Consider the following 141745-nt stretch of genomic DNA (forward strand, 5'->3'; position numbering starts at 1 on the left):
CTGTATCCTGTTTATTGAGCAGTCTGTATCCTGTTTATTGAGCAGTCTGCAGTCTGGTTTATTGAGCAGTCTGTATCCTGTTTATTGAGCAGTCTGTATCCTGTTTATTGAGCAGTCTGTATCCTGGTTTATTGAGCAGTCTGTATCCTGTTTATTGAGCAGTCTGTATCCTGTTTATTGAGCAGTCTGCAGTCTGGTTTATTGAGCAGTCTGTAGTCTGGTTTATTGTGGCCTAGGATAGAAATGACATCATCTTTTTTCTTTGCAACAATGACATCAGAGGGGGCTCACATGATTGGCTGTTCGATGCCAGCGACTCGGAGACACTTTTACAGCCACTGCGAGCCATGGGCCAATGACAAGCTGGAAACGGCAGAGAGCCTACAGAACATGAGATGAGCTGGGAGCGATGGTCGCTCCGTCTCTCACATAGAGATAGATAGAGGACTCATCTTTATACCGGTGTCATTATAGCGTCTGTGACAACATGGGAAGCTCCATTGAGGCTACAACCCATAGGAATCCTCAACCAACTGACTACTTTCAACTGTCAGGAGCATGGTGAAAACCTTCAATGTCGCTGCCCATGCCTAAAATCGCCATTTGGACACTAGAGGCCTCTAGCATTCTCTATGGTCTCACATTAATAATTGAGTCAATCTACAACATGATTTTTATCGGCCATTCTTCATCATATCGTGCGATAAACGCGGAACCAGGCTATTTATGGAAGATTGACATGAACTAATGCCTTGGCTTGTGCAGTAGTAGGCCTAGATATAAATTATGACATTAGAAAACGGACAGATGGGTTTGTAAGCCTACTGTACTGGATGTGCTGTAATTGACAGTTGTTGATTGTCTGGAAAAAAAAAAATAAACACTTATAAATAATTGCATCTAGAACTTGGAGGAATCCTGAAAACGGAGAAAAAAAACGTCTCGTACCAATTCCGTCATCTTCGGAGATCACCGGGAGCTCGCACCGAATATCCGCTGCCCCGCCTCCCCTCCCCTCTTCCCGTCAGCTCGAGACCAACGGAAACATCATAGGCCTGCCCGGCTGATCCACACGCGGGAAACGTATCTAGGAGACATACATACATTTGATTTGTTACAACGTGTCTGGTATTTGACTGTTTGCTAGAATGGTAATGTTCACCCAAAATATCCATTTATGAGAAATCGACGTAAATGGTAACTTCTCCTTTAAATGTTCTCTGTTGTTCTGCATAATATCCAGGAAGTGTGAGAGCATTCCTCCCCAGCTGATCCAGAGAGCCAGACGGAAGTCTCCTACTCAGAGGCTTTAACAGTCAGCGGTGACCAGACAAGGGGACCGTGTTATTGGTAAATATCGTCTGGAATAAATCGCGTGGATTGTCCGTGGGTGGTTTTAGTGGAGACACGGCCCGGTATCCCCACCGCCTCTGTCTTTCTCCCGGTCGGTCGGGTGGATCTGCCGTGGTAGGACTGTCATGAGCCCGGGCTGGGAATGGCATCCTCTCCCAGTGTTTGTAAGAAGGTCGGGCCGGTGGAGGAGAACGGAGAACCGGATCATTCTCTACAAGAGATGTTAAAGGCGATAGCCGACGAACGGAACCGTCTTACTGTCAGACAAGAAACTAGTGGACTTGGTGAGTAGAGGTTTACAATGTGCACTGTTGAATTGATTAGATCGGTGGCCTATCGCGCCTTGCAATATCACCAACAAATAGCTTGTTTGGTTACACGCTTCATGCTCATCCGGTTATGTGACTTTGTGACTGTAATTTGTAAGGGACAAACTCTCAAACCCTTGTTATTATCTGTAGAGTTTAAAGCAGGCAAACCTATATTTCCCCGCGGTTGGTTGCTTGTGAACCCGCCTACAAATTCCGACTGTTTTAACGTTTTAGAAACGTCGATCATCGCTTGCGAAACGGTTGCTGGTATATCAGCGCGAGAGAATCTTTCTATTGTAAAGACACTTACTGGAGCAGTTTAGCACAGATCCGGTTGAGGAACTACACTTCTTCCACGGTGATGCTTACCCACAGGTGTTCTGGGGATGCGACATGTAAACGAACTACAAAAATCTCTGAAACTGGAAACACTTATCTCCCTCACTAGCTTTAAGCACCAACTGTCAGAGCAGCTCACAGATTACTGCACCTGTACATAGCCCACCTATAATTTAGCCCAAACAACTACCTCTTTCCCAACTGTATTTAATTTATTTATTTATTTTGCTCCTTTGCATCCCATTATTTTTATTTCTACTTTGCACATTCTTCCATTGCAAATCTACCATTCCAGTGTTTTACTTGCTATATTGTATTTACTTTGCCACCATGGCCTTTTTGCCTTTACCTCCCTTATCTCACCTCATTTGCTCACATCGTATATAGACTTGTTTATACTGTATTATTGACTGTATATTTGTTTTACTCCATGTGTAACTCTGTGTCATTGTTTGTGTCAAACTGCTTTGCTTTATCTTGGCCAGGTCGCAATTGTAAATGAGAACTTGTTCTCAACTGGCCTACCTGGTTAAATAAAGGTGTTCTCAACTAGCCTACCTGGTTAAATAAAGGTGTTCTCAACTAGCCTACCTGGTTAAATAAAGGTGTTCTCAACTGGCCTACCTGGTTAAATAAAGGTGTTCTCAACTGGCCTACCTGGTTAAATAAAGGTGTTCTCAACTAGCCTACCTGGTTAAATAAAGGTGTTCTCAACTAGCCTACCTGGTTAAATAAAGGTGTTCTCAACTGGCCTACCTGGTTAAATAAAGGTGTTCTCAACTGGCCTACCTGGTTAAATAAAGGTGAAATAAAACATAAAATAAAAGTGTTGGTCCCTTGTTTTAATGAGCTGAAATAAAAGATCCCAGAAATGTTCCAGACAGCACAAAAAGTTTCTCAAATGTTGTGCACCACTTTGTTTACATCCCTGTTAGTGAGCATTTCTCCGTTACCAAGATATTCCATCCACCTGACAGGCGTGGCCTATCAAGAAGCTGATTAAACAGCATGATCATTACACAGGTGCACCTTGTGCTGGGGGACAATAAAAAGCCACTCAAATGTGCAGTTTTGTCAAACAACACAATGCCACAGATATCTAAATGTTTGAGGGAGAGTGGTATTGGCATGCTGACTGCAGGAATGTCCACCAGAGCTGTTGCCAAATAATTAAAAGTTAATTTCTCTACCATAAGCCGCTTCCAAAGTAATTTTAGAGAATTTAGCAGTACGTCCAACCGGTCTCACAACCACAGACCACGTGTAACCACGTCAGCCCAGGACCTCCACATCCGGCTTCTTCATCTGCGGGATTGTCTGAGGTGGAGGAGGGTGGGGGGTGCTGAGGAATATTTCTGTCTGTCTTTTGTTGGGGGAAGAACTCATTCTGATTGGCTGGGCCTGGCTCCCCAATGGGTGGGCCTAGCTCCTAAGTGGATGAGCCTATCCCCTCCCCTGCCCGGTCATGTGAAATCCACAGACTAGGGCCTCATTTATTTATTTCAATGGACTGATTTTCCTTATGAACTGTAACTCAGTAAAATCGTTCACTGTAGCTACGGCTGCCCAGTTTCTGAAACTAGCTACATCATAACACTGTAGCTACCTCTATCCAGTCTCTGAAACTAGCTACGTCATAACACTGTAGCTACGTCTATCCAGTCTCTGAAACTAGCTACATCATAACACTGTAGCTACCTCTATCCAGTCTCTGAAACTAGCTACATCATAACACTAGCTACCTCTATCCAGTCTCTGAAACTAGCTACATCATAACACTGTAGCTACGTCTATCCAGTCTCTGAAACTAGCTACAGCATAACACTGTAGCTATGTCTATCCCGTCTCTGAAACTAGCTACAGCATAACACTGTAGCTACCTCTATCCAGTCTCTGAAACTAGCTACAGCATAACACTGTAGCTACCTCTATCCTGTCTCTGAAACTAGCTACAGCATAACACTGTAGCTACCTCTATCCAGTCTCTGAAACTAGCTACATCATAACACTGTAGCTACGTCTATCCAGTCTCTGAAACTAGCTACATCATAACACTGTAGCTACCTCTATCCAGTCTCTGAAACTAGCTACGTCATAACACTGTAGCTACGTCTATCCAGTCTCTGAAACTAGCTACAGCATAACACTGTAGCTACGTCTATCCAGTCTCTGAAACTAGCTACATCATAACACTGTAGCTACCTCTATCCAGTCTCTGAAACTAGCTACATCATAACACTGTAGCTACCTCTATCCAGTCTCTGAAACTAGCTACATCATAACACTGTAGCTACGTCTATCCAGTCTCTGAAACTAGCTACAGCATAACACTGTAGCTATGTCTATCCCGTCTCTGAAACTAGCTACAGCATAACACTGTAGCTACCTCTATCCTGTCTCTGAAACTAGCTACAGCATAACACTGTAGCTACGTCTATCCAGTCTCTGAAACTAGCTACAGCATAACACTGTAGCTACGTCTATCCAGTCTCTGAAACTAGCTACATCATAACACTGTAGCTACGTCTATCCAGTCTCTGAAACAAATGCCGATGCTTCATGGCTTTAGACAAGGCTGTCTGTGTATCATAGTGCACTGACCAGTGGACTGATGAGGAATCAGGTGGCCTCATTGATCCTAAACAGTCGGCTATAGTGTTGTACAACTTGTGATATCCATGTGAATATTATTGCATCCCCAGGCCACCAGACTTGTCCCCGGCCAGGAGAAGGGGGGATTCTATATTTTGATATATTATTGGATCCCCAGGCCACCAGACTTGTCCCCGGCCAGGAGAAGGGGGGATTCTATATTTTGATATATTATTGCATCCCCAGGCCGCCAGACTTGTCCCCGGCCAGGAGAAGGGGGGGGGGGGGGGATTCTATATTCTGATATATTATTGCATCCCCAGGCCGCCAGACTTGTCCCCGGCCAGGAGAAGGGGGGGGGGGGGGATTCTATATTTTGATATATTATTGCATCCCCAGGCCGCCAGACTTGTCCCCGGCCAGGAGAAGGGGGGATTCTATATTTTGATATATTATTGCATCCCCAGGCCACCAGACTTGTCCCCGGCCAGGAGAAGGGGGGATTCTATATTTTGATATATTATTGCATCCCCAGGCCACCAGACTTGTCCCCGGCCAGGAGAAGGGGGGATTCTATATTTTGATATATTATTGGATCCCCAGGCCACCAGACTTGATATCTGGGTGTTCAACTTTGGCATCAGGAAGTTATTTTTGGACCTTTTTTGAAAACCACATGATAGAAACATTTTAAAAATTGATGTTTCAGGCGATACCACAGCAACCGCAGGGAGCTTGGCTCATGGATAGAAACAACATCAGTAACTGTGTTTTCTTTCTTCTCAATGTTTCTGTACCACGGCTGCCTCCTGAACGAGTCCATTCTCATTGTAATGTCACCCACAGCTGCACACCTGCCTGAAGGCTCATTATCATATGAAAAACCCTTAGAGATGAGCTCCGGCGAGGTTATTCATGAATAAAAATGAACCCAAATCGTACATTTTTTAAAAGCAGCCAGAAAGCAGCTGGTGTGGAAACAAAACGGGTGTGTTCATTAGTGCGCATTGAAGAAAAACAGAAACGTTGCACAATTCCAGGTCGGTCCCTCGACGTTTCAGCACCTCTGTTTCCGTTTGCCTCCTAGTGGTTACACGCCACGCTCGTCAACGGGCCTTTAGTTGGCGATGAGGCACGAGGGCGGTGTGGTATATGGCCGATATACCACGGCTAAGGGCTGTTCTTAGGCACATCCATGTAGTGCTGTTCAAGATAACACATTCCTGTAAAAATGAGCCTTTTGTAATGAGCAGCAGGTGTGTTCTACTGTCAGTTCTGTGAATACTGAGGGTACAGTATTTTTTTAATTTAACATTTTATTTAACTAGGCAAGTCAGTTAAGAACAAATTCTTATTTACAATGACGGCCTACCGGGGGAACAGTGCCTGTTCAGGGGGCAGAACGACAGATTTTTACCTTGTCAACTCGGGGATTCGATCGATTCAGCAAACTTTCGGGTTACTGGCCCAACTCTCTAACCACTAGGTTACCTGCCTCCCTCCTGTATGACCATCTAAATATAGTCTCTGGTATCCCAATGTGGACTGAAGACCGGATTATCTCTCTCTGAGTGTCAAGGTGAATGTGAACGCAACATCTAGGCTCGTCTACAAAAAGTCCTTGGTTCAACAGCGTAATCTGAGGGAGAACCTCAGAACACTAATCTGCATTCTACACTAGAAACGTGGTGATTTTGCCAAGCGTTTGTTTGTCTCTCAGTAGTGGTATTGTTCTGTCAGGGACGTGTCATCTGTATTCCGTTCTCAGCATGACGTCGCCGCAGAGCGCTGGGCCTCGTGTCAATATGATGTCACCACAGAGCGCTGGGTCTCCTTGTGTCAATGTCTTTCTCTCGTTCTCGATCTGTCTTTCTCTGAGGCATTTTACACATCTAATCAATAGCTCTGTTACTGTTATCACTGAAGGATTAGGATGGATGGACATTTTAAAATATAATGACTAGTTGAACGGCAGCATGAATAGCCAGTGTCCGGGACAAGGTACCACGTCTGGTGAACTGGTCAAGGCTCGGTAGCCGCAGGCAGAACAGCAGAGACTGGATCAGCAGCACGACCAGGTGGACTGGAGACTGGGTACAGCCAGGAGTCATCAGACCAGGTAGTCATGAGAGAGGGTCTTAGGGCTCAGGTCCGTCTGAAGGGGAGAGGGAGAGAGATGGGAGAATTAGAGGTCATTAATTAATGAATTAAGATCACACAGGACACCAGATAGGACAGACTGACCCTCGCCCCCCAGCACATAGACTGTTGCAGCATACAGTGGGGCAAAAAAGTATTTAGTCAGCCACCAATTGTGCAAGTTCTCCCACTTAAAAAGATGAGGCCTGTAATTTTCATCATAGGTACACTTCAACTATGACAGACAAAATTAGGAAAAAAATCCAGGAAATCACATTGTAGGATTTTTTTATCAAATTTATTTGCAAATTATGGTGGAAAATAAGTATTTGATCACCTACAAACAAGCAAGATTTCTGGCTCTCACAGACCTGTAACTTCTTCTTTACGAGGCTCCTCTGTCCTCCACTCGTTACCTGTATTAATGGCACCTGTTTGAACTTGTTATTAATATAAAAGACACCGGTCCACAACCTCAAACAGTCACACTCCAAACTCCACTATGGCCAAGACCAAAGAGCTGTCCAAAGGACACCATCTTTTTAAGTGGGAGAACTTTGGCACAATTGGTGGCTGACTAAATACTTTTTTTGCCCCACTGTACATACTGGAGACTGAGATGGGGGAGCGGACACTGTGGCCCTGCCTGGTGATGGGCACTAGGAGTAGTGCAGAACCGGTTTCTATGTGGGATTTAAAAACAGGAACAGCATCATCCGCTGTGAAAGCTTTCCCTCTGACCACGGCTTTCCAAAGGTTATTAAAGGATAGAGACGACCAAGGTGTTGACACCATTTTTGTTGTTGATTGGCTTCCACATGTTGTTCTGTGGGGACCTGCTCGGGGCCCTGCTCGGCTGTGATGTGGAGTCTGTAACAGTCAGACGCAGGATGGTTTGAGGACTCTACTGTCTTTGTCTCTATAGGACCCTGGTCCCCTGTATCATAATGCTGTATGTCTCTATAGGACCCTGGTCCCCTGTATCATAATGCTGTATGTCTCTATAGGACCCTGGTCCCCTGTATCATAATGCTGTATGTCTCTATAGGACCCTGGTCCCCTGTATCAGAATGCTGTATGTCTCTATAGGACCCTGGTCCCCCTGTATCAGAATGCTGTATGTCTCTATAGGACCCTGGTCCCCTGTATCAGAATGCTGTATGTCTCTGTCTCTATAGGACCCTGGTCCCCTGTATCAGAATGCTGTATGTCTCTATAGGACCCTGGTCCCCTGTATCAGAATGCTGTATGTCTCTATAGGACCCTGGTCCCCTGTATCAGAATGCTGTATGTCTCTATAGGACCCTGGTCCCCTGTATCAGAATGTTGTATGGCTCCTATGGGCGCAGCCAAACAGATGGATTTTTGTTGGTGGTCTGTGCGCCTGTGGAGTGGGTCTAATTTGGCAAACATGTCTCCCGTCAAGACTTCAACTCATCTGATCTTTATTTGTTGTTTGTGAAAATGGATGGACACGTCATCTCTGCTGTCCCTCACCGTAGAACTCCCATTGAGGAAGCTTTTGGATATCACGGATCCAGATCAACGGGCCAGTTGGCCACGGCCCTCTGACTCCCTGCCCCACTACCCAGTCCTCTACTCTAGTTACTGATGGCCACGGCCCTCTGACTCCCTGTCCCACTACCCCAGCCCTCTACTCTAGTTACTGATGGCCACGGCCCTCTGACTCCCTGTCCCACTACCCCAGCCCTCTACTCTAGTTACTGATGGCCACGGCCCTCTGACTCCCTGTCCCACTACCCAGTGCTCTACTCTAGTTACTGATGGCCACGGCCCTCTGACTCCCTGCCCCACTACCCAGCCCTCTACTCTAGTTACTGATGGCCCTCTGACTATGACTCCCTGCCCCACTACCCAGTCCTCTACTCTAGTTACTGATGGCCACGGCCCTCTGACTATGACTCCCTGCCCCACTACCCAGCCCTCTACTCTAGTTACTGATGGCCACGGCCCTATGACTCCCTGCCCCACTACCCAGTCCTCAACTCTAGTTACTGATGGCCCTATGACTCCCTGCCCCACTACCCAGCCCTCTACTCTAGTTACTGATGGCCCTATGACTCCCTGCCCCACTACCCAGCCCTCTACTCTAGTTACTGATGGCCACGGCCCTCTGACTCCCTGTCCCACTACCCAGTCCTCTACTCTAGTTACTGATGGCCACGGCCCTCTGACTCCCTGCCCCACTACCCAGCCCTCTACTCTAGTTACTGATGGCCCTCTGACTATGACTCCCTGCCCCACTACCCAGCCCTCTACTCTAGTTACTGATGGCCACGGCCCTCTGACTCCCTGTCCCACTCCCCCAGTCCTCTACTCTAGTTACTGACGGCCACGGCCCTCTGACTATGACTCCCCGCCCCACTACCCAGCCCTCTACTCTAGTTACTGATGGCCACGGCCCTATGACTCCCTGCCCCACTACCCAGTCCTCAACTCTAGTTACTGATGGCCCTATGACTCCCTGCCCCACTACCCAGCCCTCTACTCTAGTTACTGATGGCCCTATGACTCCCTGCCCCACTACCCAGCCCTCTACTCTAGTTACTGATGGCCCTCTGACTATGACTCCCTGTCCCACTACCCAGTCCTCTACTCTAGTTACTGACGGCCACGGCCCTCTGACTATGACTCCCTGCCCCACTACCCAGTCCTCTACTCTAGTTACTGATGGCCACGGCCCTCTGACTCCCTGCCCCACTACCCAGCCCTCTACTCTAGTTACTGATGGCCACGGCCCTCTGACTCCCTGTCCCACTACCCAGTCCTCTACTCTAGTTACTGATGGCCACGGCCCTCTGACTCCCTGCCCCACTACCCAGCCCTCTACTCTAGTTACTGATGGCCCTCTGACTATGACTCCCTGCCCCACTACCCAGTCCTCTACTCTAGTTACTGATGGCCACGGCCCTCTGACTATGACTCCCTGCCCCACTACCCAGCCCTCTACTCTAGTTACTGATGGCCACGGCCCTATGACTCCCTGCCCCACTACCCAGTCCTCAACTCTAGTTACTGATGGCCCTATGACTCCCTGCCCCACTACCCAGCCCTCTACTCTAGTTACTGATGGCCCTATGACTCCCTGCCCCACTACCCAGCCCTCTACTCTAGTTACTGATGGCCCGCTGACTCCCTGCCCCACTACCCAGCCCTCTACTCTAGTTACTGATGGCCCTATGACTCCCTGCCCCACTACCCAGCCCTCTACTCTAGTTACTGATGGCCCTCTGACTCCGTGTCCCACCACCCAGTCCTCTACTCTAGTTACTGACGGCCACGGCCCTCTGACTCCCTGCCCCACTACCCAGTCCTCTACTCTAGTTACTGATGGCCACGGCCCTCTGACTCCCTGCACCACTACCCAGTCCTCTACTCTAGTTACTGATGGCCACGGCCCTCTGACTCTCTGCCCCACTACCCAGCCCTCTACTCTAGTTACTGATGGCCCTATGACTCCCTGCCCCACTACCCAGCCCTCTACTCTAGTTACTGATGGCCCTCTGACTCCGTGTCCCACTACCCAGCCCTCTACTCTAGTTACTAATGGCCCTATGACTCCCTGCCCCACTACCCAGCCCTCTACTCTAGTTACTGATGGCCCTCTGACTCCCTGCCCCACTACCCAGTCCTCTACTCTAGTTACTGATGGCCCTATGACTCCCTGCCCCGCTACCCAGTCCTCTACTCTAGTTACTGATGGCCCTATGACTCTCTGTCCCACTACCCAGTCCTCTACTGTAGTTACTGATGGCCCTATGAATCCCTGTCCCACTACCCAGTCCTCTACTCTAGTTACTGATGGCCCTATGACTCTGACTCCCTGTCCCACTACCCAGTCCTCTACTCTAGTTACTGATGCTGTATGAGCATCTTGAGGAGGACTCCGGTTTATAGGATAATGAGGTCCTGTGTCATGAATTATCTCCCTCTGTCTCTCTCCTCTTGTGTCTCTCTCTCCTCTCTCCTCTCTCTCTGTCTCCTCTCTCTCTGTCTCTCTCTGCCATTCAGAGGGACCTACTGTTTGTCTCATATCTGTTAACAGGAGACAATGGGAGGCTGTTAACCAACAGACAAGGGACACACTCAATATGTTTAGTTTAGAAAACGTTCATGTCCTCAATGAGGAGATACATTTGTCAGTAATTCCAGTACATACAGACCACATCCCATAAACAAGCAGAACACATAGCAGAGGAAAGAGGATGAGTGATGTTTTAAACATGTCCTGTCTTTGTTCTACTACACTTTATGATTTAGACTGTCAGAGCTCGTTGGACGATCCAGCGTTAACCAGTTAACAAATGGGTGGGCTATTTAACCAGTTAACCAGTTAACAAATGGGTGGGCTATTTAACCAGTTAACAAATGGGTGGGCTATTTAACCAGTTAACACCTTGTTATTCTCCACTGGGACGTCAGTCAGTCTTAGAAGACCAAGTTAGTCTGTCTAATCTCTTTGATGAGGTACCACGTCTGGCTGTGTGTGTGTGTGTGTTCCTCTGTGACAACAGTATGTGTTTTATGTTGTAGTTCCCTGTTTGACAGACCACATCAGAGCGCTGGTCTTGTAGTATAAAGTCAACTGAAATAGTTAAAAAAGAAATAGTCACATTATAGCCTAACATTTTGACTGAGGAAACACAAGAATAGATCTTGGTGATTCTCCTGTTGTCATGAGGTGTTCTAGAACAGAGCAGTGTTCTAGAACAGAGCAGTGTTCTAGAACAGAGCAGTGTTCTAGAACAGAGCAGTAGGAGGTAGTAGGAGGCTTCTTGTATCTGTGTCTGTGTTGCACCACGTTGGAGAAAACAGGCCCTGCTCCTTTCGCTTCTCTCTCCCCCTCTCCTCCCTCTCTCTTCCTCCCCCTCTCCTCCCTCTCTCTCCCTTCCCCTCTCCTCCCTTCTCACCTTCCCCACCTCTCTCCCCACTCCTCTCCCTCCCCCTCTCCTCCCTCCCTCCTCACACTCTCTCCCTCCCCCTTCTCTCCGCCCCCTCTCCTCCCTCCCTCCTCACACTCTCTCTCTCCCCCTTCTCCCTCCTCACCTCTCACCTTCCCCCTCTCTCTCCCCCTCTCCTCCCTCCCCCTCACCTCTCCCCTTCCCTGTGTAGTGAGGGGAGTGGAGAAGGCTGTGAAGGGAGAAACGGTGAGCTCATGGTTGAGTCCAGAGGACAAATCAGTGGTCAAATCCTGCTGCTGTCAGCATCCTGGATGAACTCCCTCCCCCTCTCTCTCCCACTCCTCTCCCTCCTTGTTTTTCCATGAGATATCGAGGAGGGGAGAACAGAGGACAACACTGCAGGACAAGGACAAACTCATCAGTCGTCTCCAGGATTGTCTCACTATCTGCCAGACAGCAGTGTGTCTGTCACTTCTAGCCAGTCTTGTGTTCCTCTGGTGTGGAAGAGGTATTGATTTGGAATCAGTCCTCCTCTGTCCTCCTCCAGGCTCAGGATGAGACACAGGCCTACCTCGTCTCACTTCTCTCCTTGCTCTAGATCAGAACAGTGTGCCATTTGGCACGGAGCCTGAGCCACACAGTGATGAACAACCTCTGTGGTGATTCTCTCCTCCAATCAGCATCGGGGGGAGAGAGTTGTTGAGGTTCTGTTGTGACATCAAGGGATGGCAGGGTAGAGGTTCTGTTGTGACAAGGGATGGCAGGGTAGAGGCTCTGTTGTGACAACAAGGGATGGCAGGGTAGAGGTTCTGTTGTGACAACAAGGGATGGCAGGGTAGAGGTTCTGTTGTGACAACAAGGGATGGCAGGGTAGAGGTTCTGTTGTGACAACAAGGGATGGCAGGGTAGAGGTTCTGTTGTGACAACAAGGGATGGCAGGGTAGAGGTTCTGTTGTGACAACAAGGGATGGCAGGGTAGAGGTTCTGTTGTGACAACAAGGGATGGCAGGGTAGAGGTTCTGTTGTGACAACAAGGGATGGCAGGGTAGAGGTTCTGTTGTGACAACAAGGGATGGCAGGGTAGAGGTTCTGTTGTGACAACAAGGGATGGCAGGGTAGAGGTTCTGTTGTGACGTGACACAACAAGGGATGGCAGGGTCTCTACACACACTTTCTCTATGCGTCACTTATCTCACTCTCTACACCCTCTCTCTCTCCACCCTCACTCTCTCCACCCTCACTCTCTCCACCCTCACTCTCTCCACCCTCACTCTCTCCACCCTCACTCTCTCCACCCTCACTCTCTCCACGCACTATTACCCAGCAAAGTTAAAGCTCAGTGTTTCACTTCCTGACTCTCCCTCTCCTGGGCCCTTGGCTGGTTAGCTAGGTGTTGTGGTTGGGGGGGGCCCTTGGCTCGTTAGCTAGGTGTTGTGGTTGGGGGGGGCCCCTCGGCTGATTAGCTAGGTGTTGTGGTTGGGGGGGCCCTCGGCTGGTTAGCTAGGTGTTGTGGTTGGGGGGGCCCTCGGCTGGTTAGCTAGGTGTTGTGGTTGGGGGGGCCATCGGCTGGTTAGCTAGGTGTTGTGGTTGGGGGGGCCCTCGGCTGGTTAGCTAGGTGTTGTGGTTGGGGGGGCCCTCGGCTGGTGAGCTAGGTGTTGTGGTTGGGGGGGCCCTCGGCTGGTGAGCTAGGTGTTGTGGATGGGGGGGGGGGGCCTCGGCTGGTTAGCTAGGTGTTGTGGATGGGGGGGGGGGGCCCTCGGCTGGTTAGCTAGGTGTTGTGGATGGGGGGGGCCCTCGGCTGGTTAGCTAGGTGTTGTGGTTGGGGGGGAGGCCCCTCGGCTGGTTAGCTAGGTGTTGTGGATGGGGGGGGGGGCCCTCGGCTGGTTAGCTAGGTGTTGTGGTTGGGGGGGGGGGCCCTCGGCTGGTTAGCTAGGTGTTGTGGTTGGGGGGGGGCCTCGGCTGATTAGCTAGGTGTTGTGGTTGCGGGGGGAAGCCCTCGGCTGGTTAGCTAGGTGTTGTGGTTGGGGGGAGGCCCTCGCCTGGTTAGCTAGGTGTTGTGGATGGGGGGGGGGGGGGGGCCCTCGGCTGGTTAGCTAGGTGTTGTGGATGGGGGAGACCCTATTCCAAACCTTAACCCTAACCGTAAACAGTCAAAATGAATGCCTGAACTTAACCATCGAGTTTTGAAGTTTATGGACAAGTGTTCTGAAGTGAGACCGTGAGAAATATACACATTTAAAAACCTTTTACCCTTTTGTCCACAATCTGGTGATATCTGGTAGTTAGTCTTGTCCCATCGCTGCAACTCCCCTACGGACTCTGGAGATGCGAAGGTCGAGAGCCGTGCGTCCTCCGATACACGATCCCGCCAAGCCACACTGCTTCTTGACACACTGCTCGCTTAACCCGGAAACCAGCCGCACCAATGTGTCGGAGGAAACACCATCCAATGACGAAGTCAGCTTGCAGGTGCCCGGCCCGCCACAAGGAGTCGCTAGAGCGCGATGCGACAAGGATATCCTGGCCGGTCAAACCCTCCCCTAACCCGGACGACGCTGGGCCAAACCCTCCCCTAACCCGGACGACGCTGGGCCAAACCCTCCCCTAACCCGGACGACGCTGGGCCAAACCCTCCCCTAACCCGGACGACGCTGGGCCAAACCCTCCCCTAACCCGGACGACGCTGGGCCAAACCCTCCCCTAACCTGGACGACGCTGGGCCAAACCCTTCCCTAACCTGGACGACGCTGGGCCAAACCCTCCCCTAACCCGGACGACGCTGGGACAAACACTCCCCTAACCCGGACGACGCTGGGCCAATTGTGCGTCGCCTCATAGGTCTCCCGGTCACGGCCGGCTGTGACACAGCTTGGGATCGAACCCGGGGCTGTAGTGACACCGCAAGCACTGCGCCACTTGGGAGACAAGACCCGTGAGCTCTTGTTGCTCATGGAAGCAGTCAGGTGGTGGGTGAGTCGTGGTCACTGATGACTGGCCTGTGTGTGTGTATGTGACTATCCTGATGACTATCCTGTGTGTGTGTGTGTGTGACTATCCTCAGTAGCCTGTGTACTGGTGTGTGTGACTATCCTGATGACTAGCCTCAGTAGCCTGAGTCTCTGTCAGGGGGAGAAGTTGTTGATGAGGAGAATTCCTGGAAGCAGTGTCCGATTGGCTGGAGGTTTCATATAACTGCTGAAGTGTCTGTTAGCTCAGCCTCCCGGGTAGATATGATATGCTGGCTGCATTCTGTACTCTGGTGGGGAATGTTCAGCAGCGCTGTCAGATTGTGTGTGTTGGGGCTCCCGGGTGGCGCAGCATCTCAGTACTAGAGGCGTCACTACAGACGCCCTGGTTCCCATCCAGGCTGAATCACAAGCGACCGTGATTGGGAGTCCCATAGGGCGGCGCACCATTGGCTCAGTGTCGTCCGGGGTAGGCCGTCCATTGGCTCAGTGTCGTCCGGGTTTGGCCGGGGGAGGCCGTCCATTGGCTCAGTGTCGTCCGCGGTTGGCCGGGGTAGGCCGTCCATTGGGAGTCCCATAGGGCGGCCCACCATTGGCTCAGTGTCGGCCGGGGGAGGCCCACCATTGGCTCAGTGTCGTCCGGTGTTGGCCGGGGGAGGCCCACCATTGGCTCAGTGTCGTCCGGTGTTGGCCGGGGGAGGCCCACCATTGGCTCAGTGTCGTCCGGTGTTGGCCGGGGGAGGCCCACCATTGGCTCAGTGTCGTCCGGGGTTGGCCGGGGGCGGCCCACCATTGGCTCAGTGTCGTCCGGGGTTGGCCGGGGGAGGCCGTCCATTGTAAATGTAATCGTTTGTTCTTAACTGACTTGCCTTGTTATATAAAGGTAGAATAAAATAAAACAATCAGGCTCAGGAAATGTAGTGGTATTTCAGTTCCCTTTTGTTCTGTCTGTAGAAACTAGACTCGTCTGAGAGGAACAAAGGCTTCAGTTTCAGCATTTATGGTGTCAGCATTAAGAGGAGATTTTCTTTGAATAATGTACAAGTTATTTGAACCAAATGCGATCTTTTTGACACCACGTTATTCGTCAACAATAATGAATTTCCAAAATTGAAGCGATCAAAGCCAGACAGCGCTTCAGTAGATTGAGTTACACTGAATTGAATCTCACTGTAATGAAATGGCATGGAGGAATGTGTTTCTCTGAATGAGCAGTTTAAACTGAATGGCCATTTTGTGTCAGAAGCTGCTGTCTTCCATTAGAGAAGAACCCTGTCTGTCTCCGAAATGGTAGCCCTATTGCCTATATAGTGCCCCAGTGAAACTATATGGAATGGAAACTACTGAGTCTATGGGCTCTGGTCAAAAGTAGTGCACAATGTACAGAGCCTTCAGGAAGTATTCACACTCCTGGACTTTTTCCACATTTTGTTGTGGAAGTGGGATTAAACTGGATTCTGTTGTCATTTTGTTGTGGAAGTGGGATTAAACTGGATTCTGTTGTCATTTTGTTGAAGTGGGATTAAACTGGATTCTGTTGTCATTTTGTTGAAGTGGGATTAAACTGGATTCTGTTGTCATTTTGTTGAAGTGGGATTAAACTGGATTCTGTTGTCATTTTGTTGAAGTGGGATTAAACTGGATTAAGTTGTCATTTTGTTGAAGTGGGATTAAACTGGATTCTGTTGTCATTTTGTTGAAGTGGGATTAAACTGGATTAAATTGTCATTTTGTTGAAGTGGGATTAAACTGGATTCTGTTGTCATTTTGTTGTGGGATTAAACTGGATTATGTTGTCATTTTGTTGTGGGATTAAACTGGATTCTGTTGTCATTTTGTTGTGGGATTAAACTGGATTCTGTTGTCATTTTGTTGTGGGATTAAAATGGATTCTGTTGTCATTTTGTTGTGGGATTAAACTGGATTATGTTGTCATTTTGTTGTGGGATTAAACTGGATTCTGTTGTCATTTTGTTGTGGGATTAAACTGGATTCTGTTGTCATTTTGTTGTGGGATTAAACTGGATTATGTTGTCATTTTGTTGTGGGATTAAACTGGATTCTGTCGTCATTTTGTTGTCAACGATCTACACAAAATGCGCTGTCAAAGTGCTTAACAAATTCTAACATATTTGTAAAGCACTTGTATATCTTGATTATATAATTATTCATCCACTTTAGCAGTGATTACAGCTGTGAGTCTTTCTGGGTAAGTCTCTTAATAGTGATTACAGCTGTTAGTCTTTCTGGGGACGTCTCTAAGAGCTGTGAGTCTTTCTGGGTAAGTCACTAAGAGCTTTGCAAACCTGGATTGTACAATTTTTTGCAATTTTTTTTAAGTTCTTCAAGCTCTGTCAAGATGGTTGTTGATCATTGCTGGACAGACATGTTCAGATGTTGCCATAGATTTCCAAGCAGATGTAAGTGAAAACTGTAACTCAGGAACATTCACTGTCTTCTTGGTAAACAACTCCAGTGTAGATGTGCCCTTGTGTTTTAGGTTGTTGTCCTGCTGAAAAGGGGAATTCATCTCCCAGTGTCTGGTGGAAAGCAGACTGAACCAGGGTTTCTCTAGGATTTTGCCTGTGTTCAGCCATAACATGATCCAGCCACCACTATACTAGACAATATGAAGAGTGGTACTCAGTGTTGTATTGGATTTGCCCCAAACATAACACTTTGTATTCAGGACATGAAGTTAATTTGCCAATTTCTTTTGCAGTTTTACTTTAGTGTCTTGTTGCAAACAGGAGGCATGTTTAGGGATATTTGTTATTCTGTACAGGCGTCCTTCTTTCCACTCTGTCATTTAGGTTAGTATTGTGGAGTAACTACAATGTTGTTGATCCATCCACAGAGTTTCTCCTGTCACAGCCATTAAACTCTGTAACAGTTTTAAAGTCTGTGTCATTTAGGTTAGTATTGTGGAGTAACTACAATGTTGTTGATCCATCCTCAGTTTCTCCTGTCACAGCCATTAAACTCTAACTGTTTAAAGTCACTATTGGCCTCATGGTGAAATCCCTGAGTGGTTTCTTTCCTCTCTGGCAACTGAGTTAAGGATGCCTGTATCGTTGTAGTGACTGGGTGTATTGATACACCATCCAAAGTGTAGTCACTCCACCGTGCTCTAACGGATATTCAATGTCAGCTTTTTAACATTTTTACCCATCTACCAATAGGTGCCCTTCTTTGCAACGTAAAACCTCCCTGGTCTTTGCGGTTGAATCTGTGTTTTGAAATTCACTCCTCGACTGAGGGACCTCACAGATAATTGTATGTGTGGGGGTACAGAGACGTGGTAGTCATTTAAAAAATCATGCTAAACATTATTATTGCACACAGAGTGAGTCCATGCAACTTTATTATGTGACTTGTTAAGCAACATTTTGACTCCTGAACGTATTTAGGCTCCTTGACATAACAAATGGGGTTGAATACTTATTGACTGAAGATATTTCAGCGTTTCATTATGAATTAATTTGTAAAAAATGAATAAATCTAAAAACAAAATTCCACTTTGGCATTGTGGAGTATTGTGTGTAGATCAGTGACCAGATAAAATGTCAATGTGATCCATTTACAATGTCTGTAACACGACGACATGTGGAGAAAGTCGAAGGGTGTGAGTACTTCCTGTAACACGACGACATGTGGAGCAAGTCGAAGGGTGTGAGTACTTCCTGTATGGATGCCGTTTAGGATGGACAGTAGAGGTCGAAAAATCCTAATCGGTCGACCTCTAATGGAAAGCCTGAGATTTAACATCACCTCCAGTCCATCTCCCTGAGGACCAAAGCCAATAGTCACCTAGACTTATTACAGTAGACCGTTTCTCTTTGAGTTTACTGTAAACCAGGAGTGGTCCCGTCCTCCTCTTGCTCTGATAACTGTGGTAGGACCGTTCCAGGGTGTTTTAAGGTCTGACCTCTGTGTTTTCTGATCCAGGGTGTTTTAAGGTCTGACCTCTCTGTGTTTTCTGATCCAGGGTGTTTTAAGGTCTGACCTCTGATCTCTGTGTTTTTTGATCCAGGGTGTTTTAAGGTCTGACCTCTGATCTCTGTGTTTTTTGGTCCAGGGTGTTGTAAGGCCTGACCCCTGACCTTTCTGTGTTTTTTGATCCAGGGTGTTTTAAGGTCTGACCTCTGATCTCTGTGTTTTTTGATCCAGGGTGTTTTAAGGACGACCGCATCGTGTTCTGGACATGGATGTTCTCCACGTACTTCATGGAGAAGCTGTCGCCGCGGGAACAGGACGACATGTTGTTTTACGTCCGCAGGAAGCTGTCATACGTCAGCCCCGACCAATCAGAGGGCAAGAAGGTGAGTGAGTGAGTGAGACTGTCTCTGGCAGAAGTTGTTTTCCCTTCACCTCAGTGTGTGTGTGTGGTTTGTTACTGTTGCTCTGGGACACAGTATAGTACAGGGTGTGTTACTGTTGCTCTGGGACACAGTATAGTACAGTGTGTGTGTGTGTTACTGTTACTCTGGGACACAGTATAGTACTGTGTGTGTGTGTGTGTGTGTGTTACTGTTGCTCTGTGACACAGTATAGTACAGTGTGTGTGGTGTGTTACTGTTGCTCTGGGACACAGAATAGTACAGTGTGTGTGGTGTGTTACTGTTGCTCTGGGACACAGTATAGTACAGTGTGTGTGGTTTGTTACTGTTGCTCTGGGACACAGTACAGTACAGTGTGTGTGTGTGTGTGTGTGTGTGGTGTGTTACTGTTGCTCTGGGACACAGTATAGTACAGTGTGTGTGTGTGGTTTGTTACTGTTGCTCTGGGACACAGTATAGTACAGTGTGTGTGTGTGTGTGTGTTACTGTTGCTCTGGGACACAGTATAGTACTGTGTGTGTGTGTGTGTGTTACTGTTACTCTGGGACACAGTATAGTACAGTGTGTGTGTGGTGTGTTACTGTTTCTCTGGGACACAGTATAGTACAGTGTGTGTGTGGTGTGTTACTGTTGCTCTGGGACACAGTATAGTACAGTGTGTGTGGTGTGTTACTGTTGCTCTGGGACACAGTATAGTACAGTGTGTGTGGTGTGTTACTGTTGCTCTGGGACACAGTATAGTACAGTGTGTGTGGTTTGTTACTGTTGCTCTGGGACACAGTACAGTACAGTGTGTGTGTGTGTGTGTGGTGTGTTACTGTTGCTCTGGGACACAGTATAGTACAGTGTGTGTGGTTTGTTACTGTTGCTCTGGGACACAGTATAGTACAGTGTGTGTGGTGTGTTACTGTTGCTCTGGGACACAGTATAGTACAGTGTGTGTGTGTGGTTTGTTACTGTTGCTCTGGGACACAGTATAGTACAGTGTGTGTGTGTGTGTGTTACTGTTGCTCTGGGACACAGTATAGTACAGTGTGTGTGTGGTGTGTTACTGTTGCTCTGGGACACAGTATAGTACAGTGTGTGTGTGGTGTGTTACTGTTGCTCTGGGACACAGTATAGTACAGTGTGTGTGGTGTGTTACTGTTACTCTGGGACACAGTATAGTACAGTGTGTGTGTGTGTGGTTTGTTACTGTTACTCTGGGACACAGTATAGTACAGTGTGTGTGGTGTGTTACTGTTGCTCTGGGACACAGTATAGTACAGTGTGTGTGGTTTGTTACTGTTGCTATGGGACACAGTATAGTACAGTGTGTGTGGTGTGTTATTGTTGCTCTGGGACACAGTATAGTACAGTGTGTGTGGTGTGTTACTGTTGTTCTGGGACACAGTATAGTACAGTGTGTGTGGTGTGTTACTGTTACTCTGGGACACAGTATAGTACAGTGTGTGTGGTGTGTTACTGTTGCTCTGGGACACAGTATAGTACAGTGTGTGTGGTGTGTTACTGTTGCTCTGGGACACAGTACAGTACAGTGTGTGTGTGTGTGTGTGTTACTGTTGCTCTGGGACACAGTATAGTACAGTGTGTGTGGTGTGTTACTGTTGCTCTGGGACACAGTATAGTACAGTGTGTGTGTGTGGTTTGTTACTGTTGCTCTGGGACACAGTATAGTACAGTGTGTGTGGTGTGTTACTGTTGCTCTGGGACACAGTATAGTACTGTGTGTGTGGTGTGTTACTGTTACTCTGGGACACAGTATAGTACAGTGTGTGTGGTGTGTTACTGTTGCTATGGGACACAGTATAGTACAGTGTGTGTGGTTTGTTACTGTTGCTATGGGACACAGTATAGTACAGTGTGTGTGGTTTGTTACTGTTGCTATGGGACACAGTATAGTACAGTGTGTGTGGTGTGTTACTGTTGCTCTGGGACACAGTATAGTACAGTGTGTGTGGTGTGTTACTGTTGCTCTGGGACACAGTATAGTACAGTGTGTGTGGTGTGTTATTGTTACTCTGGGACACAGTATAGTACAGTGTGTGTGGTGTGTTATTGTTGCTCTGGGACACAGTATAGTACAGTGTGTGTGTGGTTTGTTACTGTTGCTCTGGGACACAGTATAGTACTGTGTGTGTGTGGTGTGTTACTGTTGCTCTGGGACACAGTACAGTACAGTGTGTGTGTATGTTACTGTTGCTCTGGGACACAGTATAGTACAGTGTGTGTGGTGTGTTACTGTTGCTCTGGGACACAGTATAGTACAGTGTGTGTGGTGTGTTACTGTTGCTCTGGGACACAGTACAGTACAGTGTGTGTGGTGTGTTACTGTTGCTCTGGGACACAGTATAGTACAGTGTGTGTGGTGTGTTACTGTTACTCTTGGACACAGTATAGTACAGTGTGTGTGGTGTGTTACTGTTACTCTTGGACACAGTATAGTACAGTGTGTGTGTGTGGTTTGTTACTGTTGCTCTGGGACACAGTATAGAACAGTGTGTGTGTGTGGTGTGTTACTGTTGCTCTGGGACACAGTATAGAACAGTGTGTGCGGTTTGTTACTGTTATTAGTGGTGACCAGTAACCAGTCTGGATATTCTGAGACCTGTATTAGTGGTGACCAATAACCAGTCTGGATGTTCTGAGACCTGTATTGGTGGTCACCACTCTAACCAGTCTGGATGTTCTGAGACCTGTATTAGTGGTGACCGCTAACCAGTCTGGATATTCTGAGACCTGTATTAGTGGTCACCACTCTAACCAGTCTGGATGTTCTGAGACCTGTATTAGTGGTCACCACTCTAACCAGTCTGGATGTTCTGAGACCTGTATTAGTGGTCACCACTCTAACCAGTCTGGATATTCTGAGACCTGTATTAGTGGTGACCACTAACCAGTCTGGATGTTCTGAGACCTGTATTAGTGGTCACCACTCTAACCAGTCTGGATGTTCTGAGACCTGTATTAGTGGTCACCACTCTAACCAGTCTGGATATTCTGAGACCTGTATTAGTGGTGACCACTAACCAGTCTGGATGTTCTGAGACCTGTATTAGTGGTCACCACTCTAACCAGTCTGGATATTCTGAGACCTGTATTAGTGGTCACCACTCTAACCAGTCTGGATGTTCTGAGACCTGTATTAGTGGTCACCACTCTAACCAGTCTGGATATTCTGAGACCTGTATTAGTGGTCACCACTCTAACCAGTCTGGATGTTCTGAGACCTGTATTAGTGGTCACCACTCTAACCAGTCTGGATGTTCTGAGACCTGTATTAGTGGTCACCACTCTAACCAGTCTGGATGTTCTGAGACCTGTATTAGTGGTCACCACTCTAACCAGTCTGGATGTTCTGAGACCTGTATTAGTGGTGACCACTCTAACCAGTCTGGATATTCTGAGACCTGTATTAGTGGTGACCACTCTAACCAGTCTGGATGTTCTGAGACCTGTATTAGTGGTGACCACTAACCAGTCTGGATGTTCTGAGACCTGTATTAGTGGTGACCACTCTAACCAGTCTGGATGTTCTGAGACCTGTATTGGTGGTGACCACTAACCAGTCTGTGGAATGTTAATTCACATGTTGTTTGTCACATGACCAATTTCCAGTGTAAACTCTTCACTTCCTTGTCTGGCCTTTTTCATATTGATTATGGATATGAGAATGTGAACACAACCGTATATACTTAGATGACCTTGTTTTGCCAAGTAACAGATAAGCATAGCATATATCCATTGACATTTATACCATTAAAGGTTAGGAAGCAGGAGTTTTTCCTCACCAATGTAACACAGTATGGTCAAAGACTTAAGTAACTTAGTTGTAGTCATGATCTGGTTACCTGTAAGTACAAACCTAGGTATGTTTTTGGGGTTATTATATATTTATTAACCTATTTCCGGATAAGCTACCCACAATGCACCAATGTTCGACTTCATATGGAAGATCTACACTGCTACTGAGTTTGTATTTTAGCTCAAGCTGTCTTAGCCGCTAGCTATGCTAGCATGTCATTACATTCCAGACCAAGTGTTGGCGGACGAAGTTTGACGTGAACAAGAAGCAGATGGGGGCATGCAGCAAGGACCAGGCCGTTAGTGACCTGATTGGTGTGTAGTCAGTTGGGTTCTACCAAGGACCAGGCCGTTAGGACCTGATTGGTGTGTAGTCAGTTGGGTTCTACCAAGGACCAGGCCGTTAGGACCTGATTGGTGTGTAATCAGTTTGGTTCTACCAAGGACCAGGCCGTTAGTGACCTGATTGGTGCATAGTCAGTTGGGTGTAACCACCATGTCCAGAGTTAATTAAAGGAGATGGAAGTTGACTCAGCAGGAATGTGACTGTGGTCTTGACTCATGACTGCCGATGTGGCGGTAATATGGCCACCACAACAGCCCCAGACACAAATACCAGTATAGGAACGAGTCAACAACATGATTTGGGTTTAACAGAATATGAGCTATGAAAAGCAGCATTTTTCACGCGACAGTTTTTAGTTTTATAGGACAACTGACTGAGATCAATCTGTGCATAGAATGGAAGACATTTGCATGTTTTAATTATATTAGATTAGATAGATTATAATTACATTCTTGGGGTTCTGAGATAGTAAAAGCATGCGAGGTATAGTCGCATCAAAGGATGTGTTAAATGGGGTGGTCAATTTATTCCGAACCACAGGTGAGTGAGAGGCACAGGAGGTTGATGGCACCGTAATTGCGGAGGACGGGCTCGTGGTACTGACTGTAGCGTAATAGCTGGAATAGTATCAAATGCATCAAAAATGGTTTACATTTTAATGCCATGTGTTTGATGCCATTCCATTCGCTCTGTTCCAGCCATTATTCTGCAGTTCATATAACCGTGTTTTAACTAAAGGACTTTGTGAAGGACCTTCACAGGTTCACAGGCCTAATCTTCATGGATATGGCTTTCACAGAGTAGAAGGTCTTCCATCCCCTCCAGTTGACTCCAATCTGTGAGTTCAATCCCCATGTATAAAGACCGTTTGGGTTTGAGAAGTAACACTCGTTGTACCAGTAACCTCCGACCGCGTTGACTGCACAGTTGATGTCCTGGTCTCGGTCGAAGGTGGAGAACTTCATACCGCTGTGATAGGTGAGAGAGTCCCCTTGGTTCAAGCAGGAAACACAGGTCAGATGTTATGTAACCTATCAGAGCCCTGGTCAAAATCAGTCTACTATGTCACAGTATGATCTAGGACCAGCCCCCGCCGTCCTTTCTATGTAATACTATTCATTATGATCTCTAATAAACTGATCCCAGATCAGCTCTAAGATGGTGTATCTGTACGCCCCCCCCCTGTCCTTTCTATGTAATACTATTCATTATGATCTCCAATAAACTGATCCCAGATCAGCTTGTATCAGATCAGGTTGTATTCACTAGGAATCAAACAGAACCGAATGAGGGAACTTAGCTGAACTCTGGACTAATGAATACAGCCCAGATGTTTCTCTAAGGAAGTTTAAACTGTTCTCACCTGCTCCTCCATCTTTAAAGCCAGTAACCTGGAGTTTGTAGCCATCCAGTTCAGGATCTGTGACTTTGGGAGAGATGGCGAAGGAGGAGTAGAAAGCGTAGGCTTTCTGTCCGTCAAAGTCCTCCATGTCCACCCTCAACTCGTAATTCTTTTTCAGGGTCAGGAGGTAGATGGTGTCCAGACCTGCATCGAACAGACGAGAGGGGAACCTTTTTTAGAACAGAGATATTCAACTGTTACCCCTTACCAGGTTCACAGGCTGCTGGTTTTCTCTTCTACCTGGTGTCCCAGGTCTAAACCAGTCCCTGAGGAAGAGAAACAATGTGAAAAAATTTAGTGGCGCTGGCGTCGAGGTCAAGAGTTGAGTTTTTAAAAGGATCTCTATTTCTATCATGCAGATGTCTTCGGTCAGCAAGGAGAGTCATGTCTTCGGTCAGCAAGGGAGAGTCATGTCTTCGGTCAGCAAGGGAGAGTCATGTCTTCGGTCAGCAAGGGAGAGTCATGTCTTCGGTCAGCAAGGAGAGTCATGTCTTCGGTCAGCAAGGGAGAGTCATGTCTTCGGTCAGCAAGGGAGAGTCATGTCTTCGGTCAGCAAGGGAGAGTCATGTCTTCGGTCAGCAAGGGAAAGTCATGTCTTCGGTCAGCAAGGGAGAGTCATGTCTTCGGTCAGCAAGGGAGAGTCATGTCTTCGGTCAGCAAGGGAGAGTCATGTCTTCGGTCAGCAAGGGAGAGTCATGTCTTCGGTCAGCAAGGGAGAGTCATGTCTTCGGTCAGCACGGGAGAGTCATGTCTTCGGTCAGCACGGGAGAGTCATGTCTTCGGTCAGCACGGGAGAGTCATGTCTTCGGTCAGCAAGGGAGAGTCATGTCTTCGGTCAGCAAGGGAGAGTCATGTCTTCGGTCAGCAAGGGAGAGTCATGTCTTCGGTCAGCAAGGGAAAGTCATGTCTTCGGTCAGCAAGGGAAAGTCATGTCTTCGGTCAGCAAGGGAAAGTCATGTCTTCGGTCAGAACGGAGAGTCATGTCTTCGGTCAGCACAGAGAGTCATGTCTTCGGTCAGCACGGGAAAGTCATGTCTTCGGTCAGCACGGGAAAGTCATGTCTTCGGTCAGCACGGGAAAGTCATGTCTTCGGTCAGCACGGGAAAGTCATGTCTTCGGTCAGAACAGAGAGTCATGTCTTCGGTCAGAACAGAGAGTCATGTCTTCGGTCAGAACAGAGAGTCATGTCTTCGGTCAGCACAGAGAGTCATGTCTTCGGTCAGCACAGAGAGTCATGTCTTCGGTCAGCACAGAGAGTCATGTCTTCGGTCAGCACAGAGAGTCATGTCTTCGGTCAGCACAGAGAGTCATGTCTTCGGTCAGCACAGAGAGTCATGTCTTCGGTCAGCACAGGAGAGTCATGTCTTCGGTCAGCACAGGAAAGTCATGTCTTCGGTCAGCACAGGAAAGTCATGTCTTCGGTCAGCACAGGAAAGTCATGTCTTCGGTCAGCACAGGAAAGTCATGTCTTCGGTCAGCACAGGAAAGTCATGTCTTCGGTCAGCACAGGAAAGTCATGTCTTCGGTCAGCACAGGAAAGTCATGTCTTCGGTCAGCACAGGAAAGTCATGTCTTCGGTCAGCACAGGAAAGTCATGTCTTCGGTCAGCACAGGAAAGTCATGTCTTCGGTCAGCACAGGAAAGTCATGTCTTCGGTCAGCACAGGAAAGTCATGTCTTCGGGCCGGACCGGAGAGTCATGTCTTCGGTCAGCACAGCTTGCTTCATTTTTTTTGTATATACTGTACCAGTCAAAAGTTTGGTACTGTTGGAAAATAAATTCCAGTTGAAGCTGGTTGAGAGAATGCCGAGAGTGAACAAAGCTGTCATCAAGGCAAAAGGGTGGCTACCTTGAAGAATCTCAAATATAAAATATATTTTGATGTAACACTTTTTTTTGGTTACTACCAGATTCCATGTGTTATTTCATAGTTTTGATGTCTTCACTGTTATTCTACAATGTAGAACATAGTAAAAAATAAAGAAAAGCCCTTGAATGAGAAGGGTGTGTCCAAACTCTTGACTGGAAGTGAATATATTAAGTGAATATATTAATTAGGTGACTATTAATTTAGTGAATATATTTTTGTACATGTTATTTTTTAACTGCTTTGGAGTAGTGTGGGAGGTTGCTTTTCTAGACGCACTGGTTTTACACACCGACTAAAGGGGATTGGTCCTGTTGTGATTTGGTCCTGTTGTGATTTGGTCCTGTTGTGATTTGGCCTTGTTGTGATTTGGCCTTGTTGCGATTGGTCCTGCCTAACTACTGACCGTCACAACAACATCACTATAACAGAGAAGTCAATTTAACAACCCAATGATTAATTTATATTATCCAGGGTTTTTCCATGGATGATCTGTCCTTGATGAGGCTTTTTGAAAGAAGTCCTTTACCCAGCCAGTACTCTCCTGCTGCGTGTCCAAAGCCGTTCTTGTACTGGTCCCATCCTCTGTAGAAGTTCACTGTTCCATCCATCCTCCTCTGAAACACCTGGAAGGAGGGGAAGAGAAGAGGAGAGGAGAGGAGAAATTGTAAGCATCTAGGCCATGTCGTCAAGTACTGACTCAGGAGAATTCAGTACCAACGGTTGATCAGACCTCTAATCTGGCTGACTAGTATGGTCTGGAGGGGTTGATGCTGACTAGTATGGTCTGGAGGGGTTGATGCTGACTAGTATGGTCTGGAGGGGTTGAGGCTGACTAGTATGGTCTGGAGGGGTTGAGGCTGACTCTAGTCTGGTCTGGAGGGGTTGATGCTGACTCTAGTCTGGTCTGGAGGGGTTGATGCTGACTCTAGTCTGGTCTGGAGGGGTTGAGGCTGACTCTAGTCTGGTCTGGAGGGGTTGATGCTGACTCTAGTCTGGTCTGGAGGGGTTGATGCTGACTCTAGTCTGGTCTGGAGGGGTTGAGGCTGACTCTAGTCTGGTCTGGAGGGGTTGAGGCTGACTCTAGTCTGGTCTGGAGGGGTTGAGGCTGACTCTAGTCTGGTCTGGAGGGGTTGAGGCTGACTCTAGTCTGGTCTGGAGGGGTTGAGGCTGACTCTAGTCTGGTCTGGAGGGGTTGATGCTGACTAGTCTGGTCTGGAGGGGTTGAGGCTGACTCTAGTCTGGTCTGGAGGGGTTGAAGCTGACTAGTATGGTCTGGAGAAGTTGAGGCTGACTAGTCTGGTCTGGAGGGGTTGAGGCTGACTAGTATGGTCTGGAGGGGTTGAGGCTGACTAGTATGGTCTGGAGGGGTTGAGGCCGACTCTAGTCTGGTCTGAACACTGGTTATGTACTCCGTTTAACTTCTTGCTCCTACTTGAGACGCAGACGTCTCAAGTAGGCACCTGGAAATGCAAATGCGCTACGCTAAATGCTAAATGTACTCGTTAAAACTCAAACGTTCATTAAAACACACATGCAGGGTATTGAATTAAAGCTACACTCGTTGTGAATCTAGCCAACAAGTCAGATTTTTAAAATGCTTTTCGGCGAAAGCATGAGAAGCTATTATCTGATAGCATGCAACACCCCAAAATGCCTGAAGGCGACGTAAACAAAATAATTAGCGTAGCCGGCGCTACACAAAAACGCAGAAATAAAATATAAAACATTCATTACCTTTGATGATATTCTTTGTTGGCACTCCTATATGTCCCATAAACATCACAAATTGGTCTTTTTCCCGAATAAATCCGTCCATGAATGCCCAAAATATCCATTTGTATAGCCTGTCTGCATCACGAAAAAAGCTCTCTTCCAACACGCAACGTCATGTTTAAAAATGATATAAGTTGCCTATATTCTTTGACAAAACACTTCAACCTACTTTTATAACCCAACTTTAGGTATTTGTAAACGTTAATAAGCGATCAAATTGATCACTGGGCGATCTGTATTCAATAGCAGCTACAAAAGAAAACAGTGTCCATTTTTCAATCTTCCAAAATCGATTGAGGTAGGCTGGATGGAATCACGGATCTATTTGTAATGTCTCAAAGGATTTTTGTCAATGAAAATGACGTTTTTGGCGACATCGTGTGGAAGCGGTAGGAATTGCATCGTCTCCATATTAAATTTGGTTTCCTTTAAATAATCCATGAAAGGGGCGCATGGATACTTTTTTCAGATTTCATTGACCAGTTTTAGTCACAGCCGTGATTTAACCAGTTTTAGAAACTTCAGAGTGTTTTCTATCCACACATACTAATCATATGCAAATACTATATTCCTGGCATGAGTAGCAGGACGCTGAAATGTTGCGCGATTTTTAACAGAATGTTCGAAAAAGGAGGGGGTAGGATAAAGAGGTTAAATAGTTTCCTACTAGGTGACCTACTCACAGTCCATTTCCCTCCGTCGGTGTCCATATCACAGTAGACGTATCGAGGAGAGTTGGGTCCAGCAGGGTACATCCTGTAGACACCACTGGTCTTAGAGCCGTCGTTGTAGATATCAGCACAGTCCAGAGGCTGGAACATCAGCCCCTTAGAATGAACTGCTACTGACAGCAGCAACACATGGAGAATCCTCAGGGCCTGGAACACAGAGAGCCTACTAAATGTGGATGTATTTTATGTCATTCCATGTGTGAAACAACATAATTTTCTGCTCAATATATGGAAATGCGTGTCTGTTTACATATAAACAGTCTGTAAAATGTTTCAGTTGTAAAATGAACCCTTCAACTTACATGCATTGTTGGGACGGTTAGCTGTCTTTTTCCAGTTGGTTTTCAGCCCGACAAGAAAAATAATGTGCTTGCGACTCTTATCCATCCTTTTTGTGTACTTTTTAGAAGGGGTGGGTTGATCATGATTGGCTGATTTATTATCAGGGAAGCAAACACGATTTCACAATATGGACATTTCCACTTCTGTAGTTTCCTGGACTCCTGGTCTTTTTAAACACAGTTTATCTTCTGTCCATATAGCCTAAGCTTTCTCAATGTTACACCATAACATGTGTGTACTCTACTTTTCTGCTCATATTTTGTTAGACAATTGTTGAATGTTGTTTACACAGTCAGGTTCCCTATCGCGGTCAGGTTCCATATCGCGGTCCCTTTCCCTCCCGTCAGGTTCCCTATCGCGGTCAGGTTCCATATCGCGGTCCCTTTCCCTCCCGTCAGGTTCCCTATCGCGGTCCCTTTCCCTCCCGTCAGGTTCCCTATCGCAGTCCCTTTTCCTCCCGTCAGGTTCCCTATCGCGGTCCCTTTCCCTCCCGTCAGGTTCCCTATCGCGGTCCCTTTCCCTCCCGTCAGGTTCCCTGTCCGTTAGTCTATAAAAGGCTGTTAACAGATGCAGTAGAAGAATGAAAGTAGTTGTTACGATTTCAAAGTTCTGCTCACGGGGTTCTTCGCTTTCTAAACATCCTGAAACTGTTTCCAACATTTAGAATTTTTTGATTAAAAATGTAGTAAGTACTCTGCAAAACTCTTTAAAAAATGTTTTTAACTAGGCAAGTCGGTTAAGAACAAATTCTTATTTAGGCTGTTCAGGGGCAGAACGACAGATTTTTATCTTGTCAGCTCGGGGATTCCATCTTGCTACCTCCTGGTTCCAAGTCCAACGCTCTAACCACTAAGCTACCTGCTGGTTACTAGTCCAACGCTCTAACCACTAGGCTACCTCCTGGTTCCAAGTCCAACGCTCTAACCACTAGGCTACCTGCTGGTTCCAAGTCCAATGCTCTAACCACTAGGCTACCTTCTGGTTACTGGTCCAACACTCTAACCACTAGGCTACCTGCTCTAACCACTAGGCTACCTGCTGGTTCCAAGTCCAATGCTCTAACCACTAGGCTACCTTCTGGTTACTGGTCCAACACTCTAACCACTAGGCTACCTGCTCTAACCACTAGGCTACCTGCTGGTTACTAGTCCAACACTCTAACCACTAGGCTACCTGCTCTAACCACTAGGCTACCTGCTGGTTACTAGTCCAACGCTCTAACCACTAGGCTACCTGCTGGTTCCAAGTCCAATGCTCTAACCACTAGGCTACCTTCTGGTTCCAAGTCCAATGCTCTAACCACTAGGCTACCTGCTCTAACCACTAGGCTACCTGCTGGTTCCAAGTCCAATGCTCTAACCACTAGTCTACCTGCTGGTTACTAGTCCAACGCTCTAACCAATAGGCTACCTGCTCTAACCACTAGGCTACCTGCTGGTTACTAGTCCAATGCTCTAACCACTAAGCTACCTGCTGGTTACTAGTCCAATGCTCTAACCACTAGGCTACCTGCTGGTTCCAAGTCCAATGCTCTAACCACTAAGCTACCTGCTGGTTCCAAGTCCAATGCTCTAACCACTAAGCTACCTGCTGGTTACTAGTCCAACTCTCTAACCACTAGGCTACCTGCTGGTTCCAAGTCCAATGCTCTAACCACTAAGCTACCTGCTGGTTACTAGTCCAATGCTCTAACCACTAAGCTACCTGCTGGTTACTGACCCAACACTCTAACCACTAGGCTACCTGCTGGTTACTAGTCCAACGCTCTAACCACTAGGCTACCTGCTGGTTACTAGTCCAACACTAACCACTAGGCTACCTGCTGGTTCCAAGTCCAATGCTCTAACCACTAGGCTACCTGCTGGTTACTAGTCCAATGCTCTAACCACTAAGCTACCTGCTGGTTACTGACCCAACGCTCTAACCACTAAGCTACCTGCTGGTTACTGACCCAACACTCTAACCACTAAGCTACCTGCTGGTTACTGGTCCAACGCTCTACCTGCTGGTTACTGGTCCAACGCTCTAACCACTAGGCTACCTGCTGGTTACTTGTCCAATGCCCTAACCACTAGGCTACCTGCTGGTTACTTGTCCAATGCTCTAACCACTAGGCTACCTGCTGGTTACTGGCCCAACGCTCTAACCACTAGGCTACCTGCTGGTTACTTGTCCAACGCTCTAACCACTAGGCTACCTGCTGGTTACTGACCCAACGCTCTAACCACTAAGCTACCTGCTGGTTACTGACCCAACACTCTAACCACTAAGCTACCTGCTGGTTACTGGTCCAACGCTCTACCTGCTGGTTACTGGTCCAACGCTCTAACCACTAGGCTACCTGCTGGTTACTTGTCCAACGCTCTAACCACTAGGCTACCTGCTGGTTACTGGCCCAACGCTCTAACCACTAGGCTACCTGCTGGTTACTAGTCCAACGTTCTAACCACTAGGCTACCTGCTGGTTACTGGTCCAACGCTCTAACCACTAGGCTACCTGCTGGTTACTAGTCCAACGCTCTAACCACTAGGCTACCTGCTGGTTACTAGTCCAACGTTCTAACCACTAGGCTACCTGCTGGTTACTAGTCCAACGCTCTAACCACTAGGCTACCTGCTGGTTACTAGTCCAATCTTCTACCCACTAGGCTACCTGCTGGTTACTTGTCCAATGTTCTACCCACTAGGCTACCTGCTGGTTACTAGTCCAATGCTCTAACCACTAAGCTACCTGCTGGTTACTGACCCAACGCTCTAACCACTAAGCTACCTGCTGGTTACTGACCCAACACTCTAACCACTAAGCTACCTGCTGGTTACTGGTCCAACGCTCTACCTGCTGGTTACTGGTCCAACGCTCTAACCACTAGGCTACCTGCTGGTTACTTGTCCAACGCTCTAACCACTAGGCTACCTGCTGGTTACTGGCCCAACGCTCTAACCACTAGGCTACCTGCTGGTTACTAGTCCAACGTTCTAACCACTAGGCTACCTGCTGGTTACTGGTCCAACGCTCTAACCACTAGGCTACCTGCTGGTTACTAGTCCAATCTTCTACCCACTAGGCTACCTGCTGGTTACTAGTCCAATGTTCTACTGGCTGGGCTGGAGGTCGTTGAAGGGTGAGATGTGGCTGGGGGTCGTTGAAGGGTGAGATGTGGCTGGAGGTCGTTGAAGGGTGAGATGTGGTTGGGCTGGGGGTCGTTGAAGGGTAAGATGTGGCTGGGCTGGAGGTCGTTGAAGGGTGAGATGTGGCTGGGCTGGAGGTCGTTGAAGGGTGAGATGTGGCTGGGCTGGAGGTCGTTGAAGGGTGAGATGTGGCTGGAGGTCGTTGAAGGGTGAGATGTGGCTTGGCTGGAGGTCGTTGAAGGGTGAGATGTGGCTGGGCTGGAGGTCGTTGAATGGTGAGATGTGGCTGGGCTGGAGTTCGTTGAAGGGTGAGATGTGGCTGGGCTGGAGGTCGTTGAAGGGTGAGATGTGGCTGGAGGTCGTTGAAGGGTGAGATGTGGCTGGGCTGGGGGTTGTTGAAGGGTAAGATGTGGCTGGGCTGGAGGTCGTTGAAGGGTGAGATGTGGCTGGGCTGGAGGTCGTTGAAGGGTGAGATGTGGCTGGGCTGGAGGTCGTTGAAGGGTGAGATGTGGCTGGGCTGGAGTTCGTTGAAGGGTGAGATGTGGCTGGAGGTCGTTGAAGGGTGAGATGTGGCTGGAGGTCGTTGAAGGGTGAGATGTGGCTGGAGGTCGTTGAAGGGTGAGATGTGGCTGGAGGTCGTTGAAGGGTGAGATGTGGCTGGGGCGGAGGTCGTTGAAGGGTGAGATGTGGCTGGGGCGGAGGTCGTTGAAGGGTGAGATGTGGCTGGGCCGGAGGTCGTTGAAGGGTGAGATGTGGCTGGGCCGGAGTTCGTTGAAGGGTGAGATGTGGCTGGGCCGGAGTTCGTTGAAGGGTGAGATGTGGCTGGGCTGGAGGTCGTTGAATGGTGAGATGTGGCTGGGCTGGAGGTCGTTGAAGGGTGAGATGTGGCTGGGCTGGAGGTCGTTGAAGGGTGAGATGTGGCTGGGGGTCGTTGAAGGGTGAGATGTGGCTGGGCCGGAAGTCGTTGAAGGGTGAGATGTGGCTGGGCCGGAGGTCGTTGAAGGGTGAGATGTGGCTGGGCCGGAGGTCGTTGAAGGGTGAGATGTGGCTGGGCCGGAGGTCGTTGAAGGGTGAGATGTGGCTGGGCCGGAGGTCGTTGAAGGGTGAGATGTGCCTGGAGGTCGTTGTAGGGTGAGATGTGGCTGGGCTGGAGGTTGTTGAAGGGTGAGATGTGGCTGGGGGTCGTTGAAGGGTGAGATGTGGCTTGGCTGGGGTCTTTGAAGGGTGAGATGTGGCTGGGCTGGAGGTCGTTGAAGGGTGAGATGTGGCTGGGCTGGAGGTCGTTGAAGGGTGAGATGTGGCTGGGCCGGAGGTCGTTGAAGGGTGAGATGTGGCTCGGCCGGAGGTCGTTGAAGGGTGAAATGTGGCTGGGCCGGAGGTCGTTGAAGGGTGAGATGTGGCTGGGCCGGAGGTCGTTGAAGGGTGAGATGTGGCTGGGCCGGAGGTCGTTGAAGGGTGAGATGTGGCTGGGCCGGAGGTCGTTGAAGGGTGAGATGTGGCTGGGCCGGAGGTCGTTGAAGGGTGAGATGTGGCTGGGCCGGAGGTCGTTGAAGGGTGAGATGTGGCTGGGCCGGAGGTCGTTGAAGGGTGAGATGTGGCTGGGCCGGAGGTCGTTGAAGGGTGAGATGTGGCTGGGCCGGAGGTCGTTGAAGGGTGAGATGTGGCTGGACTGGAGGTCGTTGAAGGGTGAAATGTGGCTGGGGGTCGTTGAAGGGTGAGATGTGGCTTGGCTGGGGGTCTTTGAAGGGTGAGATGTGGCTGGACTGGAGGTCGTTGAAGGGTGAGATGTGCCTGGAGGTCGTTGTAGGGTGAGATGTGGCTGGGCTGGAGGTCGTTGAAGGGTGAGATGTGGCTGGGGGTCGTTGAAGGGTGAGATGTGGCTTGGCTGGGGTCTTTGAAGGGTGAGATGTGGCTGGGCCGGAGGTCGTTGAAGGGTGAGATGTGGCTGGGCCGGAGGTCGTTGAAGGGTGAGATGTGGCTCGGCCGGAGGTCGTTGAAGGGTGAGATGTGGCTGGGCCGGAGGTCGTTGAAGGGTGAGATGTGGCTGGGCCGGAGGTCGTTGAAGGGTGAGATGTGGCTGGGCCGGAGGTCGTTGAAGGGTGAGATGTGGCTGGGCCGGAGGTCGTTGAAGGGTGAGATGTGGCTGGGCCGGAGGTCGTTGAAGGGTGAGATGTGGCTGGGCCGGAGGTCGTTGAAGGGTGAGATGTGGCTGGAGGTCGTTGAAGTGTGAGATGTGGCTGGGCCGGAGTTCGTTGAAGGGTGAGATGTGGCTGGGCCGGAGGTCGTTGAAGGGTGAGATGTGGCTGGGCTGGAGGTCGTTGAAGGGTGAGATGTGGCTGGGCTGGAGGTCGTTGAAGGGTGAGATGTGGCTGGGCTGGAGGTCGTTGAAGGGTGAGATGTGGCTGGGGGTCGTTGAAGGGTGAGATGTGGCTGGACTGGAGGTCGTTGAAGGGTGAGATGTGGCTGGGGGTCGTTGAAGGGTGAGATGTGGCTTGGCTGGGGGTCTTTGAAGGGTGAGATGTGGCTGGGCTGGAGGTCGTTGAAGGGTGAGATGTGGCTGGGCTGGAGGTCGTTGAAGGGTGAGATGTGGCTGGGGTTCGTTGAAGGGTGAGATGTGGCTGGGGTTCGTTGAAGGGTGAGATGTGGCTGGGGTTTGTTGAAGGGTGAGATGTGGCTGGGGGTCGTTGAAGGGTGAGATGTGGCTGGGGGTCGTTGAAGGGTGAGATGTGGCTGGGGGTCGTTGAAGGGTGAGATGTGGCTGGGGGTCGTTGAAGGGTGAGATGTGGCTGGGGGTCGTTGAAGGGTGAGATGTGGCTGGGGGTCGTTGAAGGGTGAGATGTGGCTGGGGGTCGTTGAAGGGTGTGATGTGGTTGGGGTGGGGGTCGTTGAAGGGTGAGATGTGGCTGGGCTGGGGGTCGTTGAAGGGTGAGATGTGGCTGGGCTGGAGGTCGTTGAAGGGTGAGATGTGGCTGGGCTATAGGTCGTTGAAGTGTGAGATGTGGTTGTGCCGGGGGTCGTTGAAGGGTGAGATGTGGCTGGGCCGGAGGTCGTTGAAGGGTGAGATGTGGCTGGGGGTCGTTGAAGGGTGAGATGTGGCTGGGGGTCGTTGAAGGGTGAGATGTGGCTGGGTGTCGTTGAAGGGTGAGATGTGGCTGGGTGTCGTTGAAGGGTGAGATGTGGCTGGGGGTTGTTGAAGGGTGAGATGTGGCTGTGGGTCGTTGAAGGGTGAGATGTGGTTGGGCTGGGGGTTGTTGAATGGTGAGATGTGGCTGGGCTGGAGGTCGTTGAAGGGTGAGATGTGGCTGGGGGTCGTTGAAGGGTGAGATGTGGCTGCTGGTCGTTGAAGGGTGAGATGTGGCTGGGGGTCGTTGAAGGGTGAGATGTGGCTGGGCCGGAGTTCGTTGAAGGGTGAGATGTGGCTGGGCCGGAGGTCATTGAAGGGTGAGATGTGGCTGGGCCGGAGGTCGTTGAAGGGTGAGATGTGGCTGGGCCGGGGGTCGTTGAAGGGTAAGATGTGGCTGGGCCGGAGGTCGTTGAAGGGTGAGATGTGGCTGGGCCGGAGGTCGTTGAAGGGTGAGATGTGGCTGGAGGTCGTTGAAGGGTGAGATGTGGTTATGCCGGGGGTCGTTGAAGGGTGAGATGTGGCTGGGCCGGAGGTCGTTGAAGGGTGAGATGTGGCTGGGGGTCGTTGAAGGTTGAGATGTGGCTGGGTGTCGTTGAAGGTTGAGATGTGGCTGGGGGTTGTTGAAGGGTGAGATGTGGCTGGGGGTCGTTGAAGGGGAGATGTGGCTGGGGGTCGTTGAAGGGTGAGATGTGGCTGGGGGTCGTTGAAGGGTGAGATGTGGCTGGGGGTCGTTGAAGGGTGAGATGTGGCTGGGGGTCGTTGAAGGGTGAGATGTGGCTGGGGGTCGTTGAAGGGTGAGATGTGGCTGGGGGTCGTTGAAGGGTGAGATGTGGCTGGGGGTCGTTGAAGGGTGAGATGTGGCTGGGGGTCGTTGAAGGGTGAGATGTGGCTGGGGGTCGTTGAAGGGTGTGATGTGGTTGGGCTGGGGGTCGTTGAAGGGTGTGATGTGGTTGGGCTGGGGGTCTTTGAAGGGTGAGATGTGGCTGTGCTGGAGGTCGTTGAAGGGTGAGATGTGGCTGGAGGTCGTTGAAGTGTGAGATGTGGCTGGGCCGGAGGTCGTTGAAGGGTGAGATGTGGCTGGGCCGGAGTTCGTTGAAGGGTGAGATGTGGCTGGGCCGGAGGTCGTTGAAGGGTGAGATGTGGCTGGGCCGGAGGTCGTTGAATGGTGAGATGTGGCTGGGCCGGAGGTCGTTGAAGGGTGAGATGTGGCTGGGCCGGAGGTCGTTGAAGGGTGAGATGTGGCTGGGCTGGAGGTCGTTGAAGGGTGAGATGTGGCTGGGGGTCGTTGAAGGGTGAGATGTGGCTGGGCCGGGGGTCGTTGAAGGGTGAGATGTGGCTGGGCCGGAGGTCGTTGAAGGGTGAGATGTGGCTGGGCCGGAGGTCGTTGAAGGGTGAGATGTGGCTGGGCCGGAGGTCGTTGAAGGGTGAGATGTGGCTGGGCCGGAGGTCGTTGAAGGTTGAAGGGTGAGATGTGGCTGGGCCGGAGGTCGTTGAAGGGTGAGATGTGGCTGGGCCGGAGGTCGTTGAAGGGTGAGATGTGGCTGGGCCGGAGGTCGTTGAAGGGTGAGATGTGCCTGGAGGTCGTTGTAGGGTGAGATGTGGCTGGGCTGGAGGTCGTTGAAGGGTGAGATGTGGCTGGGGGTCGTTGAAGGGTGAGATGTGGCTTGGCCGGGGGTCTTTGAAGGGTGAGATGTGGCTGGGCCGGAGGTCGTTGAAGGGTGAGATGTGGCTGGGCCGGAGGTCGTTGAAGGGTGAGATGTGGCTGGGCCGGAGGTCGTTGAAGGGTGAGATGTGGCTCGGCCGGAGGTCGTTGAAGGGTGAGATGTGGCTGGGCCGGAGGTCGTTGAAGGGTGAGATGTGGCTGGGCCGGAGGTCGTTGAAGGGTGAGATGTGGCTGGGCCGGAGGTCGTTGAAGGGTGAGATGTGGCTGGGCCGGAGGTCGTTGAAGGGTGAGATGTGGCTGGGGGTCGTTGAAGGGTGAGATGTGGGTGGGCTGGGGGTTGTTGAATGGTGAGATGTGGCTGGGCTGGAGGTCGTTGAAGGGTGAGATGTGGCTGGGGGTCGTTGAAGGGTGAGATGTGGCTGCTGGTCGTTGAAGGGTGAGATGTGGCTGGGGGTTGTTGAAGGGTGAGATGTGGTTATGCCGGGGGTCGTTGAAGGGTGAGATGTGGCTGGGCCGGAGGTCGTTGAAGGGTGAGATGTGGCTGGGGGTCGTTGAAGGTTGAGATGTGGCTGGGTGTCGTTGAAGGTTGAGATGTGGCTGGGGGTTGTTGAAGGGTGAGATGTGGCTGGGGGTCGTTGAAGGGGAGATGTGGCTGGGGTCGTTGAAGGGTGAGATGTGGCTGGGGGTCGTTGAAGGGTGAGATGTGGCTGGGGGTCGTTGAAGGGTGAGATGTGGCTGGGGGTCGTTGAAGGGTGAGATGTGGCTGGGGGTCGTTGAAGGGTGAGATGTGGCTGGGGGTCGTTGAAGGGTGAGATGTGGCTGGGGGTCGTTGAAGGGTGAGATGTGGCTGGAGGTCGTTGAAGGGTGAGATGTGGCTGGAGGTCGTTGAAGGGTGAGATGTGGCTGGAGGTCGTTGAAGGGTGAGATGTGGCTGGAGGTCGTTGAAGGGTGAGATGTGGCTGGGGCGGAGGTCGTTGAAGGGTGAGATGTGGCTGGGGCGGAGGTCGTTGAAGGGTGAGATGTGGCTGGGCCGGAGGTCGTTGAAGGGTGAGATGTGGCTGGGCCGGAGTTCGTTGAAGGGTGAGATGTGGCTGGGCCGGAGGTCGTTGAAGGGTGAGATGTGGCTGGGCGGGAGGTCGTTGAAGGGTGAGATGTGGCTGGGCTGGAGTTCGTTGAAGGGTGAGATGTGGCTGGGCTGGAGGTCGTTGAAGGGTGAGATGTGGCTGGGGGTCGTTGAAGGGTGAGATGTGGCTGGGCCGGAAGTCGTTGAAGGGTGAGATGTGGCTGGGCCGGAGGTCGTTGAAGGGTGAGATGTGGCTGGGCCGGAGGTCGTTGAAGGGTGAGATGTGGCTGGGCCGGAGGTCGTTGAAGGGTGAGATGTGGCTGGGCCGGAGGTCGTTGAAGGGTGAGATGTGGCTGGGCCGGAGGTCGTTGAAGGGTGAGATGTGCCTGGAGGTCGTTGTAGGGTGAGATGTGGCTGGGCTGGAGGTCGTTGAAGGGTGAGATGTGGCTGGGGGTCGTTGAAGGGTGAGATGTGGCTTGGCTGGGGTCTTTGAAGGGTGAGATGTGGCTGGGCTGGAGGTCGTTGAAGGGTGAGATGTGGCTGGGCTGGAGGTCGTTGAAGGGTGAGATGTGGCTGGGCCGGAGGTCGTTGAAGGGTGAGATGTGGCTCGGCCGGAGGTCGTTGAAGGGTGAGATGTGGCTGGGCCGGAGGTCGTTGAAGGGTGAGATGTGGCTCGGCCGGAGGTCGTTGAAGGGTGAGATGTGGCTGGGCCGGAGGTCGTTGAAGGGTGAGATGTGGCTGGGCCGGAGGTCGTTGAAGGGTGAGATGTGGCTGGGCCGTAGGTCGTTGAAGGGTGAGATGTGGCTGGGCCGGAGGTCGTTGAAGGGTGAGATGTGGCTGGACTGGAGGTCGTTGAAGGGTGAGATGTGGCTGGGGGTCGTTGAAGGGTGAGATGTGGCTTGGCTGGGGGTCTTTGAAGGGTGAGATGTGGCTGGACTGGAGGTCGTTGAAGGGTGAGATGTGCCTGGAGGTCGTTGTAGGGTGAGATGTGGCGGGGCTGGAGGTCGTTGAAGGGTGAGATGTGGCTGGGGGTCGTTGAAGGGTGAGATGTGGCTTGGCTGGGGTCTTTGAAGGGTGAGATGTGGCTGGGCCGGAGGTCGTTGAAGGGTGAGATGTGGCTGGGCCGGAGGTCGTTGAAGGGTGAGATGTGGCTCGGCCGGAGGTCGTTGAAGGGTGAGATGTGGCTGGGCCGGAGGTCGTTGAAGGGTGAGATGTGGCTGGGCCGGAGGTCGTTGAAGGGTGAGATGTGGCTGGGCCGGAGGTCGTTGAAGGGTGAGATGTGGCTGGGCCGGAGGTCGTTGAAGGGTGAGATGTGGCTGGGCCGGAGGTCGTTGAAGGGTGAGATGTGGCTGGGCCGGAGGTCGTTGAAGGGTGAGATGTGGCTGGAGGTCGTTGAAGTGTGAGATGTGGCTGGGCCGGAGTTCGTTGAAGGGTTAGATGTGGCTGGGCCGGAGGTCGTTGAAGGGTGAGATGTGGCTGGGCTGGAGGTCGTTGAATGGTGAGATGTGGCTGGGCTGGAGGTCGTTGAAGGGTGAGATGTGGCTGGGCTGGAGGTCGTTGAAGGGTGAGATGTGGCTGGGCTGGAGGTCGTTGAAGGGTGAGATGTGGCTGGGGGTCGTTGAAGGGTGAGATGTGGCTGGACTGGAGGTCGTTGAAGGGTGAGATGTGGCTGGGGGTCGTTGAAGGGTGAGATGTGGCTTGGCTGGGGGTCTTTGAAGGGTGAGATGTGGCTGGGCTGGAGGTCGTTGAAGGGTGAGATGTGGCTGGGCTGGAGGTCGTTGAAGGGTGAGATGTGGCTGGGGTTCGTTGAAGGGTGAGATGTGGCTGGGGTTCGTTGAAGGGTGAGATGTGGCTGGGGGTCGTTGAAGGGTGAGATGTGGCTGGGGGTCGTTGAAGGGTGAGATGTGGCTGGGGGTCGTTGAAGGGTGAGATGTGGCTGGGGGTCGTTGAAGGGTGAGATGTGGCTGGGGGTCGTTGAAGGGTGAGATGTGGCTGGGGGTCGTTGAAGGGTGTGATGTGGTTGGGCTGGGGGTCGTTGAAGGGTGAGATGTGGCTGGGCTGGGGGGCGTTGAAGGGTGAGATGTGGCTGGGCTGGAGGTCGTTGAAGGGTGAGATGTGGCTGGGCTATAGGTCGTTGAAGTGTGAGATGTGCCTGGAGGTCGTTGTAGGGTGAGATGTGGCTGGGCTGGAGGTCGTTGAAGGGTGAGATGTGGCTGGGGGTCGTTGAAGGGTGAGATGTGGCTTGGCTGGGGTCTTTGAAGGGTGAGATGTGGCTGGGCCGGAGGTCGTTGAAGGGTGAGATGTGGCTGGGCCGGAGGTCGTTGAAGGGTGAGATGTGGCTCGGCCGGAGGTCGTTGAAGGGTGAGATGTGGCTGGGCCGGAGGTCGTTGAAGGGTGAGATGTGGCTGGGCCGGAGGTCGTTGAAGGGTGAGATGTGGCTGGGCCGGAGGTCGTTGAAGGGTGAGATGTGGCTGGGCCGGAGGTCGTTGAAGGGTGAGATGTGGCTGGGCCGGAGGTCGTTGAAGGGTGAGATGTGGCTGGGCCGGAGGTCGTTGAAGGGTGAGATGTGGCTGGAGGTCGTTGAAGTGTGAGATGTGGCTGGGCCGGAGTTCGTTGAAGGGTTAGATGTGGCTGGGCCGGAGGTCGTTGAAGGGTGAGATGTGGCTGGGCCGGAGGTCGTTGAAGGGTGAGATGTGCCTGGAGGTCGTTGTAGGGTGAGATGTGGCTGGGCTGGAGGTCGTTGAAGGGTGAGATGTGGCTGGGGGTCGTTGAAGGGTGAGATGTGGGTTGGCTGGGGTCTTTGAAGGGTGAGATGTGGCTGGGCTGGAGGTCGTTGAAGGGTGAGATGTGGCTGGGCTGGAGGTCGTTGAAGGGTGAGATGTGGCTGGGCCGGAGGTCGTTGAAGGGTGAGATGTGGCTGGGCCGGAGGTCGTTGAAGGGTGAGATGTGGCTGGGCCGGAGGTCGTTGAAGGGTGAGATGTGGCTGGGCCGGAGGTCGTTGAAGGGTGAGATGTGGCTGGGCCGGAGGTCGTTGAAGGGTGAGATGTGGCTGGGCCGGAGGTCGTTGAAGGGTGAGATGTGGCTGGGCCGGAGGTCGTTGAAGGGTGAGATGTGGCTGGACTGGAGGTCGTTGAAGGGTGAGATGTGGCTGGGGGTCGTTGAAGGGTGAGATGTGGCTTGGCTGGGGGTCTTTGAAGGGTGAGATGTGGCTGGACTGGAGGTCGTTGAAGGGTGAGATGTGCCTGGAGGTCGTTGTAGGGTGAGATGTGGCTGGGCTGGAGGTCGTTGAAGGGTGAGATGTGGCTGGGGGTCGTTGAAGGGTGAGATGTGGCTTGGCTGGGGTCTTTGAAGGGTGAGATGTGGCTGGGCCGGAGGTCGTTGAAGGGTGAGATGTGGCTGGGCCGGAGGTCGTTGAAGGGTGAGATGTGGCTCGGCCGGAGGTCGTTGAAGGGTGAGATGTGGCTGGGCCGGAGGTCGTTGAAGGGTGAGATGTGGCTGGGCCGGAGGTCGTTGAAGGGTGAGATGTGGCTGGGCCGGAGGTCGTTGAAGGGTGAGATGTGGCTGGGCCGGAGGTCGTTGAAGGGTGAGATGTGGCTGGGCCGGAGGTCGTTGAAGGGTGAGATGTGGCTGGGCCGGAGGTCGTTGAAGGGTGAGATGTGGCTGGAGGTCGTTGAAGTGTGAGATGTGGCTGGGCCGGAGTTCGTTGAAGGGTTAGATGTGGCTGGGCCGGAGGTCGTTGAAGGGTGAGATGTGGCTGGGCTGGAGGTCGTTGAATGGTGAGATGTGGCTGGGCTGGAGGTCGTTGAAGGGTGAGATGTGGCTGGGCTGGAGGTCGTTGAAGGGTGAGATGTGGCTGGGCTGGAGGTCGTTGAAGGGTGAGATGTGGCTGGGGGTCGTTGAAGGGTGAGATGTGGCTGGACTGGAGGTCGTTGAAGGGTGAGATGTGGCTGGGGGTCGTTGAAGGGTGAGATGTGGCTTGGCTGGGGGTCTTTGAAGGGTGAGATGTGGCTGGGCTGGAGGTCGTTGAAGGGTGAGATGTGGCTGGGCTGGAGGTCGTTGAAGGGTGAGATGTGGCTGGGGTTCGTTGAAGGGTGAGATGTGGCTGGGGTTCGTTGAAGGGTGAGATGTGGCTGGGGGTCGTTGAAGGGTGAGATGTGGCTGGGGGTCGTTGAAGGGTGAGATGTGGCTGGGGGTCGTTGAAGGGTGAGATGTGGCTGGGGGTCGTTGAAGGGTGAGATGTGGCTGGGGGTCGTTGAAGGGTGTGATGTGGTTGGGCTGGGGGTCGTTGAAGGGTGAGATGTGGCTGGGCTGGGGGTCGTTGAAGGGTGAGATGTGGCTGGGCTGGAGGTCGTTGAAGGGTGAGATGTGGCTGGGCTATAGGTCGTTGAAGTGTGAGATGTGCCTGGAGGTCGTTGTAGGGTGAGATGTGGCTGGGCTGGAGGTCGTTGAAGGGTGAGATGTGGCTGGGGGTCGTTGAAGGGTGAGATGTGGCTTGGCTGGGGTCTTTGAAGGGTGAGATGTGGCTGGGCCGGAGGTCGTTGAAGGGTGAGATGTGGCTGGGCCGGAGGTCGTTGAAGGGTGAGATGTGGCTCGGCCGGAGGTCGTTGAAGGGTGAGATGTGGCTGGGCCGGAGGTCGTTGAAGGGTGAGATGTGGCTGGGCCGGAGGTCGTTGAAGGGTGAGATGTGGCTGGGCCGGAGGTCGTTGAAGGGTGAGATGTGGCTGGGCCGGAGGTCGTTGAAGGGTGAGATGTGGCTGGGCCGGAGGTCGTTGAAGGGTGAGATGTGGCTGGGCCGGAGGTCGTTGAAGGGTGAGATGTGGCTGGAGGTCGTTGAAGTGTGAGATGTGGCTGGGCCGGAGTTCGTTGAAGGGTTAGATGTGGCTGGGCCGGAGGTCGTTGAAGGGTGAGATGTGGCTGGGCTGGAGGTCGTTGAATGGTGAGATGTGGCTGGGCTGGAGGTCGTTGAAGGGTGAGATGTGGCTGGGCTGGAGGTCGTTGAAGGGTGAGATGTGGCTGGGCTGGAGGTCGTTGAAGGGTGAGATGTGGCTGGGGGTCGTTGAAGGGTGAGATGTGGCTGGACTGGAGGTCGTTGAAGGGTGAGATGTGGCTGGGGGTCGTTGAAGGGTGAGATGTGGCTTGGCTGGGGGTCTTTGAAGGGTGAGATGTGGCTGGGCTGGAGGTCGTTGAAGGGTGAGATGTGGCTGGGCTGGAGGTCGTTGAAGGGTGAGATGTGGCTGGGGTTCGTTGAAGGGTGAGATGTGGCTGGGGTTCGTTGAAGGGTGAGATGTGGCTGGGGGTCGTTGAAGGGTGAGATGTGGCTGGGGGTCGTTGAAGGGTGAGATGTGGCTGGGGGTCGTTGAAGGGTGAGATGTGGCTGGGGGTCGTTGAAGGGTGAGATGTGGCTGGGGGTCGTTGAAGGGTGAGATGTGGCTGGGGGTCGTTGAAGGGTGTGATGTGGTTGGGCTGGGGGTCGTTGAAGGGTGAGATGTGGCTGGGCTGGGGGTCGTTGAAGGGTGAGATGTGGCTGGGCTGGAGGTCGTTGAAGGGTGAGATGTGGCTGGGCTATAGGTCGTTGAAGTGTGAGATGTGGTTGTGCCGGGGGTCGTTGAAGGGTGAGATGTGGCTGGGCCGGAGGTCGTTGAAGGGTGAGATGTGGCTGGGGGTCGTTGAAGGGTGAGATGTGGCTGGGGGTCGTTGAAGGGTGAGATGTGGCTGGGTGTCGTTGAAGGGTGAGATGTGGCTGGGTGTCGTTGAAGGGTGAGATGTGGCTGGGGGTTGTTGAAGGGTGAGATGTGGCTGTGGGTCGTTGAAGGGTGAGATGTGGTTGGGCTGGGGGTTGTTGAATGGTGAGATGTGGCTGGGCTGGAGGTCGTTGAAGGGTGAGATGTGGCTGGGGGTCGTTGAAGGGTGAGATGTGGCTGCTGGTCGTTGAAGGGTGAGATGTGGCTGGGGGTCGTTGAAGGGTGAGATGTGGCTGGGCCGGAGTTCGTTGAAGGGTGAGATGTGGCTGGGCCGGAGGTCATTGAAGGGTGAGATGTGGCTGGGCCGGAGGTCGTTGAAGGGTGAGATGTGGCTGGGCCGGGGGTCGTTGAAGGGTAAGATGTGGCTGGGCCGGAGGTCGTTGAAGGGTGAGATGTGGCTGGGCCGGAGGTCGTTGAAGGGTGAGATGTGGCTGGAGGTCGTTGAAGGGTGAGATGTGGTTATGCCGGGGGTCGTTGAAGGGTGAGATGTGGCTGGGCCGGAGGTCGTTGAAGGGTGAGATGTGGCTGGGGGTCGTTGAAGGTTGAGATGTGGCTGGGTGTCGTTGAAGGTTGAGATGTGGCTGGGGGTTGTTGAAGGGTGAGATGTGGCTGGGGGTCGTTGAAGGGTGAGATGTGGCTGGGGGTCGTTGAAGGGTGAGATGTGGCTGGGGGTCGTTGAAGGGTGAGATGTGGCTGGGGGTCGTTGAAGGGTGAGATGTGGCTGGGGGTCGTTGAAGGGTGAGATGTGGCTGGGGGTCGTTGAAGGGTGAGATGTGGCTGGGGGTCGTTGAAGGGTGAGATGTGGCTGGGGGTCGTTGAAGGGTGAGATGTGGCTGGGGGTCGTTGAAGGGTGAGATGTGGCTGGGGGTCGTTGAAGGGTGAGATGTGGCTGGGGGTCGTTGAAGGGTGTGATGTGGTTGGGCTGGGGGTCGTTGAAGGGTGTGATGTGGTTGGGCTGGGGGTCGTTGAAGGGTGAGATGTGGCTGTGCTGGAGGTCGTTGAAGGGTGAGATGTGGCTGGAGGTCGTTGAAGTGTGAGATGTGGCTGGGCCGGAGGTCGTTGAAGGGTGAGATGTGGCTGGGCCGGAGTTCGTTGAAGGGTGAGATGTGGCTGGGCCGGAGGTCGTTGAAGGGTGAGATGTGGCTGGGCCGGAGGTCGTTGAATGGTGAGATGTGGCTGGGCCGGAGGTCGTTGAAGGGTGAGATGTGGCTGGGCTGGAGGTCGTTGAAGGGTGAGATGTGGCTGGGCTGGAGGTCGTTGAAGGGTGAGATGTGGCTGGGGGTCGTTGAAGGGTGAGATGTGGCTGGGCCGGGGGTCGTTGAAGGGTGAGATGTGGCTGGGCCGGAGGTCGTTGAAGGGTGAGATGTGGCTGGGCCGGAGGTCGTTGAAGGGTGAGATGTGGCTGGGCCGGAGGTCGTTGAAGGGTGAGATGTGGCTGGGCCGGAGGTCGTTGAAGGGTGAGATGTGGCTGGGCCGGAGGTCGTTGAAGGGTGAGATGTGGCTGGGCCGGAGGTCGTTGAAGGGTAAGATGTGGCTGGGCCGGAGGTCGTTGAAGGGTGAGATGTGCCTGGAGGTCGTTGTAGGGTGAGATGTGGCTGGGCTGGAGGTCGTTGAAGGGTGAGATGTGGCTGGGGGTCGTTGAAGGGTGAGATGTGGCTTGGCCGGGGGTCTTTGAAGGGTGAGATGTGGCTGGGCCGGAGGTCGTTGAAGGGTGAGATGAGGCTGGGCCGGAGGTCGTTGAAGGGTGAGATGTGGCTGGGCCGGAGGTCGTTGAAGGGTGAGATGTGGCTCGGCCGGAGGTCGTTGAAGGGTGAGATGTGGCTGGGCCGGAGGTCGTTGAAGGGTGAGATGTGGCTGGGCCGGAGGTCGTTGAAGGGTGAGATGTGGCTGGGCCGGAGGTCGTTGAAGGGTGAGTGGTGGCTGGGGGTCGTTGAAGGGTGAGATGTGGGTGGGCTGGGGGTTGTTGAATGGTGAGATGTGGCTGGGCTGGAGGTCGTTGAAGGGTGAGATGTGGCTGGGGGTCGTTGAAGGGTGAGATGTGGCTGGGGGTCGTTGAAGGGTGAGATGTGGCTGGGCCGGAGTTCGTTGAAGGGTGAGATGTGGCTGGGCCGGAGGTCCTTGAAGGGTGAGATGTGGCTGGGCCGGAGGTCGTTGAAGGGTAAGATGTGGCTGGGCTGGAGGTCGTTGAAGGGTGAGATGTGGCTGGGCTGGAGGTCGTTGAAGGGTGAGATGTGGCTGGAGGTCGTTGAAGGGTGAGATGTGGTTTTGCCGGGGGTCGTTGAAGGGTGAGATGTGGCTGGGCCGGAGGTCGTTGAAGGGTGAGATGTGGCTGGGGGTCGTTGAAGGTTGAGATGTGGCTGGGTGTCGTTGAAGGTTGAGATGTGGCTGGGGGTTGTTGAAGGGTGAGATGTGGCTGGGGGTCGTTGAAGGGGAGATGTGGCTGGGGGTCGTTGAAGGGTGAGATGTGGCTGGGGGTCGTTGAAGGGTGAGATGTGGCTGGGGGTCGTTGAAGGGTGAGATGTGGCTGGGGGTCGTTGAAGGGTGAGATGTGGCTGGGGGTCGTTGAAGGGTGAGATGTGGCTGGGGGTCGTTGAAGGGTGAGATGTGGCTGGGGGTCGTTGAAGGGTGAGATGTGGCTGGGGGTCGTTGAAGGGTGAGATGTGGCTGGGGGTCGTTGAAGGGTGAGATGTGGCTGGGGGTCGTTGAAGGGTGAGATGTGGCTGGGGGTCGTTGAAGGGTGTGATGTGGTTGGGCTGGGGGTCGTTGAAGGGTGAGATGTGGCTGTGCTGGAGGTCGTTGAAGGGTGAGATGTGGCTGGAGGTCGTTGAAGTGTGAGATGTGGCTGGGCCGGAGGTCGTTGAAGGGTGAGATGTGGCTGGGCTGGAGGTCGTTGAAGGGTGAGATGTGGCTGGGCCGGAGGTCGTTGAAGGGTGAGATGTGGCTGGGCTGGAGGTCGTTGAATGGTGAGATGTGGCTGGGCTGGAGGTCGTTGAAGGGTGAGATGTGGCTGGGCTGGAGGTCGTTGAAGGGTGAGATGTGGCTGGGCTGGAGGTCGTTGAAGGGTGAGATGTGGCTGGGGGTCGTTGAAGGGTGAGATGTGGCTGGGCCGGGGGTCGTTGAAGGGTGAGATGTGGCTGGGCCGGAGGTCGTTGAAGGGTGAGATGTGGCTGGGCCGGAGGTCGTTGAAGGGTGAGATGTGGCTGGGCCGGAGGTCGTTGAAGGGTGAGATGTGGCTGGGCCGGAGGTCGTTGAAGGGTGAGATGTGGCTGGGCCGGAGGTCGTTGAAGGGTGAGATGTGGCTGGGCCGGAGGTCGTTGAAGGGTGAGATGTGGCTGGGCCGGAGGTCGTTGAAGGGTGAGATGTGCCTGGAGGTCGTTGTAGGGTGAGATGTGGCTGGGCTGGAGGTCGTTGAAGGGTGAGATGTGGCTGGGGGTCGTTGAAGGGTGAGATGTGGCTTGGCCGGGGGTCTTTGAAGGGTGAGATGTGGCTGGGCCGGAGGTCGTTGAAGGGTGAGATGTGGCTGGGCCGGAGGTCGTTGAAGGGTGAGATGTGGCTGGGCCGGAGGTCGTTGAAGGGTGAGATGTGGCTCGGCCGGAGGTCGTTGAAGGGTGAGATGTGGCTGGGCCGGAGGTCGTTGAAGGGTGAGATGTGGCTGGGGTTCGTTGAAGGGTGAGATGTGGCTGGGGGTCGTTGAAGGGTGAGATGTGGCTGGGGGTCGTTGAAGGGTGAGATGTGGCTGGGGGTCGTTGAAGGGTGAGATGTGGCTGGGGGTCGTTGAAGGGTGAGATGTGGCTGGGGGTCGTTGAAGGGTGAGATGTGGCTGGGGGTCGTTGAAGGGTGAGATGTGGCTGGGGGTCGTTGAAGGGTGAGATGTGGCTGGGGGTCGTTGAAGGGTGAGATGTGGCTTGGCTGGGGGTCTTTGAAGGGTGAGATGTGGCTGGGCTGGAGGTCGTTGAAGGGTGAGATGTGGCTGGGCTGGAGGTCGTTGAAGGGTGAGATGTGGCTGGGGTTCGTTGAAGGGTGAGATGTGGCTGGGGTTCGTTGAAGGGTGAGATGTGGCGGGGGGTCGTTGAAGGGTGAGATGTGGCTGGGGGTCGTTGAAGGGTGAGATGTGGCTGGGGGTCGTTGAAGGGTGAGATGTGGCTGGGGGTCGTTGAAGGGTGAGATGTGGCTGGGGGTCGTTATAGGGTGAGATGTGGCTGGGGGTCGTTGAAGGGTGAGATGTGGCTGGGGGTCGTTGAAGGGTGTGATGTGGTTGGGCTGGGGGTCGTTGAAGGGTGAGATGTGGCTGGGCTGGGGGTCGTTGAAGGGTGAGATGTGGCTGGGGGTCGTTGAAGGGTGAGATGTGGCTGGGGGTCGTTGAAGGGTGTGATGTGGTTGGGCTGGGGGTCGTTGAAGGGTGAGATGTGGCTGGGGGTCGTTGAAGTGTGAGATGTGGCTGGGGGTCGTTGAAGGGTGAGATGTGGCTGGGGGTCGTTGAAGGGTGAGATGTGGCTGGGGGTCGTTGAAGGGTGAGATGTGGCTGGGGGTCGTTGAAGGGTGAGATGTGGCTGGGGGTCGTTGAAGGGTGTGATGTGGTTGGGCTGGGGGTCGTTGAAGGGTGAGATGTGGCTGTGCTGGAGGTCGTTGAAGGGTGAGATGTGGCTGGAGGTCGTTGAAGTGTGAGATGTGGCTGGGCCGGAGGTCGTTGAAGGGTGAGATGTGGCTGGGCCGGAGTTCGTTGAAGGGTGAGATGTGGCTGGGCCGGAGGTCGTTGAAGGGTGAGATGTGGCTGGGCTGGAGGTCGTTGAATGGTGAGATGTGGCTGGGCTGGAGGTCGTTGAAGGGTGAGATGTGGCTGGGCTGGAGGTCGTTGAAGGGTGAGATGTGGCTGGGCTGGAGGTCGTTGAAGGGTGAGATGTGGCTGGGGGTCGTTGAAGGGTGAGATGTGGCTGGGCCGGGGGTCGTTGAAGGGTGAGATGTGGCTGGGCCGGAGGTCGTTGAAGGGTGAGATGTGGCTGGGCCGGAGGTCGTTGAAGGGTGAGATGTGGCTGGGCCGGAGGTCGTTGAAGGGTGAGATGTGGCTGGGCCGGAGGTCGTTGAAGGGTGAGATGTGGCTGGGCCGGAGGTCGTTGAAGGGTGAGATGTGGCTGGGCCGGAGGTCGTTGAAGGGTGAGATGTGGCTGGGCCGGAGGTCGTTGAAGGGTGAGATGTGCCTGGAGGTCGTTGTAGGGTGAGATGTGGCTGGGCTGGAGGTCGTTGAAGGGTGAGATGTGGCTGGGGGTCGTTGAAGGGTGAGATGTGGCTTGGCCGGGGGTCTTTGAAGGGTGAGATGTGGCTGGGCCGGAGGTCGTTGAAGGGTGAGATGTGGCTGGGCCGGAGGTCGTTGAAGGGTGAGATGTGGCTGGGCCGGAGGTCGTTGAAGGGTGAGATGTGGCTCGGCCGGAGGTCGTTGAAGGGTGAGATGTGGCTGGGCCGGAGGTCGTTGAAGGGTGAGATGTGGCTGGGGTTCGTTGAAGGGTGAGATGTGGCTGGGGGTCGTTGAAGGGTGAGATGTGGCTGGGGGTCGTTGAAGGGTGAGATGTGGCTGGGGGTCGTTGAAGGGTGAGATGTGGCTGGGGGTCGTTGAAGGGTGAGATGTGGCTGGGGATCGTTGAAGGGTGAGATGTGGCTGGGGGTCGTTGAAGGGTGAGATGTGGCTGGGGGTCGTTGAAGGGTGAGATGTGGCTTGGCTGGGGGTCTTTGAAGGGTGAGATGTGGCTGGGCTGGAGGTCGTTGAAGGGTGAGATGTGGCTGGGCTGGAGGTCGTTGAAGGGTGAGATGTGGCTGGGGTTCGTTGAAGGGTGAGATGTGGCTGGGGTTCGTTGAAGGGTGAGATGTGGCTGGGGGTCGTTGAAGGGTGAGATGTGGCTGGGGGTCGTTGAAGGGTGAGATGTGGCTGGGGGTCGTTGAAGGGTGAGATGTGGCTGGGGGTCGTTGAAGGGTGAGATGTGGCTGGGGGTCGTTATAGGGTGAGATGTGGCTGGGGGTCGTTGAAGGGTGAGATGTGGCTGGGGGTCGTTGAAGGGTGTGATGTGGTTGGGCTGGGGGTCGTTGAAGGGTGAGATGTGGCTGGGCTGGGGGTCGTTGAAGGGTGAGATGTGGCTGGGCTGGAGGTCGTTGAAGGGTGAGATGTGGCTGGGCTGGAGGTCGTTGAAGGGTGAGATGTGGCTGTGCTGGAGGTCGTTGAAGGGTGAGATGTGGCTGGAGGTCGTTGAAGGGTGAGATGTGGCTGGGGGTCGTTGAAGGGTGAGATGTGGCTGGGTGTCGTTGAAGGGTGAGATGTGGCTGGGTGTCGTTGAAGGGTGAGATGTGGCTGGGGGTCGTTGAAGGGTGAGATGTGGTTGGGCTGGGGGTTGTTGAATGGTGAGATGTGGCTGGGCTGGAGGTCGTTGAAGGGTGAGATGTGGCTGGGGGTCGTTGAAGGGTGAGATGTGGCTGCTGGTCGTTGAAGGGTGAGATGTGCCTGGGGGTCGTTGAAGGGTGAGATGTGGCTGGGCCGGAGTTCGTTGAAGGGTGAGATGTGGCTGGGCCGGAGGTCATTGAAGGGTGAGATGTGGCTGGGCCGGAGGTCGTTGAAGGGTGAGATGTGGCTGGGCCGGGGGTCGTTGAAGGGTAAGATGTGGCTGGGCCGGAGGTCGTTGAAGGGTGAGATGTGGCTGGGCCGGAGGTCGTTGAAGGGTGAGATGTGGCTGGAGGTCGTTGAAGGGTGAGATGTGGTTATGCCGGGGGTCGTTGAAGGGTGAGATGTGGCTGGGCCGGAGGTCGTTGAAGGGTGAGATGTGGCTGGGGGTCGTTGAAGGTTGAGATGTGGCTGGGTGTCGTTGAAGGTTGAGATGTGGCTGGGGGTTGTTGAAGGGTGAGATGTGGCTGGGGGTCGTTGAAGGGGAGATGTGGCTGGGGGTCGTTGAAGGGTGAGATGTGGCTGGGGGTCGTTGAAGGGTGAGATGTGGCTGGGGGTCGTTGAAGGGTGAGATGTGGCTGGGGGTCGTTGAAGGGTGAGATGTGGCTGGGGGTCGTTGAAGGGTGAGATGTGGCTGGGGGTCGTTGAAGGGTGAGATGTGGCTGGGGGTCGTTGAAGGGTGAGATGTGGCTGGGGGTCGTTGAAGGGTGAGATGTGGCTGGGGGTCGTTGAAGGGTGTGATGTGGTTGGGCTGGGGGTCGTTGAAGGGTGTGATGTGGTTGGGCTGGGGGTCGTTGAAGGGTGAGATGTGGCTGTGCTGGAGGTCGTTGAAGGGTGAGATGTGGCTGGAGGTCGTTGAAGTGTGAGATGTGGCTGGGCCGGAGGTCGTTGAAGGGTGAGATGTGGCTGGGCCGGAGTTCGTTGAAGGGTGAGATGTGGCTGGGCCGGAGGTCGTTGAAGGGTGAGATGTGGCTGGGCCGGAGGTCGTTGAATGGTGAGATGTGGCTGGGCCGGAGGTCGTTGAAGGGTGAGATGTGGCTGGGCTGGAGGTCGTTGAAGGGTGAGATGTGGCTGGGCTGGAGGTCGTTGAAGGGTGAGATGTGGCTGGGGGTCGTTGAAGGGTGAGATGTGGCTGGGCCGGGGGTCGTTGAAGGGTGAGATGTGGCTGGGCCGGAGGTCGTTGAAGGGTGAGATGTGGCTGGGCCGGAGGTCGTTGAAGGGTGAGATGTGGCTGGGCCGGAGGTCGTTGAAGGGTGAGATGTGGCTGGGCCGGAGGTCGTTGAAGGGTGAGATGTGGCTGGGCCGGAGGTCGTTGAAGGGTGAGATGTGGCTGGGCCGGAGGTCGTTGAAGGGTAAGATGTGGCTGGGCCGGAGGTCGTTGAAGGGTGAGATGTGCCTGGAGGTCGTTGTAGGGTGAGATGTGGCTGGGCTGGAGGTCGTTGAAGGGTGAGATGTGGCTGGGGGTCGTTGAAGGGTGAGATGTGGCTTGGCCGGGGGTCTTTGAAGGGTGAGATGTGGCTGGGCCGGAGGTCGTTGAAGGGTGAGATGTGGCTGGGCCGGAGGTCGTTGAAGGGTGAGATGTGGCTGGGCCGGAGGTCGTTGAAGGATGAGATGTGGCTCGGCCGGAGGTCGTTGAAGGGTGAGATGTGGCTGGGCCGGAGGTCGTTGAAGGGTGAGATGTGGCTGGGCCGGAGGTCGTTGAAGGGTGAGATGTGGCTGGGCCGGAGGTCGTTGAAGGGTGAGATGTGGCTGGGGGTCGTTGAAGGGTGAGATGTGGTTGGGCTGGGGGTTGTTGAATGGTGAGATGTGGCTGGGCTGGAGGTCGTTGAAGGGTGAGATGTGGCTGGGGGTCGTTGAAGGGTGAGATGTGGCTGGGGGTCGTTGAAGGGTGAGATGTGGCTGGGCCGGAGTTCGTTGAAGGGTGAGATGTGGCTGGGCCGGAGGTCATTGAAGGGTGAGATGTGGCTGGGCCGGAGGTCGTTGAAGGGTAAGATGTGGCTGGGCTGGAGGTCGTTGAAGGGTGAGATGTGGCTGGGCTGGAGGTCGTTGAAGGGTGAGATGTGGCTGGAGGTCGTTGAAGGGTGAGATGTGGTTATGCCGGGGGTCGTTGAAGGGTGAGATGTGGCTGGGCCGGAGGTCGTTGAAGGGTGAGATGTGGCTGGGGGTCGTTGAAGGTTGAGATGTGGCTGGGTGTCGTTGAAGGTTGAGATGTGGCTGGGGGTTGTTGAAGGGTGAGATGTGGCTGGGGGTCGTTGAAGGGGAGATGTGGCTGGGGGTCGTTGAAGGGTGAGATGTGGCTGGGGGTCGTTGAAGGGTGAGATGTGGCTGGGGGTCGTTGAAGGGTGAGATGTGGCTGGGGGTCGTTGAAGGGTGAGATGTGGCTGGGGGTCGTTGAAGGGTGAGATGTGGCTGGGGGTCGTTGAAGGGTGAGATGTGGCTGGGGGTCGTTGAAGGGTGAGATGTGGCTGGGGGTCGTTGAAGGGTGAGATGTGGCTGGGGGTCGTTGAAGGGTGAGATGTGGCTGGGGGTCGTTGAAGGGTGTGATGTGGTTGGGCTGGGGGTCGTTGAAGGGTGAGATGTGGCTGTGCTGGAGGTCGTTGAAGGGTGAGATGTGGCTGGAGGTCGTTGAAGTGTGAGATGTGGCTGGGCCGGAGGTCGTTGAAGGGTGAGATGTGGCTGGGCCGGAGTTCGTTGAAGGGTGAGATGTGGCTGGGCCGGAGGTCGTTGAAGGGTGAGATGTGGCTGGGCTGGAGGTCGTTGAATGGTGAGATGTGGCTGGGCTGGAGGTCGTTGAAGGGTGAGATGTGGCTGGGCTGGAGGTCGTTGAAGGGTGAGATGTGGCTGGGCTGGAGGTCGTTGAAGGGTGAGATGTGGCTGGGGGTCGTTGAAGGGTGAGATGTGGCTGGGCCGGGGGTCGTTGAAGGGTGAGATGTGGCTGGGCCGGAGGTCGTTGAAGGGTGAGATGTGGCTGAGCCGGAGGTCGTTGAAGGGTGAGATGTGGCTGGGCCGGAGGTCGTTGAAGGGTGAGATGTGGCTGGGCCGGAGGTCGTTGAAGGGTGAGATGTGGCTGGGCCGGAGGTCGTTGAAGGGTGAGATGTGGCTGGGCCGGAGGTCGTTGAAGGGTGAGATGTGGCTGGGCCGGAGGTCGTTGAAGGGTGAGATGTGCCTGGAGGTCGTTGTAGGGTGAGATGTGGCTGGGCTGGAGGTCGTTGAAGGGTGAGATGTGGCTGGGGGTCGTTGAAGGGTGAGATGTGGCTTGGCCGGGGGTCTTTGAAGGGTGAGATGTGGCTGGGCCGGAGGTCGTTGAAGGGTGAGATGTGGCTGGGCCGGAGGTCGTTGAAGGGTGAGATGTGGCTGGGCCGGAGGTCGTTGAAGGGTGAGATGTGGCTCGGCCGGAGGTCGTTGAAGGGTGAGATGTGGCTGGGCCGGAGGTCGTTGAAGGGTGAGATGTGGCTGGGGTTCGTTGAAGGGTGAGATGTGGCTGGGGGTCGTTGAAGGGTGAGATGTGGCTGGGGGTCGTTGAAGGGTGAGATGTGGCTGGGGGTCGTTGAAGGGTGAGATGTGGCTGGGGGTCGTTGAAGGGTGAGATGTGGCTGGGGGTCGTTGAAGGGTGAGATGTGGCTGGGGGTCGTTGAAGGGTGAGATGTGGCTGGGGGTCGTTGAAGGGTGAGATGTGGCTTGGCTGGGGGTCTTTGAAGGGTGAGATGTGGCTGGGCTGGAGGTCGTTGAAGGGTGAGATGTGGCTGGGCTGGAGGTCGTTGAAGGGTGAGATGTGGCTGGGGTTCGTTGAAGGGTGAGATGTGGCTGGGGTTCGTTGAAGGGTGAGATGTGGCTGGGGGTCGTTGAAGGGTGAGATGTGGCTGGGGGTCGTTGAAGGGTGAGATGTGGCTGGGGGTCGTTGAAGGGTGAGATGTGGCTGGGGGTCGTTGAAGGGTGAGATGTGGCTGGGGGTCGTTATAGGGTGAGATGTGGCTGGGGGTCGTTGAAGGGTGAGATGTGGCTGGGGGTCGTTGAAGGGTGTGATGTGGTTGGGCTGGGGGTCGTTGAAGGGTGAGATGTGGCTGGGCTGGGGGTCGTTGAAGGGTGAGATGTGGCTGGGCTGGAGGTCGTTGAAGGGTGAGATGTGGCTGGGCTGGAGGTCGTTGAAGGGTGAGATGTGGCTGTGCTGGAGGTCGTTGAAGGGTGAGATGTGGCTGGAGGTCGTTGAAGTGTGAGATGTGGTTGTGCCGGGGGTCGTTGAAGGGTGAGATGTGGCTGGGCCGGAGGTCGTTGAAGGGTGAGATGTGGCTGGGGGTCGTTGAAGGGTGAGATGTGGCTGGGGGTCGTTGAAGGGTGAGATGTGGCTGGGTGTCGTTGAAGGGTGAGATGTGGCTGGGTGTCGTTGAAGGGTGAGATGTGGCTGGGGGTTGTTGAAGGGTGAGATGTGGCTGGGGGTCGTTGAAGGGTGAGATGTGGTTGGGCTGGGGGTTGTTGAATGGTGAGATGTGGCTGGGCTGGAGGTCGTTGAAGGGTGAGATGTGGCTGGGGGTCGTTGAAGGGTGAGATGTGGCTGCTGGTCGTTGAAGGGTGAGATGTGGCTGGGGGTCGTTGAAGGGTGAGATGTGGCTGGGCCGGAGTTCGTTGAAGGGTGAGATGTGGCTGGGCCGGAGGTCATTGAAGGGTGAGATGTGGCTGGGCCGGAGGTCGTTGAAGGGTGAGATGTGGCTGGGCCGGGGGTCGTTGAAGGGTAAGATGTGGCTGGGCTGGAGGTCGTTGAAGGGTGAGATGTGGCTGGGCTGGAGGTCGTTGAAGGGTGAGATGTGGCTGGAGGTCGTTGAAGGGTGAGATGTGGTTATGCCGGGGGTCGTTGAAGGGTGAGATGTGGCTGGGCCGGAGGTCGTTGAAGGGTGAGATGTGGCTGGGGGTCGTTGAAGGTTGAGATGTGGCTGGGTGTCGTTGAAGGTTGAGATGTGGCTGGGGGTTGTTGAAGGGTGAGATGTGGCTGGGGGTCGTTGAAGGGGAGATGTGGCTGGGGGTCGTTGAAGGGTGAGATGTGGCTGGGGGTTGTTGAAGGGTGAGATGTGGCTGGGGGTCGTTGAAGGGTGAGATGTGGCTGGGGGTCGTTGAATGGTGAGATGTGGCTGGGGGTCGTTGAAGGGTGAGATGTGGCTGGGGGTCGTTGAAGGGTGAGATGTGGCTGGGGGTCGTTGAAGGGTGAGATGTGGCTGGGGGTCGTTGAAGGGTGAGATGTGGCTGGGGGTCGTTGAAGGGTGAGATGTGGCTGGGGGTCGTTGAAGGGTGTGATGTGGTTGGGCTGGGGGTCTTTGAAGGGTGAGATGTGGCTGTGCTGGAGGTCGTTGAAGGGTGAGATGTGGCTGGAGGTCGTTGAAGTGTGAGATGTGGCTGGGCCGGAGGTCGTTGAAGGGTGAGATGTGGCTGGGCCGGAGTTCGTTGAAGGGTGAGATGTGGCTGGGCCGGAGGTCGTTGAAGGGTGAGATGTGGCTGGGCTGGAGGTCGTTGAATGGTGAGATGTGGCTGGGCTGGAGGTCGTTGAAGGGTGAGATGTGGCTGGGCTGGAGGTCGTTGAAGGGTGAGATGTGGCTGGGCTGGAGGTCGTTGAAGGGTGAGATGTGGCTGGGGGTCGTTGAAGGGTGAGATGTGGCTGGGCCGGGGGTCGTTGAAGGGTGAGATGTGGCTGGGGGTCGTTGAAGGGTGAGATGTGGCTGGGCCGGAGGTCGTTGAAGGGTGAGATGTGGCTGGGCCGGAGGTCGTTGAAGGGTGAGATGTGGCTGGGCCGGAGGTCGTTGAAGGGGAGATGTGGCTGGGGGTCGTTGAAGGGTGAGATGTGGCTGGGGGTCGTTGAAGGGTGAGATGTGGCTGGGGGTCGTTGAAGGGTGAGATGTGGCTGGGGGTCGTTGAAGGGTGAGATGTGGCTGGGGGTCGTTGAAGGGTGAGATGTGGCTGGGGGTCGTTGAAGGGTGAGATGTGGCTGGGGGTCGTTGAAGGGTGAGATGTGGCTGGGGGTCGTTGAAGGGTGAGATGTGGCTGGGGGTCGTTGAAGGGTGTGATGTGGTTGGGCTGGGGGTCGTTGAAGGGTGTGATGTGGTTGGGCTGGGGGTCGTTGAAGGGTGAGATGTGGCTGTGCTGGAGGTCGTTGAAGGGTGAGATGTGGCTGGAGGTCGTTGAAGTGTGAGATGTGGCTGGGCCGGAGGTCGTTGAAGGGTGAGATGTGGCTGGGCCGGAGTTCGTTGAAGGGTGAGATGTGGCTGGGCCGGAGGTCGTTGAATGGTGAGATGTGGCTGGGCCGGAGGTCGTTGAAGGGTGAGATGTGGCTGGGCTGGAGGTCGTTGAAGGGTGAGATGTGGCTGGGCTGGAGGTCGTTGAAGGGTGAGATGTGGCTGGGGGTCGTTGAAGGGTGAGATGTGGCTGGGCCGGGGGTCGTTGAAGGGTGAGATGTGGCTGGGCCGGAGGTCGTTGAAGGGTGAGATGTGGCTGGGCCGGAGGTCGTTGAAGGGTGAGATGTGGCTGGGCCGGAGGTCGTTGAAGGGTGAGATGTGGCTGGGCCGGAGGTCGTTGAAGGGTGAGATGTGGCTGGGCCGGAGGTCGTTGAAGGGTGAGATGTGGCTGGGCCGGAGGTCGTTGAAGGGTGAGATGTGGCTGGGCCGGAGGTCGTTGAAGGGTGAGATGTGCCTGGAGGTCGTTGTAGGGTGAGATGTGGCTGGGCTGGAGGTCGTTGAAGGGTGAGATGTGGATGGGGGTCGTTGAAGGGTGAGATGTGGCTTGGCCGGGGGTCTTTGAAGGGTGAGATGTGGCTGGGCCGGAGGTCGTTGAAGGGTGAGATGTGGCTGGGCCGGAGGTCGTTGAAGGGTGAGATGTGGCTGGGCCGGAGGTCGTTGAAGGGTGAGATGTGGCTCGGCCGGAGGTCGTTGAAGGGTGAGATGTGGCTGGGCCGGAGGTCGTTGAAGGGTGAGATGTGGCTGGGCCGGAGGTCGTTGAAGGGTGAGATGTGGCTGGGCCGGAGGTCGTTGAAGGGTGAGATGTGGCTGGGGGTCGTTGAAGGGTGAGATGTGGTTGGGCTGGGGGTTGTTGAATGGTGAGATGTGGCTGGGCTGGAGGTCGTTGAAGGGTGAGATGTGGCTGGGGGTCGTTGAAGGGTGAGATGTGGCTGCTGGTCGTTGAAGGGTGAGATGTGGCTGGGGGTCGTTGAAGGGTGAGATGTGGCTGGGCCGGAGTTCGTTGAAGGGTGAGATGTGGCTGGGCCGGAGGTCATTGAAGGGTGAGATGTGGCTGGGCCGGAGGTCGTTGAAGGGTAAGATGTGGCTGGGCTGGAGGTCGTTGAAGGGTGAGATGTGGCTGGGCTGGAGGTCGTTGAAGGGTGAGATGTGGCTGGAGGTCGTTGAAGGGTGAGATGTGGTTATGCCGGGGGTCGTTGAAGGGTGAGATGTGGCTGGGCCGGAGGTCGTTGAAGGGTGAGATGTGGCTGGGGGTCGTTGAAGGTTGAGATGTGGCTGGGGGTTCGTTGAAGGGTGAGATGTGGCTGGGGGTCGTTGAAGGGTGAGATGTGGCTGGGGGTCGTGTAATGGTGAGATGTGGCTGGGGGTCGTTGAAGGGTGAGATGTGGCTGGGGGTCGTTGAAGGGTGAGATGTGGCTGGGGGTCGTTATAGGGTGAGATGTGGCTGGGGGTCGTTGAAGGGTGAGATGTGGCTGGGGGTCGTTGAAGGGTGTGATGTGGTTGGGCTGGGGGTCGTTGAAGGGTGAGATGTGGCTGGGCTGGGGGTCGTTGAAGGGTGAGATGTGGCTGGGCTGGAGGTCGTTGAAGGGTGAGATGTGGCTGGGCTGGAGGTCGTTGAAGGGTGAGATGTGGCTGTGCTGGAGGTCGTTGAAGGGTGAGATGTGGCTGGAGGTCGTTGAAGTGTGAGATGTGGTTGTGCCGGGGGTCGTTGAAGGGTGAGATGTGGCTGGGCCGGAGGTCGTTGAAGGGTGAGATGTGGCTGGGGGTCGTTGAAGGGTGAGATGTGGCTGGGGGTCGTTGAAGGGTGAGATGTGGCTGGGTGTCGTTGAAGGGTGAGATGTGGCTGGGTGTCGTTGAAGGGTGAGATGTGGCTGGGGGTTGTTGAAGGGTGAGATGTGGCTGGGGGTCGTTGAAGGGTGAGATGTGGTTGGGCTGGGGGTTGTTGAATGGTGAGATGTGGCTGGGCTGGAGGTCGTTGAAGGGTGAGATGTGGCTGGGGGTCGTTGAAGGGTGAGATGTGGCTGCTGGTCGTTGAAGGGTGAGATGTGGCTGGGGGTCGTTGAAGGGTGAGATGTGGCTGGGCCGGAGTTCGTTGAAGGGTGAGATGTGGCTGGGCCGGAGGTCATTGAAGGGTGAGATGTGGCTGGGCCGGAGGTCGTTGAAGGGTGAGATGTGGCTGGGCCGGGGGTCGTTGAAGGGTAAGATGTGGCTGGGCTGGAGGTCGTTGAAGGGTGAGATGTGGCTGGGCTGGAGGTCGTTGAAGGGTGAGATGTGGCTGGAGGTCGTTGAAGGGTGAGATGTGGTTATGCCGGGGGTCGTTGAAGGGTGAGATGTGGCTGGGCCGGAGGTCGTTGAAGGGTGAGATGTGGCTGGGGGTCGTTGAAGGTTGAGATGTGGCTGGGTGTCGTTGAAGGTTGAGATGTGGCTGGGGGTTGTTGAAGGGTGAGATGTGGCTGGGGGTCGTTGAAGGGGAGATGTGGCTGGGGGTCGTTGAAGGGTGAGATGTGGCTGGGGGTTGTTGAAGGGTGAGATGTGGCTGGGGGTCGTTGAAGGGTGAGATGTGGCTGGGGGTCGTTGAAGGGTGAGATGTGGCTGGGGGTCGTTGAAGGGTGAGATGTGGCTGGGGGTCGTTGAAGGGTGAGATGTGGCTGGGGGTCATTGAAGGGTGAGATGTGGCTGGGGGTCGTTGAAGGGTGAGATGTGGCTGGGGGTCGTTGAAGGGTGAGATGTGGCTGGGGGTCGTTGAAGGGTGTGATGTGGTTGGGCTGGGGGTCGTTGAAGGGTGAGATGTGGCTGTGCTGGAGGTCGTTGAAGGGTGAGATGTGGCTGGAGGTCGTTGAAGTGTGAGATGTGGCTGGGCCGGAGGTCGTTGAAGGGTGAGATGTGGCTGGGCCGGAGTTCGTTGAAGGGTGAGATGTGGCTGGGCCGGAGGTCGTTGAAGGGTGAGATGTGGCTGGGCTGGAGGTCGTTGAATGGTGAGATGTGGCTGGGCTGGAGGTCGTTGAAGGGTGAGATGTGGCTGGGCTGGAGGTCGTTGAAGGGTGAGATGTGGCTGGGCTGGAGGTCGTTGAAGGGTGAGATGTGGCTGGGGGTCGTTGAAGGGTGAGATGTGGCTGGGCCGGGGGTCGTTGAAGGGTGAGATGTGGCTGGGCCGGAGGTCGTTGAAGGGTGAGATGTGGCTGGGCCGGAGGTCGTTGAAGGGTGAGATGTGGCTGGGCCGGAGGTCGTTGAAGGGTGAGATGTGGCTGGGCCGGAGGTCGTTGAAGGGTGAGATGTGGCTGGGCCGGAGGTCGTTGAAGGGTGAGATGTGGCTGGGCCGGAGGTCGTTGAAGGGTGAGATGTGGCTGGGCCGGAGGTCGTTGAAGGGTGAGATGTGCCTGGAGGTCGTTGTAGGGTGAGATGTGGCTGGGCTGGAGGTCGTTGAAGGGTGAGATGTGGCTGGGGGTCGTTGAAGGGTGAGATGTGGCTTGGCGGGGGGTCATTGAAGGGTGAGATGTGGCTGGGCCGGAGGTCGTTGAATGGTGAGATGTGGATGGGCCGGAGGTCGTTGAAGGGTGAGATGTGGCTCGGCCGGAGGTCGTTGAAGGGTGAGATGTGGCTGGGCCGGAGGTCGTTGAAGGGTGAGATGTGGCTGGGCCGGAGGTCGTTGAAGGGTGAGATGTGGCTGGGCCGGAGGTCGTTGAAGGGTGAGATGTGGCTGGGCCGGAGGTCGTTGAAGGGTGAGATGTGGCTGGGCCGGAGGTCGTTGAAGGGTGAGATGTGGCTGGGCCGGAGGTCGTTGAAGGGTGAGATGTGGCTGGGGGTTGTTGAAGGGTGAGATGTGGCTGGGGGTCGTTGAAGGGTGAGATGTGGCTGGGGGTCGTTGAAGTGTGAGATGTGGCTGGGGGTCGTTGAAGGGTGAGATGTGGCTGGGGGTCGTTGAAGGGTGAGATGTGGCTGGGGGTCATTGAAGGGTGAGATGTGGCTGGGGGTCGTTGAAGGGTGAGATGTGGCTGGGGGTCGTTGAAGGGTGAGATGTGGCTGGGGGTCGTTGAAGGGTGTGATGTGGTTGGGCTGGGGGTCGTTGAAGGGTGAGATGTGGCTGTGCTGGAGGTCGTTGAAGGGTGAGATGTGGCTGGAGGTCGTTGAAGTGTGAGATGTGGCTGGGCCGGAGGTCGTTGAAGGGTGAGATGTGGCTGGGCCGGAGTTCGTTGAAGGGTGAGATGTGGCTGGGCCGGAGGTCGTTGAAGGGTGAGATGTGGCTGGGCTGGAGGTCGTTGAATGGTGAGATGTGGCTGGGCTGGAGGTCGTTGAAGGGTGAGATGTGGCTGGGCTGGAGGTCGTTGAAGGGTGAGATGTGGCTGGGCTGGAGGTCGTTGAAGGGTGAGATGTGGCTGGGGGTCGTTGAAGGGTGAGATGTGGCTGGGCCGGGGGTCGTTGAAGGGTGAGATGTGGCTGGGCCGGAGGTCGTTGAAGGGTGAGATGTGGCTGGGCCGGAGGTCGTTGAAGGGTGAGATGTGGCTGGGCCGGAGGTCGTTGAAGGGTGAGATGTGGCTGGGCCGGAGGTCGTTGAAGGGTGAGATGTGGCTGGGCCGGAGGTCGTTGAAGGGTGAGATGTGGCTGGGCCGGAGGTCGTTGAAGGGTGAGATGTGGCTGGGCCGGAGGTCGTTGAAGGGTGAGATGTGCCTGGAGGTCGTTGTAGGGTGAGATGTGGCTGGGCTGGAGGTCGTTGAAGGGTGAGATGTGGCTGGGGGTCGTTGAAGGGTGAGATGTGGCTTGGCCGGGGGTCTTTGAAGGGTGAGATGTGGCTGGGCCGGAGGTCGTTGAAGGGTGAGATGTGGCTGGGCCGGAGGTCGTTGAAGGGTGAGATGTGGCTCGGCCGGAGGTCGTTGAAGGGTGAGATGTGGCTGGGCCGGAGGTCGTTGAAGGGTGAGATGTGGCTGGGCCGGAGGTCGTTGAAGGGTGAGATGTGGCTGGGCCGGAGGTCGTTGAAGGGTGAGATGTGGCTGGGCCGGAGGTCGTTGCAGGGTGAGATGTGGCTGGGCCGGAGGTCGTTGAAGGGTGAGATGTGGCTGGGCCGGAGGTCGTTGAAGGGTGAGATGTGGCTGGGCCGGAGGTCATTGAAGGGTGAGATGTGGCTGGACTGGAGGTCGTTGAAGGGTGAGATGTGGCTGGGCCGGAGGTCGTTGAAGGGTGAGATGTGGCTTGGCTGGGGGTCTTTGAAGGGTGAGATGTGGCTGGGCTGGAGGTCGTTGAAGGGTGAGATGTGGCTGGGCTGGAGGTCGTTGAAGGGTGAGATGTGGCTGGGGTTCGTTGAAGGGTGAGATGTGGCTGGGGGTCGTTGAAGGGTGAGATGTGGCTGGGGGTCGTTGAAGGGTGAGATGTGGCTGGGGGTCGTTGAAGGGTGAGATGTGGCTGGGGGTCGTTGAAGGGTGAGATGTGGCTGGGGGTCGTTGAAGGGTGAGATGTGGCTGGGGGTCGTTGAAGGGTGAGATGTGGCTGGGGGTCGTTGAAGGGTGAGATGTGGCTGGGGTCGTTGAAGGGTGAGATGTGGCTGGGGGTCGTTGAAGGGTGAGATGTGGCTGGGGGTCGTTGAAGGGTGAGATGTGGCTGGGGGTCGTTGAAGGGTGTGATGTGGTTGGGCTGAGGGTCGTTGAAGGGTGAGATGTGGCTGGGCTGGGGGTCGTTGAAGGGTGAGATGTGGCTGGGCTGGAGGTCGTTGAAGGGTGAGATGTGGCTGGGCTGGAGGTCGTTGAAGGGTGAGATGTGGCTGTGCTGGAGGTCGTTGAAGGGTGAGATGTGGCTGGAGGTCGTTGAAGTGTGAGATGTGGTTGTGCCGGGGGTCGTTGAAGGGTGAGATGTGGCTGGGCCGGAGGTCGTTGAAGGGTGAGATGTGGCTGGGGGTCGTTGAAGGGTGAGATGTGGCTGGGGGTCGTTGAAGGGTGAGATGTGGCTGGGGGTCGTTGAAGGGTGAGATGTGGCTGGGTGTCGTTGAAGGGTGAGATGTGGCTGGGTGTCGTTGAAGGGTGAGATGTGGCTGGGTGTCGTTGAAGGGTGAGATGTGGCTGGGGGTCGTTGAAGGGTGAGATGTGGCTGGGTGGGGGTTGTTGAATGGTGAGATGTGGCTGGGCTGGAGGTCGTTGAAGGGTGAGATGTGGCTGGGGGTCGTTGAAGGGTGAGATGTGGCTGCTGGTCGTTGAAGGGTGAGATGTGGCTGGGGGTCGTTGAAGGGTGAGATGTGGCTGGGCCGGAGTTCGTTGAAGGGTGAGATGTGGCTGGGCCGGAGGTCATTGAAGGGTGAGATGTGGCTGGGCCGGAGGTCGTTGAAGGGTGAGATGTGGCTGGGCTGGAGGTCGTTGAAGGGTGAGATGTGGCTGGGCTGGAGGTCGTTGAAGGGTGAGATGTGGTTATGCCGGGGGTCGTTGAAGGGTGAGATGTGGCTGGGCCGGAGGTCGTTGAAGGGTGAGATTTGGCTGGGGGTCGTTGAAGGTTGAGATGTGGCTGGGGGTTGTTGAAGGGTGAGATGTGGCTGGGCCGGAGGTCGTTGAAGGTTGAGATGTGGCTGGGTGTCGTTGAAGGTTGAGATGTGGCTGGGGGTTGTTGAAGGGTGAGATGTGGCTGGGGGTCGTTGAAGGGGAGATGTGGTTGGGCTGGGGGTTGTTGAAGGGTGAGATGTGGCTGGGGGTCGTTGAAGGGTGAGATGTGGCTGGGGGTCGTTGAAGGGTGTGATGTGGTTGGGCTGGGGGTCGTTGAAGGGTGAGATGTGGCTGGGCCGGAGTTCGTTGAAGGGTTAGATGTGGCTGGGCCGGAGTTCGTTGAAGGGTTAGATGTGGCTGGGCCGGAGTTCGTTGAAGGGTTAGATGTGGCTGGGCCGGAGTTCGTTGAAGGGTGAGATGTGGCTGGGCCGGAGGTCGTTGAAGGGTGAGATGTGGCTGGGCCGGAGGTCGTTGAAGGGTGAGATGTGGCTGGGCCGGAGGTCGTTGAAGGGTGAGATGTGGCTGGGCCGGAGGTCGTTGAAGGGTGAGATGTGACTGGGGGTCGTTGAAGGGTGAGATGTGGCTGGAGGTCGTTGAAGGGTGAGATGTGGCTGGGGGTCGTTGAAGGGTGAGATGTGGCTGGGGGTCGTTGAAGGTTGAGATGTGGCTGGGGGTCGTTGAAGGGTGAGATGTGGCTGGGCCGGAGGTCGTTGAAGGGTGAGATGTGGCTGGGCCGTAGGTCGTCGAAGGGAGAGATGTGGCTGGGCCGGAGTTCGTCGAAGGGTGAGATGTGGCTCGGCCGGAGTTCGTCGAAGGGTGAGATGTGGCTGGGCCGGAGGTCGTTGAAGGGTGAGATGTGGCTGGGCCGGAGGTCGTTGAAGGGTGAGATGTGGCTGGGCCGGAGGTCGTTGAAGGGTGAGATGTGGCTGGGCCGGAGGTCGTTGAAGGGTGAGATGTGGCTGGGCCGGAGGTCGTTGAAGGGTGAGATGTGGCTGGGCCGGAGGTCGTTGAAGGGTGAGATGTGGCTGGGGGTCGTTGAAGGGTGAGATGTGGCTGGGGGTCGTTGAAGGGTGAGATGTGGCTGGGGGTCGTTGAAGGGTGAGATGTGGCTGGGGGTCGTTGAAGGGTGAGATGTGGCTGGGGGTCGTTGAAGGGTGAGATGTGGCTGGGGGTCGTTGAAGGGTGAGATGTGGCTGGGGGTGGTTGAAGGGGGAGATGTGGCTGGGGTCGTTGAAGGGTGAGATGTGGCTGGGGGTCGTTGAAGGGTGAGATGTGGCTGGGGGTCGTTGAAGGGTGAGATGTGGCTGGGGGTCGTTGAAGGGTGAGATGTGGCTGGGGGTCGTTGAAGGGTTTGATGTGGTTGGGCTGGGGGTCGTTGAAGGGTGTGATGTGGCTGGGCTGGGGGTCGTTGAAGGGTGAGATGTGGCTGGGCCGGAGGTCGTTGAAGGGTGAGATGTGGCTGGGGGTCGTTGAAGGGTGAGCTGTGGCTGGGGGTCGTTGAAGGGTGAGATGTAGCTGAGCTAAGGAGCTGTCCTGGAGTATAGCCAGGGTTGATTTAACCTGCACTCTGTGTGCTGCATCAGGACATTTCTATACAACCAGACTATATGATCATCACACTGGAAGTCAGCAGCAAAGAGACTACAGTGTTCAAATAGTGAAGGGCGGTGTTGTGTATTGTAGGTGGGATAATTCAGTGTAATTGTCACGTCTGTATATTCCAGGTAGATGTGGATATGATTCTATAATATATCTCTGTATTCCAGGTAGATGTGGAAATGATTCTATAATATATCTCTGTATATTCCAGGTAGATGTGGATATGATTCTATAATATATCTCTGTATATTCCAGGTAGATGTGGATATGATTCTATAATATATCTCTGTATATTCCTGGTAGATGTGGATATGATTCTATAATATATCTCTGTATATTCCAGGTAGATGTGGAGGTGTACAGGAGAGACTCTAAGAAGCTTCCAGGTTTAGGAGAACCTGACATCGACTGGGAGGAGAGTGTTTACCTGAATCTGATCTTAATGAAGGTTGGTATGACAACATGCTCATTCCCAGGCTGTCTCCTGTCCCAGTACTAACCAGGCCCGACCCTGAACAGGTTGCCTCCCGTCCCAGTACTAACCAGGCCCGACCCTGAACAGGTTGCCTCCCGTCCCAGTACTAACCAGGCCCGACCCTGAACAGGTCGTCCCAGTACTAACCAGGCCCGACCCTGAACAGGTTGTCTCCCGTCCCAGTACTAACCAGGCCCGACCCTGAACAGGCCGTCCCAGTACTAACCAGGCCCGACCCTGAACAGGCCGTCCCAGTACTAACCAGGCCCGACCCTGAACAGGTTGTCTCCCGTCCCAGTACTAACCAGGCCCGACCCTGAACAGGCTGTCTCCTGTCCCAGTACTAACCAGGCCTGACCCTGAACAGGTTGTCTCCCGTCCCAGTACTAACCAGGCCCGACCCTGAACAGGCCGTCCCAGTACTAACCAGGCCCGACCCTGAACAGGCCGTCCCAGTACTAACCAGGCCCGACCCTGAACAGGCTGTCTCCTGTCCCAGTACTAACCAGGCCTGACCCTGAACAGGTTGTCTCCCGTCCCAGTACTAACCAGGCCCGACCCTGAACAGGCCGTCCCAGTACTAACCAGGCCCGACCCTGAACAGGCCGTCCCAGTACTAACCAGGCCCGACCCTGAACAGGCTGTCTCACGTCCCAGTGCTAACCAGGCCGACCCTGAACAGGTTGTCTCCCGTCCCAGTACTAACCAGGCCGACCCTGAACAGGCTGTCTCCCGTCCCAGTACTAACCAGGCCCGACCCTGAACAGGTTGTCTCCCGTCCCAGTACTAACCAGGCCGACCCTGAACAGGCTGTCTCCCGTCCCAGTACTAACCAGGCCCGACCCTGAACAGGCTGTCTCCCGTCCCAGTACTAACCCGGCCGACCCTGAACAGGCTGTCTCCTGTCCCAGTACTAACCAGGCCCGACCCTGAACAGGCTGTCTCCCGTCCCAGTACTAACCAGGCCCGACCCTGAACAGGTTGTCTCCCGTCCCAGTACTAACCAGGCCGACCCTGAACAGGTTGTCTCCCGTCCCAGTACTAACCAGGCCCGACCCTGAACAGGTTGTCTCCCGTCCCAGTACTAACCAGGCCGACCCTTAACAGGCTGTCTCCCGTCCCAGTACTAACCAGGCCCGACCCTGAACAGGCCGTCCCAGTACTAACCAGGCCGACCCTGAACAGGCTGTCTCCCGTCCCAGTACTAACCAGGCCGACCCTGAACAGGTTGTCTCCCGTCCCAGTACTAACCAGGCCGACCCTGAACAGGTTGCCTCCCGTCCCAGTACTATCCAGGCCCGACCCTGAACAGGCTGTCCCAGTACTATCCAGGCCCGACCCTGAACAGGTTGTCTCCTGTCCCAGTACTAACCAGGCCCGACCCTGAACAGGTTGCCTCCCGTCCCAGTACTATCCAGGCCCGACCCTGAACAGGCTGTCCCAGTACTAACCAGGCCTGACCCTGAACAGGTTGCCTCCCGTCCCAGTGCTAACCAGGCCCGACCCTGAGCAGGTTGTCTCCCGTCCCAGTACTAACCAGGCCCGACCCTGAACAGGTTGCCTCCCGTCCCAGTGCTAACCAGGCCCGACCCTGAGCAGGTTGTCTCCCGTCCCAGTACTAACCAGGCCCGACCCTGAACAGGTTGCCTCCCGTCCCAGTACTAACCAGGCCGACCCTGAACAGGCTGTCTCCCGTCCCAGTACTAACCAGGCCCGACCCTGAACAGGTTGCCTCCCGTCCCAGTACTATCCAGGCCCGACCCTGAACAGGCTGTCCCAGTACTAACCAGGCCGACCCTGAACAGGTTGCCTCCCGTCCCAGTACTATCCAGGCCCGACCCTGAACAGGCTGTCCCAGTACTAACCAGGCCCGACCCTGAACAGGTTGCCTCCCGTCCCAGTACTAACCAGGCCGACCCTGAACAGGTTGCCTCCTGTCCCAGTACTAACCAGGCCCGACCCTGAACAGGCTGTCTCCCGTCCCAGTACTAACCAGGCCCGACCCTGAACAGGCCGTCCCAGTACTAACCAGGCCGACCCTGAACAGGCTGTCTCCCGTCCCAGTACTAACCAGGCCCGACCCTGAACAGGTTGTCTCCCGTCCCAGTACTAACCAGGCCGACCCTGAACAGGCTGTCTCCTGTCCCAGTACTAACCAGGCCTGACCCTGAACAGGCTGTCTCCCGTCCCAGTACTAACCAGGCCCGACCCTGAACAGGTTGCCTCCCGTCCCAGTACTATCCAGGCCCGACCCTGAACAGGCTGTCCCAGTACTAACCAGGCCGACCCTGAACAGGTTGCCTCCCGTCCCAGTACTATCCAGGCCCGACCCTGAACAGGCTGTCCCAGTACTAACCAGGCCCGACCCTGAACAGGTTGCCTCCCGTCCCAGTGCTAACCAGGCCGACCCTGAACAGGTTGTCTCCCGTCCCAGTACTAACCAGGCCGACCCTGAACAGGCTGTCTCCCGTCCCAGTACTAACCAGGCCCGACCCTGAACAGGTTGCCTCCCGTCCCAGTACTATCCAGGCCCGACCCTGAACAGGCTGTCCCAGTACTAACCAGGCCGACCCTGAACAGGTTGTCTCCCGTCCCAGTACTAACCAGGCCCGACCCTGAACAGGTTGTCCCAGTACTATCCAGGCCCGACCCTGAACAGGCTGTCTCCCGTCCCAGTACTATCCAGGCCCGACCCTGAACAGGTTGTCCCAGTACTATCCAGGCCCGACCCTGAACAGGTTGTCCCAGTACTAACCAGGCCCGACCCTGAACAGGTTGTCCCAGTACTAACCAGGCCCGACCCTGAGCAGGTTGTCTCCCGTCCCAGTACTAACCAGGCCCGACCCTGAACAGGCTGTCTCCCGTCCCAGTACTAACCAGGCCGACCCACTCACATGGCTCTCTCAGATATCCACATTTTTATTAGCCATTGCCCGTCACGTGATCGGGTCCTTCTAGCAGCCATCTTGGGTCCTTCTAGCAGCCATCTTGGGTCCTTCTAGCAGCCATCTTGGGTCCTTCTAGCAGCCATCTTGGGTCCTTCTAGCAGCCATCTTGGGTCCTTCTAGCAGCCATCTTGGGTCCACCTCACAGGCTATGAGCACGATGTTCCTAAATGGCAGCAATGCCCCCGGCAGGAGGCTATGAGCACGATGTTCCTAAATGGCAGCAATGCCCCTGGCAGGAGGCTTTGAGCACGATGTTCCTAAATGGCAGCAATGCCCCTGGCAGGAGGCTATGAGCACGATGTTCCTAAATGGCAGCAATGCCCCCGGCAGGAGGCTATGAGCACAATGTTCCTAAATGGCAGCAATGCCCCCGGCAGGAGGCTATGAGCACGATGTTCCTAAATGGCAGCAATGCCCCCGGCAGGAGGCTATGAGCACGATGTTCCTAAATGGCAGCAATGCCCCCGGCAGGAGGCTATGAGCACGATGTTCCTAAATGGCAGCAATGCCCCCGGCAGGAGGCTATGAGCACGATGTTCCTAAATGGCAGCAATGCCCCTGGCAGGAGGCTATGAGCACGATGTTCCTAAATGGCAGCCATGCCCCCGGCAGGAGGCTATGAGCACAATGTTACTAAATGGCAGCAATGCCCCCGGCAGGAGGCTATGAGCACGATGTTCCTAAATGGCAGCAATGCCCCCGGCAGGAGGCTATGAGCACGATGTTCCTAAATGGCAGCAATGCCCCCGGCAGGAGGCTATGAGCACGATGTTCCTAAATGGCAGCAATGCCCCCGGCAGGAGGCTATGAGCACGATGTTCCTAAATGGCAGCAATGCCCCCGGCAGGAGGCTATGAGCACGATGTTCCTAAATGGCAGCCATGCCCCCGGCAGGAGGCTATGAGCACGATGTTCCTAAATGGCAGCCATGCACCCGGCAGGAGGCTATGAGCACGATGTTCCTAAATGGCAGCAATGCCCCCGGCAGGAGGCTATGAGCACGATGTTCCTAAATGGCAGCAATGCCCCCGGCAGGAGGCTATGAGCACGATGTTCCTAAATGGCAGCAATGCCCCCGGCAGGAGGCTATGAGCACGATGTTCCTAAATGGCAGCAATGCCCCTGGCAGGAGGCTATGAGCACGATGTTCCTAAATGGCAGCAATGCCCCCGGCAGGAGGCTATGAGCACGATGTTCCTAAATGGCAGCAATGCCCCCGGCAGGAGGCTATGAGCACGATGTTCCTAAATGGCAGCAATGCCCCCGGCAGGAGGCTATGAGCACGATGTTCCTAAATGGCAGCCATGCCCCCGGCAGGAGGCTATGAGAACGATGTTCCTAAATGGCAGCCATGCCCCCGGCAGGAGGCTATGAGCACGATGTTCCTAAATGGCAGCAATGCCCCCGGCAGGAGGCTATGAGCACGATGTTCCTAAATGGCAGCAATGCCCCCGGCAGGAGGCTATGAGCACGATGTTCCTAAATGGCAGAAATGCCCCCGGCAGGAGGCTATGAGCACGATGTTCCTAAATGGCAGCAATGCCCCCGGCAGGAGGCTATGAGCACGATGTTCCTAAATGGCAGCAATGCCCCCGGCAGGAGGCTATGAGCACGATGTTCCTAAATGGCAGCAATGCCCCCGGCAGGAGGCTATGAGCACGATGTTCCTAAATGGCAGCAATGCCCCCGGCAGGAGGCTATGAGCACGATGTTCCTAAATGGCAGCCATGCCCCCGGCAGGAGGCTATGAGCACGATGTTCCTAAATGGCAGCAATGCCCCCGGCAGGAGGCTATGAGCACGATGTTCCTAAATGGCAGCAATGCCCCCGGCAGGAGGCTATGAGCACGATGTTCCTAAATGGCAGCCATGCCCCCGGCAGGAGGCTATGAGCACGATGTTCCTAAATGGCAGCAATGCCCCCGGCAGGAGGCTATGAGCACGATGTTCCTAAATGGCAGCAATGCCCCTGGCAGGAGGCTATGAGCACGATGTTCCTAAATGGCAGCAATGCCCCCGGCAGGAGGCTATGAGCACGATGTTCCTAAATGGCAGCAATGCCCCTGGCAGGAGGCTATGAGCACGATGTTCCTAAATTGGCAGCAATGCCCCCGGCAGGAGGCTATGAGCACGATGTTCCTAAATGGCAGCAATGCCCCTGGCAGGAGGCTATGAGCACGATGTTCCTAAATGGCAGCAATGCCCCCGGCAGGAGGCTATGAGCACGATGTTCCTAAATGGCAGCAATGCCCCCGGCAGGAGGCTATGAGCACGATGTTCCTAAATGGCAGCAATGCCCCTGGCAGGAGACTATGAGCACGATGTTCCTAAATGGCAGCAATGCCCCTGGCAGGAGGCTATGAGCACGATGTTCCTAAATGGCAGCAATGCCCCCGGCAGGAGGCTATGAGCACGATGTTCCTAAATGGCAGCAATGCCCCCGGCAGGAGGCTATGAGCACGATGTTCCTAAATGGCAGCAATGCCCCCGGCAGGAGGCTATGAGCACGATGTTCCTAAATGGCAGCAATGCCCCTGGCAGGAGGCTATGAGCACGATGTTCCTAAATGGCAGCAATGCCCCTGGCAGGAGGCTATGAGCACGATGTTCCTAAATGGCAGCAATGCCCCTGGCAGGAGGCTATGAGCACGATGTTCCTAAATGGCAGCAATGCCCCTGGCAGGAGGCTATCAGCACGATGTTCCTAAATGGCAGCAATGCCCCCGGCAGGAGGCTATGAGCACGATGTTCCTAAATGGCAGCAATGCCCCCGGCAGGAGGCTATGAGCACGATGTTCCTAAATGAAAGCAATGCCCCCGGCAGGAGGCTATGAGCACGATGTTCCTAAATGGCAGCAATGCCCCCGGCAGGAGGCTATGAGCACGATGTTCCTAAATGGCAGCAATGCCCCCGGCAGGAGGCTATGAGCACGATGTTCCTAAATGGCAGCAATGCCCCCGGCAGGAGGCTATGAGCACGATGTTCCTAAATGGCAGCAATGCCCCCGGCAGGAGGCTATGAGCACGATGTTCCTAAATGGCAGCAATGCCCCCGGCAGGAGGCTATGAGCACGATGTTCCTAAATGGCAGCAATGCCCCCGGCAGGAGGCTATGAGCACGATGTTCCTAAATGGCAGCCATGCCCCCGGCAGGAGGCTATGAGCACGATGTTCCTAAATGGCAGCAATGCCCCCGGCAGGAGGCTATGAGCACGATGTTCCTAAATGGCAGCCATGCCCCCGGCAGGAGGCTATGAGCACGATGTTCCTAAATGGCAGCAATGCCCCCGGCAGGAGGCTATGAGCACGATGTTCCTAAATGGCAGCCATGCCCCCGGCAGGAGGCTATGAGCACGATGTTCCTAAATGGCAGCAATGCCCCCGGCAGGAGGCTATGAGCACGATGTTCCTAAATGGCAGCAATGCCCCCGGCAGGAGGCTATGAGCACGATGTTCCTAAATGGCAGCAATGCCCCCGGCAGGAGGCTATGAGCACGAAATGTTCCTAAATGGCAGCAATGCCCCCGGCAGGAGGCTATGAGCACGAAATGTTCCAAAATGCAATTAATGATATATTCCAGTTTGGCTGTCTATGTAGGCCAGTTTGGCTGTCTATGTAGGCCAGTTTGGCTGTCTATGTAGGCCAGTTTGGCTGTCTATGTAGGCCAGTTTGGCTGTCTATGTAGGCCAGTTTGGCTGTCTATGTAGGCCAGTTTGGCTGTCTATGTAGGCCAGTTTGGCTGTCTATGTAGGCCAGTTTGGCTGTCTATGTAGGCCAGTTTGGCTGTCTATGTAGGCCAGTTTGGCTGTCTATGTAGGCCAGTTTGGCTGTCTATGTAGGCCAGTTTGGCTGTCTATGTAGGCCAGTTTGGCTGTCTATGTAGGCCAGTTTGGCTGTCTATGTAGGCCAGTTTGGCTGTCTATGTAGGCCAGTTTGGCTGTCTATGTAGGCCAGTTTGGCTGTCTATGTAGGCCAGTTTGGCTGTCTATGTAGGCCAGTTTGGCTGTCTATGTAGGCCAGTTTGGCTGTCTATGTAGGCCAGTTTGGCTGTCTATGTAGGCCAGTTTGGCTGTCTGTGTTCCAGTTTGGCTGTCTATGTGTGCCAGTTTGGCTGTCTATGTGTGCCAGTTTGGCTGTCTATGTAGGCCAGTTTGGCTGTCTATGTATGCCAGTTTGGCTGTCTGTGTTCCAGTTTGGCTGTCTATGTGTGCCAGTTTGGCTGTCTATGTGTGCCAGTTTGGCTGTCTATGTAGGCCAGTTTGGCTGTCTATGTAGGCCAGTTTGGCTGTCTATGTAGGCCAGTTTGGCTGTCTATGTAGGCCAGTTTGGCTGTCTATGTAGGCCAGTTTGGCTGTCTATGTAGGCCAGTTTGGCTGTCTATGTGTGCCAGTTTGGCTGTCTGTGTATGCCAGTTTGGCTGTCTGTGTATGCCAGTTTGGCTGTCTGTATGCCAGTTTGGCTGTCTGTATGCCAGTTTGGCTGTCTGTAGGCCAGTTTGGCTGTCTATGTAGGCCAGTTTGGCTGTCTGTGTAGGCCAGTTTGGCTGTCTGTGTATTCCAGTTTGGCTGTCTATGTATTCCAGTTTGGCTGTCTATGTATTCCAGTTTGGCTGTCTATGTATTCCAGTTTGGCTGTCTGTTTGGCTGTCTATGTAGGCCTGTTTGGCTGTCTGTGTATTCCAGTTTGGCTGTCTGTGTATTCCAGTTTGGCTGTCTGTGTATTCCAGTTTGGCTGTCTATGTATTCCAGTTTGGCTGCCTATGTATTCCAGTTTCGCTTTACACTGGTTCTAAAGGGGATTAATGTGCTTAATTGTTATTTGGCATCTTTAGCTGTGATTCAAACCAAAACATATAGGCCTATGGGCTAACACGTCATTCACTAGGATAACACGTCATTGATAGTGATAGCCTAATATTGTCACCCATCACACTTTGGGTGTAAAAATGTTATCTATGAAATATTTTCCCCTTATTCTCCCCAATTTCGATCTTGTCTCATCGTTGCAACTCCCCAAACGGGCTCGGGAGGCGAAGGTGGAGTCGTGCGTTCTCTGAAACATGACACGCCAAACCGCGCTCCTTAACACCCGCCAGCCCAACCCGGAAGTCAGCCGCACCAATGTGTCGGAGGAAACACTGTTCAACTGGCGACTGAAGTCAGCCTGCAGACACCCGGCCCGCCACAAGGAGTCGCTAGAGAGCGATGAGCTTTACTTGGCTCGTGGCTCTCTAGCGACTCCTTGTGGCAGGCCGGGTGTCTGCAGGCTGACTTTAGTTGCCAGTTGAATGAACCCAGGTCTGTACGCGCTCAGCCTCTAGCACTGCGATGCAGTACCTTAGACCACTGGGCCACTTGTAATTTTCCAGGAAACTCTAGTTCAGAATATGGTTGAATAAAACCAAGTTCATGACCTCTTTTTTTTTTTTCTATCAGCTGGACTATGTGGTGACGTGTGCCGTCTGCACGCGCTCAGACGCAGGAGACATCCACATTCACAGGAAGAAGTCTCAGGTAAGAGACAGGACTCTTCAGACTACATCCCATTGGATTTACTGATGTAGCTATGGATAGATGGGCCTCTACAGAACCTGACCCAGTAACTCTCTCTTTCTTGCTTTCTCTCTCTCTCTCTCGGTTTCTCTCTCTTCCTCGCTCTCTCGCTCTCTCTCTCTCTCTCTCTCCACCTTTCTCGCTCTCTCTCTCTCCCACCTTTCTCGCTCTCTCTCTCTCCCACCTTTCTCGCTCTCTCTCTCTCTCTCTCTCTCTCCCCCTTTCTCGCTCTCTCTCTCTCTCCCCCTTTCTCGCTCTCTCTCTCTCCCCCTTTCTCGCTCTCTCTCTCTCTCCCCCCCTATCTCGCTCTCTCTCTCTCTCTCACCCTTTCTCTCTCTCTCTCTCTCTCTCTCTCACCCTTTCTCGCTCTCTCTCTCTCTCTCTCACCCTTTCTCGCTCTCTCTCTCTCTCTCTCACCCTTTCTCGCTCTCTCACCCTTTCTCGCTCTCTCACCCTTTCTCGCTCTCTCCTCGTCCCTCTTTCCCTTCCTCTCTCTCTCCCCCCCTTCCTCTCTCTCTCCCCCCTTCCTCTCTCTCTCCCCCCTTCCTCTCTCTCTCTCTCTCCCCCCTTCCTCTCCCTTTCTCTGTATCTCTCCTGGTCCCTCTCTTTCCCTTATTTTCTCTCTTCCTCTCTCTCTCATCACAGCAAGTGTATGCGTCACCAAGTAAACACGCCATGGACAGTAAAGGAGAGGAGTCTAAGATGAGCTACCCCAACATCTTCTTCATGATTGACAACTTTGAGGAGGTAACCGTGACAACCGCCCACAATCCCCTCCCCAGCCCAATCAGGCACCTGACAGGTTGTGATTGACTGCCGGGGCCTCTAGAAGGGCCCCCTGGGAGATGGGCTGTGTGTTGAAGTGTGACCTGGGCTGTATTCATTATTCGGTCTCCGTTGCAAAGCGGAAACCATTTACTCCAAATGGAAAACGTTTTACAATGAAAACGAGAGTTTCTATTGGTACAAATTCAGGTAGGAACCTCCCCCGTTTCATTCCATTTCCCCTGCTTCCGTTGGTTCGTTAGAGTAAACGGTTTCCGTTGCAAAACGTTTTAGCAACAGACAAGACATTTTTCACAACGGAATCTAACTAATGAATACACCCCTGAAGCTGTCGGTCCATTTAAAAGCCACAGACCCCTGATTCTAGTGTATTAACCTCATGGCAGACCCCTGATTCTAGTGTATTAACCTCATGGCAGACCCCTGATTCTAGTGTATTAACCTCATGGCAGTCCCCTGATTCTAGTGTATTAACCTCATGGCAGACCCCTGATTCTAGTGTATTAACCTCATGGCAGACCCCTGATTCTAGTGTATTAACCTCATGGCAGACCCCTGATTGTAGTGTATTAACCTCATGGCAGTCCCCTGATTCCAGTGTATTAACCTCATGGCAGACGCCTGATTCTAGTGTATTAACCTCATGGCAGACCCCTGATTCTAGTGTATTAACCTCATGGCAGACCCCTGATTCTAGTGTATTAACCTCATGGCAGACCCCTGATTCTAGTGTATTAACCTCATGGCAGACCCCTGATTCTAGTGTATTAACCTCATGGCAGACCACTGATTCTAGTGTATTAACCTCATGGCAGACCCCTGATTCTAGTGTATTAACCTCATGGCAGACCCCTGATTCTAGTGTATTAACCTCATGGCAGACCCCTGATTCTAGTGTATTAACCTCATGGCAGACCCCTGATTCTAGTGTATTAACCTCATGGCAGACCCCTGATTCTAGTGTATTAACCTCATGGCAGACCCCTGATTCTAGTGTATTAACCTCATGGCAGACCCCTGATTCTAGTGTATTAACCTCATGGCAGACCCCTGATTCTAGTGTATTAACCTCATGGCAGACCCCTGATTCTAGTGTATTAACCTCATGGCAGACCCCTGATTCTAGTGTATTAACCTCATGGCAGACCCCTGATTCTAGTGTATTAACCTCATGGCAGTCCCCTGATTCTAGTGTATTAACCTCATGGCAGACCCCTGGTTCTAGTGTATTAACCTCATGGCAGACCCCTGATTCTAGTGTATTAATGGCAGACCCCTGATTCTAGTGTATTAACCTCATGGCAGACCCCTGATTCCAGTGTATTAACCTCATGGCAGACCCCTGATTCTAGTGTATTAACCTCATGGCAGACCCCTGATTCTAGTGTATTAACCTCATGGCAGACCCCTGATTCCAGTGTATTAACCTCATGGCAGACCCCTGATTCTAGTGTATTAACCTCATGGCAGACCCCTGATTCTAGTGTATTAACCTCATGGCAGACCCCTGATTCTAGTGTATTAACCTCATGGCAGACCCCTGATTCTAGTGTATTAACCTCATGGCAGACCCCTGATTCTAGTGTATTAACCTCATGGCAGACCCCTGATTCTAGTGTATTAACCTCATGGCAGACCCCTGATTCTAGTGTATTAACCTCATGGCAGACCCCTGATTCTAGTGTATTAACCTCATGGCAGACCCCTGATTCTAGTGTATTAATGGATTATTTTCCTGGGAAGGAAATCGATGACTTTCTTTACGTTTTTACAGTGAAAATATAAAACAGCAGTGATTGAACCGGTCTTTTCAGTTCCTGGTATCAGCTTTCTCAGCTAAACGACTTGACTGTGCAAACCATTCTTGTAAACAGACACTCCGTATTCTAACGCAGCGGTTCTCAACCGGTTTTGCTTCGGGAAACATAATCGAACTTTGTCTGTCGCGACCTAATATTCACATCGCGGAAAATAATATAGAAAAATATTTTTTTTTAATGCTATATTGATATTTAATTAACCAATTGTATGACAATACAATGTTGCCCATATTCTTGAAGAATGTAAAGTTCACTGGTTTCAGACAACGACGACCAAATCCACTTAATAGCGCTGCTGATCATTTAAATCACAGTATTTTTAAAAGTTATTTTAAAAATACATACAGTACATATAGTATAATATACAGTACCAGTTAAACGTTTGGACACACCTACTCATTCCAGGGTTTTTCTTTATTTTTACTATTTTCTACATTGTAGAATAATTTGTGAAGACATCAAAACTATGAAATAACACATATGGAATCATGTAGTAACCAAAAAAAGTGTTAAACAAATCAAAATATATTGTAGATTCTTCAAAGTAGCCACCCTTTGCCTTGATGACAGCTTTGCACTCTGGGCATTCTCTCAACCAGCTTTTTAAATGTGTTTTTATTTAACCTTTATTTAACGAGGCAAGTCAGTCAAGAATCAATTCTTATTTACAATGACAGCCTACCCCGGCCAAACCCAGACAACGCTGGGCCAATTGTGCGCTGCCCTATGGGACTCCCAATCACGTCCGGATGTGATACAGCCTGGATTCGAACCAGGGACTGTAGTGACGCCTTAGACCCCTGCCACTCGGGAGCCCTAAGTTTCATGAGGTAGTCACCTGGAAGGCTTTACAATTAACAGGTGTGTTTTATTAAAAGTTAATTTGTTGAATTTCTTTACTTAATGGGTTCGAGCCTGTCAGTTGTGTTGTGACAAGGTAGGGGTGGTATACAAAAGAGCCCTATTTGGTAAAAGACCATATTATGTCAAGAACAGCTCAAATAAGCAAAGAGAAACAACAGTCCATCGTTACTTTAAGACATGAAGGTCAGTTAATCCAGGAAATGTCAATAACTTGGAAAGTTTCTTCAAAATCAAAACAAATTGTATTTATGTTCAAGTGCAGTCGTAAAAACCATCAAGCACTATGATGAAACTGTCTCTCATGAGGACCGCCACAGGAAAGGAAGACCCAGAGTTACCTCTGCTGCAGAGGATCAGTTCATTAGAGTTAACTGTCTCTCATGAGGACCGCCACAGGAAAGGAAGACCCAGAGTTACCTCTGCTGCAGAGGATCAGTTCATTAGAGTTAACTGTCTCTCATGAGGACTGCCACAGGACAGGAAGACCCAGAGTTACCTCTGCTGCAGAGGATCAGTTCATTAGAGTTAACTGTCTCTCATGAGGACTGCCACAGGACAGGAAGACCCAGAGTTACCTCTGCTGCAGAGGATCAGTTCATTAGAGTTAACTGTCTCTCATGAGGACTGCCACAGGAAAGGAAGACCCAGAGTTACCTCTGCTGCAGAGGATCAGTTCATTAGAGTTAACTGTCTCTCATGAGGACTGCCACAGGACAGGAAGACCCAGAGTTACCTCTGCTGCAGAGGATCAGTTCATTAGAGTTAACTGTCTCTCATGAGGACTGCCACAGGAAAGGAAGACCCAGAGTTACCTCTGCTGCAGAGGATCAGTTCATTAGAGTTAACTGTCTCTCATGAGGACTGCCACAGGACAGGAAGACCCAGAGTTACCTCTGCTGCAGAGGATCAGTTCATTAGAGTTAACTGTCTCTCATGAGGACCGCCACAGGAAAGGAAGGCCCAGAGTTACCTCTGCTGCAGAGGATCAGTTCATTAGAGTTAACTGTCTCTCATGAGGACCGCCACATGAGATGAAGACCCAGAGTTACCTCTGCTGCAGAGGATACGTTCATTAGAGTTACCCGCGACCCATTCAGAACCTCCCGAGACCCAATTTGGGTCGCAACCCACTAGTTGAGAATCACTGTTCTAACGTGTGCGTCTCTCTCTCCCTGTCTCTCTCTGTCTCCCTCTCTGTCTCCCTCTCTGTCTCCCTCTCTGTCTGTCTCTCTGTCTGTCTCTCTGTCTCTCTCTCTCTGTGTGTATCCCTCTCTGTCTCTCTCTCTCTCTCTCTCTCTCTCTGTCTCTCTCTCTGTCTCTCTCTGTCTCTCTCTCTCTGTGTGTAGGTGTTCTGTGACATGACGGTAGGTGAGGGGGAGATGGTGTGTGTGGAGTTGGTAGCCAGTGATAAGAGCAACACGTTCCAAGGAGTCGTCTTCCAAGGTTCCATCCGCTACGAAGCTCTGAAGAAGGTTTACGACAACAGGGTAAGTCTCTCTACTCTATAGATATCTATCTGGGATTCCTCTCTGAAGGTTTACGACAACAGAGTAAGTCTCTCTACTCTATAGATGTATATCTGGGATGTCTCTCTACTCTATAGATATATATCTGGGATTCCTCTCTCTGGAGAATTCCCCTACAGTGTATTTGGAAAGTTTGCGAACCCGTAGACTTTTTCCCCAAAATGTGTTACATCATTATTCTATTTATTTCATTATTATTATCATTATTTTTTTTAAATCATCAATCTACACACAATACGACAAGCATTTTTGCAATTGTGTTAATAATTTTTTTTAAATATCAAATTTACATAAGTATTCAGACCCTTTACTCAGTACTTTGTCAGTGATTACAGCCTCGAGTCTTCTTGGGTCTGACGCTACAAGCTTGGCACACCTGTATTTGGGGAGTTTATCCCATTCTTCTCTGCAGATCCTCTCTGTCAGGTTGGATGGGGAGTGTTGCTGCACAGCTATTTTCAGGTCTCTCCAGAGATGTTGGATCGTGTTCAAGTCCGGGCTCTGGCCGGGCCACTCAAGGACATTGAGACTTGTCCTGAAGCCACTCCTGCGTTGTCTTGTCTGTGTGCTTAGGGTTATTGTCCTGTCGGAAGGTGAACCTTCACCCCAGTCTGAGGTCCTGAGCGCTCTGGAGCAGCTTTTCATCAAGGATCTCTCTGTACTTTGCTCCATTCTTCTTTCCCTCGATCCTGACTAGTCTCCCAGTCCCTGCCGCTGAAAAACATCCCCACAGCATGATGCCGCCACCACCATGCTTCACCATAGGGATGCTGCCAGGTTTCCTCGAGACATGACGTTTGGCCTTCAGGCCAAAGAGTTCAATCAGACCAGAGAATCTTGTTTCTCATGGTCTGAGATTCCTTTTGGCAAACTCCAAGAGGGCTGTCATGTGCCTTTTACTGAGGATTGGCTTCCGTCTGGCCACTCTACCATAAAGGCCTGATTGGTGGAGTGCTGCAGAGATGGTTGTCCTTCTGGAAGGTTCTCCCATCTCCACAGAGGAACTCTGGAGCTCTGCCAGAGTGACCATTGGGTTCTTGGTCACCTCCCTGACCAAGGCCCTTCTCTCTGATTTCTCAGCTTGGCCAGGCAGCCGGCTCTAGGAAGAGTCTTGGTGGTTTCAAACGTCTTCCATTTGAGAATGATGGAGGCCACTGTGTTCTTGGAGACCTTCAAGGCTGCAGAAATGCTTTGGTACCCTTCCCCAGATCTGTGCCTCGACACAATCCTGTTTCGGAGCTCTGTGGACAATTCCTTCGGCCTCATATAGACAGGTGTGTGCTTTTCCAAAGTAAGTCCAATCAATTTAATTTATGACAGGTGGACTCCAATCAAGTTGTAGAAACATCTTTCTGAATATTCTGTGAAAATGTGAAATCAGCCTCAAGCTGTGAGAAACTTTACTGCTTGAATTACATAAAGACCTTGGAAAGAAGGAAACTGGATATGTTTGTCTTAATGAAATGGAGTTTACAGACATTACTAACAGAGAAAAACACAGGACTTTGTGGACCAGACATTACTAACAGAAAAACACAGGATTTTGTAGTTTGTGGACCAGACATTACTAACAGAAAAACACAGGACTTTGTGGACAAGACATTACTAACAGAAAAACACAGGACTTTGTAGTTTGTGGACCAGACATTACTAACAGAAAAACACAGGACTTTGTAGTTTGTGGACCAGACATTACTAACAGAAAAACACAGGACTTTGTAGTTTGTGGACCAGACATTACTAACAGAAAAACACAGGACTTTGTAGTTTGTGGACCAGACATTACTAACAGAAAAACACAGGACTTTGTAGTTTGTGGACAAGACATTACTAAGAGAAAAACACAGGACTTTGTAGTTGATGGTAAAATACAAGACAAGATTCAAAACGATCCATATCAAGTCTTCCTGTTGTGTGTTTGTCTTGTAGGTGAGTGTGGCAGCGAAGATGGCCCAGCGCATGTCGTTCGGCTTCTATAAGTACAACAACATGGAGTTTGTCAGGATGAAGGGGCCGCAGGGCAAAGGTCACGCTGAGATGGCGGTCAGCCGGGTCCCGACCGGAGACACGTCCCCCTGCGGCACAGAGGAGGACCTGGACTCACCCCTACACGAGAGGGTAGGTAGAGTAGACAAATAGGCACGCACGCACACACACACATATACGAGAGGGTTAGGACACACAAAAAACGTGCATGGACACATTAGGAACACCTTCTCTTTCCATGACCGACTGACCAGGTGAATGCTGTGATCCCTGATTGATGTCACCTGTTAAATCCACTTCAATCAGCGTAGATGAAGGGGAGGAGACAGGTGGTTGAAGAAGGATTTTTAAACCTTGAGACAATTGAGACATGGATTGTATGTGTGTGCCATTCAGCGGGTGAATGGGCAAGACTAAAGATTTAAGTTCCTTTGAACGGGGTACGGTAGTAGGTGCCAGGCGCACCGGTTTGAGTCAAGAACTTCAACGCTGCTGGGTTTTACACACTCAACAGTTTCCTGTGTGTATCAAGAACGGTCCACCACCCAAAGGACATCCAGCCAACTTGATACAGCTGTGGGAAGCGTTGGTGTCAACATGGACCAGCTTCCCTGTGGAAGACTTTGGACACCTTGTAGAGTCAACATGGACCAGCATCCCTGTGGAACGCTTTGGACACCTTGTAGAGTCCATATCCCAAAGAATTGAGGCTGTTCTGAGGGCAAAAGGGGGTGTAACTCAATATCAGGAACGTGTTCTTAATGTTTTGTACACTCAGTGTACACACACAAACACGCTGACCGTCCGCTAGACTAGAGGGTCAGGACGCTGACCGTCCGCTAGACTAGAGGGTCAGGACGCTGACCGTCCGCTAGACTAGAGGGTCAGGACGCTGACCGTCCGCTAGACTAGAGGGTCGGGGCGCTGACCGTCCGCTAGACTAGAGGGTCGGGGCGCTGACCGTCCGCTAGACTAGAGGGTCGGGGCGCTGACCGTCCGCTAGACTAGAGGGTCGGGGCGCTGACCGTCCGCTAGACTAGAGGGTCGGGGCTCTGACCGTCCGCTAGACTAGAGGGTCGGGGCGCTGACCGTCCGCTAGACTAGAGGGTCGGGAAAGCATTATGGTAGAACCACAAACATTCCATGTTCTCAGGTACATAGATATACATGGAGGGGAAATGGTTTCATAATGTCCTGAGGTTTTGTATGTCCTGAGATACTATCCCCCTTTAACTGAGGTTCTGTATGTCCTGAGATACTATCCCCCTTTAACTGAGGTTCTGTATGTCCTGAGGTACTGTCTCCCTTTAACTGAGGTTCTGTATGTCCTGAGGTACTGTCCCCCTTTAACTGAGGTTCTGTATGTCCTGAGGTTCTGTATGTCCTGAGGTACTGTCCCCCCTTTAACTGAGGTTCTGTCCCCCCTTTAACTGAGGTTCTGTATGTCCTGAGATACTGTCCCCCTTTAACTGAGGTTCTGTATGTCCTGAGGTTCTGTATGTCCTGAGGTACTGTCCCCCTTTAACTGAGGTTCTGTATGTCCTGAGGTACTGTCCCCCTTTAACTGAGGTTCTGTATGTCCTGAGATACTGTCCCCCTTTAACTGAGGTTCTGTATGTCCTGAGGTTCTGTATGTCCTGAGGTTCTGTATGTCCTGAGGTTCTGTATGTCCTGAGATACTGTCCCCCTTTAACTGAGGTTCTGTATGTCCTGAGGTTCTGTATGTCCTGAGATACTGTCCCCCTTTAACTGAGGTTCAGTGTGATGTCCACTAGAGTTGTGGATATCAGAGACTGGATTTGACTCAGTTGGGGGGTTGTTCTGGAGGATAGACTGGATTTGACTCAGTTGCGGGGTTGTTCTGGAGGATAGACTGGATTTGACTCAGTTGGGGGGGTTGTTCTGGAGGATAGACTGGATTTGACTCAGTTGCGGGGTTGTTCTGGAGGATAGACTGGATTTGACTCAGTTGGGGGGTTGTTCTGGAGGATAGACTGGATTTGACTCAGTTGGGGGGTTGTTCTGGAGGATAGACTGGATTTGACTCAGTTGCGGGGTTGTTCTGGAGGATAGACTGGATTTGACTCAGTTGGGGGGGTTGTTCTGGAGGATAGACTGGATTTGACTCAGTTGGGGGGTTGTTCTGGAGGATAGACTGGATTTGACTCAGTTGGGGGGTTGTTCTGGAGGATAGACTGGATTTGACTCAGTTGGGGGGTTGTTCTGGAGGATAGACTGGATTGACATTAAATTACTACTGAGGTACTGCCATGTTTAATACACTATATTACTACTGAGGTACTGCCATGTTTAATACACTGTAGTATATTATATTACTACTGAGTTACTGCCATGTTTAATACATTATATTACTACTGAGGTACTGCCATGTTTAATACACTGTAGTATATTACTACTGAGTTACTGCCATGTTTAATACACTATTATATTACTACTGAGTTACTGCCATGTTTAATACACTGTTATATTACTACTGAGTTACTGCCATGTTTAATACACTGTTATATTACTACTGAGTTACTGCCATGTTTAATACACTGTAGTATATTATATTACTACTGAGTTACTGCCATGTTTAATACACTGTAGTATATTATATTACTACTGAGGTACTGCCATGTTTAATACACTATTATATTACTACTGAGTTACTGCAGTATGTTTAATACACTGTAGTATATTATGTTACTACTGAGTTACTGCCATGTTTAATACACTGTAGTATATTATATTACTACTGAGTTACTGCCATGTTTAATACACTGTAGTATATTATATTACTACTGAGTTACTGCCATGTTTAATACACTGTAGTATATTATATTACTACTGAGTTACTGCCATGTTTAATACACTGTAGTATATTATATTACTACTGAGTTACTGCCATGTTTAATACACTGTTATATTAGTGAGTTACTGCCATGTGTAATACACTGTAGTATATTATATTACTACTGAGTTACTGCAGTATGTTTAATACACTATTATATTACTACTGAGTTACTGCAGTATGTTTAATACACTGTAGTATATTATATTACTACTGAGTTACTGCAGTATGTTTAATACACTGTAGTATATTATATTACTACTGAGGTACTGCCATGTTTAATACACTATTATATTACTACTGAGGTACTGCCATGTTTAATACACTGTAGTATATTACTACTGAGGTACTGCCGTGTTTCATACACTATTATATTACTACTGAGTTACTGCCATGTTTAATACACTGTAGTATATTATATTACTACTGAGTTACTGCCATGTTTAATACACTGTAGTATATTACTACTGAGTTACTGCCGTGTTTAATACACTATAATATTACTGCCGTGTTTCATACACTATATTACTACTGAGGTACTGCCATGTTTAATACACTGCAGTATATTATATTACTACTGAGTTACTGCAGTATGTTATATTACTACTGAGTTACTGCAGTATGTTATATTACTACTGAGTTACTGCCATGTTTAATTTACTACAGTTTAACTACACAGGTATAAGAGCAACTGATGGTAGTATTAGATATGTTCTGATTGGCTGTCTGGGTGTTTTCTCTGTAATTGGTTGGTTCTGATTGGCTGTCTGGGTGTTGGTTCTGATTGGCTGTCTGTGTTCTGTTTGGTCAGGTGACGTCGTTCAGCACCCCTCCCACCCCGGAGAGGAACCGCCCCTCGTTCTTCTCCCCTTCTCTCCGTCGGAAGGTCCCCAGGAACCGTATCACTGAGATGAAGAAGAGTCACTCAGCCAACGATAGTGAAGAGTTCTTCAGGGAAGAGGACGACGAGGGTAATGATATTTTATACCCAAACACCACGTGTTGTGTAGGATGTGTTGGAGAGTGTAGAACCCGGATGTGTTGGAGAGTGTAGAACCCGGATGTGTTGGAGAGTGTAGAACCCGGATGTGTTGGAGAGTGTAGAACCCGGATGTGTTGGAGAGTGTAGAACCCGGATGTGTTGGAGAGTGTAGAACCCGGATGTGTTGGAGAGTGTAGAACCCGGATGTGTTGGAGAGTGTAGAACCCGGATGTGTTGGAGAGAGAGAGAGGGAGAGTGTAGAACCCGGATGTGTTGAAGACACAGAGTGTAGAACCAGGATGTGTTGAATAGACAGAGTAGAACCAGGATGTGTTGAATAGAGAGAGTGTTTAACCTATAACCTGGATCATGTGACCCCATGCAGACCTGTGTAACCAGTCCAACCTGCGGTCTCGCTCCCTGTCGGGTACAGGTCGGTCCCTGGTGGGATCTTGGCTCAAACTGAACCGTACGGAGGAGTACTTCCTGCTTTACTCCCACCTGACCTACGTCACCCTGCCGCTGCACCGCATCACCTCAGGTCAAGACCCACACACCATCAGTCCCTAATTGTTCCCTATCACCTCAGGTCCAGACCCACACACTATCAGTCCCTAATGGGTCACTATTCCATATCACCTCAGGTCAAGACCCACACACCATCAGTCCCTAATGGGTCACTATTCCTTATCACCTCAGGTCAAGACCCACACACTATCAGTCCCTAATGGTTCCCTATCACCTCAGGTCAAGACCCACACACTATCAGTCCCAAATGGTTCCCTATCACCTCAGGTCAAGGCCCACACACCATCAGTCCTTAATGGGTCACTATCACCTCAGGTCAAGACCCACACACCATCAGTCCTTAATGGGTCACTATCACCTCAGGTCAAGACCCACACACCATCAGTCCCTAATGGTTCCCTATCACCTCAGGTCAAGACCCACACACCATCAGTCCCTAATGGGTCACTATTCCCTATCACCTCAGGTCAAGACCCACACACTATCAGTCCCTAATGGGTCACTATTCCCTATCACCTCAGGTCAAGGCCCACACACCATCAGTCCTTAATGGGTCACTATCACCTCAGGTCAAGACCCACACACCATCAGTCCCTAATGGTTCCCTATCACCTCAGGTCAAGACCCACACACCATCAGTCCCTAATGGGTCACTATTCCCTATCACCTCAGGTCAAGACCCACACACTATCAGTCCCTAATGGGTCACTATTCCTTATCACCTCAGGTCAAGACCCACACACTATCAGTCCCTAATGGTTCCCTATCACCTCAGGTCAAGACCCACACACTATCAGTCCCTAATGGTTCCCTATCACCTCAGGTCAAGACCCACACACTATCAGTCCCTAATGGTTCCCTATCACCTCAGGTCAAGGCCCACACACCATCAGTCCCTAATGGGTCACTATCACCTCAGGTCAAGACCCACACACCATCAGTCCCTAATGGTTCCCTATCACCTCAGGTCAAGACCCACACACCATCAGTCCCTAATGGGTCACTATTCCCTATCACCTCAGGTCAAGACCCACACACTATCAGTCCCTAATGGTTCCCTATCACCTCAGGTCAAGACCCACACACCATCAGTCCCTAATGGTTCCCTATCACCTCAGGTCCAGACCCACACACCATCAGTCCCTAATGGTTCCCTATCACCTCAGGTCCAGACCCACACACCATCAGTCCCTAATGGTTCCCTATCACCTCAAGTCAAGACCCACTCACCATCAGTCCCTAATGGTTCCCTATCACCTCAGGTCAAGACCCACACACCATCAGTCCCTAATGGTTCCCTATCACCTCAGGTCAAGACCCTGGGGGGGGACAGGGTAAATGTCCATTGGGGGGGACATCTTGGGCAGGGGGACGATGGTGGGGATAACAACCTGAGCTAGAGAGAGTGAAAATGTTCTGATAACACAACAGCCAGCTGGTCTGGCCATGCTCTGAGGGTGCGGCTAGCGTCTTCCTATCTAGATTCTTTACACTTTCTAGAGGACAGGGAGCCATTATGGACTGTCCCTGTCGTGTAAATTACAGTATTGACTGCTCATTGACTCTGTCTGTCATCAGATATCCTGGAGGTGAGACAGAAGCCCATCCTGATGACATAGCAGATCAGAGCTCCAGTCCTCCTAACTGCCCCAGAGCCTCCCTACGAAGTGCCTTCCTGCATCAGGCCCTGACTGACACCACTACAACCCAGTGGTGAAATGGAAAACTACAGCAACACTACCACCATCTGTTGGTGAGATGGAGGAATTACAGCAACACTACCACCATCTGGTGGTGACATGGAGGAATTACAGCAACACTACCACCATCTGGTGGTGACATGGAGGAATTACAGCAACACTACCACCATCTGGTGGTGAGATGGAGGAATTACAGCAACACTACCACCATCTGGTGGTGAGATGGAGGAATTACAGCAACACTACCACCATCTGGTGGTGAGATGGAGGAATTACAACAACACTACCACCATCTGGTGGCGAGACAGAGAACTACAACCAAACCTGGAGTCAATGGCAAGAGGTGACTAAAAAACAACAACTTTGGAACAATGAAAACCAGCCAATCAAAAAAAGTGCCTCCTCCCTCTGTCATGTTCCTGCTCGATGAGGATTCGCCGGTGGGTGTGAGGCGGTCGCAGCAACCCACCTGTCCTGTCAGGATCACAATGGTCGTGAAGTGCAGTACCATTGGCTGAACTCTGACCTGGAACTAAAATGATTTAGAATGTCTCTGGACGAATCTAAAAATGGAACTCTATTCCCAGTTTAGTGCACTAACGTTGGCCTTAGCCCTATGTGGACTCTGATCTAAAGTAGTGCTCTGTAAAAGGGAATAGGGTGCCATTTTGGACAACGTCTCCTGTTTTCTTGTAAATATCCTGCTGCTTAACTATTCACTGATAAGCCTTTAGGAAAGGTTACGCTTCTCCTGATGGGAACATAAAGCTTCTGTCTGTTTTGTCGTTGCGTGTTTGTGTTTCTGTCTGCGAGGCGGGGAAGATTAAAGGGAGTGTGTGTCTGTGTCTAACATCGTTGTCTAAGTCCCAGGGCTTTGTGGATGTGCTGCCTTCAGTCTATCAGCACACCACTGGCACATAAAGGATGTTACTCTGAGACCAGAAGGGCACCGTATTGACCAGGGAGTAGGTTTCCATCAGGCTCACAGTCTGGAGACCCTTCAACTCTTCAGTTTAACGTGACGAACTTTCAACAGGGAACTGAAATTATCATCTTTTTAGAAAAATTAAAAAAACAATGACTTGGAAATTCACACACACACACACGTGTGAGAAAGATTTTCCTCAGCACTGGAACAAGATGGCTGAATATAGAAACGCAGGGCCTGCTGATACTCAGCTTTAGTAGCGGTAAGATACTAAACCCTGTTTCTGTCTGGTCTCGTCCCCAGGCTGCTGTTACGTAGAGCCTGGTGACTGTCTGAAACTAAGGGGGTGTGGATTTACTGAGTGATATGCTAATCAATTCCAATTCTGGAGCGACTCACACGACAAGGGGGAGGGAGCGAGCCTGGGATAGTTGTATTTATGGAAGCCCATTCCTGCCACCCAAAATATAATTAAATGTCGACACTGCCTCAACATTTTGAGCTTCTAACTAAAACCATTTAGACAGAACATACATACACTACATGGACACCTGGTCGTCAAACATCTCATTTCAAAATCATGAGCATTAGTATGGAGTTGGGTCTCCCCCAACTGATTCTGTGCAGGCCAGTCAAGTTCTTCCACACCGATCTCGACACACCACTTTTGTATGGACCTGACTTTGTGCACAGGGGGCATTGTCATGCTGAAACAGGAAAGGGCCTTCCCCAAACTGCTTCCATAGTTAGTTAGTTTGGAACTCGGTAGTGAGTGTTGCCACGGGCTTCAGCACTCGGCGGTCCCGTTCTGTGGTCTACCACAGCCGTTGTTGCTCCTAGACGTTTCCGCTTCACAATAGCAGCACTTACAGTTGACCGGGGGGCAGCACTAGCAGGGCAGAAATTTGACCAACTGACTTGTTGGAAAGGTGGCATCCTATGACGGTGCCACATTGAAGGTCACTGAGCTCTTCAGTATGGCCATTCTACTGCCAATGTTTGTCTATGGAGATTGCATGGCTGTGTGCTTGATTTTATGTCAGCAACGGGTGTGGCTGAAATAGCCAAATCCACTCATTTGAAGGGGTGTCCACATACTTCTGTGTATATACATACTGTGTTTCTTCATTTGTAGCATTATGTGGTGAATTATATGAGTCTATTGCTGAACTGGCATTTGCCCCAACACTTTATATTGTTTAATAAAATAATTGACACAAAAGCACCGAAAAGAGGGACAAATTACTGGTGTTAAGACTGATTCGCCTCATGATTTGATTGGTCAACTCCTGCTTCAGTCTGATAAACCACAGCTGTCCTAGAGTCGCCTACTGATAAACCACAGCTGGTCTAGAGTAGCCTACTGGTAAACCACAGCTGTCCTAGAGTAGTCTACTGATAAACCACAGCTGGTCTAGAGTAGCCTACCGATAAACCACAGCTGGTCTAGAGTAGCCTACTGGTAAACCACAGCTGTCCTAGAGTAGTCTACTGATAAACCACAGCTGGTCTAGAGTAGCCTACCGATAAACCACAGCTGGTCTAGAGTAGCCTACCGATAAACCACAGCTGGTCTAGAGTAGTCTACTGATAAACCACAGCTACAGGTAGTCTACTGATAAACCACAGCTGGTCTAGAGTAGCCTACTGATAAACCACAGCTGTCCTAGAGTAGCCTACTGATAAACCACAGCTGTCCTAGAGTAGCCTACTGATAAACCACAGCTGTCCTAGAGTAGCCTACTGATAAACCACAGCTGTCCTAGAGTAGCCTACTGATAAACCACAGCTGTCCTAGAGTAGCCTACTGATAAACCACAGCTGTCCTAGAGTAGCCTACTGATAAACCACAGCTGTCCTAGAATAGCCTACTGATAAACCACAGCTGGCCTAGAGTAGCCTACCGATAAACCACAGCTGGTCTATTCAAACTGTGGGTGGCTGAGCTACCTAGGCCGTATCAACACAATAGTGAAGACATTGTGACTTTTAATTCCAGATGATACAACCCTGCATACCTGTGACCAGTCCTGGTCATTCTACTGTCACAGTCCTAGTCACAGTCCTGGTCATTCTACTGTCACAGTCCTGGTCACAGTCCTGGTCATTCTACTGTCACAGTCCTGGTCATTCTACTGTCACAGTCCTGGTCATTCTACTGTCACAGTCCTGGTCACAGTCCTGGTCATTCTACTGTCACAGTCCTGGTCACAGTCCTGGTCATTCTACTGTCACAGTCCTGGTCATTCTACTGTCACAGTCCTGGTCATTCTACTGTCACAGTCCTGGTCATTCTACTGTCACAGTCCTGGTCATTCTACTGTCACAGTCCTGGTTATTCTACTGTCACAGTCCTGGTCACAGTCCTGGTCATTCTACTGTCACAGTCCTGGTTATTCTACTGTCACAGTCCTGGTTATTGTACTGTCACAGTCCTGGTCATTCTACTGTCACAGTCCTGGTCATTCTACTGTCACAGTCCTGGTCACAGTCCTGGCCATTCTACTGTCACAGTCCTGGTCACAGTCCTGGTCATTCTACTGTCACAGTCCTGGTCATTCTACTGTCACAGTCCTGGTCATTCTACTGTCACAGTCCTGGTCACAGTCCTGGCCATTCTACTGTCACAGTCCTGGTCACAGTCCTGGTCATTCTACTGTCACAGTCCTGGTCATTCTACTGTCACAGTCCTGGTCATTCTACTGTCACAGTCCTGGTCACAGTCCTGGTCGCAGTCCTGGTCATTCTACTGTCACAGTCCTGGTCACAGTCCTGGTCATTCTACTGTAACAGTCCTGGTCATTCTACTGTCACAGTCCTGGTCATTCTACTGTCACAGTCCTGGTCATTCTACTGTCACAGTCCTGGTCATTCTACTGTCACAGTCCTGGTCATTCTACTGTCACAGTCCTGGTCATTCTACTGTCACAGTCCTGGTCACAGTCCTGGTCATTCTACTGTCACAGTCCTGGTCACAGTCCTGGTCATTCTACTGTCACAGTCCTGGTCATTCTACTGTCACAGTCCTGGTCATTCTACTGTCACAGTCCTGGTCATTCTACTGTCACAGTCCTGGTCATTCTACTGTCACAGTCCTGGTTATTCTACTGTCACAGTCCTGGTCACAGTCCTGGTCATTCTACTGTCACAGTCCTGGTTATTCTACTGTCACAGTCCTGGTTATTGTACTGTCACAGTCCTGGTCATTCTACTGTCACAGTCCTGGTCATTCTACTGTCACAGTCCTGGTCACAGTCCTGGCCATTCTACTGTCACAGTCCTGGTCACAGTCCTGGTCATTCTACTGTCACAGTCCTGGTCATTCTACTGTCACAGTCCTGGTCATTCTACTGTCACAGTCCTGGTCACAGTCCTGGCCATTCTACTGTCACAGTCCTGGTCACAGTCCTGGTCATTCTACTGTCACAGTCCTGGTCATTCTACTGTCACAGTCCTGGTCATTCTACTGTCACAGTCCTGGTCACAGTCCTGGTCGCAGTCCTGGTCATTCTACTGTCACAGTCCTGGTCACAGTCCTGGTCATTCTACTGTAACAGTCCTGGTCATTCTACTGTCACAGTCCTGGTCATTCTACTGTCACAGTCCTGGTCATTCTACTGTCACAGTCCTGGTTATTCTACTGTCACAGTCATTCTACTGTCACAGTCCTGGTCACAGTCCTGGTCATTCTACTGTCACAGTCCTGGTCATTCTACTGTAACAGTCCTGGTCATTCTACTGTCACAGTCCTGGTGATTCTACTGTCACAGTCCTGGTCATTCTACTGTCACAGTCCTGGCCACAGTCCTGGTCATTCTACTGTCACAGTCCTGGTCATTCTACTGTCACAGTCCTGGTCATTCTACTGTCACAGTCCTGGCCACAGTCCTGGTCATTCTACTGTCACAGTCCTGGTCATTCTACTGTCACAGTCCTGGTCATTCTACTGTCACAGTCCTGGTCATTCTACTGTCACAGTCCTGGTCACAGTCCTGGTCATTCTACTGTCACAGTCCTGGTTATTCTACTGTCACAGTCCTGGTTATTGTACTGTCACAGTCCTGGTCATTCTACTGTCACAGTCCTGGTCATTCTACTGTCACAGTCCTGGTCACAGTCCTGGCCATTCTACTGTCACAGTCCTGGTCACAGTCCTGGTCATTCTACTGTAACAGTCCTGGTCATTCTACTGTCACAGTCCTGGTCATTCTACTGTCACAGTCCTGGTCATTCTACTGTCACAGTCCTGGTCATTCTACTGTCACAGTCCTGGTCACAGTCCTGGTCATTCTACTGTCACAGTCCTGGTTATTCTACTGTCACAGTCCTGGTTATTGTACTGTCACAGTCCTGGTCATTCTACTGTCACAGTCCTGGTCATTCTACTGTCACAGTCCTGGTCGCAGTCCTGGTCATTCTACTGTCACAGTCCTGGTCACAGTCCTGGTCATTCTACTGTAACAGTCCTGGTCATTCTACTGTCACAGTCCTGGTTATTCTACTGTCACAGTCCTGGTTATTCTACTGTCACAGTCCTGGTCACAGTCCTGGTCACAGTCCTGGTTATTCTACTGTCACAGTCCTGGGCACAGTCCTGGTCATTCTACTGTCACAGTCCTGGTCATTCTACTGTCACAGTCCTGGTTATTCTACTGTCACAGTCCTGGTTATTCTACTGTCACAGTCCTGGTCACAGTCCTGGTTATTCTACTGTCACAGTCCTGGTCACAGTCCTGGTCATTCTACTGTCACAGTCCTGGTTATTCTACTGTCACAGTCCTGGTCATTCTACTGTCACAGTCCTGGTCATTCTACTGTCACAGTCCTGGTTATTCTACTGTCACAGTCCTGGTCACAGTCCTGGTCATTCTACTGTCACAGTCCTGGTCACAGTCCTGGTCATTCTACTGTAACAGTCCTGATCATTCTACTGTCACAGTCCTGGTCACAGTCCTGGTCATTCTACTGTCACAGTCCTGGTTATTCTACTGTCACAGTCCTGGTCATTCTACTGTCACAGTCCTGGTTATTCTACTGTCACAGTCCTGGTTATTCTACTGTCACAGTCCTGGTCACAGTCCTGGTTATTCTACTGTCACAGTCCTGGTCACAGTCCTGGTCATTCTACTGTCACAGTCCTGGTGATTCTACTGTCACAGTCCTGGTGATTCTACTGTCACAGTCCTGGTCATTCTACTGTCACAGTCCTGGTCATTCTACTGTCACAGTCCTGGCCACAGTCCTGGTCATTCTACTGTCACAGTCCTGGTCATTCTACTGTCACAGTCCTGGTCATTCTACTGTCACAGTCCTGGTCATTCTACTGTCACAGTCCTGGTCATTCTACTGTCACAGTCCTGGTCACAGTCCTGGCCATTCTACTGTCACAGTCCTGGTCACAGTCCTGGTCATTCTACTGTAACAGTCCTGGTCATTCTACTGTCACAGTCCTGGTCATTCTACTGTCACAGTCCTGGTCATTCTACTGTCACAGTCCTGGTCATTCTACTGTCACAGTCCTGGTCACAGTCCTGGTCATTCTACTGTCACAGTCCTGGTTATTCTACTGTCACAGTCCTGGTTATTGTACTGTCACAGTCCTGGTCATTCTACTGTCACAGTCCTGGTCATTCTACTGTCACAGTCCTGGTCGCAGTCCTGGTCATTCTACTGTCACAGTCCTGGTCACAGTCCTGGTCATTCTACTGTAACAGTCCTGGTCATTCTACTGTCACAGTCCTGGTCATTCTACTGTCACAGTCCTGGTCATTCTACTGTCACAGTCCTGGTTATTCTACTGTCACAGTCCTGGTCACAGTCCTAGTCATTCTACTGTCACAGTCCTGGTCACAGTCCTGGTCATTCTACTGTAACAGTCCTGGTCATTCTACTGTCACAGTCCTGGTGATTCTACTGTCACAGTCCTGGTCATTCTACTGTCACAGTCCTGGTCATTCTACTGTCACAGTCCTGGCCACCGTCCTGGTCATTCTACTGTCACAGTCCTGGTTATTCTACTGTCACAGTCCTGGTTATTCTACTGTCACAGTCCTGGTCACAGTCCTGGTCACAGTCCTGGTTATTCTACTGTCACAGTCCTGGGCACAGTCCTGGTCATTCTACTGTCACAGTCCTGGTCATTCTACTGTCACAGTCCTGGTTATTCTACTGTCACAGTCCTGGTTATTCTACTGTCACAGTCCTGGTCACAGTCCTGGTCACAGTCCTGGTTATTCTACTGTCACAGTCCTGGTCACAGTCCTGGTCATTCTACTGTCACAGTCCTGGTTATTCTACTGTCACAGTCCTGGTTATTCTACTGTCACAGTCCTGGTCATTCTACTGTCACAGTCCTGGTCATTCTACTGTCACAGTCCTGGTTATTCTACTGTCACAGTCCTGGTCACAGTCCTGGTCATTCTACTGTCACAGTCCTGGTCACAGTCCTGGTCATTCTACTGTAACAGTCCTGATCATTCTACTGTCACAGTCCTGGTCACAGTCCTGGTCATTCTACTGTCACAGTCCTGGTTATTCTACTGTCACAGTCCTGGTCATTCTACTGTCACAGTCCTGGTTATTCTACTGTCACAGTCCTGGTTATTCTACTGTCACAGTCCTGGTCACAGTCCTGGTTATTCTACTGTCACAGTCCTGGTCACAGTCCTGGTCATTCTACTGTCACAGTCCTGGTCACAGTCCTGGTCATTCTACTGTCACAGTCCTGGTCATTCTACTGTCACAGTCCTGGTCATTCTACTGTCACAGTCCTGGTCATTCTACTGTCACAGTCCTGGTCACAGTCCTGGTCACAGTCCTGGTCATTCTACGGTCACAGTCCTGGTCATTCTACGGTCACAGTCCTGGTCACAGTCCTGGTCATTGTACTGTCACAGTCCTGGTCATTCTACTGTCACAGTCCTGGTCATTCTACTGTCACAGTCCTGGTCATTCTACTGTCACAGTCCTGGTCATTCTACTGTCACAGTCCTGGTCATTCTACTGTCACAGTCCTGGTCACAGTCCTGGTCATTCTAACCCTATGACCTGACTAGAAAATATCTGGCCCCATCATAGTCCACATAAAGTCATTTTTTATTACTGTCATATCATACTAGGGTCTGGAGTTTTACCTGGTTTATTACTATGTCATATCATACTACTAGGGTCTGGAGTTTAACCTGGTTTATTACTATGTCATATCATACTACATACTGTCACAGTCCTGGTTATTCTACTGTCACAGTCCTGGTCACAGTCCTGGTCACAGTCCTGGTTATTCTACTGTCACAGTCCTGGGCACAGTCCTGGTCATTCTACTGTCACAGTCCTGGTCATTCTACTGTCACAGTCCTGGTTATTCTACTGTCACAGTCCTGGTTATTCTACTGTCACAGTCCTGGTCACAGTCCTGGTCACAGTCCTGGTTATTCTACTGTCACAGTCCTGGTCATTCTACTGTCACAGTCCTGGTTATTCTACTGTCACAGTCCTGGTTATTCTACTGTCACAGTCCTGGTCATTCTACTGTCACAGTCCTGGTCATTCTACTGTCACAGTCCTGGTTATTCTACTGTCACAGTCCTGGTCACAGTCCTGGTCATTCTACTGTCACAGTCCTGGTCACAGTCCTGGTCATTCTACTGTAACAGTCCTGATCATTCTACTGTCACAGTCCTGGTCACAGTCCTGGTCATTCTACTGTCACAGTCCTGGTTATTCTACTGTCACAGTCCTGGTCATTCTACTGTCACAGTCCTGGTTATTCTACTGTCACAGTCCTGGTTATTCTACTGTCACAGTCCTGGTCACAGTCCTGGTCACAGTCCTGGTCATTCTACTGTCACAGTCCTGGTCACAGTCCTGGTCATTCTACTGTCACAGTCCTGGTCACAGTCCTGGTCATTCTACTGTCACAGTCCTGGTCATTCTACTGTCACAGTCCTGGTCATTCTACTGTCACAGTCCTGGTCATTCTACTGTCACAGTCCTGGTCATTCTACTGTCACAGTCCTGGTCATTCTACGGTCACAGTCCTGGTCACATTCCTGGTCATTCTACAGTCACAGTCCTGGTCACAGTCCTGGTCATTGTACTGTCACAGTCCTGGTCATTCTACTGTCACAGTCCTGGTCATTCTACTGTCACAGTCCTGGTTATTCTACTGTCACAGTCCTGGTCACAGTCCTAGTCATTCTACTGTCACAGTCCTGGTCACAGTCCTGGTCATTCTACTGTAACAGTCCTGGTCATTCTACTGTCACAGTCCTGGTGATTCTACTGTCACAGTCCTGGTCATTCTACTGTCACAGTCCTGGTCATTCTACTGTCACAGTCCTGGCCACCGTCCTGGTCATTCTACTGTCACAGTCCTGGTTATTCTACTGTCACAGTCCTGGTTATTCTACTGTCACAGTCCTGGTCACAGTCCTGGTCACAGTCCTGGTTATTCTACTGTCACAGTCCTGGGCACAGTCCTGGTCATTCTACTGTCACAGTCCTGGTCATTCTACTGTCACAGTCCTGGTTATTCTACTGTCACAGTCCTGGTTATTCTACTGTCACAGTCCGGGTCACAGTCCTGGTCACAGTCCTGGTTATTCTACTGTCACAGTCCTGGTCACAGTCCTGGTCATTCTACTGTCACAGTCCTGGTTATTCTACTGTCACAGTCCTGGTCATTCTACTGTCACAGTCCTGGTTATTCTACTGTCACAGTCCTGGTTATTCTACTGTCACAGTCCTGGTCACAGTCCTGGTCACAGTCCTGGTCATTCTACTGTCACAGTCCTGGTCACAGTCCTGGTCATTCTACTGTCACAGTCCTGGTCACAGTCCTGGTCATTCTACTGTCACAGTCCTGGTCATTCTACTGTCACAGTCCTGGTCATTCTACTGTCACAGTCCTGGTCATTCTACTGTCACAGTCCTGGTCACAGTCCTGGTCATTCTACTGTCACAGTCCTGGTCATTCTACGGTCACAGTCCTGGTCACAGTCCTGGTCATTCTACAGTCACAGTCCTGGTCACAGTCCTGGTCATTGTACTGTCACAGTCCTGGTCATTCTACTGTCACAGTCCTGGTCATTCTACTGTCACAGTCCTGGTCACAGTCCTGGTCACAGTCCTGGTCATTCTACGGTCACAGTCCTGGTCATTCTACGGTCACAGTCCTGGTCATTGTACTGTCACAGTCCTGGTCATTCTACTGTCACAGTCCTGGTCATTCTACTGTCACAGTCCTGGTCATTCTACAGTCACAGTCCTGGTCATTCTACTGTCACAGTCCTGGTCATTCTACTGTCACAGTCCTGGTCACAGTCCTGGTCATTCTAACCCTATGACCTGACTAGAAAATATCTGGCCCCATCATAGTCCACATAAAGTCATTTTTTATTACTGTCATATCATACTAGGGTCTGGAGTTTTACCTGGTTTATTACTATGTCATATCATACTACTAGGGTCTGGAGTTTAACCTGGTTTATTACTATGTCATATCATACTACATACTGTCACAGTCCTGGTTATTCTACTGTCACAGTCCTGGTCACAGTCCTGGTCACAGTCCTGGTTATTCTACTGTCACAGTCCTGGGCACAGTCCTGGTCATTCTACTGTCACAGTCCTGGTCATTCTACTGTCACAGTCCTGGTTATTCTACTGTCACAGTCCTGGTTATTCTACTGTCACAGTCCTGGTCACAGTCCTGGTCACAGTCCTGGTTATTCTACTGTCACAGTCCTGGTCATTCTACTGTCACAGTCCTGGTTATTCTACTGTCACAGTCCTGGTTATTCTACTGTCACAGTCCTGGTCATTCTACTGTCACAGTCCTGGTCATTCTACTGTCACAGTCCTGGTTATTCTACTGTCACAGTCCTGGTCACAGTCCTGGTCATTCTACTGTCACAGTCCTGGTCACAGTCCTGGTCATTCTACTGTAACAGTCCTGATCATTCTACTGTCACAGTCCTGGTCACAGTCCTGGTCATTCTACTGTCACAGTCCTGGTTATTCTACTGTCACAGTCCTGGTCATTCTACTGTCACAGTCCTGGTTATTCTACTGTCACAGTCCTGGTTATTCTACTGTCACAGTCCTGGTCACAGTCCTGGTCACAGTCCTGGTCATTCTACTGTCACAGTCCTGGTCACAGTCCTGGTCATTCTACTGTCACAGTCCTGGTCACAGTCCTGGTCATTCTACTGTCACAGTCCTGGTCATTCTACTGTCACAGTCCTGGTCATTCTACGGTCACAGTCCTGGTCATTCTACTGTCACAGTCCTGGTCACAGTCCTGGTCATTCTACTGTCACAGTCCTGGTCATTCTACGGTCACAGTCCTGGTCACAGTCCTGGTCATTCTACAGTCACAGTCCTGGTCACAGTCCTGGTCATTGTACTGTCACAGTCCTGGTCATTCTACTGTCACAGTCCTGGTCATTCTACTGTCACAGTCCTGGTCATTCTACAGTCACAGTCCTGGTCATTCTACTGTCACAGTCCTGGTCATTCTACTGTCACAGTCCTGGTCACAGTCCTGGTCATTCTAACCCTATGACCTGACTAGAAAATATCTGGCCCCATCATAGTCCACATAAAGTCATTTTTTATTACTGTCATATCATACTAGGGTCTGGAGTTTTACCTGGTTTATTACTATGTCATATCATACTACTAGGGTCTGGAGTTTAACCTGGTTTATTACTATGTCATATCATACTACTAGGGTCTGGAGTTTTACCTGGTTTATTACTATGTCATATCATACTAGGGTCTGGAGTTTTACCTGGTTTAATACTATGTCATATCATACTAGGGTCTGGAGTTTTACCTGGTTTAATACTATGTCATATCATACTAGGGTCTGGAGTTTTACCTGGTTTATTACTGTGTCATATCATACTACTAGGGTCTGGAGTTTTACCTGGTTTATTACTGTCATATCATACTACTAGGGTCTGGAGTTTTACCTGGTTTATTACTATGTCATATCATACTACTAGGGTCTGGAGTTTTACCTGGTTTATTACTATGTCATATCATACTACTAGGGTCTGGAGTTTTACCTGGTTTATTACGGTCATATCATACTACTAGGGTCTGGAGTTGTACCTGGTTTATTACTATGTCATATCATACTACTAGGGTCTGGAGTTTTACCTGGTTTATTACTATGTCATATCATACTAGGGTCTGGAGTTTAACCTGGTTTATTACTATGTCATATCATACTACTAGGGTCTGGAGTTTTACCTGGTTTATTACTATGCCACTTGTCTGTAGTTAAGATGACAGAGAGAGTTGAGCCTCTCCCAGACACACAGAAACAGACGAGGCAGTACTGTCAGGTGGTGTCTGAGTGGAGTCCAGCGGGCTCTCTGGCCCAAAGCTGTAGAGAGAACCCCCCCAGTCTCAGTATTATAACTGCTGGTCCAAAGCTGTAGAGAGGAACCTCTCCCCCCCCCCCTGTCTCAGTATTATAACTGCTGGTCCAAAGCTGTAGAGAGACCCCCCCCACCTCAGTATTATAACTGCTGGTCCAAAGCTGTAGAGAGAACCCCCCTCCCCCATCTCAGTATTATAACTGCTGGTCCAAAGCTGTAGAGAGAACCCCCCTCCCCTGTCTCAGTATTATAACTGCTGGTCCAAAGCTGTAGAGAGAACCCCCCCACCCCCTGTATTATAACTGCTGGTCCAAAGCTGTAGAGAGACCCCCCCCATCTCAGTATTATAACTGCTGGCCCAAAGCTGTAGAGAGAACCCCCCTCCCCCATCTCAGTATTATAACTGCTGGTCCAAAGCTGTAGAGAGAACCCCCCTCCCCTGTCTCAGTATTATAACTGCTGGTCCAAAGCTGTAGAGAGAACCCCCCTCCCCTGTATTATAACTGCTGGTCCAAAGCTGTAGAGAGAACCCCCCTCCCCTGTCTCAGTATTATAACTGCTGGTCCAAAGCTGTAGAGAGAACCCCCCTCCCCTGTATTATAACTGCTGGTCCAAAGCTGTAGAGAGAACCCCCCTCCCCTGTATTATAACTGCTGGTCCAAAGCTGTAGAGAGAACCCCCCCACCCCCTGTATTATAACTGCTGGTCCAAAGCTGTAGAGAGAACCCCCCTCCCCTGTCTCAGTATTATAACTGCTGGTCCAGAGCTGTAGAGAGAACCCCCCTCCCCTGTATTATAACTGCTGGTCCAAAGCTGTAGAGAGAACCCCCCTCCCCCATCTCAGTATTATAACTGCTGGTCCAAAGCTGTAGAGAGAACCCCCCTCCCCCATCTCAGTATTATAACTGCTGGTCCAAAGCTGTAGAGAGAACCCCCCCACCCCCTGTATTATAACTGCTATTCCAAAGCTGTAGAGAGAACCCCCCCCCCCATCTCAGTATTATAACTGCTGGTCCAAAGCTGTAGAGAGAACCCCCCCCCACCCCATCTCAGTATTATAACTGCTGGTCCAAAGCTGTAGAGAGAACCCCCCCCCACCCCATCTCAGTATTATAACTGCTGGTCCAAAGCTGTAGAGAACCCCCCCACCCCCTGTATTATAACTGCTGGTCCAAAGCTGTAGCGAGAACCCCCCCACCCCCTGTATTATAACTGCTGGTCCAAAGCTGTAGAGAGAACCCCCCCCACCCCCTGTATTATAACTGCTGGTCCAGAGCTGTAGAGAGAACCCCCCTCCCCTGTCTCAGTATTATAACTGCTGGTCCAGAGCTGTAGAGAGAACCCCCCCCACCCCCTGTATTATAACTGCTGGTCCAAAGCTGTAGAGAGAACCCCCCCCACCCCCTGTATTATAACTGCTGGTCCAGAGCTGTAGAGAGAACCCCCCTCCCCTGTCTCAGTATTATAACTGCTGGTCCAGAGCTGTAGAGAGAACCCCCCCCACCCCCTGTATTATAACTGCTGGTCCAGAGCTGTAGAGAGACCCCCCCTCCCCTGTCTCAGTATTATAACTGCTGGCCCAAAGCTGTAGAGAGAACCCCCCTCCCCCATCTCAGTATTATAACTGCTGGTCCAAAGCTGTAGAGAGAACCCCCCTCCCCTGTCTCAGTATTATAACTGCTGTGTAGTTGAGACGAGGGCTGAATGTATCCACTATGTTCAAATAGTCTCATCACAAATGGCTCCCTATATAGTGCATTTGTCAAAAGGTAGTGCACTATGTAGGGAATAGGGTGCCATTTGAGATCCAACCATAATGGCTCCCTATATAGTGCATTTATTTAAAAGTAGTGCACTATGTAGGGAATAGGGTGCCATTTGGGATAGAGGCATCAGATTTGATAACTTCATTTAGTCTGATGCTTCTCTTGGCACTAGAGAACCCATCTGTCTGGCTGCTGTGGCACCGACAACCGATCCCAACGCTTCTCAGTGTAACAGTATAACTTTAGACCGTCCCCTCGCCCCGACCCGGGCGCGAACCAGGGACCCTCTGCACACATCAACAACAGTCACCCCTCGAAGCATCGTTACCCATCTCTGTCTGGCTGCTGTGGCACCGACAACCGATCCCAATGCTTCTCAGTGTAACAGTATAACTTCAGACCGTCCCCTCGCCCCGACCCGGGCGCGAACCAGGGACCCTCTGCACACATCAACAACAGTCACCCTCGAAGCATCGTTACCCATCTCTGTCTGGCTGCTGTGGCACCGACAACCGATCCCAACGCTTCTCAGTGTAACAGTATAACTTTAGACCGTCCCCTCGCCCCGACCCGGGCGCGAACCAGGGACCCTCTGCACACATCAACAACAGTCACCCTCGAAGCATCGTTACCCATCTCTGTCTGGCTGCTGTGGCACCGACAACCGATCCCAATGCTTCTCAGTGTAACAGTATAACTTTAGACCGTCCCCTCGCCCCGACCCGGGCGCGAACTAGGGACCCTCTGCACACATCAACAACAGTCACCCTCGAAGCATCGTTACCCATCTCTGTCTGGCTGCTGTGGCACCGACAACCGATCCCAATGCTTCTCAGTGTAACAGTATAACTTTAGACCGTCCCCTCGCCCCGACCCGGGCGCGAACCAGGGACCCTCTGCACACATCAACAACAGTCACCCTCGAAGCATCGTTACCCATCTCTGTCTGGCTGCTGTGGCACCGACAACCGATCCCAATGCTTCTCAGTGTAACAGTATAACTTTAGACCGTCCCCTCACCCCGACCCGGGCGCGAACCAGGGACCCTCTGCACACATCAACAACAGTCACCCCTCGAAGCATCGTTACCCATCTCTGTCTGGCTGCTGTGGCACCGACAACCGATCCCAACGCTTCTCAGTGTAACAGTATAACTTTAGACCGTCCCCTCGCCCCGACCCGGGTGCGAACCAGGGACCCTCTGCACACATCAACAACAGTCACCCCTCGAAGCATCGTTACCCATCGCTCCACAAATGCCGTGGCCCTTGCAGAGCAAAGGGGAACCACTACTTCAAGATCTCAGAGCAAGTGACGTCACCGATTGAAACGCTAACTAAGCTAGCCGTTTCACATCCGTTACACTAGCACCACCGCTAACTAAGCTAGCCGTTTCACATCAGTTACACTAGCACCACCGCTAACTAAGCTAGCCGTTTCACATCCGTTACATGAGGACCATTCTTCTGTCTCACTTCTCTTCTGTTTGGACATGTTCCTGTACTGATGAATGCAGAGAATACCAGGGGAGTCTTATCTTCACCTCAGGCCCATTTATAGTCATCCATCACCACAGGCACACCATGTTCTTATTCCGGACAAATGGCACCCTATTCCCTTCCTAGTGCACTACTTCAGACCAGGTCAGACCCTTCCTCTAAGTATGACGTGTTTAAAGCAGGTCTGGTACATATTTCAGTGTTCGACCGACCATCAGACGGTACCGGCCGACCCCAGAAGGTATCGGCTGACCACCAGGCGGTACCGGCCGACCACCAGGCGGTACCGGCCGACCACCAGGAGGTACCGGCCGACCACCAGGAGGTACCGGCCGACCACCAGGCGGTACCGGCCGACCACCAGGCGGTACCGGCCGACCACCAGGAGGTACCGGCCGACCACCAGGAGGTACCGGCCGACAACCAGACGGTACCGGCCGACCACCAGGAGGTACCGGCCGACCACCAGGCGGTACCGGCCGACCACCAGTGACAAGAAAAACATGTGCTACCCGTTGAATTGTTGATGAATTTATTCCCCATGTTAAATCAATGACTACAAAATGTTTCAGACAGGCGACGGCTGCATTGCCTCACCTCAGCGACAGACAAAAAGGACACTTGGAAACAACCAAACCTAGAGACGAAGGAAAGAGCATCCTTTCACACCAACTGATGATGCCTTGTGGAAAACAGACTGTGTGACCTTACAGGCCCTCTCCCTGCATCCAAAATGGTGTGCTTCTTTTGAGCAGCTCTAGAAATATATATCTATAATGCCTCTGAGAGGCTGTGAAGGGAGACATTCTCAAAGAAAGACAATTACTGAAGCAGACATTCCCTTTCGAGACAGTTGTGGGTGAACCGGCGGCCATTTTGAGTGAGTGTAATTCCACGATGGAGAGAAGGGAGTTGGAGTCCATTTACTCAGACAGGTACACAGTTATGGGTGAACCCGGCGGCCATTTTGAGTGAGTGTAATTCCACGATGGAGAGAAGGGAGTTGGAGTCCATTTACTCAGACAGGTACACAGTTATGGGTGAACCCGGCGGCCATTTTGAGTGAGTGTAATTCCACGATGGAGAGAAGGGAGTTGGAGTCCATTTACTCAGACAGGTACACAGTTATGGGTGAACCCGGCGGCCATTTTGAGTGAGTGTAATTCCACGAGGGAGAGAAGGGAGTTGGAGTCCATTTACTCAGACAGGTACACAGTTATGGGTGAACCCGGCGGCCATTTTGAGTGAGTGTAATTCCACGAGGGAGAGAAGGGAGTTGGAGTCCATTTACTCAGACAGGTACACAGTTATGGGTGAACCCGGCGGCCATTTTGAGTGAGTGTAATTCCACGAGGGAGAGAAGGGAGTTGGAGTCCATTTACTCAGACAGGTACACAGTTATGGGTGAACCCGGCGGCCATTTTGAGTGAGTGTAATTCCACGAGGGAGATGGAGTCCATTTACTCAGACAGGTAAAATAATGAATCTCACTTCAGCACAACATATTTCCATTTATCTTTTACAATAAATACAGTCTTACAAAGAAAAAAGAAGATGTGAACAAACATTCAGTAGAAACACACAGACAGACAACACTAGGTTTAGGCAGTGAAAGGTGAGAACTAACTAGATGCTGTTGGGGAGGGGAGGGTTTATCTAGTTCTCAGATGATCTGCTAAAACTGACCCAGTCTTGCATTAACATAAAGGGCCTGCGGCTAAAATGGCTCCCTATTCCCTACATAGTGCACTACTTTAGACCAGGGCCCTATGGGGGGGGGGGGGGGACCCTATTCCCTACATAGTGCACTACTTTAGACCAGGGCCCTATGGGGGGGGAACCCTATTCCCTACATAGTGCACTAGATAGGGAATAGGGAGCCATTTGAAATGAACCCTCATCGACACACCCCTTTGAAAACACGGTTTAACTCCTCAAGTTATCCTCGGAGAGCTGGACAGAGAGCAGGTGGGGAAAAAAACACAGTCCCTCGTCATACTAGTCTATCACACTTTAATTAAAGGTCTCCTCTTGTCCACAACCAGAAGAACCCACAGTATCGCCAACAGTTTAAAACATCAGCCTGATTCCATGTCGTCTTTCAACTCAAAACTATAGCAGCAGTATTCAATCTAGACGGAATGTTACTGAACCCCCCCAACGACAAGATGAATGGATATGGGTCATTCAACAAGTCTCGTGTCTGCTAGGAGCAAGACAGTGGAGCCCAGTGGACTTTCACAGTAATAATCACAACCATATTTTACAACTAAAAATGTGTGTTGCTACACAACGCATGCAAATAAAACATTTCAACGGTCACATGTACGTCTCTGGGTTACAGTGTGTCTAGTCCAGGTGTGTCTAGTCCAGGTGTGTCTAGTCCAGGTGTGTCTAGTCCAGGTGTGTCTAGTCCAGGTGTGTCTAGTCCAGGTGTGTCTAGTCCAGGTGTGTCTCTGGGTTACAGTGTGTCTAGTCCAGGTGTGTCTAGTCCAGGTGTGTCTCTGGGTTACAGTGTGTCTAGTCCAGGTGTGTCTAGTCCAGGTGTGTCTCTGGGTTACAGTGTGTCTAGTCCAGGTGTGTCTAGTCCAGGTGTGTCTAGTCCAGGTGTGTCTAGTCCAGGTGTGTGTCTAGTCCAGGTGTGTCTAGTCCAGGTGTGTCTAGTCCAGGTGTGTCTCTGGGTTACAGTGTGTCTAGTCCAGGTGTGTCTAGTCCAGGTGTGTCTAGTCCAGGTGTGTCTAGTCCAGGTGTGTCTAGTCCAGGTGTGTCTAGTCCAGGTGTGTCTAGTCCAGGTGTGTCTCTGGGTTACAGTGTGTCTAGTCCAGGTGTGTCTAGTCCAGGTGTGTCTAGTCCAGGTGTGTCTAGTCCAGGTGTGTCTAGTCCAGGTGTGTCTCTGGGTTACAGTGTGTCTAGTCCAGGTGTGTCTAGTCCAGGTGTGTCTAGTCCAGGTGTGTCTCTGTGTTACAGTGTGTCTAGTCCAGGTGTGTCTAGTCCAGGTGTGTCTAGTCCAGGTGTGTCTAGTCCAGGTGTGTCTCTGGGTTACAGTGTGTCTAGTCCAGGTGTGTCTAGTCCAGGTGTGTCTAGTCCAGGTGTGTCTAGTCCAGGTGTGTCTCTGTGTTACAGTGTGTCTAGTCCAGGTGTGTGTCTAGTCCAGGTGTGTCTAGTCCAGGTGTGTCTCTGGGTTACAGTGTGTCTAGTCCAGGTGTGTCTAGTCCAGGTGTGTCTAGTCCAGGTGTGTCTAGTCCAGGTGTGTCTAGTCCAGGTGTGTCTAGTCCAGGTGTGTCTAGTCCAGGTGTGTCTAGTCCAGGTGTGTCTAGTCCAGGTGTGTCTAGTCCAGGTGTGTCTAGTCCAGGTGTGTCTAGTCCAGGTGTGTCTAGTCCAGGTGTGTCTAGTCCAGGTGTGTCTAGTCCAGGTGTGTCTAGTCCAGGTGTGTGTCTAGTCCAGGTGTGTCTAGTCCAGGTGTGTCTCTGGGTTACAGTGTGTCTAGTCCAGGTGTGTCTAGTCCAGGTGTGTCTAGTCCAGGTGTGTCTCTGTGTTACAGTGTGTCTAGTCCAGGTGTGTGTCTAGTCCAGGTGTGTCTAGTCCAGGTGTGTCTCTGGGTTACAGTGTGTCTAGTCCAGGTGTGTCTAGTCCAGGTGTGTCTAGTCCAGGTGTGTCTAGTCCAGGTGTGTCTAGTCCAGGTGTGTCTCTGGGTTACAGTGTGTCTAGTCCAGGTGTGTCTAGTCCAGGTGTGTCTAGTCCAGGTGTGTCTAGTCCAGGTGTGTCTAGTCCAGGTGTGTCTAGTCCAGGTGTGTCTAGTCCAGGTGTGTCTAGTCCAGTGTGTCTAGTCAGGTGTGTCTAGTCCAGGTGTGTGTGTCTAGTCCAGGTGTGTCTAGTCCAGGTGTGTCTAGTCCAGGTGTGTCTAGTCCAGGTGTGTGTCTAGTCCAGGTGTGTCTAGTCCAGGTGTGTCTAGTCCAGGTGTGTCTCTGGGTTACAGTGTGTCTAGTCCAGGTGTGTCTAGTCCAGGTGTGTCTAGTCCAGGTGTGTCTAGTCCAGGTGTGTCTAGTCCAGGTGTGTCTAGTCCAGGTGTGTCTAGTCCAGGTGTGTCTAGTCCAGGTGTGTCTCTGGGTTACAGTGTGTCTAGTCCAGGTGTGTCTAGTCCAGGTGTGTCTAGTCCAGGTGTGTCTAGTCCAGGTGTGTCTAGTCCAGGTGTGTCTCTGGGTTACAGTGTGTCTAGTCCAGGTGTGTCTAGTCCAGGTGTGTCTAGTCCAGGTGTGTCTCTGTGTTACAGTGTGTCTAGTCCAGGTGTGTCTAGTCCAGGTGTGTCTAGTCCAGGTGTGTCTAGTCCAGGTGTGTCTAGTCCAGGTGTGTCTCTGGGTTACAGTGTGTCTAGTCCAGGTGTGTCTAGTCCAGGTGTGTCTAGTCCAGGTGTGTCTAGTCCAGGTGTGTCTCTGTGTTACAGTGTGTCTAGTCCAGGTGTGTGTCTAGTCCAGGTGTGTCTAGTCCAGGTGTGTCTCTGGGTTACAGTGTGTCTAGTCCAGGTGTGTCTAGTCCAGGTGTGTCTAGTCCAGGTGTGTCTAGTCCAGGTGTGTCTAGTCCAGGTGTGTCTCTGGGTTACAGTGTGTCTAGTCCAGGTGTGTCTAGTCCAGGTGTGTCTAGTCCAGGTGTGTCTAGTCCAGGTGTGTCTAGTCCAGGTGTGTCTAGTCCAGGTGTGTCTAGTCCAGGTGTGTCTCTGGGTTACAGTGTGTCTAGTCCAGGTGTGTCTAGTCCAGGTGTGTCTAGTCCAGGTGTGTCTAGTCCAGGTGTGTCTAGTCCAGGTGTGTCTCTGGGTTACAGTGTGTCTAGTCCAGGTGTGTCTAGTCCAGGTGTGTCTAGTCCAGGTGTGTCTCTGTGTTACAGTGTGTCTAGTCCAGGTGTGTCTAGTCCAGGTGTCTAGTCCAGGTGTGTCTAGTCCAGGTGTGTCTGTGTTACAGTGTGTCTAGTCCAGGTGGGTCTAGTCCAGGTGGGTCTAGTCCAGGTGGGTCTAGTCCAGGTGGGTCTAGTCCAGGTGTGTCTCTGGGTTACAGTGTGTCTAGTCCAGGTGTGTGTCTAGTCCAGGTGTGTGTCTAGTCCAGGTGTGTGTCTAGTCCAGGTTTGTCTAGTCCATGTGTGTCTAGTCCAAGTGTGTCTAGTCCAGGTGTGTCTAGTCCAAGTATGTCTCTGTGTTACAGTGTGTCTAGTCCAGGTGTGTCTAGTCCAGGTGTGTCTCTGTGTTACAGTGTGTCTAGTCCAGGTGTGTCTAGTCCAGGTGTGTGTCTAGTCCAGGTGTGTCTCTGTTACAGTGTGTCTAGTACAGGTGTGTGTCTAGTCCAGGTGTGTCTTGTCCAGGTGTGTCTCTGTGTTACAGTGTGTCTAGTCCAGGTGTGTGTCTAGTCCAGGTGTGTGTCTAGTCCAAGTGTGTCTAGTCCAGGTGTGTCTCTGTGTTACAGTGTGTCTAGTCCAGGTGTGAGTTTAGTCCAGGTGTGCCTAGTCCAGGTTTGTCTAGTCCAGGTGTGTCTCTGTGTTACAGTGTGTCTAGTCCAGGTGTGTGTCTAGTCCAGGTGTGTGTCTAGTCCAGGTGTGTGAAGATAAAACTTGTTGTAGACGACCCCTCTGGCATCACATGACAAAATGGCCTCCTATCCCCTTTCTAGTTCACTAGTTCCAGATGACATAGTTGGTCTAGTAGTGCACTAGATAGGGAATAGGGGCCATTCCAGATTGGAGAGTTGTCAGTGAGACAGGCAAGGATAAAGAGGGTTAAAATAAACATGACCTGGGGTGGAGGGGCTAGGGATACAGGACTGGCCCTGGGGTGGAGGGGTACAGGACTGGCCCTGGGGTGGAGGGGTACAGGACTGGCCCTGGGGTGGAGGGGTACAGGACTGGCCCTGGGGTGGAGGGGCTAGGGGTACAGGACTGGTCCTGGGGTGGAGGGGCTAGGGGTACAGGACTGGCCCTGGGGTGGAGGGGCTAGGGGCCTGGGGTGGAGGGGTACAGGACTGGTGCTAGGGGCCTGGGGTGGAGGGGTACAGGACTGGCCCTGGGGTGGAGGGGTACAGGACTGGCCCTGGGGTGGAGGGGTACAGGACTGGCCCTGGGGTGGAGGGGTACAGGACTGGCCCTGGGGTGGAGGGGTACAGGACTGGACCTGGGGTGGAGGGGTACAGGACTGGACCTGGGGTGGAGGGGTACAAGACTGGACCTGGGGTGGAGGGGTACAGGACTGGCCCTGGGGTGGAGGGGTACAGGACTGGCCCTGGGGTGGAGGGGTACAGGACTGGCCCTGGGTGGAGGGGTACAGGACTGGCCCTGGGGTGGAGGGGTACAGGACTGGCCCTGGGGTGGAGGAGTACAGGACTGGCCCTGGGGTGGAGGGGTACAGGACTGGACCTGGGGTGGTGGGGCTAGGGGTACAGGACTGGACCTGGGGTGGAGGGGTACAGGACTGGCCCTGGGGTGGAAGGGTACAGGACTGGCCCTGGGGTGGAGGGGTACAGGACTGGCCCTGGGGTGGAGGGGTACAGGACTGGCCCTGGGGTGGAGGGGTACAGGACTGGCCCTGTGGTGGAGGGGTACAGGACTGGCCCTGTGGTGGAGGTGCTAGGGGTACAGGACTGGACCTGGGGTGGCTAGGGGTATAGGACTGGCCCTGGGGTGGCTAGGGGTACAGGACTGGCCCTGGGGTGGAGAGGTACAGGACTGGACCTGGGGTGGAGGGGCTAGGGGTATAGGACTGGCCCTGGGGTGGCTAGGGGTATAGGACTGGCCCTGGGGTGGAGGGGTACAGGACTGGCCCTGGGGTGGCTAGGGGTACAGGACTGGCCCTGGGGTGGCTAGGGATACAGGACTGGCCCTGGGGTGGCTAGGGGTACAGGACTGGCCCTGGGGTGGCTAGGGGTACAGGACTGGCCCTGGGGTGGAGGGGTACAGGACTGGCCCTGGGGTGGAGGGGTACAGGACTGGCCCTGGGGTGGAGGGGTACAGGACTGGCCCTGGGGTGGAGGGGTACAGGACTGGCCCTGGGGTGGAGGGGTACAGGACTTGCCCTGGGGTGGAGGGGTACAGGACTGGCCCTGGGGTTAGTTGATAGGCAGAAGGGTGGAGTTGGGGGGCAGCCTGTACCACCCTCCAGGGGGCTCGTCCTCTAAGCTTTCTTCTCCTCCAGTATGTTGTGCAGTTCATCAGCGTCCTCTGCTGTTTTGACCCTGATGAGCATGGCGACAGGGTTGGTAGGGTTGTTGTGGTCCACGACAGGGTTAGGAACACACATCACCATCACGTTGTTCTTTCCCATCCTGGAACAGAGTATGGAGGGCTGGACCATGATGTTCAACAGGATGTTACCTGGAGGAGAGAGAGGGGATTGTTATTGATGAGGGCTGGACCATGATGTTCAACAGGATGTTACCTGGAGGAGAGAGAGGGGGAGGGGGGGGGTTGTTATTGATGAGGGCCGGACCATGATGTTCAACAGGATGTTACCTGGAGGAGAGAGAGGGGGAGGGGGGGGGTTGTTATTGATGAGGGCCGGACCATGATGTTCAACAGGATGTTACCTGGAGGAGAGAGAGGGGGAGGGGGGGGGTTGTTATTGATGAGGGCTGGACCATGATGTTCAACAGGATGTTACCTGGAGGAGAGAGAGGGGGTGGGGGGGGGTTGTTATTGATGAGGGCTGGACCATGATGTTCAACAGGATGTTACCTGGAGGAGAGAGAGGGGGTGGGGGGGGGTTGTTATTGATGAGGGCTGGACCATGATGTTCAACAGGATGTTACCTGGAGGAGAGAGAGGGGGAGGGGGGGGGTTGTTATTGATGAGGGCTGGACCATGATGTTCAACAGGATGTTACCTGGAGGAGAGAGAGGGGGTTGTTATTGATGAGGGCTGGACCATGATGTTCAACAGGATGTTACCTGGAGGAGAGAGAGGGGGGGGGGGGGGGTTGTTATTGATGAGGGCTGGACCATGATGTTCAACAGGATGTTACCTGGAGGAGAGAGAGGGGGGGGGGGGGGGGGGGGGTTGTTATTGATGAGGGCTGGACCATGATGTTCAACAGGATGTTACCTGGAGGAGAGAGAGGGGGTTGTTATTGATGAGGGCCGGACCATGATGTTCAACAGGATGTTACCTGGAGGAGAGAGAGGGGGTTGTTATTGATGAGGGCCGGACCATGATGTTCAACAGGATGTTACCTGGAGGAGAGAGAGGGGGAGGGGGGGGGTTGTTATTGATGAGGGCTGGACCATGATGTTCAACAGGATGTTACCTGGAGGAGAGAGAGGGGGTGGGGGGGGGTTGTTATTGATGAGGGCTGGACCATGATGTTCAACAGGATGTTACCTGGAGGAGAGAGAGGGGGTGGGGGGGGGTTGTTATTGATGAGGGCTGGACCATGATGTTCAACAGGATGTTACCTGGAGGAGAGAGAGGGGGAGGGGGGGGGGTTGTTATTGATGAGGGCTGGACCATGATGTTCAACAGGATGTTACCTGGAGGAGAGAGAGGGGGTTGTTATTGATGAGGGCTGGACCATGATGTTCAACAGGATGTTACCTGGAGGAGAGAGAGGGGGGGGGGGGGGTTGTTATTGATGAGGGCTGGACCATGATGTTCAACAGGATGTTACCTGGAGGAGAGAGAGGGGGGGGGGGGGGGGGGGTTGTTATTGATGAGGGCTGGACCATGATGTTCAACAGGATGTTACCTGGAGGAGAGAGGGGGGGGGTTGTTATTGATGAGGGCTGGACCATGATGTTCAACAGGATGTTACCTGGAGGAGAGAGAGGGGGGGTTGTTATTGATGAGGGCTGGACCAGGATGTTCAACAGGATGTTACCTGGAGGAGAGAGAGGGGGTTGTTATTGATGAGGGCTGGACCAGGATGTTCAACAGGATGTTACCTGGAGGAGAGAGAGGGGGAGGGGGGGGGGGGTTATTGATGAGGGCTGGACCATGATGTTCAACAGGATGTTACCTGGAGGAGAGAGAGGGGGGGGGGTTATTGATGAGGGCTGGACCATGATGTTCAACAGGATGTTACCTGGAGGAGAGAGAGGGGGGGGGGTTATTGATGAGGGCTGGACCATGATGTTCAACAGGATGTTACCTGGAGGAGAGAGAGGGGGAGGGGGGGGGTTGTTATTGATGAGGGCTGGACCATGATGTTCAACAGGATGTTACCTGGAGGAGAGAGAGGGGGTTGTTATTGATGAGGGCTGGACCATGATGTTCAACAGGATGTTACCTGGAGGAGAGAGAGGGGGAGGGGGGGGGGGTTGTTATTGATGAGGGCCGGACCAGGTTTATTAAGGTTTAATGCAGTAAGGTTTAATAAGGCTTAATGCGGTAAGGTTTAATAAGGCTTAATGCGGTAAGGTTTAATAAGGCTTAATGCGGTAAGGTTTAATAAGGCTTAATGCAGTAAGGTTTAATAAGGTAAGGTTTAATAAGGCTTAATGCAGTAAGGTTTAATAAGGCTTAATGCGGTAAGGTTTAATAAGGCTTAATGCGGTAAGGTTTAATAAGGCTTAATGCGGTAAGGTTTAATAAGGCTTAATGCAGTAAGGTTTAATAAGGTAAGGTTTAATAAGGCTTAATGCAGTAAGGTTTATTAAGGCTTAAAGCAGTAAGGTTTAATAAGGCTTAATGCAGTAAGGTTTAATAAGGCTTAATGCAGTAAGGTTTAATAAGGCTTAATGCAGTAAGGTTTAATAAGGTAAGGTTTAATAAGGCTTAATGCAGTAAGGTTTATTAAGGCTTAAAGCAGTAAGGTTTAATAAGGCTTAATGCAGTAAGGTTTAATAAGGCTTAATGCAGTAAGGTTTAATAAGGCTTAATGCAGTAAGGTTTAATAAGGCTTGATGCGGTAAGGTTTAATAAGGCTTAATGCGGTAAGGTTTAATAAGGCTTAATGCGGTAAGGTTTAATAAGGCTTAATGCGGTAAGGTTTAATAAGGCTTAATGCAGTAAGGTTTAATAAGGTAAGGTTTAATAAGGCTTAATACAGTAAGGTTTAATTTGGCTTAATGCAGTAAGGTTTAATAAGGCTTAATGCAGTAAGGCTTAATAAGTCTTAATGCAGTAAGGTTTAATAAGGTTTAATACGGTTTAATGCAGTAAGGTTTAGTAAGGATTAATGCAGTAAGGTTTAATAAGGTTTAATAAGCCTTAATGCAGTAAGGTTTAATAAGGTTTAATACGGTTTAATGCAGTAAGGTTTAGTAAGGATTAATGCAGTAAGGTTTAATAAGGTTTAATAAGGCTTAATGCAGTAAGGTTTAATAAGGCTTAATGCAGTAAGGTTTAATAAGGTTTAATAAGGCTTAATGCAGTAAGGTTTAATAAGGTTTAATAAGGTTTAATGCAGTAAAGTTTAATAAGGCTTAATGCAGTAAGGTTTAATAAGGTTTAATGCAGTAAGGTTTAATAAGGCTTAATGCAGTACGGTTTAATAAGACTTAATGCAGTAAGGTTTAATAAGGTTTAATAAGGCTTAATGCAGTAAGGTTTAATAAGGCTTAATAAGGCTTAATGCAGTAAGGTTTAATAAGGCTTAATAAGGCTTAATGCAGTAAGGTTTAATAAGGCTTAGTAAATTAAAGTTCTATATTTTAATAACATACTCAGGTGTCATCGGTCTCTAGATAAGGTTTAATAGGGAAATAATTTATACGGTAAGGGTTAGAAAGGTTTAATAACATACCCAGGTTGGTGTCAGCGGTCTCTAGATAAGGTTTAATAAGGTTGAATAACATACCCAGGTTGGTGTCAGCGGTCTCTAGATAAGGTTTAATAACATACCCAGGTTGGTGTCAGCAGTCTCTAGATAAGGTTTAATAACATACCCAGGTTGGTGTCAGCGGTCTCTAGATAAGGTTTAATAACATACCCAGGTTGGTGTCAGCAGTCTCTAGATAAGGTTTAATCAGGTTTAATAACATACCCAGGTTGGTGTCAGCGGTCTCTAGATAAGGTTTAATCAGGTTTAATAACATACCCAGGTTGGTGTCAGCGGTCTCTAGATAAGGTTCAATAACATACCCAGGTTGGTGTCAGCGGTCTCTAGATAAGGTTTAATCAGGTTTAATAACATACCCAGGTTGGTGTCAGCGGTCTCTAGATAAGGTTTAATCAGGTTTAATAACATACCCAGGTTGGTGTCAGCGGTCTCTAGATAAGGTTCAATAACATACCCAGGTTGGTGTCAGTGGTCTCTAGATAAGGTTTAATCAGGTTTAATAACATACCCAGGTTGGTGTCAGCGGTCTCTAGATAAGGTTTAATAACATACCCAGGTTGGTGTCAGTGGTCTCTAGATAAGGTTTAATAAGGTTTAATAACATACCCAGGTTGGTGTCAGCGGTCTCTAGATAAGGTTTAATAACATACCCAGGTTGGTGTCAGCGGTCTCTAGATAAGGTTCAATAAGGTTTAATAACATACCCAGGTTGGTGTCAGCAGTCTCTAGATAAGGTTTAATAAGGTTGAATAACATACCCAGGTTGGTGTCAGCGGTCTCTAGATAAGGTTTAATCAGGTTGAATAACATACCCAGGTTGGTGTCAGCGGTCTCTAGATAAGGTTTAATAACATACCCAGGTTGGTGTCATCGGTCTCTAGATAAGGTTGAATAACATACCCAGGTTGGTGTCATCGGTCTCTAGATAAGGTTTAATCAGGTTGAATAACATACCCAGGTTGGTGTCAGCGGTCTCTAGATAAGGTTTAATAACATACCCAGGTTGGTGTCAGCGGTCTCTAGATAAGGTTTAATAACATACCCAGGTTGGTGTCAGCGGTCTCTAGATAAGGTTTAATAACATACCCAGGTTGGTGTCAGCGGTCTCTAGATAAGGTTCAATAAGGTTTAATAACATACCCAGGTTGGTGTCAGCGGTCTCTAGATCAGGTTGAATAACATACCCAGGTTGGTGTCAGCGGTCTCTAGATAAGGTTTAATAACATACCCAGGTTGGTGTCAGCAGTCTCTAGATAAGGTTTAATAAGGTTGAATAACATACCCAGGTTGGTGTCAGCGGTCTCTAGATAAGGTTTAATAACATACCCAGGTTGGTGTCAGCAGTCTCTAGATAAGGTTTAATAACATACCCAGGTTGGTGTCAGCGGTCTCTAGATAAGGTTTAATAACATACCCAGGTTGGTGTCAGCGGTCTCTAGATAAGGTTTAATAACATACCCAGGTTGGTGTCAGCGGTCTCTAGATAAGGTTTAATAACATACCCAGGTTGGTGTCAGCAGTCTCTAGATAAGGTTTAATCAGGTTTAATAACATACCCAGGTTGGTGTCAGCGGTCTCTAGATAAGGTTTAATCAGGTTTAATAACATACCCAGGTTGGTGTCAGCGGTCTCTAGATAAGGTTCAATAACATACCCAGGTTGGTGTCAGCGGTCTCTAGATAAGGTTTAATCAGGTTTAATAACATACCCAGGTTGGTGTCAGCGGTCTCTAGATAAGGTTTAATCAGGTTTAATAACATACCCAGGTTGGTGTCAGCGGTCTCTAGATAAGGTTCAATAACATACCCAGGTTGGTGTCAGTGGTCTCTAGATAAGGTTTAATCAGGTTTAATAACATACCCAGGTTGGTGTCAGCGGTCTCTAGATAAGGTTTAATAACATACCCAGGTTGGTGTCAGTGGTCTCTAGATAAGGTTTAATAAGGTTTAATAACATACCCAGGTTGGTGTCAGCGGTCTCTAGATAAGGTTTAATAACATACCCAGGTTGGTGTCAGCGGTCTCTAGATAAGGTTCAATAAGGTTTAATAACATACCCAGGTTGGTGTCAGCAGTCTCTAGATAAGGTTTAATAAGGTTGAATAACATACCCAGGTTGGTGTCAGCGGTCTCTAGATAAGGTTTAATCAGGTTGAATAACATACCCAGGTTGGTGTCAGCGGTCTCTAGATAAGGTTTAATAACATACCCAGGTTGGTGTCATCGGTCTCTAGATAAGGTTGAATAACATACCCAGGTTGGTGTCATCGGTCTCTAGATAAGGTTTAATCAGGTTGAATAACATACCCAGGTTGGTGTCAGCGGTCTCTAGATAAGGTTTAATAACATACCCAGGTTGGTGTCAGCGGTCTCTAGATAAGGTTTAATAACATACCCAGGTTGGTGTCAGCGGTCTCTAGATAAGGTTTAATAACATACCCAGGTTGGTGTCAGCGGTCTCTAGATAAGGTTCAATAAGGTTTAATAACATACCCAGGTTGGTGTCAGCGGTCTCTAGATCAGGTTGAATAACATACCCAGGTTGGTGTCAGCGGTCTCTAGATAAGGTTTAATAACATACCCAGGTTGGTGTCAGCGGTCTCTAGATAAGGTTGAATAACATACCCAGGTTGGTGTCAGCGGTCTCTAGATAAGGTTCAATAAGGTTTAATAACATACCCAGGTTGGTGTCAGCGCGGACTAGCAGCTGTGTCTTTCCGTCTGAGGTGGTTTTCAGATGCAGCGTTCCAACTCCCTTCTCCTTGAACTCCGTCTCTTTCTTATAGAACAGTTTACACCTGGAACACACACACACACACACACACACACACACACACACACACACACGACTAACGTCAAGTTCATCGTTTGGAACAAACCCATTTCTGAAAAATACTGGACGTGTGTAACAAATACAAAAGCATTGAATTAATTCACTGTTTTATTCACTGTTTCATAAAGCATAAGAATAATTGTACAATTCTAATATAGTCAGTCTTTTCCAGCGAGTTGAAAAAGGTCTTGAAGCAAAACACTGGTAAAATATAAACCTGCAAGAGCGTCTGTCAACCGTGAGCCATAATGCATCCCATAATACATCCCATAATGCATCCCCTAATGCATCCCATAATGCATCCCATAATGCATCCCATAATGCATCCCATAATGCATCCCATAATGCATCCCCTAATGCATCCCATAATGCATCCCATAATGCATCCCATAATGCATCCCATAATGCATCCCATAATGCATCCCATAATACATCCCATAATACATCCCATAATGCATCCCCTAATGCATCCCATAATGCATCCCATAATACATCCCATAATGCATCCCATAATACATCCCATAATACATCCCTTAATACATCCCATAATGCATCCCATAATACATCCCATAATGCATCCCATAATACATCCCATAATGCATCCCATAATACATCCCATAATACATCCCTTAATACATCCCATAATGCATCCCATAATACATCCCATAATACATCCCTTAATACATCCCATAATACATCCCTTAATACATCCCATAATACATCCCATAATGCATCCCATAATGCATCCCATTGGATAATTCGAAGACAGATCCTACAGATGTATAGAGCTATAATACATCCCATAATACATCCCATAGACAGATCCTACAGATGTATAGAGCTATAATACATCCCATAATACATCCCATAGACAGATCCTACAGATGTATAGAGCTATAATACATCCCATAGACAGATCCTACAGATGTATAGAGCTATAATACATCCCATAATACATCCCATAATACATCCCATTGGATAATTCAAAGACAGATCCTACAGATGTATAGAGCTATAATACATCCCATAATACATCCCATAGACAGATCCTACAGATGTATAGAGCCATAATACATCCCATAATACATCCCATAGACAGATCCTACAGATGTATAGAGCCATATTTAAATGTTTCTGTAAAAGGAGACCTACTTTCTGGAGTAGAACGCGTCAGCCTCCTTAATCTCCTGGACTTCCACTTTGGGAGGTTCATCAGACTCCTCCCCGTTTTCATCTACGGGACGACAAGGAAGAGACGGACGTTATGAAGAGCCTCTGATAACCAAACGGACAGAGGAAACAAAAACAGACGGCCTAAATCCACTTTACACTTAGAATATTTACAGAAATTCACTATTTATTTTCCACAATGACCTTTACATGTGAGCTCAGCCTCTTGAATGGGATTTAAAAATATATATTTAAATCACTGGGACTAAAAACCTGAATGTGAGATTTTAGAGAGGTTTAATCTGGGATAAAACATTTGAATGTGATATCTAATAGAGGTTTAATCTCCGGGATTAAAAACCTGAATGTGAGATTTTATAGAGGTTTAATCTGGGATAAAACATTTGAATGTGATATCTAATAGAGGTTTAATCTCCGGGATTAAAAACCTGAATGTGAGATTTTATAGAGGTTTAATCTGGGATAAAACATTTGAATGTGATATCTAATAGAGGTTTAATCTCCGGGATTAAAAACCTGAATGTGAGATTTTATAGAGGTTTAATCTGGGATAAAACATTTGAATGTGATATCTAATAGAGGTTTAATCTCCGAGATTAAAAACCTGAATGTGAGTATGTTGTCTATCACTAACAGCACCATATCACCAGGTAACATTCTGAGTATGTTGTCTAGCAGCACCATATCACCAGGTAACATTCTGAGTATGTTGTCTATCACTAGCAGCACCATATCACCAGGTAACATTCTGAGTATGTTGTCTAGCAGCACCATATCACCAGGTAACATTCTGAGTATGTTGTCTATCACTCGCAGCACCATATCACCAGGTAACATTCTGAGTATGTTGTCTATCACTAACAGCACCATATCACCAGGTAACATTCTGAGTATGTTGTCTAGCAGCACCATATCACCAGGTAACATTCTGAGTATGTTGTCTATCACTCGCAGCACCATATCACCAGGTAACATTCTGAGTATGTTGTCTATCACTAACAGCACCATATCACCAGGTAACATTCTGAGTATGTTGTCTAGCAGCACCATATCACCAGGTAACATTCTGAGTATGTTGTCTAGCAGCACCATATCACCAGGTAACATTCTGAGTATGTTGTCTATCACTAGCAGCACCATATCACCAGGTAACATTCTGAGTATGTTGTCTAGCAGCACCATATCACCAGGTAACATTCTGAGTATGTTGTCTATCACTAGCAGCACCATATCACCAGGTAACATTCTGAGTGTTGTCTATCACTAGCAGCACCATATCACCAGGTAACATTCTGAGTATGTTGTCTATCACTAGCAGCACCATATCACCAGGTAACATTCTGAGTATGTTGTCTATCACTAACAGCACCATATCACCAGGTAACATTCTGAGTATGTTGTCTAGCAGCATCATATCACCAGGTAACATTCTGAGTATGTTGTCTATCAGCATCATATCACCAGGTAACATTCTGAGTATGTTGTCTATCACTAACAGCACCATATCACCAGGTAACATTCTGAGTATGTTGTCTATCAGCACCATATCTCCAGGTAACATTCTGAGTATGTTGTCTAGCAGCATCATATCACCAGGTAACATTCTGAGTATGTTGTCTATCACTAACAGCACCATATCACCAGGTAACATTCTGAGTATGTTGTCTATCACTAGCAGCACCATATCACCAGGTAACATTCTGAGTGTTGTCTATCACTATCAGCACCATATCACCAGGTAACATTCTGAGTATGTTGTCTATCACTAGCAGCACCATAACACCAGGTAACATTCTGAGTATGTTGTCTATCACTAGCAGCACCATATCATCAGGTAACATTCTGAGTATGTTGTCTATCACTAGCAGCACCATATCACCAGGTAACATTCTGAGTATGTTGTCTATCACTAGCAGCACCATATCACCAGGTAACATTCTGAGTATGCTGTCTAGCAGCACCATATCACCAGGTAACATTCTGAGTATGTTGTCTAGCAGCACCATATCACCAGGTAACATTCTGAGTGTGTTGTCTATCACTAGCAGCACCATATCACCAGGTAACATTCTGAGTATGCTGTCTAGCAGCACCATATCACCAGGTAACATTCTGAGTATTTTGTCTAGCAGCACCATATCACCAGGTAACATTCTGAGTATGTTGTCTAGCAGCACCATATCACCAGGTAACATTCTGAGTATGCTGTCTAGCAGCACCATATCACCAGGTAACATTCTGAGTATGTTGTCTATCACTAGCAGCACCATATCACCAGGTGACATTCTGAGTATGTTGTCTATCACTAACAGCACCATATCACCAGGTAACATTCTGAGTATGTTGTCTATCACTAACAGCACCATATCACCAGGTAACATTCTGAGTATGTTGTCTATCACTAGCAGCACCATATCACCAGGTGACATTCTGAGTATGTTGTCTATCACTAACAGCACCATATCACCAGGTAACATTCTGAGTATGTTGTCTATCACTAACAGCACCATATCACCAGGTAACATTCTGAGTATGTTGTCTATCACTAGCAGCACCATAACACCAGGTAACATTCTGAGTATGTTGTCTATCACTAACAGCACCATATCACCAGGTAACATTCTGAGTATGTTGTCTAGCAGCATCATATCACCAGGTAACATTCTGAGTATGTTGTCTATCAGCATCATATCACCAGGTAACATTCTGAGTATGTTGTCTATCACTAACAGCACCATATCACCAGGTAACATTCTGAGTATGTTGTCTATCAGCACCATATCTCCAGGTAACATTCTGAGTATGTTGTCTAGCAGCATCATATCACCAGGTAACATTCTGAGTATGTTGTCTATCACTAACAGCACCATATCACCAGGTAACATTCTGAGTGTTGTCTATCACTAGCAGCACCATATCACCAGGTAACATTCTGAGTATGTTGTCTATCACTAGCAGCACCATAACACCAGGTAACATTCTGAGTATGTTGTCTATCACTAGCAGCACCATATCATCAGGTAACATTCTGAGTATGTTGTCTATCACTAGCAGCACCATATCACCAGGTAACATTCTGAGTATGTTGTCTATCACTAGCAGCACCATATCACCAGGTAACATTCTGAGTATGTTGTCTAGCAGCACCATATCACCAGGTAACATTCTGAGTATGTTGTCTAGCAGCACCATATCACCAGGTAACATTCTGAGTGTGTTGTCTATCACTAGCAGCACCATATCACCAGGTAACATTCTGAGTATGCTGTCTAGCAGCACCATATCACCAGGTAACATTCTGAGTATTTTGTCTAGCAGCACCATATCACCAGGTAACATTCTGAGTATGTTGTCTAGCAGCACCATATCACCAGGTAACATTCTGAGTATGCTGTCTAGCAGCACCATATCACCAGGTAACATTCTGAGTATGTTGTCTATCACTAGCAGCACCATATCACCAGGTAACATTCTGAGTATGTTGTCTATCACTAACAGCACCATATCTCCAGGTAACATTCTGAGTATGTTGTCTATCACTAACAGCACCATATCACCAGGTAACATTCTGAGTATGTTGTCTATCACTAGCAGCACCATATCACCAGGTGACATTCTGAGTATGTTGTCTATCACTAACAGCACCATATCACCAGGTAACATTCTGAGTATGTTGTCTATCACTAACAGCACCATATCACCAGGTAACATTCTGAGTATGTTGTCTATCACTAGCAGCACCATAACACCAGGTAACATTCTGAGTATGTTGTCTATCACTAGCAGCACCATATCACCAGGTAACATTCTGAGTATGTTGTCTATCACTAGCAGCACCATATCACCAGGTAACATTCTGAGTATGTTGTCTATCACTAGCAGCACCATATCACCAGGTAACATTCTGAGTATGTTGTCTAGCAGCACCATATCACCAGGTAACATTCTGAGTATGTTGTCTAGCAGCACCATATCACCAGGTAACATTCTGAGTGTGTTGTCTATCACTAGCAGCACCATATCACCAGGTAACATTCTGAGTGTTGTCTAGCAGCACCATATCACCAGGTAACATTCTCATAATGTTTACATATCACCAGGTAATATTCTGAGTACGTTGTCTATCACTAGCAGCACCATATCACCAGGTAACATTCTGAGTATGCTGTCTAGCAGCACCATATCACCAGGTAACATTCTGAGTATGTTGTCTATCACTAGCAGCACCATATCACCAGGTAACATTCTGAGTATGTTGTCTATCACTAACAGCACCATATCTCCAGGTAACATTCTGAGTATGTTGTCTATCACTAACAGCACCATATCACCAGGTATCATTCTGAGTATGTTGTCTAGCAGCACCACATCACCAGGTAACATTCTGAGTATGTTGTCTAGCAGCACCACATATAATATCTAGTCACATGATATCACAGCTGTCGGGACAGTATAATATTTATATTACCCTACATACATAACACCCTCCATATCGTACCTGTTGTCTAACAGCACCATATCACCAGGTACCCTACATACATAACACCCTCCATATCGTACCTGTTGTCTAACAGCACCATATCACCAGGTACCCTACATAACACCCTCCATATCGTACCTGTGGTCTGGGTGGGGGCAGCCTCCGCTTTTGCCCCACTGAAGGAGAAGGCAGGAGGAGCAGCGCCTCCAAACAGGGAGGAGGAGGAGACACTAGGAGCTCCTCCGGTGCTCAGAGACCCCAACACTGAGCTGTTCCCCTTCTGGCCCAAGCTAAAGCTGATGCCAGCGGGGATCGGAGCAGGAGCGGCTGAGCTCTCCCCCGGGGCCGTAGTGATGCCGTCCTTGTCCTTACTGAAGGAGAACACCGGGGCCGTGGCGGTCGAGCCGGCGGCGCTAGAGGAGGGTGGTGGTGCGGTACTGACTGCCCGCTTCTCCTCTGGTTCCTCTGCTCTGCTCCTGCTCTCTGAGCCTCCGTCCGCCACCACAGCAGCTCCAGTCACAGCTCCAGTCCCTCCACTCCCTCCGTACTTCTTATCGATGCTGGCCAGGTGCTTTTCATAGTCCCTGAAGATGGGGTTTAGGTCACAGAGAGGGTTTCCGTTGACGTGCTTGGTGATCCAGTCCCTGACAGAGCAGTTGAGAGCTGTGAGCTGCCTACTGTATTCCTGGTTGTTACCGCTGTTAGTGGAGAGAGAGGAGCTGAGAGACCGACTGGAAACCGTGGGGGAGGAACCATTAGACTGCTGCCCTGTGATGACAGCACTGGAGGTGGGGCCGCTGAATGTTAATGAACCTAGGAGAGGAGGAGGAGGGGGGAGGAAGAGAGGGGATAGAGGAGAGGAGGAGAGGGGATAGAGGGGAGGAGGAGGGGGGATAGAGGGGAGGAGGAGAGGGGATAGAGGAGAGGAGGGGGGATAGAGGAGAGGAGGGGGGATAGAGGGGAGGAGGAGGTGAAGAGAGAACGAGAATGTAAACGTTCCAGCAGAGAGAGAAGCCGTGATACCTCACAGTAGCCTTAAGGCTTCAGCGTGAGTCACCTGGCGCCTAGCAACACAACGACTGTGTTGCCATACCTTCCTCCTTCGCTTGAAAAACAAGAAGGGGGAAAAGGGCAATAGTACCGTTTGTCCATCTTGAGATGCTGTAGCCGGTAAACACTTCCTCAAAATAACTCAAGAAATATATATTTTTCCATCTGACTAGGATGTTTGGTGCAAGTATTTCTCAAGTGAAAAGATTTGCATGAAAAGTAGCCTATCATTGAATGACAAAACAGATCTATGAAGAATCATGCCGAACACCAAAACATCACAAAATGGCATCATCATAAATGGACAAACTGTTTCAGATGGGAAGCACGCGGACGCCCGCAGTATGCCCTGTGTTTCAGATGGGAAGCACGCAGACGCCCGCAGTATGCCCTGTGTTTCAGATGGGAAGCACGCAGACGCTCGCAGTATGCCCTGTGTTTCAGATGGGAAGCATGCAGACGCCCGCAGTATGCCCTGTGCTTCAGATGGGAAGCCTGCGGACGCCCGCAGTATGCCCTATGTTTCAGATGGGAAGCACGCAGGCGCCCGCAGTATGCCCTGTGCTTCAGATGGGAAGCCTGCGGACGCCCGCAGTATGCCCTGTGTTTCAGATGGGAAGCCTGCAGACGCCCGCAGTATGCCCTGTGTTTCAGATGGGAAGCCTGCAGACGCCCGCAGTATGCCCTGTGTTTCAGATGGAAAGCACGCAGACGCCCGCAGTATGCCCTGTGTTTCAGATGGGAAGCCTGTGGACGCCCGCAGTATGCCCTGTGCTTCCGATGGGAAGCCTGCGGACGCCCGCAGTATGCCCTGTGTTTGAGATGGGAAGCCTGAAACACAGTATGCCCTGTGTTTCAGATGGAAAGCACGCGGACGCCCGCAGTATGCCCTGTGTTTCAGATGGGAAGCACGCGGACACCCGCAGTATGCCCTGTGTTTCAGATGGGAAGCCTGCGGACGCCCGCAGTATGCCCTGTGTTTGACGGTAGAGAAGAAGAGCTGTGTGGCTGTGACAGCACCACACAGAGCGAGAGACGGAGAACGAAAGACGGAGAACGAGCACGTCCTAGACTGACTGACTACTGGAGCATTTCTGTTCTGTCATTCTGCCCTCAGGCACCACACTGGGAGAGGAGCTGACACACACAGCGAACCCCACTGACTCAGCTCCATTATCCTGTAATAGCAGATCCACACAACAAACCCTCACTGATTCAGCTCCATTATCCTGTAATACCAGATCCACACAACAAACCCTCACTGATTCAGCTCCATTATCCTGTAATAGCAGATCCACACAACAACCCTCACTGATTCAGCTCCATTATCCTGTAATACCAGATCCACACAACAAACCCTCACTGATTCAGCTCCATTATCCTGTAATACCAGATCCACACAACGAACCCCAGTGATTCAGCTCCATTATCCTGTAATACCAGATCCACACAACAAACCCTCACTGATTCAGCTCCATTATCCTGTAATACCAGATCCACACAACAAACCTCACTGATTCAGCTCCATTATCCTGTAATAGCAGATCCACACAACAAACCCCAGTGATTCAGCTCCATTATCCTGTAATACCAGATCCACACAACGAACCCCAGTGATTCAGCTCCATTATCCTGTAATACCAGATCCACACAACAAACCTCACTGATTCAGCTCCATTATCCTGTAATAGCAGATCCCGCTCAACAATGAAGGATTTTCAACTCGCTTTCACAAGTTATCCTATCAGACTTGCACATTAACTGTTTCCACCCCCCCCCCCCCCCCCAAACAATCCGTCTCTTACCTGGTGTGGTGGTCTTGGTGGCAGTAGGCGAGGTGAACCCGGTGAGGGCCGGAGTGACAGGTTTGACACTGTTCCCATTGGACAGCCCAGACAGGGGTTTAAACCCTACCCCATTCCCGAACCCGGAGAAGGCTGTGATCCCCTCAGCGGCTGGCCCGGTTCCCGATGTAGGGGCCAGGGAGAACCCTTTAAACACTGTGAATGCTCCTCCACTCTGCCCCTGTAGGCAGAAAAGACAAGAAGGAAACTGGATTCACTAGGGGGAACTGGATGCGTCTATCTCCCTCCATTAGGCTAAAACATCACTGGAGGGGTCTCTGTAAAAAGAGTTCTGGCATCCAAGTAAGCAAACGCTGCTTGCCTTGGGTTAATGTAAAGCTGGAAGGAAGGAAGGAAGGAAGGAAGGAAGGACTGCTTGACTTGGGTTAATGTAAAGCTGGAAGGAAGGAAGGACTGCTTGACTTGGGTTAATGTAAAGCTGGAAGGAAGGAAGGACTGCTTGACTTGGGTTAATGTAAAGCTGGAAGGAAGGAAGGACTGCTTGAATTGGGTTAATGTAAAGCTGGAAGGAAGGAAGCACTGCTTGAATTGGGTTAATGTAAAGCTGGAAGGAAGGAAGCACTGCTTGCCTTGGGTTAATGTAAAGCTGGAAGGAAGGAAGGAAGGAAGGAAGGAAGGAAGGAAGGAAGTACTGCTTGAATTGGGTTAATGTAAAGCTGGAAGGAAGGAAGCACTGCTTGCCTTGGGTTAATGTAAAGCTGGAAGGAAGGAAGGAAGCACTGCTTGCCTTGGGTTAATGTAAAGCTGGAAGGAAGGAAGCACTGCTTGCCTTGGGTTAATGTAAAGCTGGAAGGAAGGAAGCACTGCTTGCCTTGGGTTAATGTAAAGCTGGAAGGAAGGAAGCACTGCTTGCCTTGGGTTAATGTAAAGCTGGAAGGAAGGAAGCACTGCTTGCCTTGGGTTAATGTAAAGCTGGGTTGTGTTCAGTAGGCACTAAACTGAAGAAAACGTGAAACAGGGATGTAGTTGCCACCTGAACTTGTGCAATAAGAAACACTTGTTTTTTCTTCGAATGAACATGACCCAGGTTTCCCCCTGACACACCAAGACAGCATGCATGTGAGCTAGTTCCTGTGGTGTTGGTTAGTTAACGAGTCTAGAAAAGTATGTGGCCATTAATGCCAGCTTCTAGCCTACGTCACCTAGGTCAACAGCTGGTCACACACACACAGACAGCATGCATGCTAGTGCCCTTGGGCGTTGGTTAGTCAGTCAGGTAACCTACGTCACCTAGGTCAACAGCTAGTCACACACACACATAGACAGCATGCATGCTAGTGCCCTTGGGCGTTGGTTAGTCAGTCAGGTAACCTAGGTCAACAGCTAGTCACACACACACACACAGACAGCATGCATGCTAGTGCCCTTGGGAGTTGGTTAGTCAGTCAGGCAGCCTACCTCTGAACCAGCAGCCCGACGCTTGGCCTTCTTGATGGGCCTGCTCTTCATCACATCATCACTAGCGATGGAAAATGTCCCTGCCTGATGAACACCATCAGAACACTATTAGAAATAGGATCAAATATGTACAACACATCCTTACTCTGCTATATAGTCCAGGTAATATATACATCCTTACTCTGCTATATAGTCCAGGTAATATATACATCCTTACTCTGCTATATAGTCCAGGTAATATATACATCCTTACTCTGCTATATAGTCCAGGTAATATATACATCCTTACTCTGCTATATAGTCCAGGTAATATATACATCCTTACTCTGCTATATAGTCCAGGTAATATATACAACACATCCTTACTCTGCTATATAGTCCAGGTAATATATACATCCTTACTCTGCTATATAGTCCAGGTAATATATACATCCTTACTCTCTTATATAGTCCAGGTAATATATACATCCTTACTCTCTTATATAGTCCAGGTAATATATACATCCTTACTCTGCTATATAGTCCAGGTAATATATACATCCTTACTCTGCTATATAGTCCAGGTAATATATACATCCTTACTCTCTTATATAGTCCAGGTAATATATACATCCTTACTCTGCTATATAGTCCAGGTAATATATACATCCTTACTCTGCTATATAGTCCAGGTAATATATACATCCTTACTCTGCTATATAGTCCAGGTAATATACACATCCTTACTCTGCTATATAGTCCAGGTAATATATACATCCTTACTCTGCTATATAGTCCAGGTAATATATACATCCTTACTCTGCTATATAGTCCAGGTAATATATACATCCTTACTCTGCTATATAGTCCAGGTAATATATACATCCTTACTCTGCTATATAGTCCAGGTAATATATACATCCTTACTCTGCTATATAGTCCAGGTAATATATACATCCTTACTCTGCTATATAGTCCAGGTAATATATACATCCTTACTCTGCTATATAGTCCAGGTAATATATACATCCTTACTCTGCTATATAGTCCAGGTAATATATACATCCTTACTCTGCTATATAGTCCAGGTAATATACACATCCTTACTCTGCTATATAGTCCAGGTAATATATACATCCTTACTCTGCTATATAGTCCAGGTAATATATACATCCTTACTCTGCTATATAGTCCAGGTAATATATACAACACATCCTTACTCTGCTATATAGTCCAGGTAATATATACATCCTTACTCTGCTATATAGTCCAGGTAATATATACATCCTTACTCTGCTATATAGTCCAGGTAATATATACATCCTTACTCTGCTATATAGTCCAGGTAATATATACATCCTTACTCTGCTATATAGTCCAGGTAATATATACATCCTTACTCTGCTATATAGTCCAGGTAATATATACAACCTTACTCTGCTATATAGTCCAGGTAATATATACATCCTTACTCTGCTATATAGTCCAGGTAATATATACAACACATCCTTACTCTGCTATATAGTCCAGGTAATATATACATCCTTACTCTGCTATATAGTCCAGGTAATATGAGCAACACATAATTTATTTATTTTATTTTTATTTAACCAGGTAGGCTAGTTGAGAACAAGTTGTCATTTATAACTGCAACCTGACCAAGATAAAGCAAAGCAGTTCGACACAAAACAACAACACAGAGTTATACATGGAATAAACAAGAGTACAGTCAATAACACAGTAGAAAAAAAAGAAAGTCTATATACAGTGTGTGTAAATGGTGTGAGGAGGTAAGGCAATAAATAGGCCGATAGTGGTGAAGTAATTACAATTTAGCAGATTAACACTGGAGTGATAGATGAGCAGATGGTGATGATGTGCAAGTAGAAATACTGGTGTGCAAAAGAGCAGAAAAGTAAATAATAACAATATGGGGATGAGGTAGGTAGATTGGGTGGGCTATTTACAGATGGACTATGTACAGCTGCAGCGATCGGTTAGCTGCTCAGATAGCAGATGTTTAAAGTTATTGAGGGAGAGATCAGTCTCCAGCTTCAGCGATTTTTGCAAATCGTTCCAGTCATTGGCAGCAGAGAACAGGAAGGAAAGGTGGCCAAAGTAGGTGTTGGCTTTGGGGGTGACCAGTGAGATATACCTGCTGGAGTGCGTGCTACGGGTGGGTGCTGCTATGGTGACCAGTGAGCTGAGATAAGGCGGGGCTTTACATAGCAAAGACTTATAGATGACCTGGAGCCAGTGGGTTTGGCGACGAATATGCAGCGAGAGCCAGCCGACTAGAGCGTACAGGTCGCAGTGGTGGGTGGTATAAGGTGATTTGGTGACAAAACGGATGGCACTGTGATAAACTGCATCCAGTTTGCTGAGTAGAGTGTTGGAAGCAATTTTGCAGATGACGTCGCCGAAGTCGAGGATCGGTAGGGTAGTCAGTTTTACTAGGGTAAATTTGGCGGCGTGATTGAAGGAGGCTTTGTTGAGAAATAGGAAGTTGATTCTAGATTTAATTTTGGATTGGAGATGCTTAATGTGAGTCTGGAAGGAGAGTTTACAGTCTAACCAGACACCTAGGTATTTGTAGTTGTCCACATATTCTAGGTCAGAACGTCCAGAGTAGTGATGCTGGGTGGGTGCAGGCAGCGAACGGTTGAAAAGCATGCATTTGGTTTTGCTAGCGTTTAAGAGCAGTTGGAGGCCACGGAAGGAGAGTTATATGGCATTGAAGCTCGTTTGGAGGTTTGTTAACACAGTGTCCAAAGAGGGCCAGATGTATACAGAATGGTGTCGTCTGCGTAGAGGTGGATCAGGGAATCACCCGCAGCAAGAGCGACATCATTGATAAGTACAGGGGTACTGTGGTACCCCCAAAGATACTGCCAGAGGTCCGGACAACAGATCCTCCGATTTGACACACTGATCTCTTCCTGAGAAGTAGTTGGTGAACCAGACGAGGCAGTCATTTGAGAAACCAAGGCTGTTGAGTCTGCCGATAAGAATATGGTGATTGACAGAGTCGAAAGCCTTGGCCAGGTCGATGAAGACGGCTGCACAGTACTTACTGTCTTTTATCGATGGCGGTTATGATATCGTTTAGTACCTTGAGCGTGGCTGAGGTGCACCCGTGACCAGCTCGGAAACCGGACTGCACAGCAGAGAAGGTACGGTGGGATTCGAAATGGTCAGTAATCTGTTTATTAACTTGGCTTTCAAAGACTTTAGAAAGGCAGGGCAGGATGGATATAGGTCTATAACAGTTTGGGTCTAGAGTGTCACCCCCTTGAAGAGAGGGTTCTACAACATTGAATCAACATGTTGATTTGACAATCTTCTTTGTAACCATAGTAACTCAGGGGCTAACCGCAGTAACTCGGGGCTAACCTCATAACCGCAGTAACTTGGGGCTAACCGTAGTAACTCAGGGCTAACCTCATAACCGCAGTAACTCGGGGCTAACCGCAGTAACTCGGGGCTAACCTCAGTAACCGTAGTAACTCGGGGCTAACCTCAGTAACCGTAGTAACTCGGGGCTAACCGCAGTAACTCGGGGCTAACCGCAGTAACTCGGGGCTAACCGCAGTAACTCGGGGCTAACCGCAGTAACTCGGGGCTAACCGTAGTAACTCGGGGCTAACCTCAGTAACCGTAGTAACTCGGGGCTAACCTCAGTAACCGTAGTAACTCGGGGCTAACCTCAGTAACCATAGTAACTCGGGGCTAACCTCAGTAACCATAGTAACTCGGGGCTAACCTCAGTAACCGTAGTAACTCGGGGCTAACCTCAGTAACCGTAGTAACTCGGGGCTAACCTCAGTAACCGTAGTAACTCGCCTATCCAACCCCTCTATACCAATCACTGAAGGCCTATCCAACCCCCTCTATACCAATCACTGAAGGCCTATCCAACCCCATCTATACCAATCACTGAAGGCCTACCCAACCCCTCTATCACTGAAGGCCTATCCAACCTCCTCTATACCAATCACTGAAGACCTATCCAACCCCCTCTATACCAATCACTGAAGACCTATCCAACCCCTCTATACCAATCACTGAAGGTCTACCCAACCCCTCTATCACTGAAGGTCTACCCAACCCCTCTATCACTGAAGACCTATCCAACCCCTCTATACCAATCACTGAAGGCCTACCCAACCCCTCTATCACTGAAGACCTGCAGGCTGTGTATTATTAGACAGTCTATAGTAGTATCAGTGAGGCAGTAGAACCACAGTGCAGCAGCCAACCTCCTCTCCCTCATCCTCCTGGTCCCAGTTCCGGTCAGTCAGCTCTTTGTCGGCAATCCTCTTCGCCATGGCAACGCTGCTCTCTGGTAGACAACACAAGAGAAGAGTCAACACACAAATGATTCAACGGTGATCATTAATAACATACTTCAAAATGTCTCGTTATTTTTTGTGAGTTTCAGTGGTTACACGATACAAGTATACTATAAACAAATACAATAAAACACTAGAGAATCTCAATAAACAATATTTCAACATCTGGGACATTGGACGAACATAATTAACTACAGTAAACAGCAAACTAAGTTAACTACAGTAACTAGTTGATTAAGGTGAGTGCTTTCCCCCCTATGTCCTGTTAGACTGAGTTGATGTAGCTAGTTATTAAATATATATATATTTATGTTATGTATTATGTATATATTATCTTATGTAGTTAGTTATGTAACACGTTGATACTGATTTAAGTCACAAACTGTTGTACAAAGAGACAGGAAAGTGGAGGACAAAAGAAGAGCCAGTATGTGTTGTTGTTTAGTGAATAGTTATGGGCTCGCTAATGATGAAATATCAACATAGGTAACTTCAGCTTGCACCATTAGGATGTCGAAATGCCTGGTAGTAACTAGATGTACTACGAGTTAACTAAGTAACGTTACATATCATCGAGTACGTATTTTCTCTTCTGGCTAAGGATAATTTGGCCAACCATGTGTGGGTGGATTTCCTTTCTCTAATGTTAGCCAACTCTAAATGTGTGTCAATATCAAAGACAATAGTAGTTAGCGGACTATAAAAAGTTCGGCGAAATATCAGCTGCCGGTAACAACACGGGTTACTTATGTATCTAACAAGTTAGCTAGTTCGCTAACCAATTTAACAACTTGCTATTTTTTGGCATGATATGTTTGGTACCTTTTAGTCACACGTGGTGCAGAGTAACAGTAGAGTGTATTATGCGTGTTTAGCATGGCCCTATAATGTGATTTATTCCATGCTAGCTACAGTAGCACCACCATCAACAATATGAACAGCCATGAAGTCTCCTGCTAGCTGTGTTGATAGGCTAACTACTGCTCCGATGTCATTGAATATATAAAAGAAACATACCTTTTTTCCCCCCCTTTAATTAAAATGTTCGATAACAACTGCCCTTTGATAGTAAATCAATTCCAAATGCTACTAAACTTGGAATATTCGTTGGTTGTCCGATCAGCGAAGAAGAAGAGGCAAAGCGAGAGGTTTTACTCCGCCCATCGGAATTGTGATTTATTTTGTTGTATGTGTGGGGTCACTGAGAGTGTAGAATTTGGTCGAATTTAAAAATGTAATTTGCTACATGAGGTTTATTTGGTCGAATAAAAGTTTCAGTAATGTTTAGGCTGTTACGAATGCACTGATAAAAGTGGACGCACTTTACTATTTCGTGAACTTGATTAATAAAAAAATTAATAAAACAACGACTTTTATGTCAATCATATGTGTATCTGCCCTCTCATTGGTTTAGAAGGGTCCACGTGATCTCTCCCGGTCTATATACCTCAGACGACGTTTACACGCACACAATAATGCGATTATTATAGATATGTTAATATGATAGTTTGATTAAAAATATTGACATGGTATGAAAGAAGAACTATTCTGTAATAATCCTGTTTACATAGACACATCTGAAAAGGATATCTGATAGCACTTAGAAATGCAATCAAAATAAACGTTCTACCACACAGCCAACAATTTATTTTTGGGAAGCATATTTGATTCTGAGTTTGTATGTGAAAAAAACGACTTCTAGGAAGCATAGATTCTGTTTTCAAACTCACTCCTGCTAAAGAGGGCTGTTCACTTGGCTGGCGCGAGCACATGCCCAATACACTTCTGGAATGACGATTGCGTTTACACGACCTAATAATTCGAAAGATTGCTCCGAAAACCAGATGTTTTAATCGGAGTATGATTTTGACCGTACACCGATTAAACAGAGGACGGTGTTTACAAGACTATTGCATAATCATCCTACTGCCACAATCCATTGAATAGCAAAGTATTAGTGTGCGCGGAAACATACTGAGTACGTTTACATGCACAATAATAATTTGATATTAAACTGACCAAATTCAGCACTTGGTAAAGCAAGCCTTCCTCTTGTGAACGAGTTAATTGAGTTTGGAAAAACTGAAAGTTTGTATCTTATAGTTTTAAGTTTTAACATACAAACTGTATATGTCCGAACTCAGAATCAAATAGTCTTGGCAAAAAGAACACGGTCACTGTGGTAAGAATATTTTTTTGGGGTCAGCAGTTTTGTTGCATTTATCAAGAGTTCCATCAGTAGCTTGATTTCAGATTATTAGGGAAATCGTTCTTCTTGCAAAGCATGTCAACGATTAAAATGAACATATATAACAATATTAACCTTTCTACAATAATCACATTATTGTGTGCATGTAACCGTGCTCAGTAATGTCTCTACCTCCCGCCTGCATTCCATCTTTGACAACATGTATTTCCATCGTTAGAGCGGTCACTTGATTATCTTGTCAATATAATAGAAAGTCTTTGGTTTAGTTTAGTAAATGTGTCCAGGCCTTTTCACGCCGCCATTTCACAAAACGGAATCTCCGCGCGCCTCGTCTCCGTTTTCCCAATGCGCAAGTGCGAAATATAGGACCATTCACGGGAGTTGTAGTCCTGTAGCAGAGTTTGAGAGTCCTTTTAAGAGCTCAGTGTCTGTTTGTCTGCATGTTTTAAAATATTTATACTGAAATTCACCCCAGAAATTCCCCAAAACTCACTTCCTCAAGAGAATGGTGATGAGGAGATTATACACACACACACACATACACACTTAGAGTTGTGCCACACTATATATCCTGTCAGTGAGGTGTTCAATATTCATACTGTATGATTCAAAATAGGCACAGAATGTGCTTGTGATACTTATGGCATGAGATGGTGTCTTCCTCATCAGGGCTGTGGCTTCAAATCATTATGGCTCTACCCCATGCTACATTATGGAGACGTCATTTATAGATCGGCAGGTAAGGGTGCTCTCGAGCAGCTAGATGTTCTTTACCATTCGGCCATCAGATTTTCCACCAATGTTCCTTACAGGACACATCACTGTACTCTGTACTCCTCTGTAAACTGGTCATCTCTGTAAACCCGTCACAAGACCCACTGGTTGATGCTTATTTATAAAACCCTATTAGGCCTCACTCCCCCCTATCTGAGATATCTACTGCAGCCCTCATCCTCCACATACAACACCCGTTCACTCTCCCCCTATCTGAGATATCTACTGCAGCCCTCATCCTCCACATACAACACCCGTTCTGCCAGTCACATTCTGTTAAAGGTCCCCAAAGCACACACATCCCTGGGTCGCTCCTCTTGTCAGTTTGCTGCAGCTAGCGACTGGAACGAGCTGCAACAAACACTCAAACTGGACAGTTTTATCTCAATATCTTCATTCAAAGACTCAATCATGGACACTTACTGACAGTTGTGGCTGCTTTGTGTGATGTGTTGTTGTCTCGACCTTCTTGCACTTTGTGCTGTTGTCTGTGCCCAACAATATATGTACCCTGTTTGTGCTGCTACCATGTTGTGTTGCTGCCATGTTGTGTTGCTGCCATGTTGTTGTTATGTTGTGTTGCTGCCATGTTGTGCTGCTACCATGTTGTTGTTATGTTGTGTTGCTGCCATGTTGTGTTGCTGCCATGTTGTTGTTATGTTGTGTTGCTGCCATGTTGTGTTGCTGCCGTGTTGTGTTGCTGCCATGTTGTTGTTATGTTGTGTTGCTGCCATGTTGTTGTTATGTTGTGTTGCTGCCATGTTGTTGTTATGTTGTGTTGCTACCATGTTGTTGTTATGTTGTGTTGCTGCCATGTTGTTGTTATGTTGTGTTGCTGCCATGTTGTGTTGCTGCCATGTTGTTGTTATGTTGTGTTGCTACCATGTTGTGTTGCTGCCATGTTGTGTTGCTACCATGTTGTGTTGCTACCATGTTGCTATGTTGTTGTCTCAGGTCTCTCTTTATGTAGTGTTGTTTTGCTACCATGCTGTGTTGCTACCATGTTGTGTTGCTACCATGTTGTGTTGCTACCATGTTGCTATGTTGTTGTCTCAGGTCTCTCTTTATGTAGTGTTGTGTTGCTACCATGCTGTGTTGCTACCATGTTGTTGTTATGTTGTGTTGCTACCATGCTGTGTTGTCATGTGTTGCTGCCTTGCTATGCTTTATTTATTTGTTACTTTTTATCCCATCCCCCCGTCCACGCAGGAGGCCTTTTAGTAGGCCGTCATTGTAAATAAGAATTTGTTCTTTACTGACTTGCCCAGTTAAATAAAGGTCAAATAAAAAATCATACAAAATAAAAATAGCTGGTCTCCAGGGACTGAGGGTAGAATGGCTCCAGGGACTGAGGGTAGAATGTCTCCAGGGACTGAGGGTAGAATGGCTCCAGGGACTGACAGTTGAATGGCTCCAGGGACTGAGGGTAGAATGGCTCCAGGGACTGAGGGTAGAATGTCTCCAGGGACTGAGGGTAGAATGTCTCCAGGGACTGAGGGTAGAATGGCTCCAGGGACTGACGGTTGAATGGCTCCAGGGACTGAGGGTAGAATGGCTCCAGGGACTGAGGGTAGAATGGCTCCAGGGACTGAGGGTAGAATGGCTCCAGGGACTCCAGGCAGCAGTAGACCAGGTTGCAGTAGACCAGGCTGCAGTAGACCAGGCTGCAGTAGGCCAGGCTGCAGTAGGCCATCGCTGAAGTAGACCAGTTAGCAGTATACCAGTTAGCAGTAGACCAGGCTGCAGTAGACCATGGCTGCAGTAGACCAGGCTGCAGTAGACCAGGCTGCAGTAGACCAGGCAGCAGTAGACCAGGTTGCAGTAGACCAGGCTGCAGTAGACCAGGCTGCAGTAGGCCAGGCTGCAGTAGGCCATCGCTGAAGTAGACCAGTTAGCAGTATACCAGTTAGCAGTAGACCAGGCTGCAGTAGACCAGGCTGCAGTAGGCCTGGCTGCAGTAGACCAGGCTGCAGTAGACCAGGCTGCAGTAGGCCATGGCTGCAGTATACCAGGCTGCAGTAGGCCATGGCTGCAGTAGACCAGGCTGCAGTAGACCAGGCTGCAGTAGGCCAGGCTGCAGTAGGCCATGACTGCAGTAGACCAGGCTGCAGTAGGCAGACTAGAGAGGCTCCAGGGACGAGGGAGTAGAACCATAGAATGGGGCAGAGTTGTAAAGCAGAGCAGATGGCTGGTCTCCAAGCTCCCAAGATTCTCCAGTCCAGTGCCAGGGCCTTGCCAAGGCAGGAACAGGTGCTGGAGAAAAGGAGGAAGTGAGCTGAGGGCTCTAGAGGCCCTTGACCAGGGGAAACTTCAGCCCGGAGCAGCTGGTCTGGCCAGGAGAAAATACAGTAGGCCGGGGAGCCTTGGGTTTGTTGGGCTGCTAGAAAGAGAAAGCTGTTCCAACGGGGAGAGAACAGGGACAAAAAGGTCATTGAGGAGAATTCAAGGTAACTATAAATTGTAAGGTGCATGAAGCAGAGAGGACCTATAAAATCATTTTACAGTGGAGTGAAATGCATGCTGGGAGAAGCCAACTACCATGGGTCAGAGGAGTGAAAAGCATGCTGGGGGAAGCCAACTACCATGGGTCAGTGGAGTGAAATGCATGCTGGGGGAAGCCAATTACCATGGGTCAGTGGAATGAAATGCATGTTGGGGGAAGCCATCTACCATTGGTCAGTGGAGTGAAATGCATGCTGGGGGAAGCCATCTACCATTGGTCAGTGGAGAGAAATGCATGCTGGGGGAAGCCATCTACCATTGGTCAGTGGAGTGAAATGCATGCTGGGGGAAGCCATCTACCCTTGGTCAGTGGAGGGAAATGCATGCTGGGGGAAGCCAACTACCATGGGTCCTTGGAGTGAAATGCATGCTGGGGGAAGCCAACTACCATGGGTCAGTGGAGTGAAATACATGCTGGGGGAAGCCAACTACCATGGGTCAGTGGAGTGAAATGCATGCTGGGGGAAGCCATCTACCATTGGTCAGTGGAGTGAAATGCATGCTGGGGGAAGCCATCTACCATTGGTCAGTGGAGAGAAATGCATGCTGGGGGAAGCCATCTACCATTGGTCAGTGGAGTGAAATGCATGCTGGGGGAAGCCATCTACCCTTGGTCAGTGGAGGGAAATGCATGCTGGGGGAAGCCAACTACCATGGGTCCTTGGAGTGAAATGCATGCTGGGGGAAGCCAACTACCATGGGTCAGTGGAGTGAAATACATGCTGGGGGAAGCCAACTACCATGGGTCAGTGGAGTGAAATGCATGCTGGGGGAAGCCATCTACCATTGGTCAGTGGAGTGAAATGCATGCTGGGGGAAGCCATCTACCATTGGTCAGTGGAGTGAAATGCATGCTGGGGGAAGCCATCTACCATTGGTCAGTGGAGTGAAATGCATGCTGGGGGAAGCCATCTACCATTGGTCAGTGGAGAGAAATGCATGCTGGGGGAAGCCATCTACCATTGGTCAGTGGAGTGAAATACATGCTGGGGGAAGCCATCTACCCTTGGTCAGTGGAGGGAAATGCATGCTGGGGGAAGCCAACTACCATGGGTCCTTAGAGTGAAATGCATGCTGGGAATAATTATATTCATTTGTCGTACCGGTTTTCAGAGCACCAGTGAAGTGCATTAGGTTCAGTCATCCATAGGGGGCCTTGGTAGGCTATTCTCCAGCCCAGGGAGGAGGGGCGTAGATGGGGTAACAAAAGGAGGCCCTCTGCCTGCCTGCTGGGTGGAGGAGATTACCAGCCAGGCTGACAAAATGGAGGGGCCCTACTGGGCACTGTGGGGGAACCACTTCTATAGGCAGGTTAAGAGTTATACACACACACACACACACACACACACACACACACACACACAGGTTCAGCCAATAGGCATGGTAGGGTAGCTGACAGGATCAATAGATGTCAGATGGAGACTTCAGAGCTGTTAGAATCACAGGCTTGTTGTTGCCCTGGACAGACAGAGACTGGTTAGAATCACAGGCTTGTTGTTTCCCTGGACAGACAGAGACTGGTTAGAATCACAGGCTTGTTGTTTCCCTGGACAGACAGAGACTGGTTAGAATCACAGGCTTGTTGTTTCCCTGGACAGACAGAGACTGGTTAGAATCACAGGCTTGTTGTTTCCCTGGACAGACAGAGACTGGTTAGAATCACAGGCTTGTTGTTTCCCTGGACAGACAGAGACTGGTTAGAATCACAGGCTTGTTATTCCCTGGACAGACAGAGACTGGTTAGAATCACAGGCTTGTTGTTCCCCTGGACAGACAGAGACTGGTTAGAATCACAGGCTTGTTGTTTCCCTGGACAGACAGAGACTGGTTAGAATCACAGGCTTGTTATTCCCTGGACAGACAGAGACTGGTTAGAATCACAGGCTTGTTGTTTCCCTGGACAGACAGAGACTGGTTAGAATCACAGGCTTGTTGTTTCCCTGGACAGACAGAGACTGGTTAGAATCACAGGCTTGTTGTTTCCCTGGACAGACAGAGACTGGTTAGAATCACAGGCTTGTTATTCCCCTGGACAGACAGAGACTGGTTAGAATCACAGGCTTGTTATTCCCTGGACAGACAGAGACTGGTTAGAATCACAGGCTTGTTGTTTCCCTGGACAGACAGAGACTGGTTAGAATCACAGGCTTGTTGTTTCCCTGGACAGACAGAGACTGGTTAGAATCACAGGCTTGTTGTTTCCCTGGACAGACAGAGTTTTGATCACTACGAGAGGATGTCAGACCCCGGTGATTATTGCCGATGAGCTTCTGATTCTAACACGGTGAAGATGGTGCCTCTTCCTGTTCGGGCGGCGCTCGGCGGTCGTCGTCGCCGTCCTACTAGCTGCCACCGATCCCCGTTTCTGTCTCAGTTAGTTGTGCCTGATTAGTTTCATCTGTTTGTTGTTTGGGTTTTTGTTTTGGGGCTATTTAAACCCGGTAGGGGCCGCCTGCTTCTGTGCGGGCTTGTTCTTCTGTTCCATGGTGTGTGGATTTATTTGGATTCCTTTTTCCGGAAGGTTCCGTCCTGTTTGTTGGACTTGGGTATTTATGCGCCCTTGTGTGTGGCGTGACTCTGTTCCTGGAATAAAGACCCACGTTTGAACTCTGCTCTCTGCGCCCGACTCCTCCACCCACAACTCCTAGAAACCGTGACACACGGCCTCAGTACATCAGGAAAAGGACAAGACGCGTTCAACCACATGTCTGTTATGTCACAGCTTTCTTCAGGAAGAATTGAAATGGGAGATATTTAGAGCTAAATCTGGTACAATATTTAAGATACACAGCTTTTATTTTTTTTTAAAAACCATATAATTCCATGTCAAATATTATAATGAATAATAGTGAACTAAAGCATCTCTATGCTTTGTTACACACTCGCTGTTTGGCTCATAGAAAACATCCTCATCCCTTTAGTTGTGCTGTTGATTATATCCACAGGTCTTAATTATAATTCCTGTAGCAGCCATCTCTAATAGCTGGTCTGCTCTCATCGTGACATAGCTACATCCAAAATGGCCACCCTATTCACTATACAGCGCACTACTTTGGATCCAGGGCGCATAGGGCTCTGGTTAACATCAGGTGCACTATGTAGCGAATGGCAGGGTTCGGATTGGGACGCTTGTCATATTTAAATGTCAATCAGGCGCTATGCAGATCACTGAAGCAGTAATTACACCCAATTAGTTAGCAGCGTTATACAGTAATTAGTAGAGTGACAAATTAATTTCATGACTCAACACAAATCACCATTATCAAAAGAAATGAGAACTACAATGCTAACTGTGGAATTAATGTGTATTTCTCTCCTAGGAAAATACATGCTAACTGTGGAATTAATGTGTATTTCTCTCCTAGGAAAATACATGCTAACTGTGGAATTAATGTGTATTTCTCTCCTAGGAAAATACATGCTAACTGTGGAATTAATGTGTATTTCTCTACTAGGAAAATAAATGCTAACTGTGGAATAAGGGTGCTAACTAGCGACAGGGAAGGGTACTAACTAGTGACCGGGAAGGGTACTAACTAGCGACAGGGAAGGGTACTAACTAGTGACATGGAAGGGTACTAACTAGTGACAGGGAAGGGTACTAACTAGTGACAGGGAAGGGGTACTAACTAGTGAGAGGGAAGGGTACTAACTAGTGACAGGGAAGAGTACTAACTAGTGGCAGGGAAGGGTACTAACTAGTGACAGGGAAGGGTACTAACTAGTGACAGGGAAGGGGTACTAACTAGTGGCAGGGAAGGGTACTAACTAGTGACAGGGAAGGGTACTAACTAGTGACAGGAAAGGGTACTAACTAGTGGCAGGGAAGAGTACTAACTAGTGACAGGGAAGGATACTAACTAGTGACAGGGAAGGGTACTAACTAGTGACAGGGAAGGGTACTAACTAGTGACAGGGAAGGGTACTAACTAGTGACAGGGAAGAGTACTAACTAGTGACAGGGAAGGATACTAACTAGTGACAGGGAAGAGTACTAACTAGTGACAAGGAAGGGTACTAACTAGTGACAGGGAAGGGTACTAACTAGTGACAGGGAAGGGTACTAACTAGTGACAGGGAAGGGTACTAACTAGTGAGAGGGAAGGGTACTAACTAGTGACAGGGAAGGGTACTAACTAGTGAGAGGGAAGGGTACTGACTAGTGAGAGGGAAGGGTACTAACTAGTGACAGGGAAGGATACTAACTAGTATAACTATGTATATTTTGGATGATTGAGGAAACAGGAAGTGATGTAATCATGTACAGTAGGTAGTCTATACCACTGTCATAATGTAATGTATGTTTAATCTGGATGGTTGAGGAAACAGGAAGTGATGTAACCATGTACAGTAGGTAGTCTATACCACTGTCATAATGTAATGTATGTTTAATCTGGATGGTTGAGGAAACAGGAAGTGATGGAGGCCTATAATGTAACCATGGTCTATACCATTGTATGCCATTGAGGAAGTGGCCAAATGAAATTCTCATCATATTTTTCAGCAGCGTTCTCCATTTCAGTCTAAGCTGTTGTACTCATTCATGTTTGCCAGATAATAATTATATCTTAAGGCTGTGTGTATAAACAGTTGAAGGACAGACAAACCGTATGTTGAAGTCAAAGTGAGTGTCCCAAATGGCACTCTATTCCCTATATAGTGCACTTATTCTTACTAGGGCCCCTAGGGCTTTGATCAAAAGGAGTGCACTATGTAGACAATAGGGTGCCAGAGTCCTACTGACCCTGGTCTAAAGTAGTGCACTATGTAGGGAATAGGGCTCTGGTCTAAAGTAGTGCACTATATAGGGAATAGGGTTCTGGTCTAAAGTAGTGTACTATATAGGGAATAGGGCTCTGGTCTAAAGTAGTGCACTATATAGGGAATAGGGCTCTGGTCTAAAGTAGTGCACTACATAGGGAATAGGGCTCTGGTCTATAGTAGTGCACTATATAGGGAATAGGGCTCTGGTCTATAGTAGTGCACTATATAGGGAATAGGGCTCTGGTCTATAGTAGTGCACTATATAGGGAATAGGGCTCTGGTCTATAGTAGTGCACTATATAGGGAATAGGGCTCTGGTCTATAGTAGTACCACTATATAGGGAATAGGGCTCTGGTCTATAGTAGTGCACTATATAGGGAATAGGGCTCTGGTCTATAGTAGTGTACTATATAGGGAATAGGGCTCTGGTCTATAGTAGTACCACTATATAGGGAATAGGGCTCTGGTCTATAGTAGTACCACTATATAGGGAACGGGGTTCCATAGGGCTCTGGTCTAAAGTAGTGCACTAGATAGGGAACGGGGTTCCATAGGGCTCTGGTCTAAAGTAGTGCACTAGATAGGGAACGGGGTTCCATAGGGCTCTGGTCTAAAGTAGTGCACTAGATAGGGAACGGGGGTTTGTCATATCAGACTGTTCCTGATGAGCGCCGTGTGTTCCTGAGATTGTGCTTTGTACTTGATGAGACTAAAACATGTTATCCACAGAAACATCGCCTCTATGCAACGAGGGTTTGTTGTTTTCCCTGATAATAATTTAATTCACTTCCTTTGTGTGCGAGAAGAGAAAAACATCGTCATCCTCTCCAGCTAAGGGTTAGGGTTAGGGTTAGGGTTAGGGTTAGGGTTAGGGTTAGGGTTAGGGTTAGGGTTAGCTAAGGCCGAAACACAGAGAGCACAGTCACAGATAATAAATAGACAGCGGGAGATTGCCTTCGTCAAGTGTTCCTGAAGTTCAGAATAACAGTGAAAGGATCCGTCCCAAATGGCTCCCTATTCCCTATATAGTCCACTACTTTATACCAGAGCCCTATTCCCTATATAGTGCACTACTATAGACCAGAGCCCTATTCCCTATGTAGTCCACTACTTTATACCAGAGCCCTATTCCCTATATAGTACACTACTATAGACCAGAGCCCTATTCCCTATATAGTCCACTACTTTAGACCAGAGCCCTATTCCCTATATAGTCCACTACTTTAGACCAGAGCCCTATTCCCTATATAGTCCACTACTTTAGACCAGAGCCCTATTCCCTATATATAGTGGACTACTGTAGACCAGAGCCCTATTCCCTATATATAGTGCACTACTTTAGACCCCGAGCCTTATGGGTCCTA

The 141745-nt window shown here is 50.5% G+C and overlaps 3 protein-coding genes and 1 long non-coding RNA gene across 5 annotated transcripts; 2 read left to right on the forward strand and 2 right to left on the reverse strand.

The window, feature by feature from the left end:
• Positions 1-1012: 1012 nt before the first annotated feature.
• LOC139393028 (uncharacterized protein KIAA0930 homolog) lies at positions 1013-88807 on the forward strand. Its single transcript, XM_071141347.1, has 10 exons — positions 1013-1637; positions 18793-18944; positions 64981-65085; positions 73495-73572; positions 74257-74358; positions 78428-78568; positions 80537-80725; positions 84259-84418; positions 84815-84970; positions 86536-88807. The coding sequence occupies exons 1-10, from the start codon at positions 1496-1498 to the stop codon at positions 86574-86576; spliced, it is 1266 nt and encodes a 421-aa protein (XP_070997448.1). The 5' UTR covers positions 1013-1495; the 3' UTR covers positions 86577-88807.
• LOC139393029 (microfibril-associated glycoprotein 4-like) lies at positions 23447-29261 on the reverse strand. Its single transcript, XM_071141348.1, has 5 exons — positions 29191-29261; positions 28841-29035; positions 26911-27007; positions 24476-24658; positions 23447-24103 (listed from the first exon to the last, which is right to left on the reverse strand). Exons 1-5 carry the CDS (start codon positions 29194-29196, stop codon positions 23868-23870), a joined length of 717 nt encoding a protein of 238 aa, XP_070997449.1. The 5' UTR covers positions 29197-29261; the 3' UTR covers positions 23447-23867.
• An 18251-nt stretch (positions 88808-107058) lies between the features above and the next one.
• Positions 107059-107529, forward strand: LOC139393024 (uncharacterized). Its single transcript, XR_011629746.1, has 2 exons — positions 107059-107132; positions 107207-107529. It is a non-coding gene; the product is annotated as an uncharacterized lncRNA (long non-coding RNA).
• Positions 107530-109253: 1724 nt separating this feature from the next.
• On the reverse strand, positions 109254-131342 carry LOC139393025 (nuclear pore complex protein Nup50-like). Of its 2 annotated transcripts, none has more exons than XM_071141344.1 (8): positions 131149-131342; positions 130039-130121; positions 125801-125884; positions 124343-124562; positions 121626-122300; positions 116969-117050; positions 115663-115781; positions 109254-109584 (listed from the first exon to the last, which is right to left on the reverse strand). In XM_071141344.1, exons 2-8 carry the CDS (start codon positions 130105-130107, stop codon positions 109385-109387), a joined length of 1449 nt encoding a protein of 482 aa, XP_070997445.1. In that variant the 5' UTR covers positions 130108-130121; positions 131149-131342; the 3' UTR covers positions 109254-109384. The 2 variants fall into 2 exon arrangements, with proteins under 2 accessions (XP_070997445.1, XP_070997444.1); XM_071141343.1 differs by having other exon boundaries at positions 125801-125905.
• Positions 131343-141745: the final 10403 nt, after the last annotated feature.

This window comes from Oncorhynchus clarkii, chromosome 33 (genome assembly GCF_045791955.1).
Source record: "Oncorhynchus clarkii lewisi isolate Uvic-CL-2024 chromosome 33, UVic_Ocla_1.0, whole genome shotgun sequence".
Lineage (NCBI taxonomy): Eukaryota > Metazoa > Chordata > Actinopteri > Salmoniformes > Salmonidae > Oncorhynchus > Oncorhynchus clarkii.

Coding starts and splice junctions, on each gene's coding strand:
- LOC139393025 (XM_071141343.1), bottom strand. CDS start 130,107: ATGGCGAAGAGGATTGCCGACAAAGAGCTGACTGACCGGAACTGGGAC. Junction 124,563..125,800: donor GTCGGGCTGCTGGTTCAGAG/GTAGGCTGCCTG, acceptor TTCTGCCTACAG/GGGCAGAGTGGAGGAGCATT. Junction 122,301..124,342: donor CACCAAGACCACCACACCAG/GTAAGAGACGGA, acceptor CTCCTCTCCTAG/GTTCATTAACATTCAGCGGC.
- LOC139393029 (XM_071141348.1), bottom strand. Junction 24,659..26,910: donor AGCAGGAGAGTACTGGCTGG/GTAAAGGACTTC, acceptor TGTTCGATGCAG/GTCTGGACACCATCTACCTC. Junction 24,104..24,475: donor CTTTAAAGATGGAGGAGCAG/GTGAGAACAGTT, acceptor GCTTGAACCAAG/GGGACTCTCTCACCTATCAC.
- LOC139393028 (XM_071141347.1), top strand. CDS start 1,496: ATGGCATCCTCTCCCAGTGTTTGTAAGAAGGTCGGGCCGGTGGAGGAG. Junction 78,569..80,536: donor AGAAGGTTTACGACAACAGG/GTAAGTCTCTCT, acceptor TTTGTCTTGTAG/GTGAGTGTGGCAGCGAAGAT. Junction 84,419..84,814: donor CAGGGAAGAGGACGACGAGG/GTAATGATATTT, acceptor GACCCCATGCAG/ACCTGTGTAACCAGTCCAAC.